This window comes from Armigeres subalbatus, chromosome 1, assembly GCF_024139115.2.
Source record: "Armigeres subalbatus isolate Guangzhou_Male chromosome 1, GZ_Asu_2, whole genome shotgun sequence".
NCBI lineage: Eukaryota > Metazoa > Arthropoda > Insecta > Diptera > Culicidae > Armigeres > Armigeres subalbatus.
Window position 1 is genome coordinate 126,809,366 of NC_085139.1, and position 144,179 is coordinate 126,953,544.

The 144,179-nt window shown below is 40.2% G+C and overlaps 2 protein-coding genes and 1 long non-coding RNA gene across 3 annotated transcripts; all 3 read left to right on the forward strand.

Moving 5' to 3' along the window:
• The first annotated feature begins 19,024 nt into the window (after window positions 1-19,024).
• LOC134206135 (protein O-mannosyl-transferase 2) lies at window positions 19,025-84,267 on the forward strand. The gene is made up of 8 exons (XM_062681824.1): window positions 19,025-19,334; window positions 19,692-19,965; window positions 34,126-35,010; window positions 35,079-35,319; window positions 35,379-35,527; window positions 48,946-49,117; window positions 49,244-49,384; window positions 83,869-84,267. Exons 1-8 carry the CDS (start codon window positions 19,228-19,230, stop codon window positions 84,060-84,062), a joined length of 2,163 nt encoding a protein of 720 aa, XP_062537808.1. The 5' UTR covers window positions 19,025-19,227; the 3' UTR covers window positions 84,063-84,267.
• A 7,385-nt stretch (window positions 84,268-91,652) lies between these two features.
• Window positions 91,653-92,139, forward strand: LOC134206150 (uncharacterized). The gene is made up of 3 exons (XR_009978248.1): window positions 91,653-91,797; window positions 91,860-92,020; window positions 92,080-92,139. It is a non-coding gene; the product is annotated as an uncharacterized LOC134206150 (long non-coding RNA).
• A 206-nt stretch (window positions 92,140-92,345) lies between these two features.
• On the forward strand, window positions 92,346-98,752 carry LOC134206143 (uncharacterized). The gene is made up of 9 exons (XM_062681836.1): window positions 92,346-92,456; window positions 92,519-92,587; window positions 95,447-95,751; window positions 96,392-96,540; window positions 96,611-96,710; window positions 97,225-97,560; window positions 97,629-97,743; window positions 97,806-97,930; window positions 98,347-98,752. The coding sequence occupies exons 2-9, from the start codon at window positions 92,536-92,538 to the stop codon at window positions 98,689-98,691; spliced, it is 1,527 nt and encodes a 508-aa protein (XP_062537820.1). The 5' UTR covers window positions 92,346-92,456; window positions 92,519-92,535; the 3' UTR covers window positions 98,692-98,752.
• Window positions 98,753-144,179: the final 45,427 nt, after the last annotated feature.

Genomic DNA, 144,179 nt, shown 5'->3' on the forward strand with positions numbered 1-144,179 from the left:
TAACGAAAGCAATCTGAATCTTTTCTTATCACCTGAAGGTTACTTCAAATAGATTAGTAATAATTCTTTCTTATGACGAATTGAAACATTTTTCACTGAACAATGTTGTTAAAATCTGAAGCATGTGTACGTAACCTTTGTTATTACGGAAGCACAGTAAGCCAAGATACATCTTGAGGAAGTATTAAGCAAAGCTACAAATGCTCTATGGATAAGTAAGGTGACGTTCGGTAAAAAGTGGGGACTAAAGCCAAAAATGATTCAATGGATTTATACGGCGATTGTGAAACCCAGAATGTCATATGCCGCATTACTATGGTGGCCAAAAACAAAAGAAAGGGTGGTTCAGAAGAAGATGGAAAAACTTCAAAGATTAGCTACTCTTTCAATAACTGGTGCAATGAGGAGCACGCCGAATAAAGCGCTAGACGCTTTGCTCCACATGCTACCATTGGATCAATTTATTCAATTAGAAGCAGAGAAGAGTGCTTTGAAGGTCAAGAGAGATTCAAACCTCTTCGAAGGTGACCTAAAAGGACATCTTAGTATTCTAAACAAAATAAGTATCAACTCACTTATCACAAGCAATGATGATTGGATGAGGAGAAAATACAATTTTTATCGATGCTTTGATGTAATTAATCTTGAGCGAAATATATGAGCGAACGGTGGACCAAGTCTTCGCTCAGGATCAATTGTATTTTACACCGATGGTTCAAAGCTGAACGATCAAGTTGGAGTAGACCTGTGCGCCGCCGCGCCACGCCGCCGCCGCCGGTGGTTTTACTCGCGCCGCCGCCGCCGACGATTTTGGGTCGGCGCGCCGCCGATCATAATTTGGCCACGCCGGTGACTAATCGCAATAAAAAAAAATCAATTAACTTAAGTCGAGTTGAGCCAAGCACAAGATTCAGTGTCTCGGCCTAATAATTGAGATCGAAATACGTATCTGTGAAGAAATACAGCGTGGTAGAGTTAATTGGAATAGTACTAAACTAGTCTTATGGAAGTCAAAATTCAATTTCAAATCTACCTCAAGCTATGGTGTCCCTAGGTCAGTGTAGTGACATACATTGTCTTGGTTAATTAACAAGTTGGTTGATTAGTTTGAGAGTTTGAATGAGGATTTATCTAGTATAATAATACATAAATTGTTAAACTGATCTTTGGAATGCGTAAAGCCAAGGCCTCATTTAGTCGGGCACCTACACTTGTAAGAGACTCGCAAAATGGGTTTGTTGTGGAGCCTGGATACACGCCCAAAGCGTCCCCATTCTTGAAGGATCTGGCATTGGTGCAGGAAAGTTATTGCAGTTAAGAAATTTAAGTTGCACATTAGTTATTTGGACATTTTGTTTTACATATGCCAGTATTTAGAATGTCTGGTTATGTCGCGGCTATAAGCCGCCAGACATTCTAAATACTCACGCCTCTAATGTGGACGTGTACAATACACATGTGGAAGTATTGGATTGAGAAATGAATTGCGAGTGATTTGACTATGCGTCCAATTTGGGAATCTCGAGCTCGTTCAGTAGTTGCTAGGTTGCGAAGGCCGACGGAGGTCCTTCGTAGCTTAGTTGGTTAAAGCACCAGTCTAGCGGACTGTAGGGTCATGGGTTCGAGTCCCATCGAAGGGAAAGTGGTTACCTCCAATACATTTTCCAAATCAATATCTTCCACATAACGTACATATTCACATATGAGTTTTCATAACATTGTAAATTAACGTCCAAGTCGGGTGGTTTAATCCCCGGAAATAGGCAATTACCTTTGATTGAACCCCATTTTTTTTTTTATTTATTTAAATCAACTTATTTAATCAGTTTTCTTTGTTTTAAGATTTGTGCTATTAGGATAGTTGGCTTATAAGGCAAACTGATTTAGCAAAATAATTAAATCCCAACTGTTAATGCTTTACCGATTTTTTCTGTTCCGACTCCCGAGTAAGTAATTCATATTTTGAAATCAATTTCTGAACATAACTGTCAAAACCACTTACTTAGCATCACCAAAGCAAATATTACGAGCATCAGTTAAAAACGCTACCCAAACGTAACCCAGAACTGGGGTGTTGTCGCCTCGCTGAATAGTATTTAATCAAATTATTTAGTTAAAACGTCAGGTATTTTCAAACATAACGAAAATTTAATTTAATTTAATTGTCTTGAAATTATTTAATACTGTATTATAAAAGCCTTATTGTGAAATTCCTGGAATTTCGGAGAATATTCGAAGAAGTATCGTTCAAACATTCATTTACGAATTCCTTCGAAAAATACTCCAGAAATTAGTTCGGAAATAAATCAAGAAATTTACTTGATAATTCCTTCAGATATTCCTCCGAAAAGTTCCTTTTAAAAAGCCTTAGAAGATTATTTTAAAAATTCTTCCTATTTTTTTGGGTATTCCTTCGGAGATTCCTTACAAAATTTTTCCGAAAATTCCTCAAGAATTTTCATTACGGATTTCTTCAGAAAATTCTTTACGAATTTCTTTCGGAAATTTCTTAAGGAATGCTTTCGGATTTTTTTCCAAAAATTCCTACAATCTCCTTCGGAGACTCCTTGAGGAATTCGTTTGGATGTTTCCTTAGCAATTCCTGTGAAAATTCCTTAAGGAATTCCTTAAAATATTCCATTTGTCCTTTTAAGAATTTCTTCGGAATTTTGTTGAGAATTACTTCGAAAATTTTTCCTTTTGAAATTGTTTCGGCATTTATTTCATCAATCGCAGGAAAAAGTTTTTCTAGATATTCATAAGGAATTAATTCAAATTTTGCCTAAGGAATTTCTTCAGAACTCCTTCAAAAAATTCTTCGGGAATTCTTCCGGTACTTCCTGCAAAAATGCCTTCATCTTGCCTAAAGTCTTTGTTTGTTTGTTGTTTGTTTTTGGATTTTTTTTTCGATAACTCAATAAGTAACAACGTCGCAAACAATTTCATTTTCAATAAATTTGATAAAAAAAATCTGGAGAAATCTCCGAAGGAAATCATGGAGGTTTTACGAATAATCTTTTAATGAAGTCCCTGGAGGAATATCCGAATGAATTCCGGGCGGTATTTTTTTTTGTTATTTAAGAAATAAAATTATGGAGGAATTCACAAATAAGTTTTTGGAGGCGTTTTTGAAGAAATTTGTACTGGGTTTAGTGCAGCAATTTCCAAATAAACTTTTGAAGGGATTCCCAAAAGAGAACCTGCATGGATTTTCGAAAATAATTCCTAAAGGATCTTCTAAAAGATTTTTGAAGGTAAAATACTTTCCTAAATAATTCCTAAAGGAATTTCCAGAGGAATCGATAAAGGTATTTTTGAAGGATTTTATGATGGAATTTCCGAAGGAATTCTCAAAGAAAATTACGGAGAAAATCCTAATAGAATTTCAGAGAAAATGCCTACTGGTTTTTCTGATGTAATTCCTAGGTTTCTCCAAGAATTCCTTTGGAATTTTTCTCAGTAATTTATTCGCAATTTCCTCCAGAGATTCCTTTGAAGATTCGTCCAGGGATTCCTAAGGAAATTGCCTCAAAAAGTTCTAAAAAACTCCTCCGTAAACGAATTCCAGAAAGTTCTTCGGAAATTCTTTCGGATATTTCTTAAAATTTACTTCGGGATTACGTCAGAATTTCCTCCACATATTCCTTTGTTTAGGAAAACCTTAGGAAATTCGTTATGGTTCGTTCTTTTAGAAATTCCTTTGAAAATTTCTTAGAAAATTGCTTTAATAATTGCTTCATAAAATCCTTTAGGAATTCTTTTGGATATACCTTCCGAAAATCATTCGCAAATTCCTTTTGAAATATCGACGGAAAATATTTTAGAATTCCTCCAAAATTCCTCCAGGAATTCATTTACAGATTCCTTCGGAAATATGTTTAGTCATTGAAAGTTTGCTAAGGAATTTCTTCGGAAATTAATACGAAGAATTATTTTAGGAATTCCTTCGGATTTTTTTAGAATAAAAAACGTTGGAAATTTTATAGAAATTCCTCTAAGGGGTTACTTAGCAAGTTCTTTGACAACTTTTCCTGAAATTCCCATAGGAATACTTTCAGAACTACCTTGAACAATTCCTTGGGAATTTCTACGGGTAATCCTTTGAAAATTCTTTGGTAACTTTAGAAAGAAGTTCTTGGACATTTCCCTCAATAATTCCGTCACAACATTCTCCATTTCTTTTGCATTTTTTCGGGAATCACTTCAGAAATAAATTCAAAGAAATTTCTTTGAAATTGCTTTTGGGAACCATTTGGAAATTGTTCTAAAAATTCCCTAGAACATTTTTCGAAATTTACTGAAAAGATTCTTTCTGATTTTTCTGCGGCAATTCCTTCGGTTTCCTAATGTAAACTATTTTTAAAATCGGTGTTCCGGGCAAAATTATAAAAAACCTATACATATAATAAGCAAGGCCTGCGTGCCCAAACCTTTGTTCCTTATTACGAATAAACGAGTCTACATTAAGCAAGGTTTTGTATTTTCTTGGTGTGATTTGTGGGAAATGAGTCGTGGGATCAATAGTGAATCTTACACTAAGTTCTTTCGAAAATTCCTTCAAAAATTTTGCAAGAAATGTCTTTATAAACTCTTTTCGCTATTCTCTCGGAGAGTGCTTTCTGAACCCCTTCGAAGATTTTTTCCAGCAATTTCTTCGGAAATTGTTTTAGGAATTCTTTCGGAAACTATTTATACTCTTTCGGAAACTAATTTTCGAATGAAATCCTGAAATAATATTCTACGGCAGCGGTTCTCAACCTTTTTCTTGAGAGGTACCCCTTCAAACTTTTGCATTAATTGAGGTACCCCCTCTTGAAAGTAGGCTTCCAAGCCTCTTGAAAGAATAATTCCGAGCCTTTTGAAGGGAGGCTTCAAAGCCTACAAAAAGAAGCTTCTTAATCTCTTGAAAGTAGCTCTTGATAATAGGCTTCTAAGCCTCTTGTAGACACGCTTTTTAGCCGCTTAAAAAGATGATTATTTTGCATCTTGAAAGGACGCTTCTGAGCCTCTTAAAAGTATGCTTCCAAGCTTCTTGAAAGAAGAATTCCGAGCCTCTTGAGGGGAGGCTTCCGATTCACTTAAAAATAGGCTTTCGAGCTCTTCTGAGCTTTTTGAAAGAAGGCTTCTAGCCCTCTTAAAAGGAGACTTCCGAGCCTCTTGAAAGGAGCTTCTGAAAGTATGCTTCCGCACCTCTTGATAAGAGGCTTCTGAGCCCCTTGTAAAGAGGCTTTCGAGCATCTTGAATGGTGGCTTTTGAGCTACTTAAAAGGATGCTTCCTATGCATTTTTAAAGGATGCTTCTGAACCTCTTGAAAGTATGCTTCCAACCCACTTGGAAGAAGAGTTCCGAGCCTCTTGAAGGGAGGTATCCGGTGCTCTTGAAAGTAGGCTTCCGGGCTGCTTAAAACGAAGCTTCCAGGCCTCTTGAAAGGAGGCTTTCGAGCCTTTTGAAAGAAGGTTTTCGAGCTTCTTGAGAGGAGGCTTCCAAGCCTCTTGAAAAGAGCCTTTTGAAAAGAACCTTCCGAGCCTCTTGAACGAAGGCTTCCAAGTTTTTTGAAAAAGGCTTCCGACCCTCTTGAAAGGATCCTTCAGAGATTTTTGAAAGAAGGCTTCCGAATCTCTTAAAATGAGGCATCCGGGTCTCTTGGTAGAAAACAAAGGCCTCTTGAAAGGAGGGTTCCGAACCTTTTGGAAGAACCCAGTCAACACAAAATCATATATGATGCAGCATAAGATGCTAGAGTGGAGACGATATACGTACATGTTGTATGGGCCTCCACTTTAACATCTTATTCGGCATTATATACAATCTTGTTGTGACTGGGAAGGCTTCTGAACATCTTGAAAGGAGGCATTCGAGCTGCTCTGAAGAAGGCTTCCGAGAAGCGTAGAAGAATGCTTCTTATTGTCTTGCCACAAAGCAACCAAGCTTTTCTGTAAAAAAAAGCCTTCATGCCTCTCAAACGGAGGCTTCCTAACCTTTAGATTCTAGATTTTGGTTCAAAACCATGTTTCTAACATATTTGTCAACATTTTGTTTAGATCAGGTAGATTGCAATAAATATTTTTTTTTAATTTGCTTTTTGTCCGATTGTTTTTTTTTTCGTTCAGCAACCCTTCATACGCTGTTCTGGTTTAGGAGGGCAGGGTTCAATAGGCTTTGGTTTACTGATCGCCATGCATATTATGTACAAGACAAAGTTTTGAAATAAAATATACACAATTATCAAAACTTTTTCAATAAGCTCCGATTGGAATTGAAATACGTCCGCCATTATGCATTTTTGCCCGAGGTACCCCCTAGGGCCAGTGAAGGTACATATACCCCAGGTTGAGAACCGCTGTTCTACGGTTTTACCTGTGGTTTTACTAAAGGAATTTCCCAACGAGAACCTTAACGGTTTTTGAAAAATGCCTTCATGGAGTTTCCGCAGAATTTCTTATAGGGTTTTACAAAGGAATTTCTAATGAAACTTAGAAAAAAAAATGTAGTTTCCTCCGGAAATCCCTTCAGGAACTCCACGAAGAACTTTTTTGGCATATTTTACCAACTTTTGAGAAAAATATTCAATTTGGTTAGTCATCGTGCCCAAGTCTTATTCAGCCAGAGCTCATTTTAGTTATGTTGATCATCTATTAAGATTTGCGCATACAAAAACGCGAGGTGGGGAGTAAACTGTCCATTGTGGTTGTCATTAGTGGACTCCATCGTGAATGCCCTTCCAGGATCTAAGGGTCACAGCAGATGAACGAAGTAGCACTGCAAATTCTCTAAATATACTAGATACGCAGCCGCTCAATTATTGCCCAATTGTATATGTAACTCAAAGAATAGTAGTTAGAATTTTTCTGAAATTTAGATATATTGAGAAATAAATCGACTGGAGTTTATCAAAATCCTGAATTGGGAAAACTTTTGGAAAAAAAATATTAACAAATTAGTCCTATGACACCGAAGTCTAATCCTCAATACTGCTCAAGGGATACGAAAAGTGAAGCAGGATTCGTTGTTAAATTTTGATTCATCAAAATCAGAGAATGGTAAAATAATTTTAATTTAAATAACATTTTGAGGTCAGGTACTTATTAGTGTCGCTGGTAATTTACTATGGAATGTGCTGTTTGATGATCGACAAACATAGAATATTTCAATTTTAATCCACTGAAGTCGATTTTTATACGGGCGATTCGTACGGTGTGAATCAAAACCACGTGAATTAAAAAATCCGCGTTAAAATTGATTTTTTTTGCCATTGATTTTTTCATCCACGCCGGTTCACGCCGCCGCCGCCGCCGCCGATAAAAGCCAACGGCGCGCCGCCGTGACGCCGCCGCCGCCGGGGCAAAAGTGACCACTACGCCGCCGCCGCCTATTATATGACCGGCGCACAGGTCTAAGTTGGAGCAGGCGTAACTGGCCCAGGGATAAATATCTCGATTTCCATGGGCAAGTGGCCAACTGTTTTCCAAGCTGAAGTTCAGGCTATTCTTGAATGCTCTAACTTATGCTTACGCCGAAATTACAGGCATTCAAATATTTGCATAATGTGTGACAGTCAAGCAGCATTGAATGCTTTGAAATCAGCAACATGCACATCCAAACTCGTTTGGGAATGTGTTCAGTCAAACCTTGGATAGTCGTAACAAAGTGAACCTGTATCGAGTTCCTGGTCATTGTGGCATTGAAGGCAATGAACAAGCTGATATGCTGGTCAGACTTGGTTCATCTTGACAATTCATAGGTTCCGAACCATTTTGTGGTGTATCTGTGTGTTCTCTTCGAATGGAACGCAAATCTTGGGAACATTCTAAAATAGAGGACATCTGAAAAACACCTTGATTGCGAGGCAGTCAAAACGTTTCATCACACCAAATGTATTTATCACTCGCAAAATTTTAGATCTTTCAAAAAAAGATCTTAACACATATACAGGTCTTATAACAGGCCATTGTCCGAGCCGATATCACTTGAATCTGTTAGGAAAACTTCAAGATGATGTATGTCGTTTCTGCGGCACACATGTAGAAGACTCGGAACATCTGTTATGCCATTGTCCGGCAATTTTTAGAAAGAGATTACAGTCCTTCAATAGGGGGCTTATAGAACCCTCAGAAGTTTGAAGAACAAGTCCCAATATGGTAGTACGATTCATCAGAACCATAATACCGCATTGGGATAACGCTGGTAGTCAAGGAAATGCAATTGCTCTAAATAGTAATGATGCGTCAACTTGACAAAGCTAGATCAAATGGGGCATATATCACAATAGATCTAACAAATGGTCGCAGTGACCCAACAGGGAAAAAAAAAAAAAAAAAGCCAGATGGAGTTCTCATGTTTAAGACAGTTGAACGCCTAAACTGGACCGTAAATAAAACCCAGCCACCATAGCATGGTCTTGTTTTGTGCCTAAACTTAAAAAAATACCAAGGTGAAAGGAGCAAAAGATCCAACGAACAAAAGTTAGAAGAAACAAAAGTTTAGGAGGTCAAAAGTTAACACGAACAAAAGAAAATGAAAATAAAGTTTCATGAGCGTGTATGTTGTGACTAACATGTAGTTGTATTATAACTAGAAGGATATAGTTATATTAATATTTACAATCGGAATTTGTAACAGCTTTCGTTACAATAGTTTTTGTAAAAATGTAAACAGTACAAAACATTCCAGCACTTTGTAGTTCAATTCAATTCAATTATAGCTTTATTAAACGTATACAAGTTTTGGATCTGTTTACATGGTTTTCATATTCTTTAATTCATGTACACCATCCAGTGAGCAAATTGCTCTTTGAAGGAGGTGTTTATACCGTATGCTTATCTATTCCAAGAACAAAACAAAAATTAGGTATTATTATTCAAAGTATTTGTAACACTATGCTTTCACTATAATATAATCCAATAAAAAAAAAACAAAGTTAATTCGTTGATCAATTTAAGTATAATATAAATGGAGGATGTTATTCGTCGAGCTCGATGATCTCTATAGTGCTATGCGACACATCGCCACCGGTTGATGTTGATAGATTCCACGTATTATTGTGTGATGAAAGAAAAAATAAGGTTAACGGATTAATTGAGTATTTACCTATATGAGAAAGTGATTAATTTTATCTTTAAAGTATTCGTTTAATTTATGTTTGAACAAATTGCAGGCTCGAAATCTTTTTATCGTTAAAGGCAAGGTGTTATATAGTTTACTACCATAATATGTTATTCTTTTTCGACCAAATTCTGATCGAGGTCTTGGAAGAATGAAGTTTCCCTGCTGCCGAGATGCTCTGATTGTCTGCAGTATTGATAGACTGTAATTGTGGTGTAGGGGCTGGTTAGTTGCAATTTTATGCATCTGCATCATTATTTGAAACTCATACAAAGCCTTAATTGGTAAAACAGAGTGTGATTTGTCACTGTACAATATATTTGTGGGATACAAAAAGGGTTTTTTAAGAATTAATTTGAGACATCTGTTTTGAATAACTTGTAATTCTCTCAGTTGTGATTTATTTGAATTTCCCCAGTTTGAGACGAGATACGAGAGTCTAGAGTGAACCAATGAAAAATAGATATTTTTTAAGCAAACAGGTGGTAAGAAAGCGGAAATTTTCTTCATAATCCCACATAGAGACCCGATTTTATTTTTGAGCATCTCAACATGGGGTTTCCAACTCATTGTGGAGTCAATTATAAGACCTAGGAAAGTGTACTCTGATACTTCATCTAATACTTGCCCTTGTATTACGACAGGATCGTGAGCTGGAATTTGCCTCCTCGAAGAATGAATCAACATGTACTTAGTTTTCTTCAGGTTCATAGATAGAACGTTCGAATTGAAGTAATCAAGAAGTAGTGAGGCATCTTGTTGAATATCTTGCAATATTACACCACAGTCCGATCCTTTGTAGAAAATGCTGGTATCATCGGCAAACAGTCGTAGTTTTCCGGACAAGGGTAGCTTTGCCAAATCGTTAATAAAGAGCAAGAATAAGATTGGACCCAAGTTGCTGCCTTGAGGAACTCCTGTGCGAATGAACTGCATTGTAGATTTATGTTTGCCAATTGATATAAATTGTTTTCTGTCCTTTAGATAATTCTCAAGCAATAGTCCAGCTAGTCCCCTTATGCCATAACCTTCTAGTTTCGAAACGAGCAAAGCGTGGTCGACGGTGTCAAATGCCTTCTTCAAGTCAATAAACATAACCCCTCCATAAAGCCGATGATCTAATGCATCATAGATTTGATCAACCAGATCACACGAAGCCGTTAAGGTACTTGACCCCTCTCTGAAACCGTATTGATGCTCAAACAAGATATTGTAGCGTGTCAAATATTCCATCAACCTAACTACTAACAGTTTTTCAATTATCTTATCAATGACGGACAGTGTGGAAATAGGGCGGTAGTTGTTCAAGTTCTTACGGTCTCCAGATTTAAACACGGGAATTACTTTGGCTATTTTCAAAGATTCAGGGTATTGACCCGTTATAATGATTTCATTGAATATTTCGACAATAATCGATGCAAACAAGTTAAAATGAAGTTTAACGAAAGATACTGGAATATTGTCATGACCAGCAGATTTTTTTGCATCCAAATTATGAATTATTTGTATGATTTCATTCCTTGTAGTAGGATTTAAATACATTGAATTCTGTTGGTATTGTAACAAGTTCATTGGATGTATACTATGATCTTTCCTAATCGCTGATGCTAGATTGTCCCCTATACTACTAAAGTAATCATTAAATATGCTACAAACTTCAACCGTATTGTTGACTAAACGGCCTTCTATTTCTATTTCATATGTATTACTGTGCTTCGACTTTCTGCTTAAAACATCATTAATCACATTCCATGCCGATTTTTGATCCCCTTTCCGCATTAGTCTATTGTAATACTCTTTTTTGTGTTGAATTTTCTTCTTGCTAAGTAATTTTGACACGTGTTCTAATAATCCTGCTATCCGCTCATCGTGCAGCCTATGCCGCTTCTTTTTTAGCAATTTGTTTTTTTGCTTAATCAAGTACCAAATGTCCATTGACATCCAGGGACAATGTCCCTTTACCTTCGCTTTGATTGATATAGATTTGGAGCAATGTTTTAAGCACGAATTGTAAGAGTCAGTAATGTACATGATTTTATTGTTTGCTGATAGGTTCAGAGGCATGCGGTTCATTAACTGAATGAAAATATCACTCAATCGAGCATGATTAACAATTTCTTTGTGAAGTATCATTTGAGACTTTTCACACTCGACATTGATTGAAGAAAGTATTAAAGAATGATCACTAAGGTCGACAATAACAGTTTCATTCACAACATCAGATACAATAGCACTAGAGCAAGCTATATGATCTAACACATTTCCGCTTACAGGCCTTGTTGGTTCTGTATTCGTTACAACTACATTGTAAGAGGATAAAAGTCGCGTATATTCACGTACAATGTTATTAGACTGAATATTAACAGGAATGTTTATATCACCTACAAGGATACAGTCACAATCGTTAGGTACACTGGCCAGCATGCTCTCTATTTCTAAAAGACATTTTCTTGCTTCGTAATTTGGCGGTCTGTATATTCCATGAATATGTATTGGTGTTCCATAAGTGCTAACACGACATCGAATATGATGAAAACCGTCACTAACTTTACTCAAATCAATTTCCGTACTCATATCATCACGAACATAAAATGCTAATCCACCACTTGAGCTCGATCTGCATGAAAATGTTCCTCGATAGCCTTCAATGTTGTACAAACCAACACAGTCCTCTTTGAGCCAGGTCTCACACAATATGATAATATCAATACGCTCACCGTATTTTTGCAGAATCGCTTTGAAACTATCAAACTTCATTAGGTCATTTATTCCTCTAATATTGAGCTGGAGTATTTTGAGTGACTTATTTGTTGAAACATATCGTTTTATTAACCAATCTTCAATACATTCATATACAATATTACAAGCCATTTAGCAAAATTATATTAAAAACACAAAACTGTACCACAAGTTTTTTCTAACGACGTTTTGGGGCTGGTCCACCCTCTGGGGATGAAGAAATTCCCCGAACAAGACGTCGTTGGGATGACTTTCTGATTTTTTCCAAATCCACTACACTACGGATTACTTCGACCTTTGCTGACTCATTTTTCTTCATCAGAATTGCGCCGTTGCGCCCAGCCCAAACAAACTTGAAGTCCAACTGTTCCTGTACGACCCGCGCTTCTTTCAGCAACCTGATACCATAGCCAGTTAGCTCATCACGTAAAACCACTGCCCTTGCAGTATCAGTAAAAGTTGAATCAATTTGTGGCAGGGATAGCTTACCATGATTCTTCTTTTTGTCGAACAACTCTTCCTTAACCGTTTCACTATTGAATGTTACTTTTAAAGGAACTTGATTCGTATCATTGTTGTTATATTTTATCAGACGTCGTGCCTCTAATACCGACCCCGTCTCCAGCTCACACCCCATAGCAGCGGCAACATTGCACACAATTTGTTTTGGATCTTCATTCTTCCTCATCGGGATGCCGAGAAGAACAGCATTCTTCGATATTGCCATTCGGTTGATTTTATCAAAATCAGTCTCCAGAGTGTTCATCCTGCTATTCAGTGAGTCGTCCATCTGATATAACGTGGAAACGTGGGACTTCAGTGTTCCATACTCTGCCTTCAGCGTAGTAACCTCTGTGAGTAGATCATCCAACTTTGAGGAAACGAAATTTTGGAATTTCTCGATGTCTGCAATGGTTGTTTTCAATCCCTGCAACTCCGTTTTTGTTTCCCTCACTTCTGTCAACACCATTTGCAGTTCTCGCAGTACCTGAGACTCAGTGGAAGCAATGCTCATCTCTCTGTGGTGAAATTCTTGGCAATCAAGCGAACAGAAATATGGTCGTTCTCGTATCTTCCGTACCGCATTTCCGATAATGTTTTTGCACTTTAGATGCTCACATTTGTGGCAGTAAATGCATTCTATCAGTTTCTTCTTGTCATTCTCATCTTTTCCGCAGGATACGCAAATACAAGCAATATCAGACATCATGAGAGTGTACAGAATGTCGCACAATGCACACTATCACTGTATCGTCAGGCAGTTACGCTACAAGTATCCACCGAAATATTTCACGTCGCACTATTTCACGCGAAGTGATATCGAAACAATGAACGTAATAGCTATTATCCGTTGCTATAAGAATTCTGCGAGATTCTTTCTGATCGTGTTTTCGCGTTTATACGTTATTATTTCGCACAATTTTATTTTCTTCAGAATCTAGCTACGTAGTACAACTAGTCTCGCACAGACCTTTTTATTTTAAGAGTTTAAAACACTTGGAAATTTGCATTTAATTTAAGGGTTGAATAGATTTCGCACTTATACCCAACAGTGTTGCCGTTTTTTTTCACTTGATCAGTCACCTGAATTACCCTTTGCCTTGTTTGCCCACAGAACGTTTTACAGAATACGGGAAAGTAGGTTCAAGGTTCAAGGCTCCATCACGTTGTTTTGAAAATTAATGACTATATCGCTTGTTTATAATAGTAATGCAGTTGGTACGAAAAAGTGCAGCAGCGATGAATAAATTTTGTTTACCACTACTGGAGTGGGTGGAAATGGGGTGTTAAGAATATGCCACCTGATACATAATGTTGCCAGACTTGACGAAATGTTTATTTTATATCATAACACATGTTCACGGTGCAGGGATAAGGATGGGAGCATCTTGACGGACGAACGTATGGTTATCGAAAGGTGGAAGCAGCACTACGAAATAAAAACATTTGAATGACGCTGAGAGTACATGCAGTGAAAGTCAAGGCAGCAGAGGAGATGACTACGTCAGTTCAGCGGACGATGGAAGCCAACCAGCCCCCACCTTGAGGGAAGTTAAGGATGCCATCCAACAGCTAAAGACCAATAAAGCAGCTGGTAAGGATGGTATCGGAGCTGAGCTCATCAAGAGCTGGTCACTTGCCTGCACAAACTGATAGTCAGAATCTGGGAAACTGAACAGCTACCGGAGGAGTGAAAGGAAGGGGTTATATACCCCATTTACAAGAAAGGCGACAAGCTGGAGTGTGAGAACTTTCCAGCGATCACCATCCTTAATGCCGCCGCCGACGTCTGTCACCATTAGTAAATGAGTTTGTGGGAAGTATCAAGCCGGCTTCGTTGACGGCCGCTCGACAACGGACCAGATCTTTACTGTACGGCAAATCCTTCAAAAATGCCGTGATTACCAGGTCCCAACGCACCATCTGTTCATTGATTTCAAGGCGGCATACGACAGTATAGACTGCGTAGATATATGGAAAATTTTGGACAAGAACAGCTTCCCTGGGAAGCTTACCAGACTGATGAAAGCAACGGTGTATGGTGTGCAAAACTGTGTGAAGATTTCGGGCAAACACTCCAGTTCGTTCGAATCGCGCCGGGAACTAAGACAAGGTGATGGTCTTTCGTGCCTGTTGTTCAACATTGCGCTAGAAGGTGTCATGCGGAGAGCCGGATGTAACAGTCGGGGTACGATTTTTAACAGATCCAGTCAATTTATTTGCTTCGCGGATGACATGGACATTGTCGGCCGAACATTTGCAAAGGTGGCAGAACTGTACACCCGCCTGAAACGTGAAGCAACAAAAGTTAGACTGGTGGTGAATGCGTCAAAGACAAAGTACATGCTTGTGGGCGGAACCGAGCGCGACAGGTCCCGCCTGGGAAGCAGTGTTACGATAGACGAGGATACCTTCGAGGTGGTCGAGGAATTCGTCTACCTCGGATCCTTGCTAACGGCTGATAACAATGTTAGTCGTGAAATACGAAGGCGCATAATCTGTGGAAGTCTGGCCTACTACGGGCTCCAAAAGAAACTGCGGTCAAAAAAGATTCGCCACCGCACCAAATGTGTCATGTACAAGACGGGGACATGAAACATGGACAATGCTCGAGAAGGACTTGCAAGCACTCGGAGTATTCGAGAGACGGGTGCTTAGGACCATCTTTGGCGGTGTGCAAGAAGACGGTGTGTGGCGGCGAAGAATGAACCACGAGCTTACCCAGCTCTACGGCGAACCCAGTATCCAGAAGGTAGCTAAAGCCGGAAAGGTACGATGGGCAGGACATGTTGAAAGAATGCCGGACAGCAACCCTGCAAAGATGGTGTTCGCTTCCGATCCGGCAGGTACGAGACGGCGTGGAGCGCAACGAGCGAGATGGGCAGACCAGGTGCAAAACGACTTGGCGAGCGTGGGGCGTATCCGAGGATGGAGAGATGCTGCCTCGAACCGTGTATTGTGGCGTCAAATTGTTGATTCAGTGTTATCTGTTTAGACGTAGACTAAATAAATTAAGTGGAAGCTTTTGTCCCACTGAAGAGGGAAACGGCGAGGATAGGCTTGACCATAAACTCTACCAAGATAAAGTACATGGTGGCAGGTAGAGATAGAGCAAGACCTAGTGGTGTTGGTACTGAGGTAGTACTTGATGGGGATGTGTTTGAAGTTGTTGGAGAATTTGCTTACCTTGGAACGCTTGTGACATGCGACAATGACGTTTCCCGTGAAGTGAAAAGACGCATTGCTGCTGCAAATAATGCCTTTTACGGATTACGTTACCAGCTTAGGTCCCGCAGCATGCAGACGGAAACGCAATTTGCCCTATACAAAACTCTGGTTCTACCAGTGGCCCTTTATAAGCATGGACGTTAAAAGAGGCCTACCGGAGAGCTTTCGTGGTTTTCAAGTGAAAAGTGCTGCGTATAATACTCGGAGGGAAACGAGAAAATGGTGTGTGGCGCAGACGCATGAATCATGAGCTGTATACAAAGAAAAAATATTGTGAATCGTATAAAATACGGCAAACTTCAGTGGGCTAGTCACTTGGTGCGAATGTCGGAAGAAAGAATAGCGAAAACAATATTCAACAGAGCACCAGATAGGGGACGGTGACTTCGTGAAAGGCCACGAACACGCTGGCTGCACGCGCTGGAATCGGACATGGGGACCCTGGTGTATCAACGCTGTAGGCAATCAGGTATCCAGGTAGGTAAGTTGATAGTTTTCAAATTTGTGCTGTGATTTTGTTTTGGTTCATTTGTATGGATTTGACAGTCGGATTAACGAGAGAAACCTCGATAGTCCGGTCATACATTTGTCGAATCAGCGGGAGTATACTGTAGTCGATTGTTGGCAAATGGAATGGAGCGATGTAGTCTGCTTCGAAGAGGTTTTTGTCTCTTTTTTATCGTTGATCGTTATCTACTAATAGCAATTAAGAGCATATTATTCGGAAACTCGGTCGTACGAAAATCATTTTTTTTGTGCCGTCGTCTTCTTTTGAAAAATCAGGGGTTACTTTGGACATTTCGAAACAAGGATTATAACGAAAATTATTATAAAATTATAAATTATCACCAATCGGGTGTCTTGTTGATAGTAGGATGACAACTTTCTGTTTCAAATTTGGTATTTTTTCCGTTTATTTTTTTCAAAAAATCAAAAATCCACAGTAGCCCCCGGAGTCAAAAGAAGCCCCGCACGACGGTATCTTGGCTATGCATATGCACAGCACATGTTTCGAAATGGACAAATTGATATGAAATTTGCGAAAAAGAATTCACGTGTCTTGGAGGGACTCGAACCCACAACCTCCTACTCTCTAGATAGGCGTGATAACCCCTACACAACAAGACCACTTAAAGGTCACGTTTGCTGAAAAGCCATCAGAATCCGAGTACCAACCTCCACTGCGGTTAGCTCTTTTTTGCAAATTGAATATCTTTTGGATGCTTGATTGCGAAGATTGGGCAACTTTGAAAGGATGGAGGAAGCCTACATCAGACTGAAGGGTGAAGCTAACCGGTTTGGACTAGTCATCAACACGTTGAAGACGATGTACATGATAGAAAGAGGGTCAAGAGAAGACAACGCGAGGCATCTACCACGAAGTTGTACCGGTTGTGACGAAATCGAGGTGGTCGAAGAATTCTTGTACTTAGGCTCAGTCCTCTACGGACACGAGACCTGGACAATGCTCGTGGAGAACCAACACGCACTTGGAGTTTTCGCTGCGCACCGTCTATTGTGGGGTTCAGATGGCGAACGGTATGTGGAGGAGGCGAATGAATCACGAGTTGCGTCAGCTGTTGGGAGAACCATCCATTGTTCACACTGTGAGACCGGACGACTGCGATGGGCCGGGCACGTATCCAGAATGTCGGATAGTAATCCGGTGAAAATGGTTCTCGACAACGATCCGACAGGCACAAAAAGGCGAGGAGCGCGGTGCGCAACGTGGATCGATCATGTGGAGGTCGATTTGCGGACTCTCTGACGGCTGGCGACGTGCAGCCATGAACCGAGCCGAATGAAGATGACTTAAATGTACTACACAGGCCACTCCCGTCTTCTTCTTATTTACATTACATTTACATTATTGGGACAGAGCCGCCTCGCTGCTTAGTGTTCATTCAGCACGTCCACAGTTATTAACCGCAAGGATTCTAAGCCAAGTTACCATTTCTGCATTCGTATATCATGAGGCTAACACGATAATACTTTTATGTCAAGAGAAGTGGAGACAAGTTCCAAACCGAAAATTGTCTAGACCGGCACCGAGAATCGAACCCAGCCACCCTCAGCATGGTCTTGCTTTAAAGCCGCGCTTCTTATCGCTAGGCTGAAATGATTCATAATTTTGGTGATATGATCCATAAGTTTGGCCGTATGATCCATAGATTTAAAAAAAAATAGAAGGTTGTATCAGAGACATGACCGCAAAATCAACGTAGAATTACGTATTATAGTGCAGCGACTCAGAACAGTAATTATAGGTTCCTTGCCTATCATTTTTCGAACTTGATTTTTAACCATTATCAATTCACGCGCTAGATGACTAATAGACTAAATGTACGCAATTAACTGTGTATAACAAGTTTCAAAAGTGCCAGGTGAAATTCATTTTTTCAATAGTTTAGCGCCTTTATTCAATTGTTATTAATAGTTGTGCAAAATCTTAAAGAGTTTGTCGATCAACATAGGACAAATTATTGCTTCTGTCATTGCAGAATAGACTACCGTGCAAATTTCTCGAAGTACCAAAACAAATGCTCACACGTCCAATTGTATAGAAATTATCGAAAGCACAATACAAAACATCATTCTTGCACCTTTTCTCACATTCCAAAAAGCTTTTTCTTGCAGTGGAGACGTAATCCATATATGGAGAAACTGGTGAGAACATATTTTGGTGGGACAATATTTTTTGCATGGGAGTCGAACACGGCGCAAAATTCGCAATAGTGGAAGTAACTTTTCAAGCAATTAGTTCAAAAACCGGCGCCATTTTCCTAGACTGAACTGACTGCTGGAAAAATCGAGTTTGGGGCTTTAACACGTACTAACTGTTCATGAACTGGTGAACAATTACAATGGTAGTAAGAGGAACACACGGATATTCTTATCACCGAACAAAATCTCTGGCTTGAAATGGTTTTGTAGATAGAACTAAATCCCGGGTTTTACTGGTGATATTCTAAAACAAGACAACGGTGTTGCTAAGGCTCCGATGCATTGCCAAAGGACTGTTTTACTCTTCTATTTTTACAAGAAAAATTTGACTTCCTATTAAAAAGAAGCGCGCACATCAATTGAATTAAAACGATGGGTCTCAGGACTTCCTATAAACAGTTTTTGTTTGGAGCTCTAACGTGCACTTAGTCACGACTCACGAGATAGCCAAAAAGTTGAATATTTGATATATTGCCGAGACAATAAGTAAGTTTAGACAAACGAAAAAGATTTTAAGCTATCACTGTAACTTTAAGCATCCCAAGCCAACCAGCGACATAACACATATTATTTTACATGTATCTGTGTTAAACCGCGTAAGCGGCTTAAGCTCCGCGAAGCTATACTCAAACGATCGTTTCTTTTGTTTTGGTTCGAACTTCCTATACGCCAACTCCCTACAAAGCAGATACGAGGCACTGCAGCGATCGAGCCAGTTCACACGCAACCAGCCAGCGAGCAAGTCGTAAGCCATAAAACGGTGTTGGTCTTCGCGATCGTGGAAAGGTGCGCTGCCTTTCGCCTGTCGAAGTTTATTAGTTGGCCAGAAACGTCAACGTTTGTTTATGCTTAAAAGCCTTATCTGAATTCAAGGAGAAGGAAACGTGTTCTATGGTGATAGTTTGGTAAATGTGATAATTGATATCACGGAAATGAAAAGTGAAAAGGAAAGTTTCAAAAGTGATGTGCAAAATCAATCGAAGCCATCGTCTATGAAGCATGATGGAAGTATTACATCAGAGATCAAGAAACCCGATCTGTAAGTTATTGTTAGGCTATTTTAGTCTAAGAACAATATCTGGAAATGAATGTCTAAATCTGTTAAAACTGGTTACGGTAGTAGAAGATACCACGATAGTGTCGCAACGAAAGTGAAAGATGTTAAAGCAAATATTAGCTTGCCGATCTGAATGGCTCTCTGCGCCTTTACGCAATACGCGTTGAATGAAGATGCTGCGATGGTATGATGATTCAACAGTCAGATGGCCATTGAGCATGGTACATGTTTGCAATTCGGTGTGCTTAGATTAATACCGGTTTCATAGCTCTTTGACATTCACAAAAACCTTTATTGTCTACTTGGAAGTAAATTGCAATGATGCCGCGTGTATTTCAGGAACTGGTGGATCGTGTTCGGAGCGATACTAGCTCTAACTCTGGGAACGAGATTCTACAATGTGACGGTGCCGGATCATGTCTGCTGGGATGAGACACATTTTGGTAAAATGGGCAGCTGGTACATCAATCGGACGTTTTTCTTCGATGTCCATCCACCACTGGGAAAGATGTTGATTGGATTATCTGGATACCTAACGGGGTATGATGGGAAGTATCCGTTCGATAAGCCGGGTGACAAATACAACGGGACGCACTATGAAGGCATGAGAATCGTAAGTATTTATTGTGCTACATTCCTTATATTCTCCTGATGGTACATATCAATGTATAGAATCAAAAGGGCTCAATGATTATGAAGTTCAAATCGTTGAAAAAGAACATCTGCATACGGTAGACAGAGTTATTCTTGTCGAGTCAAGTACGAGACACTGAAGACGGCCTTACCTTTGAGGTCGAAATACGTATCTGTCAAGATACAATTAAGTGGTGGAATTCAATGGGATTGTATAAACTCGTCTTATGACAGGTGAAAACATTCCACTAAAAAGCTCAAAATAATTTTCTTATTCTTGCAGTTCAATATCTCATTGTTCCTATGTATTCATCATATCGACCAAATGAATGAAAAGGGGTCGTTCAAAAATGATGTCACATGTTTTAAGGGAGGAGGGGGTCTAAGATTTTAGGACAGTACATATACTAGGTATACAAAATAGCGTGACAGAGGTGGGAGAAGGGGTCCAGAAATCTCAAAAAGTAGCGGACGTCATATTTGAATCGTCCCAAAGCTAAAAAGCCAAACAATATATCTTGATATGTGTGTATAAAATTTAAACTTATAAAATACTGCAAGGGTTTTATACAAGAAATGTAAGCTCTCTATACAGATACTATTTTTAAATAATTTAAAATTGTTAAATTTTAACACAAAACTCGGATAGGACATAATTTTATACAGATTTTGCAAGGCTTTAATGCAGAACTGGCTCGGCGTGGCTCACTCTGAGAGCAACAACTTTCGTATTCCTGATGCACAGGACTTAGTCGGTTGGTAGCAAGATGAGGAGACGATGTTAGTGAAATTGGGGAGGAAACGCTTATAGTACCGGAAAGAAGGAAGGGCCTTCCGCCAAAATTAGTGAGAATTGGGTGTGGCCGGTGCGGAGGCGGAAGATTACTTGCTTGTCCTTGAGACTGGGCATGTCGTTCCAGGGTGCTGCGGATCCCTTGACCTTCTGCAATTGCGTAGTTTTGAAAGCGGCCCCTTGGTTTTCCCAATCCTGGCTGACGATCTTTTTGATCCAGGCTTTAACGTCAGCCGAGGGAATCGATGTTGTGAAACGCCGGCCTTGGTGACCGACTCCAGCCAGAATATCTGCAGTGACATTACCTGGCACCCCACAGTGTCCGGGAATAAAGGCGAAAATTGTCGATTGTTGTTCGCTAGTGAGGATAGCCTGGATCCATGGGTGATGGCGCTGGCAGAATCAGTCAGAACTATGACCGGTTTGTCGGAGGGGGTAGTAACGGCAATCAACAGAGCTACTGTTTCCGCCGAGAAGACGCTACATTGTGCAGGAAGGCTATCCCAGACCGTTAGGTTGCTCTCAGTAAGCCGACCCCTGTTCTCGAAAGGGAACCGTCAGTTTATCGATGCTCATGGTTCCTAAACTCGGTGTTTAGCAACTCGGCGACCGAACTTCGAAGAGCTTCCGTGTTGTCCCCTCTTTTAAAGCGCCTCGCAATAGAGCTGTTCACACTGGCTGTGGAGAAGTGCCAGCTCCATGTCAGTGGACCCTAGCCAGGTCCCCTTGAACAAGAAGAAGATTCCTATGGTTGCGGATGTGGCGGAAGCATGTGCTGCGGCTTTTAGGCAAATAGCCGCTTGCGCACGATGGCGAAATGGGAGCACACCTGCTTCGGAGCAGACAGCCTCAGTGGGCGTGGAAGGAAGAAGTCCGGAAGCTATGCGGAGGTATTGGTTGAAGACTGGGGAGAGTATGTTGACAAGCTCACAACGTGCTACACAAGTCAGTTCCAGTCCGTACAGGATTCTGCTGTCAATCAGCACTTGGCAGATACGATACCGAGTGGCCCTGTTGCACGTCCTATGCGGTCTTGATAAAGTTTTAACAAGGTTGATCCTTGATTTGCAGCCGACTTTGACCGCTTGGAAATGAGAAACGAAGGTCAGTCCTCGGTCGATGGAGACTCTGAGGACCTTGACGAGTTTCCGTTTTGGGATTAGCTGCCCATTAATCTTAAGACTAGAGCCGGAGAGACAATGTCGTCCATTGCACACATGGCCGCGGACGCTTTTTCTGGCCGACATGGTGAAGCCGACTGACGAGGCATACCGATGAACTGCACTAACCGTTGCTTGAGCTCGGATACGTGTTCGCGCCGGAGTGTCTCCGACTATCACAAGCAGGATGTCGTCCGCGTAGACGAAGATGTAGATGTTCTTGAGGAGGCCATTGAAGCCTCCATTCATGGCAACTAGAAACAGGGCTACTGCCAGAGCAGACCTACTGCGGGACCCCAGTCTCCTCTGGAAAGGTTCTGGAGGCGGAATTGCCGATAAAGACCCGTAAGGACCGGCGGATGAGGAAGTTGTGCACAAAAGCAAGGATGTAGCCTGTGAAACCCCAGTCCACCAGCTGCTTTAGCACTAGTGGGGTCCAAGTGCGGTTAAACGCCTTTGAAATATCCAGAAAAACTAGATCGACGTGTTTCCCTTGGTCAAAGGCGCTTTGGAGTACGTCCTTTCCCCAAGTCTTCCGTCAGACTCAAGCTTTTCACGCAGCCTACGGTTAACCAACCTCTCGACGACCTTTGATGCACATCAACCGCGTCGCGGAATGAGATACTGTTTTTAGGTATCGGAATAACGTGGCTGAAGAGCCATTCGTCGGGAAAAGTTTGATTGGTCCAGGGTTGATTGACCAGATCGAAGAATACTATTTTAGCGGTAGGGGTATGGTTTTTCAGCATTGGATACCCCATTTCTGACAAGAGCGAAGAAAAGCTCGGCGAACGGAAAGGGCTTTATTGGCAAACTTCGTAAGTCCGGCGGGACTCAAAAGCTCTGCAGCGTTAGAGCCCTAGTGGCTATGAGCGGCTGGGTATAGACCTGTGCGCCGCCGCGCCGCGCCGCCGGTGGTTTTACTCATAATTTTTCCACGCCGACGACTAATCGTAATAAAAAAAATCAATTAACTTGAGTCGAGTCGAGTAAAATAAGAGACACTGAAGATGGCCTTACAGAGACGAAATACGTATTTATAAGACAATACAACGTGGTGAAATTGATTGGAATAGTACTAAACTCGTGTTCAAGGATGTTATCGATCATTTAGTAATCTGCCTTCGATCATTTAGTAGTTTGTCAATAACTCATTCCAGAAGCTAAATTTCAAAATGTGTTGTATGGTGGACTTCTAGTGCAAAGGTTTATCTACAACTCTGCCTAACAGTTCGTTGTTTGAATTTCACTAATAATGGAGCTATAGCGCTAATAGCAGTAACTTAGATTAAATTGCATATTTTGTTATCATTTAGTATAAGTGTAGCAACTAGCACCGTAACTCCTTTAATAGTGGAATTCGAACAACGACCTGTTAAGGAGAGTTGTTGAAAAACCTTCGCACTAAAAGTCCACCATACAACACATTTTGAAATTAGGCCTCTGGAATGATAAATTGACAAACTATTAGATGATCGAAGGCAGATTACTAAATGATCGATAACATCCTTGCTCGTGTTATGATTGTTGTTGTTAGTTAGTTGTTAGAATGTTGTTGAGGTGGAACTTGTCAGAATTCAATTTCAAATCTACCTCAAGTGATGGTGCCTCTAAGACAGTGTGGTGACAAACATTGAATAATGAATTGGTTGGTTGATTAGTTGTGAATTTGAATTAGGCTGTATCTAGTAGATTTAATCTACTAAGTAGAATAGTACAAAAAATGTTGAAATGGTCTTTGGAATTCGAATTGGAGCCAAAGCCTCATTCAGTCGGGCACCTAAATCTGTAGGCAGTTTTGTCCTACACTCTGTGCAAAAAAAACTGCTCTTTGATTTTACTCCATCCAAACGATTTTACAATCTTTACTAAGTAAGTGCAACTTATAGAAGGCTATTTGAATTTACTAAATATCCATCGTTTAGATGGAGTAAAATCAAAGGGCAGAATTTCTTGCACAGAGTGTAAGACAACACTGTCTGTAGGTGACTCACAAATTATGTTTGTTGTGGCACATAAGCTTTTGTAAAGGCTTGAATACATCCCCAAAGCGCCAAAACCACTTGGTATATTTCCTAGTAAATTCCTCCAGATATTCCTCCGAAAAGTTTCAATAAAAAACCTTGGAAAATTACTTTATGTATTCTTCCGGAAATGTCTTACAAAATTTCTCCGAAAATTCTTTCAGAAATTCCATTACGGATTTCTTCAGAAAATTCTTCACGAATTTTTTCAGGAAATTCCTTATGGAATGCAAACAAAAAAAATGTTTCAGTAATTTCTACGAAAATGTTAAGAATTCCTTAGGAAATTAACGATTTTCCTAAGGAATTCTTAACATTTTCGTAGAAATTACTGAAACAATTTCTTAATATATTTCTCAAGATATTCCGTTTGGAGTTTCTTCAAAAACTGTTTAGCAACTCTTCAATTTTTTAAAAGAATACCTCCTCATGAATTTCTTCGGCAATTATTCTATGAATTCTTCAAATAAATTCTTCCAGAGTTTGCATAAGGGATTTCTTCCAAATTTTCCTAAGGAATTTCTTCAGAACTTCTTCCAGCAATTCCTTTAAAACATTCTCCGACAATTCTTCCATAACTTCCTGCAGGAATTCTATCGAAAATGCCTTCATGGGTTCTTTACGAAATTCTTTCAGTAATACCTTCGGATTTTGTCAGTGTTAGTTGTTTAATTTATTTGTTTTATTTTTTCAAAAACGCAATTAGCAACTCCACCGAAAACTATTTCATTATCTAATTAATTTTCAATGGATTTCCTAGAAGAAATCTAAGAAGGAATCCCGGAGGCTTTTCGAAGAAACTTTTAAAGAAATCCCTGGTGAAATATCCAAAAGAATTCTTGGTGGAGTTTTTTTTAGATTATTCAAGGAAATTTTTTTAGGAGCTCTTAAATGATTTTTTAGAGAAGTTTTTGGAGAAATTTTTGGAGGGTTTTGTGCAGGAATTTACAAATGTATTTCCGAAGGCATTTTTAAAAGATAGCCTGAATGGATTTTCGAAAGTAATTCCCGTTTGAACTACTTTAAGAGATAATGAAAGTATTTCTAAACAACTTCCCGCAAACCACGTAGGCCGAATTTTCACATTTTAACCCCCTCCCCCCCTTCCCCCCTAGTAGACTTTTTCAAAACCCCTCCCCCACCCCGTTGAAGCCTAGGTAGACTTTTTCAAATTTAACAAAATGTCATATGTGATTGGAAAAAAATTGGAAATCAACCACGTTTTCAGCAATCCAGATATACAAATCCATTTTCAAATCCATTGTAAACACTACAGTAAAATTCAAATTTCAAACCTAATAAAATCAAACTGAACAAAATCCAACTCAATATCAATATCAACAACAATATCAAAACGAAATCAAATTCAACCTGTCCATAGCTCCTGAAACCAAATCTCGAAGCCAATTAATTTAATTTCTGTTGGATTTGATTCCTCCTAGAGGTGTGCGCCACCGCCACCAGCACTTGCATAGGCGCGCCACTGCTTAAAATCTGTCACGCATCTGAATTATAATTCTTCATGCCGGTTCAAATTTGTAGAAAACCCAAAACCCAAACGCTGCCGAAAATCAAAAGATATTTTAGTAAAAAAAATAAAAATAAATAAAAAGAGTCTACGTAGACTTTTCGTATACCCCTGCCCCCCTTCGTAGACAGACGTAGAATTTTTTGAACCCCCTCCTCCTCAAAAGTCTACGTGGTTTATGGACAACCCCTAAAGGAATTTCTGAAGGAATTTCCGGAGGAATTCTCAAAGGAATTTATGAAAAAAATTTAATAGAATTTTAGAGGAAATGCCTACTGGTATTTCTGAAGTAATTCCTAGATTTCTCCTCTCTTTTTTTGTAATTCTCCAAAAAATCCTATGGAGATTCGTCCAGGAATTCCCTCGGATATTACCTCAAGAAGTTCTACAAAAACTCCTCTGGAAACGTATTCCAGAAAGTCTTTCGAAAATTCTCTCAGCTATATTCTGAAATTTCTAGTTCGGAAAAAGTTCCTTCAGAAATTTGTTTAAGAAAACCTCGGGAAAATCGTTAAGGCGTTTTCCCGAAAATTCCTCAAGAAATTCTTCTAAGAACTCTTTTGGAATTCCTTGGAAAAGTTCTAGGACGAAATTTTCTTAAGAATTCCTGAACAAGTTCCTGAAGGAATATCCGTAGAAGTCCCTGCAGGTTTTTTTTTCAAAGTAACTCCTGAAGAAATTCTGACAGTCTTAGATATCTCCGAAAATTCCTTTGGACATTCCGTCAAGACTTCGTTCAGAAATTTGGATATACCTTCTGAAAATCCTTCTTTTTGAAATATCTACAGATAATTTGTAAGGAGTTCTTTACACACTCAGTTTTTATTTCTGCAGCTCGGCAAAAATTCGCACAGCCGTGCGCCAGCAAAATAAATAACTGATATTCCGTCAAAAATAGCGTTTGTTAGCTGTCAGTTTCAAAGTTTTGCTTTGGATTTTTTTGTAAATCAATTTGATATTCCTTCGGAATTTTTTTTTAGTAATTCCTCTAGGAATTCCTTAGCAAGTTCCTTGACAATAATTGTTCTTCCAAAACTGCTTTAAGCAATTTAAAAGAGAATTCCTCAAGGTAATCCTTTGAAAATTCCTCCGGAAAATTATTTTGTAACTTCATGAAGCTACCTACAGACACTGACAACACTAGCTCTGTACACATCGTTGATTCGTTCAGTCGTCCTGTACGGCCATGAATCATGGACGTTAAAAGATGCAGATTATCAAATTCTCAAAGTGTTTGAGTTGAAAATACTGTGCTCAATACTTGGGAGCGTGGTGGAAAATTGTAAATGGAGCAGACGAATGAATGAACCACGAGTTAAACCAAGTTTTTGTATACTATACAGTATACATACATAGGCAGGTTGATAAAATAAGGCAGATTACAGTGGGTTGGACATATAGTGCGTATGCAGGAAGAGAGACCAGGAAAAGAACTTGCAGAGAACCTGGAACATGACGTTAGCTCTGGGGTGTGCAATCGAGGAAGATGCGGAAGCAGCCGCTGATGCATTTTGGAAATACTGTTAGAATTTTTTTCGAAATGTCTGGGGATTTGCTCAAAGTTTTGTTAAAAGGTTCCTACTACACTTTCCTACACTACTTCAGGAATTTTCTCGGAAAGTCCTTTAGAAAATTCTCTTAGGAATTCCATCAGAAAATGATTGTACGACAATTCCCCGAATAACAATTCCCCGAATGCAATTTCCCCGAATGCAATTTCCCCGAATAACAATTCCCCGAATGTAACAATTTCCCGAATGTAACATTTCCCCGAATGGATCAACTCCCCGAATGTAACATTTCCCCGAATACATCTCCCTCTTTTTGAATGCCGCACAAGGCGATGGGTATTAAGTAAGCCATGCGAGCAAAGACGTATGATTGCCGATCCGGAGGTTGCCAGTTCGATTCTCGGTGCGGCCTAAGATGCTTCAGGGTGGAAAGCATTTTGGGCTCCTTGTGCACAGTATATACATTGTACTTGCTACACAAGACATTCATGCAACTGGCAGGTACCGGAAAGCTTTCGATAACTGTGGAAATAATAGTAGAACACTAAGTTGAAAAACAGCTCAAGTTTCAGATTGAATGTAAAGCCATTGAAGATGAAGAAAGAAGGCAATCCTTTCTTTGAATTAATGCATTTGATCTGTATAAGACGAAGTGAGGAGACATTGCTTTCTTTAAATTAATAAGTTTGCTTGGTATGATGAACGCATCTGCCCGGTTTAAAGCCAAGGGAATGTCTTCTTAAAATGAACGCGTTTGTCCGGTATAAGATGACGGTAGGAGATAATTCTTTTTTTAGATGATGGCATCTCCCGGTATTAAGGGAAAGAAAGAAAGTGATAATGTCTTCCTCGAATGAACACATTTGCCCGGTATAAGGCAAAAAAGATAGATAGCCCCTTCTTTAAATGAACTCGTTTGTCTGGAAAAAGTGAAAGAATGAAACAACGCCTTCTTTAAATGATCGCGTATGTCCGGTGTAATGAGAATGGAGGAGATAATACCTTCTTTTAATTAAGGCCTCTCGAGACAGAAATTCTGTCCGCAATAAATCAAAAAGAGGAAATAAATCGTTTACTAAGCAAGTAGCACGCTTGCCAGGTATAATAAATGATTGATATGAACCAGTTATATGTTTTAAAACTGCTTTTATATTAGCCCGCCTAATGCTATATTGAGAAAATGAGTTCGGCAAAATGTTTTTCGGTGAAATATAATACATTCAATACATTTTGAGTAATAAGGGATCTTATATATATTTTTCCTTATTCTGGCCAATTTCGCCTGCATCAAAATAAGAGATCAGATTAGTCCTTATTATCATTCTCAATTTATTCATCTTTGCATATTTTCGAGCTAACGCCTATTTTTAAAGGACCACATCTACCATTTTTTTTATTTTGTAAAAATGCCTTCTTTTAAAGAATGCATCACATCCCCCATTATCATATTCAGGGAAGATACATGTTATTAAAGAACGAATAATAACATTCATTATCTGGTGAAACACCCTCTGAAGAAGGTACGCATTTACCATTGCATTATTCCGAGCAGATGCATTCTTTTTAAAAAAGGAATCACATTCAACATTGCCTCTTTCCGGGTAAATGCATTATTTTTGTTTACAAGGATTCACATCCACTATTGCCTTATATATTTGAAGAAGGTATATACATGACAGGAGTTTGATTCCGAAGATAGAAACACTGTACTCTGATATCTTTATAATTCAACAACACATCTTGGAGGATCAAGAACTACATTTACTACCAAAGGCTATTCAGCTGATAATCTCCAAAAAGACACTCTTGAACGTATCTTTGAACGCTGCTTTTTTCGGACGCATACAGTCGATTGCGAGATGTGTTTGTCATTTTCGGGGAATTGTTCCATTCGGGGAAATGTTACATTCGGGGAATTGTTACATTCGGGGAAATTGCATTCGGGAAATTGGTTTTCGGGGAATTGTCGTACAATCTCAGAAAATAGCTCATTCTTTAATAAATTTCCGAAAGAATTCCTGCAGCAATATTTTATGTTTTACTAAAGGAATTTCCCAAAAAAAAATCTGAATGGATTATTCTTTCTAAATTAGAAAAAACTTTTGAACAAAGTTATTACCTATTTGTTCTATGACTCCGAAATCTAATTCTTAGCACTTTTATTGTTAAAATTTGATGAATCAAAATCAAAGAGTAACAAAATAGTGATAATTCAAATAACATTTTCAGGTATTGATTAGTATCGGCGGCAATTGACTATTTTGAATGTGCTGTTCGATGATCGGCAAACGCAGAATATTGCAATTTTAATCCACTGAAGTCGGTTTTTATACGGGCTATTCTTACCACCGGGGATTTTTCGGCTTTGCAGTCACTTCAGCAATTAAAACGAATGTTTTTTCTTTGCCCGAAACGTCGGGCAAAGAAAAAACATTCGTTTTAATTGCTGAAGTGACTGCAAAGCCGAAAAATCCCCGGTGCTAAATCCAAAACAGTCGAGAGCATCCAGTAAGCTATTCTTACCGTGTGAATCAAACCGCGTTAATCCAAAAATCCACGGTAAAATTGATTTTTTCAGCCATTGATTTTTTCATCCACGCCGGTTCACGCCGCCGCCGCCGGTTCACGCCGCCGCCGCCGGGGCAAAAGTGCCCACCACGCCGCCGCCGCCGATGATATGATCGGCGCACAGGTCTAGCTGGGTAGCCGCTTACTGATGCTAGTGATGCAAGATCCTCCCCGAGGGCATTGGCCACATATAACGGGGGAGGGGTCGTTTGGCCGACACCCATTCGGCCGAAAGCCATTTGGCCGAATGTCACTAAGCCAAACAAACCATTAGGCCGAAACCCATCTGGCCGAAAGTCATTTGGCCGAAACCCATCTGCCCGAAAATCATTTGACCGAACGGGTAATTTGGCTAAAAGGATCATTTGGCGGAAAGGGTCGTTTGGCCGAAAGGATCGTTTGGCCGAAAGAGTCATTAGGCCAAAAGGGTCATTAGACCGAAAGGGTCATTTGGCCGAAAGGATCATTTGGCTGAAAAAGTCATTAGGCCGAAAGGGTGATTTGGCCGAAAGGATAGTTTGGCCGAAAAGGTTAATAGGCGAAAAGGATCATTAATTAGGCCGAAAGGGTCATTTGGCCGAAAGGGTCGTTTGGCCGAAAGGGTCATTTGGCCGAAAGGGTCGTTTGGCCGAAAGGGTCATTAGTCCGAAAGGGTCATTAGGCCGAAAGGGCCATTTAGTCGAAAGGGTCATTTGGCTGAAAGGATCGTTTGGCCGGAAGGATCGTTTGGCTGAAATGGTCCATAGGCCAAAAGGGTCATTTGGCCGAAAGGGTCATTAGCTGGCTTGTGAAATGTCATCTGCATGTCATTTGACCAATTTGTTCATAACTTTCTTCAGAAGCCAAATTTATTCCATAATTTTAGATGTACTCATAACTCTTGAGTAGGGCTACATTTTTGTCCAAGGGTACATTGCTCTAAATATAACATCTGAGGCTGGAGAGTGAAAACTCTCCAAAATGTCACGTGTCATTTGACATAATGTCATTTGAATGACATTTTGCCTCCCACGCCCCAGATTACATATTTACAGCAATGCCTTGTTAGACAAAGTTGTAGGCACATTTACGCGCTAAAAGTTCGTCATACATCATGAATTGATAGCTACCGTCTGGAAAAAGCTCTGGGAAAATTATACAAACGAATGCAAATGACATTTTACAACACTGGTCATTAGGCCAAAAGGGTCATTTAGCCGAATAAGACATTTGTCTTCTCTTTATAAAAAAGGGGAGCACGAAGTGAGTAGCTTCTCACTGCCCACTTAGCACCACTCACTTTTCACAGTGAGTCGTCTCACTTCTCACTCCTCCTTTATCACTTCTCGCTGTGAAAAGTGAGTGGTGCGAAATGAGTAGGGTGTTTAGCCATTACTGCAATTATTATTGCCTGCAATTACTTTTAACCCATCTAAGGAACGTGGTTTCAAGTAATTCTGAAGATTATAATTGAATTATAGGGATTTTTTTTTTTCAAATTATTGTAATTGGGTTCTGACTTTGGTTTTTGGAACAGTGACTGTGTGCTTCATTCAAACTATTTTCGTCAACTAATATGCTCAGCAGAAAGAATGGATTGCAATGTATCTGGAAGAAACGTCAGTTGAACAGAATATGCTAAATTAAGTCTCGCGCTTATTTTCATAGGGGCGTAACTGTATCGATCGATTTCTCTTCGTCGATGTTTTCTTTTTGTTATTGTACCGAATTGCGCTAGTTTAACGATGATTTAATGGTTTGGTGTGATAAAGGATGATTGTATTTTGCACCAGAATCAATAATCACGGTTGTAGCTTTTGAAACAATTGAGTTATTAACAACATATATAATCGATCAAGAGAAATCGATCAATACAGTTACGCCCCTATGAAACTAAGCGCGAGAAGTGTTTTTTTTAACTTTATTAGAGTGATTTATCGCAGGGAGAGGTTCATCACTAATGTAAAAAATAATAGCCGTTGCAAATTTCATAGTTAGTTACAATTACAACTGCATCGTGACTAGTGCGCATAAATGCCACCATCGTGCGCCATCCCCGATCATCAAGGCATATCAAAACTTTAACTCGATAATATCAATGGATCCCCCACTAGAAGGTTCCAAATTATATCAACATATGTCATTAGTGTATATAAAATTTTCATAACAAAATTTGTTAGAATCATGGTGCAGGATGTTGTTACAATATCTAAATTTCAATAAATAATACACTACTTGAAACAAAAAACTATCAAATTTTAATACAATTTTATCATAAAAATAACATATTCTGTAAGATATTCTAGACCAATATTTGAAAAGGGCGTAACGGCCAAAATTTATTCCTTCTGATTCCTCGCCTATATACGTAGACTAATAATCAAAAGGAATATCAGAATCAGATACAAAATATATTATATATTGGAAATTTTTACCGGTCGTGATAGGTCTCCAAATTGTGATCAACAATCAGAAATTTCTGTTTTTCTCTGAACAAGAATGTTTTCCAAGAACGAAACTCACAGCATTACAAATTAGACAACCTTTTCAAATTATATCAACGTAGTGATATCTATGGCTGGGAGACTTTGCCACATCTATTTTAATTGCCTACTGTTGGGCAATTCGGTGTTGGGCATTTTTCAAATAATATTATGGTAAAATCCTGTTACAACATTTGAAGGATAATGGCTACTAAGAACAAACTTGTATCAAAATAAGTTATAAATATCACAATATGTTAAAATTGTGTTCAGTTTCTGTTATGGTTTTCTAGTCGAGAGTTATTTGAAACAACGTATGTTATAATTAGATAATGCGATGAAAATGTATCTTTGACATTAGTTATGTGATCTATATTTTTTTCCGAAATTGCCTACAATTTTTATACACAGATATTAGGGACAAAATCGGAGGTAGCCACTTTCAGTATAATATGAACCGCGTTAAATATACATAACTGAAACAAAGTTATTTGTCTACATTATGGATAATAATTTGTAGTGTACCAAATTTGTATCCAGAATGTAGGAAATTACCTTTGTAGGAGATTTTTGTACCCAATAATTATATAATCTTGATATTAAGATATCAGCCTCTGTTATAGTTTTGTTACGGCTGGAGGGATTTTTGTTATAATTTTTGTTATTTTTACAACTAACCAGCCAAATTTGTAACAATTTGTTACAATATTTTCGGAAATAAATAACTTCCCTTTTATAACTTTGTTATGCACTCTTGATTGGGCCATAGCTCGGTTCGCTCCGATGGATAATTCCTCGTGGTCTTGACTCTGCCGATATGTGAGCAGCGTCTGAAGAAATTCTTTGTTCGCCATATTAAGTAAACATTTTTTTACGGCAACGGGGAACCCAAGAAAACTAAATCCGAAAGACTGATTTTCCGAATAAAGTCCCTTGCATATTTTTAGTAAGTGGCTTTTTAATTTTTTCCTGACCATGCGTGTTATTATTGAAAATATTAAAAAGATCTTCGTTCAGAAAGGTGAAATGTGTTCTTACAACCTTCAAAGTTGACATTTATTTCTTGCATTTGATCCAAAGCATTTGCAGCTGATCCGCTGATAACCTGAACTGCCAACAATACTTTCATTCTGGAGTTTTCAAATGTCTTTGATGATCCAATCTTAATCCGATCTTGATCTGGTAGTCATTTAGTTTTACTGTACAATTCCATTTTTTGATGCCTTTATGAGAACGATGTGTGTTCAGCACAAGTTTGACCATATGCACCACGTCAAGCAGTACGTCAATATTGAAAGAATCAACATGATTTAAGAGTTTCTCTTAAAATGTTTATCATTGTCTTTGTAATATTTCAACCCAATATTATGGAGGCTTATCAAAACGGTTAAAATGTCACCTCAATCGAATAATATAACAATATGCCACCGATAATTTCCAAGATTCTTGAACACTAGTGCTTCCTTAGCGACATGGCATTCTGCACAAGTTCCATATTTTCAATGTCTATGCCACAGTACTTGCTGTCTAATAGCCATCTCGTCCAACTAGAGACTGATGATATTCTGCATTCATCTCATCGGCATTTAACTTTAATATATTCAATGATTCGCCAACCTAAAAATATATTAGATCTTAGATTTCAAGGGCACTACATATCTATAATATTCAAAAGTTTCAATCGCTAGTTGCATTAGTATTTATGGAGAATTTAGGACCTGAAATAACTAATAGAGTCATTACTGTTCATATAAGTATAGAGAGCTTCGGTGTATATGAATATTTTAAGAACAAATTGTACATAATTGTACATTGTACAATACATACACATTTTCTAATAAGTGTGCAAAATTTCAACCGCGTACGACAATTTTTTTTAACAAAATTGACATGATTATGACTTTACAAGATAGAGTCCACCTTATGGGCAATGTCCGTATAATCATACTAAAATCTAAATTAACGAACTCCGATTAGCGAGCAAACTTGCCTACGATACTGCAAATAAGCAAAGCAATTGTGTGTTGCTTATTCGTATTGATCGGCATAAATATCCAACAACTAATATTCGTATCTTTTATTTCACTGTTGCAGTTCTGCACCGCTCTTGGGGCGGCCATCGTTCCGATGTCCTTCCACACCGTCTGGGACATGACGGGCTCGCTAACAGCGTCTGCCTTCAGTGCCGCCTATATCCTGTTCGACATCGGCATGCTTATCCTGAATCGCTACATCCTGTTGGACCCTCCGTTGATCTTCTTTATGACCGCATCGGTGATGGGTATGGCACGTGTCACCAAACTTACCCGCAATCAGAAAAGCTTCACGACCAGCTGGTGGAGTTGGCTGGGCTTCACGGGAGCCATGCTGGCTTGCACTATCAGCGTAAAATTTGTTGGACTGTTTGTCGTGCTGTTGGTTGGATTGCATACCGCTAGTGATCTGTGGGATGTACTCGGAGACTTATCGAAACCAATCTCCTACACCGTCAAACAATTGATAGCTCGAGCAATCACACTTATCGTATTTCCAATATTGCTCTACGCTACATTCTTTTACGTCCATCTGCACGTGTTGAATCGCAGTGGTAGTGGAGATGGGTTCTACAGCTCCGGGTTTCAGTCGAACCTGGTTGGAAATTCACTGTACAACGTTTCAATGCCCCGAGAAGTGGCATACGGAGCGGTTGTTACCCTGAAGAACCACAAAACCGGAGGTGGCTATCTTCACTCGCATAATCACCTGTACCCGAAAGGATTTGGCGCCAAACAGCAACAAGTCACCACTTACAGCCACAAGGATGAAAACAACAAGTGGTTGATAAAGCCCTACAACAAACAGGCGGTGGATAATGTAACTTTAGTAAAGCACGGAGATTTGATTCGATTCGAACATACCCAGACCAAGCGAAACTTGCATTCGCATAGGGAACAAGCTCCAGTTACGAAAAAGCACATGCAAGTCACGTGCTACGGAGAGGTATGTAGCTCGGACGCAAACCATCTGCAAGAATGTGGGATTGGATAAAGCTCAACTTTTTATTATAGGAAGGACAAGGAGACAGCAATGATGTCTGGCAGGTGCAGATAATCGGTGGCAGAGATGGTGATGTTGTGGAAACCGTGACGAGTCGTTTGATATTCTATCACTACATAGAACGATGTGTTCTGACGACAACGGCCAAACAGCTGCCCAAGTGGGGATTCGAACAGCAAGAGGTAACTTGCAACCCGAATATTCGAGATCGGAGCGCGGTTTGGAATGTGGAGGATAATCAATTTGAAAAATGTAAGTCACATCGTTTTATAATACAAAAACAAAATCGAGTTAAGACATTTATTTCACAGTGCCCAGCGTCAATTTTCAAGTTTACGCGCCAGGATTCATCAGTCGGTTTTTTGAGTCCCATGCAGTGATGCTGCAAGGAAATTCCGGTTTGAAACCGAAAGAAGGTGAAGTAACCAGCAGACCCTGGCAGTGGCCCATCAATTATAGGGTGAGTTGAATTTTACAATTGTAGTGTCATTAACACTTTCCCTTAATTGATTTTGACACGGAATATGTTTTGCAAGCAATTAAATTTCAAGTGCCTGCGACAACGATTTACATCATAAAGAATAATTCGTCCCCTCACGAACGGCAAATGAGAATGAAATGCACCCTTGATTCGAATGTCATCATTTTCCACAAGGATCTCTTCTTACATGGTACCGGTTTCGGTGACGTGGGTATGTTAACCGACTGCATCCACCCACATCAAAAGCTCTCGAGTGACTGCAATCATGTTATAATAATCGTCAGCACCGTTCCCGGAACCGTCGTCGTTGTCGTTCGGCACCTTCTCTGGGTGTGGAATTTCCAACGGGCCGTATATTAAGCGATGATTAAGCGCTTGTGCTTTGTCTTGAGATGTGAAGCATTTTCTACAGGCATGTTTTCGACTTCTGGTACGTCCAGGGTCGGACTTAAGTTTCTAGGGGGCCGGGCTCAAGCACTTAGGTGCCTAAAGCTTCAAGTAATGACATAATTGTTACCACCATTAGAGGTATATTTTAGTATCCTTTTAATTCAGCCCTGGTTAGCAATGTACCAGGATGTAGCGTCTACAATGGGTAGTGGTGGGTAGATGGTGGGCGACATGCATTATTACTCTGTACGGGAAGTTCGAATCTATGTCAACACCTCAAGTGCACGCACTTGATTACAGAGGTAAATATGTGTGCCTATGATCACGAGTACGTGAATGTTCTTGATGAGTTGAGCTGTCAGGTGGAAGCTATAAATAGTCATTTATGCAACAAATTGCAAGACGATGGATTTTTCGGCATGAGTTTTATTATTTATTATTCGACACTTGCGATAAATAAAAAAAAAAAATCTCTTGATGCGCGTTAAAAACATTGATATAATTATCAAGATGTTGGGGTCCGAACAAATTAGTACTCATGTTGTGGTTCAAATTCACCAAGATTACGGTATGCCGGTATATCGTCAAAATCGACTTTCCTCTTGTATAGTCAGCTAATATTTCCTTCTTACTAAACGCTTGATTTTCATGTCGCTTGGTCACAAATATCTTGGTAATATAAATCTCAACTATGAACAAACAAAAACAAACTCTCTTCGACTGAAAAGAGTTTTTTTTTCGGGAGATTATCAATTCTAACTTAAAATCTGTTATTACTCTGCTAGTTTTATTCATATGGTGGGTTATCACCCTTTGAATTATATTCAAACAATGACTTAAAAGTATTTTAAAGATGTCTTCTACATACCATAGGGTATCCATCCAGCTTACCGCGGGGGATAATGGCCGCCGATTTGCCTGTGGGTAGTTTTTGATTTGACGTTCGTGGGGGTCAACTGTGTCGAGCATTCTGACCAATGTTGTAAGTAAGAAGGTGTTGATACAGTGGATCCACACCTTGTTATTTACCACATTGATCAGAATACACGCCACAGTAGGTGTAGTTGACCTCCACAAACGTCAAATAAAAAATTACAGGGGGTGCTTGGTGGCCTTGTGTCACTGCTTCTGCCTCATAAGCAGGAGATTAAGGGTTTGATCCCTGGCCTTTCCAATTTCCTATTAGATAATTTCGTTAATCATATAACTCAATCTCTTTGCAAATCAAATTCTCATTGCTAGCAAGTATGATTCTAAATATAGAATTGTTATAAAAAGCTGCCTGTTACTTAGTAGCAGTAAATAAAATGTAAAAATAGATTGGTATTCATTTGTACCCGCATACGAATGCTATATACGGTCGCTATGCTCGTGCAGGCCTCATACAAGTAAGAATGTGTGAGGTTGATGTGCGGGTAGCGATGGTGTGGTAGACGTGTGCGTGGTATTAGAATCCAATAGCATTCAAATTCTAATGAATGAATCCCATTAGAATTCACTTTAATACTTTCTCATTACTCTAGTACTTCTAATTCTCATTCATATATTCCTGTCCCATAGATCGCATCACTTACCAAAGTGAATCCAGATAATATATCCCTTCATACTAACACAATATCCTATCCTAAGACTATCGTGGAGATGCAGAGGTATACTCGGTCTCTAGTAGCAACGAGAGTTGAACTAATAATCCTTCCTTCCCTTGATGACCGTAAGGACGTGGCCGGCGCCGTAATTGACTTAGTAAAATGCATTGAATTTCCGAAATTTGCACATTGAGAATGATAGCTAAACCCAAGCTCCATTCAATTGGTTCCCTGTGCAATTTCGCAAGTTCTAATCAATCACGGAGTAGCAACTACGAATTGTACGGTTATCCTGTTCATGCTCATGCTCACAAACGTCAAATAAAAAATTACACTCAGACACATCGGCGGCCGTTACCGCCCGCGGAAAACTAGATAATGACCAATAGTGGACCCTCCAGGCATATTTGCATTTATACAGCGGTAGATCATCATTTCTCTATGGAATTCCGTCGGAAGAACCTAACTTCCCTTTCAAAGAATGGCTTCAAGAAGTTTTTAGAAGCCATAATGAAAAATATAAAACAGGATGCTCTGGAAGAAGAAACGCTCTCATATATTTCAAGCTTGGTTCGGAGCAGTGAAGAAACGATGGTCCGGTTTTCGTGCGTTATAATACGTTATAATATATAAACCGGGAAATTCCGCGAACTGGTAGTTTAATCATAAGACAAGTCCAAGTTACAAAATAAACAGTTGCAATCAATTTAATAGTCTTAAAACTAATGGTACGGATCTCTGTTTAGCATCACCAACTCCCTAAACTAATAGTCCTACAGATCTTTATTTGGTTTGTAATTAGACACCATTTTATAAAAGTTGATACCAACTCGAGCGAGTGTGATGAACTCCGCGGTGAAAAGTGATCGGAATTGTCAAGGGAATACAGTGTGATGTTCCACAAAGTCTGAATTTTCAGCAGCAGCAATGGCCGCAGCAAACGGGTGGACTCACCCAAATAACGTTTTAAAATAAAACTATAAAACAAAAACATTGATTTAATTATAATGTGTTTGGCCCTCCGATCCGAACCACAGCTGTCCGTTTAGACTTAAGTTTAAAAAAAAATCTTTCTTTCCGATGTTTCCGGCCGCGTTTCCACCACGAAAATTCCAATTACCAGAAGCCATTGGGTCCTAAAATGATGAACCGATAATCGATTTTCTTTCAGGGAACGATGAAGTTAATCATCCTGAATGCGTTAGTTTTTCTTTCGACTAAAAAATCGAAAGGAACATTGTTTAATTTGAAATTTTAAAAATAGATTAATACATGGGCCTGACGTTTGGGCTGATGGTTCATTCGTTCTGAAATGTTGCACAGCCCAAAATTTGCCTTAAAATGTCTTAAGCCCAAAAATATTATTTTAACTGATTTAGACTTTTACCAGAATTTTTATAACATCGGTTCAAGTATTCTTGACCGATGCACTATCGTTTGCAACCATAGACGAGGTAGGACTTTAGAACCCAATTATCTCCAAAGACCAAGAACTATTAAGAACGACCCTGATGACCGGGGAGAATAACAAAAGAGGTCTTGAGTGCTCACCCCGGAATCAACCGTAGCTCTACACCAGTAGCTTGGGGCTTTGCTAGTCCTCGTCTAGGACGTGAATTCCACTCCTTCCACTTCGCACAACATTTGATAACTAAAAACCGTTTTTTAAATTTTTCCAATCGAATTTTAAACTTAGATCTCGATTCGTGCACTAGCCACGTGTCACAAGAACCTAAGGGATAATCTTTTTTCAATTGGAGTGTTCGATAGGACGGCTAGGGAAACCAAACTTTGCATTATTTTATGGATGCTCCCTGAAATTCTTCTGTACAAAATGCGGCATGACAAAATGCTAGTGGCAAAACCGTGAATGTAGTAACAATTTTCTTTTCATCTCAATTTCACATTTAAGTGGGGAAGGGTCATTTGGCCGAAACCCATTTTGTCGAATGCCACTAGGCCGAACAAGCCATTAGGCCGAAACCCATCTAGCCGAAAGGGTTGTTTGGTCGAAAAAGTCGTTTGGCCGAAACGGTCATTTGGCCAAAAGGGCTGTTTGGCTGAATGGGTTATTTAGCCGAAAGGGTCGTTTGGCCGAATGGGTCGTTTGGCCGAATGGGTCGTTTGGCCGAAAGGGTCATTTGGCCGAAAGGGTCATTTGGCCGAAAGTGTTATTTGGTCGAAATAGTCGTTTGGCCGAAAGGGTCGTTTGGACGAATGGGTCATTTGGCCGAATAGAACATTTGGCCGAATAGGTCATTTAGCCGAACTGTTTATTGAAAAGTGAGAAATTAGGAATAAGAAGAGATACGTCTCACTACTCACTTTGCGCTCCTCTTTTTTAACAGTGAGAAGTGGAAATGTGGAAATGACAGCTGGAAATGTATATATGATCATGATACAGTTCGCAATTACTGTCCAACGCAACGATTTTTACTTCCGCTATCTTCGATCCCGTTCTTTATCGCTCACTGGAATTGGATTTACGATTGAGAAACGAATTTACATTAACGAAAACATAGGACCTCACATCCGTGATCTGCGATCCAAGGCGCTGAAGCTTAAGAAGGATGGGAGTCTGCGAGAGGTGTTTACACGTAATGGCGTGCTCTACGTGAAAAAAGCTGGGGAGGAAAAAGTTACTGCTATTATTACTGAGAGTGAGCTCAATCTGCCGTCATCAACCCGATCCTAAAAAGTTTCTGTTTATCCTTCCTCTCCTTCCTATTAATCCCATGATTCCACTCCTAAAAGTCTGTTGCTGCTGTTGCTGTTGTATGCTGGATGCTGGGCGCTCAATGGCGCAGGTAATTCGCAAAAAAAATGATGCTGTTTAATAGCTTAGTCCTGGGCGCTAAATGGCGCTGATTATGCTGCTACTTCGATGTCATGCTGCTATCGGAGTGTTGAATGCGCTCGATATAGTACTTCAGCTGGTATAATAATGCTTACCGTTTTTACTGTTTGCTTTTTTGTATGTATTAAAAATTTAAAAGTGTGTATATTATGAATACTGTTATGTTTGAAGAAATGCTCATACTCCATCCTCTTTTAATTGCTGTATATTATTTTCTCTGTAATGGCTAATAATTCTAGTTCCTACATCTCGACGAACTGGTGCATTCCCGGTACCGTTATGAAATCCGCTTTAATTGGAGATAAGTTGTCCGTGTTTTGTATGAATAGTCAGAGTTTATGTGCTCGTAAACTATGCGAAATTGAGGAATTACGAAAAATTGTTGAAGTGAGTAGTGTCGATGTAATATGTGTATGTGAGACATGATTGAACGATACAATTGATGACTCTATCGTAGCTATTGCAGGATATGAGTCGTAAGACATGACAGGGTAGGTCGCTTAGGAGGGGGTTTATTGCTATATATTAAAAAAAGGTTTAACCTACAATTTTATTGCTAAATCAAACAACCAGATCGGATCTGTAATTACTGAATTTGTTGCTGTAGAACTGTTTTTGCCAAAAGGAAAAATCTTATTAACAGTAGTTTACAACCCTCCAGAAGTTGACTGCACAACATCATTAGAATATTTACTATCGTCTTTCGGTTTTATTTATGAACAAATTTTTCTGTTAGGAGATTTCAATACTAATATGCTAGTCAACACATCAAAATCGGAGAAGCTTCAGAATGTATTGTTCTCACATTCACTACAATGTGTGGGAAGTGAACCAACATTTTTTCATAGGAATGGTTCATCACAACTGGACTTATTACTTACAAATGATCCATCAAAAGTTCTAAGATTTAATCAAATTGAAGCTCCTGTGTTTTCCAATCATGATCTACTATTTGCGTCTCTTGACTTCACTACAATTTGCTTGCCAAAGATCATTGAGTTTCATGATTATAAATCGATCGAAATTGATCCATTAGTAAGTGCTCTCAATTCAATTGACTGGACTGACTATTATCGAAATATTGACTCTAATTATTTACTAATTTTTTTTGGACTCAGTGTTGATAGATTTACATGACTCTTTTGTTCCGGTTCGCACTATATCGGCTGATAAGAAAGTGAATCCTTGGTTTGACTCATCTATATGTAGAGCAATTGTTAACAGGGATTTATTATTTAAAAAATGGAAATCAAGTAAGATTCAATCCGACCATTTGGCGTGCAAAATAGCTAGAAATCGTGTTAATACTCTGATAAGAACTGCCAAACAACGCCACTATGAGAAAAAGCTTAACCATAAACTTCCGTCAAAACAGTTGTGGCAAAACATAAAAAGTATTGGAATTGGAAAAACAGAAACTCCTGTAATTAACAATTTCACTGCTGATGAAATTAATAACTTTTTTTGTGATAACTTTTCCTCTAACAGTACTATTGTGAATCATTCAACTGTCGATCATAGAATAAATGAGAATTCCTTTTACTTCAACCATATCAATGAAACTGATGTTGTCCATGCTATGTATTCTATCAAATCGAATGCAGTAGGACTGGATAGGATTCCAATTCAATTTTTGAAAAATATTTCCCCCATACTGATTAAACCTATAACTACAAGCGTTTATCCTGATAAATGGAAACTATCGAAAGTTTTACCTATAAAAAAGAAGCAGAATTGTAACTCGTTGGATAATCTGCGGCCTATCAGCATATTGTGTGCACTGTCTAAAACGTTCGAAAAAATCGTTCAAAAAGATATGCGTGGGTACGTAGAGAGAAATAATCTTCTAAATAAAGTTCAATCTGGTTACCGTTCAAAACACAGTACCAAAACAGCGATGCTTAAAATAATAGACGATATTGGAATAGTTCTTGATAATGGTCGTCCTGTAATTCTCATTCTACTGGATTTTTCAAAGGCTTTCGACACAGTGTCACACTGTGTTATGTGTAACAAACTAAAAACAAAATTTAATTTTTCGGAGCGAGCAGTAAATTAGGTGAAATCATATTTAACATCTCGAGCTCAGACAGTTTTTTACAATGGCACTTACTCCAATTTTTCACCGATTTAATCAGGAGTACCTCAGGGCTCGATTTTGGGACCGCTTCTATTCTCTTTGTATATAAATGACTTAACCGATGCAGTTCGAAACGGTAAAATTCATTTATTTGCAGATGATGCCCAACTATATTACGATTGCTTAAATACTAGTGCCATGGAAATATCAAGGAATATCAATGAAGATCTACGACGAATTCATGAATGGTCTTCTAGTAACATGCTAGCGCTCAATTCAAAGAAAACAAAAGCTTTATTTATAAGCAAATGTTCTTTTCATGAAACACTAAAACCACTTCTATTTTTAAATCAAGAACCTATTGAATATGTTCAAAATGCTGCAAGTTTGGGTATACATATTCAATCCAATTTTGAATGGGATAAATTTGCGTTGTCGCAATGTGGAAAAATTTTCGCTAATTTGCGTTCACTTTATGGAACAGCATGTTTTCTGAGAACCGATATTAAAACAAAATTGTTTAAAAGTCTTATACTTCCACATTTTATGGCGTGTGACTTTTTACTAGATGAACTTTCTTGGTTTTCTTTCAATAAGCTTAGAGTTGCTCTTAATACATGTGTACGTTATGTCTTTAATTTGAACAGGTTTTCAAGCGTTTCTCACCTTCAGCATTTGCTAATTGGGTGTCGATTTGAAAACTTCAGTAAACTTCGTTCTTGTTTATTTCTGCATGGTCTACAGAGTACAAAGCAACCAGATTATTTATATGAAAAACTACAAATTTCTAGAAGCAATCGATTTAGAAAATTCGTTTTGCCGCGACACCGCACGTCTAAGTATGGGAACTCATTTTTCGTTCGAGTGTAGTTCACTGGAACACATTGCCTAATAGTTTATCAAAAGAAAAATCTTTCACGGCATTTAAAAGAGGTTGCATGCAGCATTTCAAATAATAGGAATTATATTAATTTAATAAGTAAAATAGTAAAAATATCAGCAAAACCAAAATAATAAAAGCGCTTATTCTACTAGTAATAATCAATGTAACATAAAAAAGACTGTCAGTCTTAGGTTACGAAATTTTGATCAATAAATAAATGAGTAAATAAATAACTTTGCGCTTCTCACTTTTAACAGCGAAAAGTGAGAAATTAGCAGTGAGAAGTGAGACGTCTCATTTCTCTTTCCTTATTTCTCACTTCTCCTTGTGAAAAATGAATAGTGCGGAGTGAGTAGTGAGACGTCTCATTACTCACTTCGTAGTGAGATGTCTCACTGCTCACTTCGCGCTTCTCATTTCTCTCTGTGAAAAATGAGTAGCCAAACGACCCTTTCGGCCAAATGACACTATCGGCCAAATGACCCTTTCGGCCAAATGACTCTTTCGGCCAAACGACCTTTCGTCTAAATGACCCTTTCGGCCAAACGACCCTTTCGGCCAAACGACCTTTCCGGCCAAAAAACCCTTCCGACCAAATGATCCTTTCGGCCAAACCATCTTTCCGGGCAAACGACCCTTTCGGCCAAATGATCGTTTCGGCCAGATGACCCTTTCGGCCAAGCGACCCTTTGGGCCAAACAACTTTCGGCCTAGTGGCATTCTGCCAAATTGCTTTCGGCCGAATGTGTTTCGGCCAAATGACCCTTCCCCTTTGAAACTATTGCCCCAACTATAACTTCTGTCATTTTCTTAGTAGTCTCTCAATCTATTTAACAATCAATCAACCAATTCTCGCGCTTAGGATCATAGGGGCGTAACTGTATTGGTGGATTTCTCTACATCGATTTTTTATTTCGTTAATAACTTAACTGAATTAGAAGTTACAACCATGAGTGTTGCTTGGGGTGCAAGCTGCGATTATCCTTTATCGCCCCGAAAACTAATATCAAACGTACCTAAATCAAACGTAAACTGTTGAAATTCGTTGCATTGTTGAGAAGAAACCATCGATGAAAAGAAATCGATCAATTCAGTTACGCCCCTATGATCCTAAGTGCGAGAATTATTATTTTTCTTTTTCAAGTAGCTGTGCAGTAGGCGGCCTATTTTTCAAATGTTTTCGGAACCTAACATTCGTGTGCTTCAACGCTTTTTTATTGCAAAAAAGAGTAGCCTTTCATATTGTATGTTTGTATGTATGTAGTTAGCGAAATAGTAGAAAAAAGAGTCATATTGAGGTCAAAATATTGAAGTTTAAGGGTCACGCAAAGGCGGTTTTTTGAACATCAAGTTTAGACTTTCATTATCATAACTTCGCAATCATTCTCTTCAGTATTAAATTAATGAAAATTTTGTGAAACGGCATATTTCTTGAAATCAGCTCCAAATGATGGTTTTATGCTATGTGTTCGGAATCCTAACTAAAGAAAATAATCCGTGGAATCTGCCCTTCCAAAGCAGATCAAAGCTACATTATTAATAAATCTTCGTTTTAACAATAAACTTACAGTAACTGTTAGTTTCTTCACGTGTTTCCTCATGCGGATGTGATACACTGTTTTGAACGTATAAGCTACGATAACTAGTTTCAATTCGTTTCTTTAGCTACCTTCTGGATACTGGGTTCGCCGTAGCCACACACCGTTTTCTTGCACACCGCCAAAGATGGTTCTAAGCACCCATCTCTCGAGTACTCCGAGTGCTTGCAAGTCCTCCTCCAGCATTGTCCATGTTTTATATCCGTAGAGGACAACCGGTCTTATTAGCGTCTTGTGCATGACACATTTGGTGCGGTGGCGAATCTGGAGCCCGTAGTAGGCCCGACTCTCACAGATGATGCGCCTTCGTATTTCACGACTAACGTTGTTGTCAGCCGTTAGCAAGGATCCGAGGTAGACGAATTCCTCGACCACCTCGAAGGTATCCCCGTCTATCGTAACACTGCTTCCCAGGCGGGCCCTGTAGCGCTCGGTTCCGCCCACAAGCATGAACTTTGACGCATTCACCACCAGTCCAGCTTTTGTTGCTTCACGTTTCAGGCGGGTGTATGGTTCTGCCACCTTTGCTAATGTTCGGCCGACAATGTCAATGTCATCCGCGAAGCAAATAAATTGACTGGTTCTGTTGAAAATCGTACCCCGGCTGTTACACCCGGCTCTCCGCATGACACCTTCTAGCGCAATGTTGAACAACAGGCACGAAAATCCATCACCTTGTCTTAGTCTCCGGCGCGATTCGAACGAACTGGAGTGTTCGCCCGAAATCTTCACACAGTTTTGCACACCATCCACCGTTGCTTTGATCAGTCTGGTAAGCTTCCCAGGGAAGCTGTTCTCGTCCATAATTTTCCATAGCTCTAGGTGGATTTGCCGTACAGTAAAGATCTGGTCCGTTGTCGATCGGCCGTCACTAATGGTGACAGACGACAGAAGATGATCTGGGATATCACATTGTAGGCGGCATTAAGGATGGTGATCGCTCGAAAGTTCTCACACTCCAGCTTGTCGCCCATCTTGATGAGCTCAGCTCCGATACCATCCTTACCAGCTGATTTATTGGTGTTTAGCTGTTGGATGGCATCTTTAACTTCCCTCAAGGTGGGGGCTGGTTAGCTTCCATCGTCCGCTGAACTGACGTTTTCATCTCCTCTGCTGCCTTGACTTTCACTGCCTGTACTCTCAGCGCCATTCAAATGTTCCTCATAGTGCTGCTTCCACCTTTCGACCTTTCGATCACCATACGTTCGTCCGTCAAGATGCTCCCATCCTTATCCCGGTACATTTCGGCTCGCGGCACGAAGGCTTTGCGGGATGCGTTGAGCTTCTGGTAGAACTTGCGTGTTTCTTGAGAACGGCACAGCTGTTCCATCTCCTCGCACTCCACTTCTTCCAGGCGGCGTTTATTCTCCTGAAAAAGGCGAGCCTGCTGTCTCCGCTTCCGTCTATAACGGTCCACGTTCTGCCGGGTACCTTGCTGCAGCGCGACCGCCCGCGCTGCCTCCTTCTCCTCCAGAATCTGTCTGCACTCTTCGTCGAACCAATCGTTCCGTCGACTTCGTCCCACATACGTTGTTCTCCGCTGCGTCGTTAATGGCTGTTTCGACTGTATTCCAGCAGTCCTCAAGAGGGGCCCCATCGAGCTCACCATCTTCCCGCAACGCTGCCTCGAGATACTGCGCGTATGCAGTGGCGAAATCAGGTTGCTTAAGTCGCTCTAGGTCGTACCGCGGTGGTCGTCGGTTCCGAACATTGTTGATGACGGATAGTTTTGGGCGCAGTTTAAGCATCACCAGATAGTGGTCAGAGTCGATGTTAGCGCCACGATATGTCCTGACGTCGATAATGTCGGAGAAGTGCCGTCTATCAATCAGAACGTGGTCGATTTGTGATTCTGTCTGCAGTGGTGATCTCCAGGTGTACCGATATGGGAGGCTGTGTTGGAAGTAGGTGCTGCGAATGGCCATATTCTTGGAGTCGACGAAATCAATTAGTCGTAGGCCGTTTTCGTTCGTCAGCCGGTGAGCGCTGATCTTTCCAATAGTCGGTCTAAACTCCTCCTCTTGACGTCGTGGCTTGGGCAGCTGCCGTGCTCACGTTCCAGCTGCGCGTAAAATGCGTCCTTATCATCATCAGTGCTTCCGGAGTGTGGGCTATGGACGTTGATTATGCTGAAGTTGAAGAACCAGCCTTTGATCCTCAACCTGCACATTCTTTCATTGATCGGCCACCACCCGATCACGCGCTTTTGCATATCGCCCATCACTATGAAAGCTGTTGCCGCAGCTCTGGTAGATGGTATGATTACCTCTAAATGTTCGCACCATTGATCCCTTCTAACAAACCTCCTGCAGCACTTCGATGCCGAATCCTCGGCCCTTGAGCACATCGGTGAGTATGTATGTGCTCCAGATGAAGTTGAGAGATTTGCAGTTCCACGAACCGAGTTTCCAATGGTTCCAGTTCGTACTCTCTTGTTGATTATTCGTTGCTTATGTTTTTTTAAAGGCTGGCTTGCAGGGCCTGACACCAAACCCCCTAAATTTCCGGAGGACCATTCCTCCTTATTCCCGGTGGACCATGGTGCACAGTTTCACTTAGAGTCCCTCGCTGGCACTCGGACGATGATCAGCCGCCCCTAACATGGAGAGCAGACGCTGTTGTGAGCCGATCCTTACATGGAGAACAGACGCTCAGTAAGATTTGCACCTCCGGAGAGGAGCCACCCATTTTCACCGGGTTACTGTCAAACATTATGGATACGAGCCTTCCCTTCCCGAGCTTTCACCGCAGTCTTCCGATTCTCGCGGTTTGAACGATGAATTGTTTTCCCAACAGCTGATGCCACTCGTGGCCTCCTTCACGAACCGTTCGCCATCTGCAACCCACCATAGATTGTACACAGCACTTTCCTTTTGAAAACTCCACCCGAACCTTTGTCGCCTTGACCAACTGATGCGCGCTAATAAATAATAACCTTGTTAAGGACGAAATAGGTCTGATATTTTTGATACCTTATTGACTATCGCGTCTTACAATTGGATTCAGTTGTTTTGAATGGCTCACCTTGGGGAGACTCGTCGGATAACACAAATCTTGAAGATTAAGCAAAGTGATTAGTCCACCCAGTTCAGACTCGTTGCACCCGTTAACTAGTGATTAGGAATGGTTCATTGCTGATGGAACAGGAAAAAAATCAATTTGGGTAGCATCAATATCTTCTCCCTAACGTATTCGACTGAAGTCCGAACAAATTAATTTGTTTTTAGTTCATGATTAGTATGTAATGTGAAAAACATTGAATCATCAGCTGTCAGAGCTCTCATTTGCCAGATGACTAAGCAATAAATGCTAGGACCTAGGCTCAAGTACATCTTCTCTCTATATACATATCAGAGATCTAAATGAGTATTTACATCTCCTATCCTATGCATTTGGTGAAATTATGCGCTTAGCTGTTAAGAGCCCTCATTCAACGCCTCTAAACTATGCATTAGAGACAGGTCACGCGTAAATTTCCATCTCGAAGATTTCACACCTGCCTCCTTCCTATGTCGAATAAATAGATCCATGTTTACCGGCAGAGTGGGTATGAATTGTGGTACATTTCTCAATCAAGGAATGTGGTGATTAAGCATCATTAAACGACTTATGCTGCATCGGTGCCTCTAATAGTGGTTTATTATTGAGGAGCATTGAGGAATGTTTAGTTCCGTGGGGTAACAACAAATTCTCATTACAGATTCGTACTTTAAGCAGGGAGATTAACTTTAGCAAACTTGTGTGAAGGAAGGAAATTATATTTCACATAAGTCACAAGTTGAATGAAACTTATTCTACTTTGACACCTTGTTGTTATTTTCTTGCTTACAAAAAATTACCCATCTCAAACGATCTGATTATAACCTTTGATGATTTCAATTTTCTGAAAAAAGCGTCTTTGAAGGATGACCTCTTAAAGCGATGACTACTGTACTGAACCTAATTTATTAATACTTGAAAATGTCAATGTAATAAGCAAATACCCATTCATCAATTCTTCCAGGGTCAATTCTTTTCTGGATCGGAGCATCGTGTATATTTATTGGGAAACCCTTTCATATGGTGGAGCAACTTGGTGTTTCTTGCATTGTTCGTTGCTGTTTTCTTGATAGAGGTCGTGAAATATCAACGACATTCGGCATCTGATGGAAGCGGACCTGTTACTAATTCAGTTGGTAAGTGTTTCAGTCTATCAGCAATTAGTTTCTGATCGGAGGGCTCTGCATGTAATTCTATCCAATCATAACTTTAAATCTAAAGCATTCAAGATAATAATTCAAACATATCGTCTTTTATTGCAGATTCTAAATGGCTTTCGCTACGGGCATCAGCATGGCTCTTCGGTGGGTGGCTGCTGCACTACCTTCCTTTCTATGCAATGGGACGAGTTCTCTACTTCCACCACTACTTCCCGGCGCTGGTGTTCAACTCAATGCTTGCAGGTTAGTCTTCTGCAGAATAATTCGTTTTCCAATAGGCCAGCTGGAAACTTTTCGTGTTATAATCTCTTTCATGTGCCATTTCTTGAAGGAAAGACAAACTTGACAAACCTGATAATTTTAACTTAGTCGAGCTTCCGGACTTCCTGCACACCGTTAAGGTGGTGACAGCAAGAAGTGTACAACAATGCATTTCACACCTTCTAATGCGAGTGTATCTCGCTTTGTTCGGTCGAACTTTTATCACCTAATTGAACATTATAATAACTCGATATGACTAACTTTATTATCGTTGCCATTGTCGTTGTCACAACGCACGGTTTGGAGTAGGGGAGGTTTTCCTCCACGACAAGATGGAATTTCTGGAATGTTTCCACCCCGTCTTAAGCCATTGACTTTGTGAAGACGAGTCGTCTGCTTTTCTCTTGCTCTTGAAAAGAGACGTTTCCAATTTTGAAATTCTGGGTTGTTGAATTTGTTTTTGCTTGATTTGTTTTAACTTTTTTTTTATGAAAATGCGTATTTGAATCCAAGGAACGAAATTTTCAAGGGAATAAAAGTCAAAAGGACAAAAAGACAAAGAATCAAGGACAAATCTAGAGCAACATTTGAAAACATATATAGCTACGTATGTGGACAAGGACTCAGAAGGAATAATTTTTGGCTATTACACCCTTTTGAAATGTTGCTCTAGAAATGTACAGAAATTATCAACATTGAAGGCATAACAGTTTGAACCGATGAAGAGCTGGCCGAGTTCCATAACTCACATTCAAAAGATATAAAAATAAAATGAACTATCGAGAGATGTAAAATACTAACGGAAAAACAAGCCATATAATTATCCCACGAAACGAAATATTCATGTGGCAAGTGGCCCCAGCAAAAAAGGTACAAGGGATGAAAAATCAAAAAGTCAATAGGTTCGAGATGTCGGAATGTGTTAGATATTCTTGGAGACAAAAGGTCGAAAAGTGAAAACACGACCAGAAGAAGCTGTTCTCTCTTAGAATTTTACCCATATTCGGAACATTATAGACATTTATTCACGTATAGTGACAGATTGAGAACCACGGCTGTGGCATTTATTTTCGCACATAAACGGTCAGCTTAGGCAGCCATGGATACCAAAGCCAGGATCTCAATGGCTCAATCATGCGTCTCTTATTCGCATTACGTATTTCGTCTACCGGCGGCAAGGCACAAAGGCAAAGATGGTTAGCGACGTGAAAAATATTTCAAAATTCCCCAGATTCTTCACACATTCGAGCTTGGCGGGTGGGAAACAACCGCCCGTCCACGCCAGCTACGAACACAACGAACGTCCTGCTCGTCCTGCTGATAAAGTACACGTTCGGTGCCGGCTGCTCGGTTGGTTGAATGTGAGCTGCACACGGAAAGGCATTTCAAGTGGGTTTGGTGTCAAGATAAAAGGTGACACGATGTGGTTCTTTATCTCTATGGGTTGAAGATGTGGCTTGGTTGGTAATTTCTTCTTGCTGGTGCGGTGGCAATCTTCAAGCTTACCAAGAGAATTTGACATTGCAAAGTTTTCGGTGGGTTTGAACGACGCTTCCAGGTGCGAAGATTAGGAACATTGGTGGTGGTTTAGCGTAATGAAATTTCACTTCTCACCTCTCGATGGAATATGTGTGGTTGTTGGACTAGAGGAGTTCCATGCATTAGAATGGAAAATCAGAGCGACGCATACCGGAATCTTTTTTATACGATACTGCCAGACAGCGAAATCGCATAATTTCGTCATAATCACATTGTGGGGCAAAACTTGAATTAATTTTTATTATCCATCAATCAGATATTGCTGTCACAAAATTCACCGCCCTGGATAGCAAAATATCTCGTTTGAAAACAGCAAACATCACAAACACATGCAAAATCAAAAAGAAAATGAATATTCTTTTACATCAATACATCAAAGACGTATTCGAGAATGTTAAACGATAAAATATGTGCCCTTTGGCGTCGAGAAATAAAAAAACGATTCAATTATGCAATCCAATCCAAATCCAATTCAAATCCAATCCAAATCCAATCCAAATCCAATCCAAATCCAATCCAAATCAATCCAGTCCAATCCAAATCAATCCAAATCAATCAATCCATCAATCCAGTCAATCCAATCAATCCAATCAAATCAATCCAAATCCAGTCAAATCAATCCAAATCAATCCAAATCCAGTCAAATCCAGTCCAAATCCAAGCCAAATCAATCCAAATCCAATCCAAATCAGTCCAGATCCAGTCAGATCCAGTCCAGATCCAGTCAGGTCCAGTCCAGATCCAGTCCAGATCCAGTCAGGTCAGTCCAGATCCAGATCCAGTCAAGTCAGTCCGATCGGTCATCAGTCCAGTCAGATCAGATCCAGGTCCAGTCAGATCAGGTCCAGATCAGTCAAATCCAGTCAGATCCAGTCCAGATCCAGTCAGATCCAGTCCAGATCAGTCCAGGTCCAGGTCAGTCAGTCCAGGTCGGTCCAGTCAGTCCAGTCAGTCAGGTCAGTCAGTCAGTCCAGATCCAGTCCAGGTCCAGTCCAGATCCAGTCCAAGTCCAGTCAATCAGTCCAGATCCAGTCAGGTCAGTCAGATCCAGTCCAGGTCAGTCCAGATCCAGTCCAGATCCAGTCAGGTCAGTCCAGATCCAGTCAGTCAGGTCAGTCCAGGTCAGTCCAGATCGATCCAGGTCAGTCAGGTCAGTCAGATCCAGTCGATCCAGTCCAGGTCCAGTCCAGATCAGTCCAGGTCGGTCAGGTCAGTCCAGATCCAGTCCAGATCCAGTCCAGATCCAGTCAGGTCAGTCCAGGTCAGTCCAGATCCAGTCAGGTCGGTCAGGTCAGTCCAGTCAGTCAGATCCAGGTCCAGTCGGTCAGTCCAGTCCAGTCATCAGGTCCAGTCAGTCGATCAGTCAGTCCAGGTCAGTCCAGATCCAGTCAGGTCAGTCGGTCAGATCAGTCCAGATCCAGTCCAGATCCAGTCCAGGTCAGTCCAGATCCAGTCAAGTCAATCAGGTGGAGTCAGTCCAAGTCAGTCCAGGTCCAGTCCAGGTCAGTCCAGGTCAGTCGATCAGTCCAGGTCAGTCCAGTCGGTCAGGTCCAGTCAGATCGGTCCAGATCCAGTCCAGATCAGTCAGTCCAGATCCAGTCGGTCAGATCAGTCAGATCCAGTCCAGGTCAGATCCAGGTCGGTCAGTCAGGTCGATCAAGTCGATCAGGTCAGTCCAGGTCCAGTCCAGGTCGGTCCAAGGTCAGTCAAATCCAGTCCAGATCCAGTCCAGATCCAGTCAGATCCAGATCCAGGTCGGTCCAGATCCAGTCAGGTCAGTCCAGATCCAGTCAGGTCAGTCCAGATCAGTCCAGATCCAGTCCAGGTCAGTCAGATCCAGTCCAGGTCAGTCCAGTCCAGTCAGATCAGTCCAGGTCAGTCCAGGTCAGTCGGTCCAGATCCAGTCCAGGTCAGTCCAGATCCAGTCCAGGTCAGTCCAGATCCAGTCCAGATCCAGTCAGATCCAGTCCAGTCAGTCCAGATCCAGTCCAGATCCAGTCCAGATCAGTCCAGGTCAGTCAGATCCAGTCGGTCAGATCGGTCAGGTCAGTCCAGATCCAGTCAAGTCAGTCCAGGTCCAGTCCAGATCCAGTCCAGATCGGTCCAGGTCAGTCAGATCAGTCAGGTCAGTCCAGATCAGGTCAGTCAGTCGGTCAGATCCAGTCAGATCCAGTCAGGTCAGTCCAGGTCAGTCCAGATCAGTCAGATCCAGTCCAGGTCAGTCCAGATCCAGTCCAGGTCAGTCAGGTCAGTCCAGATCCAGTCCAGATCCAGTCAGGTCAGTCCAGATCCAGTCCAGATCCAGTCAGGTCAGTCCAGTCAGGTCAGTCCAGATCCAGTCCAGGTCAGTCCAGATCCAGTCAGATCAGTCCAGATCAGTCCAGGTCCAGTCAGGTCAGTCCAAGTCAGTCCAAGTCAGTCCAGGTCAGTCCAGATCCAGTCCAGATCCAGTCCAGATCAGTCCAGATCAGTCCAGGTCAGTCAAGTCGGTCAGTCTCCAGTCAGTCCAGATCCAGTCCAGGTCAGTCCAGTCAGTCCAAGATCCAGTCCAGATCCAGTCAGATCCAGTCCAGATCCAGTCAGATCAGTCCAGATCAGTCAGGTCGGTCAGGTCCAGTCCAGGTCCAGTCCAGTCAGTCCAGGTCAGTCCAGATCCAGTCCAGAGTCCAGTCAGGTCAGTCCAGGTCAGATCCAGTCAGGTCGGTCCAGAGTCAGTCAGATCCAGTCCAGGTCAGTCCAGATCCAGTCGATCCAGTCAGGTCAGTCCAGGTCAGTCAGGTCGATCCAGATCCAGATCAGTCCAGATCGGTCAAGTCAGTCAGATCAGTCCAGATCCAAGTCAGTCAGTCCAGATCCAGTCCAGATCGGTCCAGGTCCAGTCAGGTCAGTCCAAGTCCAGTCAGGTCAGTCCAGATCCAGTCCAGATCCAGTCCAGGTCAGTCCAGATCCAGTCCAGGTCAGTCCAGATCAGGTCCAGGTCAGTCCAGATCAGTCCAGGTCAGAGTCAGGTCCAGAGATCCAGTCCAGGTCATCCAGTCCAGGTCAGTCCAGATCCAGTCCAGGTCAATTCAGATCCAGGTCCAGTCAGATCAGTCCAGGTCAGATCCAGTCCAGATCCAGTCCAGGTCAGTCCAGATCCAGTCAGATCCAGTCCAGATCCAGTCCAGGTCAGTCCAGATCCAGTCCAGATCCAGTCAGATCCAGTCAGATCCAGTCCAGGTCCAGTCCAGATCCAGTCGGTCAGATCCAGTCCAGGTCAGTCCAGATCCAGTCCAGATCCAGTCCAGGTCAGTCCAGGTCAGTCCAGGTCAGTCCAGATCCAGTCCAGATCCAGTCCAGGTCCAGTCCAGATCAGTCCAGGTCAGTCCAGGTCAGTCCAGTCAGGTCAGTCCAGATCCAGTCCAGGTCGGTCAGTCAGTCAGTCCAGATCCAGTCGGTCAGTCAGGTCAGTCCAGGTCAGTCCAGTCGGTCAGATCCAGTCCAGATCCAGTCAGATCAGTCCAGGTCAGTCCAGATCCAGTCCAGGTCAGTCCAGGTCCAGTCCAGATCCAGTCCAGGTCAGTCAGTCAGGTCAGTCCAGATCCAGTCAGGTCAGATCAGTCCAGATCCAGTCAGGTCAGTCCAGGTCCGGTCAGGTCCAGTCCAGGTCCAGTCCAGATCCAGTCCAGATCCAGTCCAGGTCAGTCCAGGTCAGTCCAGATCCAGTCCAGGTCAGTCCAGATCCAGTCCAGATCGGTCAGATCCAGTCAGTCCAGTCAGTCAGTCCAGTCCAGATCCAGGTCAGTCCAGGTCCAGTCCAGATCCAGTCCAGATCCAGTCCAGATCCAGTCAGATCCAGTCCAGGTCAGTCCAGGTCAGTCCAGATCCAGTCCAGATCCAGTCAGATCAGTCCAGATCCAGTCAGGTCAGTCCAGATCCAGTCAGGTCCAGTCCAGATCCAGTCCAGATCCAGTCCAGTCAGTCCAGATCCAGTCCAGGTCAGTCCAGATCCAGTCCAGATCGGTCAGGTCCAGTCCAGATCCAGTCCAGATCCAGTCCAGGTCAGTCCAGATCGGTCCAGTCCAGTCAGTCCAGATCCAGTCCAGATCGGTCCAGGTCAGTCCAGGTCAGTCAGATCCAGTCAGATCCAGTCCAGATCCAGTCCAGATCAGTCCAGTCAGTCCAGATCGGTCAGATCCAGTCCAGATCCAGTCCAGGTCAGTCCAGGTCAGTCCAGGTCCAGTCCAGATCCAGTCCAGGTCAGTCCAGATCCAGTCAGGTCCAGTCCAGATCAGTCAGATCAGTCCAGATCCAGGTCAGTCAGTCCAGTCCAAGTCAGTCCAGTCAGTCCAGATCCAGTCCAGTCCAGGTCAGTCCAGATCCAGTCAGATCAGGTCAGATCCAGTCAGTCAGATCCAGTCCAGGTCAGTCCAGATCAGTCAAGGTCAGTCAGGTCGGTCAGTCGGTCCAGATTCGGTCCAGATCCAGTCCAGATCAGTCAGGTCAGTCCAGATCCAGTCCAGATCCAGTCCAGATCCAGTCCAGGTCCAGTCCAGATCCAGTCAGGTCAGTCCAGATCCAGTCCAGGTCAGTCAGTCCAGATCCAGTCCAGGTCAGTCCAGATCCAGTCAGGTCAGTCCAGATCCAGTCCAGGTCAGTCCAGGTCAGTCAGATCCAGTCCAGATCCAGTCCAGATCCAGTCCAGATCCAGTCCAGATCAGGTCAGTCAGGTCAGTCAGTCCAGGTCAGTCCAGGTCAGTCAGGTCAGTCCAGTCAGTCCAGGTCAGTCCAGTCAGATCCAGTCCGATCCAGTCCAAGTCAGTCCAAGTCAGTCCAGGTCAGTCCAGGTCAGTCCAGTCAGTCCAGATCCAGTCCAGATCAGTCCAGATCCAGTCAGGTCCAGTCCAGGTCAGGTCAGATCGGTCCAGGTCAGGTCAGGTCAGTCCAGGTCCAGTCCAGGTCCAGTCCAGATCGGTCAGGTCAGTCCAGGTCGGTCCAGATCCAGTCAGGTCGGTCCAGATCGGTCCAGGTCAGTCCAGATCCAGTCCAGGTCAGTCCAGATCCAGTCCAGGTCCAGTCCAGATCCAGTCCAGGTCAGTCCAGATCCAGTCCAGGTCAGTCCAGATCCAGTCCAGATCCAGTCCAGATCAGTCCAGATCCAGTCCAGATCCAGTCCAGGTCAGTCCAGATCGGTCAGATCCAGTCCAGATCCAGTCCAGGTCCAGTCCAGGTCAGATCCAGTCAGGTCCAGTCCAGATCCAGTCCAGGTCAGTCCAGATCCAGTCCAGATCCAGTCCAGGTCAGTCCAGATCAGTCAGGTCAGTCCAGGTCAGTCCAGGTCAGTCAGATCCAGTCCAGGTCAGTCCAGATCCAGTCCAGATCCGGTCCAGATCCAGTCCAGGTCAGTCCAGGTCAGTCCAGATCGGTCAAGTCAGGTCAGGTCAGTCCAGATCAGTCCAGGTCAGTCAGGTCAGATCCAGTCCAGTCAGGTCAGTCAGATCCAGGTCAGTCCAGATCCAGTCCAGGTCCAGTCAGGTCAGTCCAGATCCAGTCCAGATCGGTCAGGTCAGTCCAGATCCAGTCCAGGTCAGTCCAGATCCAGTCCAGGTCAGTCCAGATCCAGTCCAGGTCAGTCCAGTCAGATCCAGTCCAGTCCAGGTCAGTCCAGGTCAGGTCAGATCCAGTCCAGGTCAGTCCAGGTCAGTCCAGATCCAGTCCAGATCCAGTCAAGTCAGTCCAGGTCAGTCAAGTCAGTCAGGTCCAGTCCAGGTCAGTCCAGATCGGTCCAGATCCAGTCAGATCCAGTCAGGTCAGTCCAGTCAGGTCCAGATCCAGTCCAGATCCAGTCCAGATCCAGTCAGGTCAGTCCAGGTCAGTCCAGATCCGGTCAGATCAGTCAGTCCGATCAGTCCAGGTCAGTCCAGGTCGAGTCCAGGTCAGTCCAGGTCAGGTCCAGGTCCAGTCCAGGTCGGTCAGGAGTCGGTCCAGGTCAGTCCAGGTCAGTCCAGGTCGGTCCAGTCGGAGTCGGTCCAGGTCAGTCCAGGTCAGTCCAGTCCAGTCCAGATCCAGGTCCAGTCAGATCCAGTCCAGGTCAGTCCAGGTCAGTCCAGAGTCAGTCCAGGTCAGTCCAGATCCAGTCCAGGTCAGTCCAGATCCAGTCCAGATCGGTCAGATCCAGGTCAGGTCCAGGTCGGTCAGATCCGGTCAGATCCAGTCCAGATCCAGTCCAGATCCGGTCAGGTCAGTCCAGGTCAGTCCAGGTCAGTCCAGGTCCAGTCCAGATCCAGTCAGGTCAGTCCAGGTCAGTCCAGATCAGTCCAGGTCAGTCCAGATCCAGTCAGGTCAGTCCAGATCCAGTCCAGATCCAGTCCAGGTCAGTCCAGGTCAGTCCAGATCCAGTCCAGGTCCAGTCCAGGTCAAGTCCCAGGTCAGTCCAGATCGGTCAGGTCCAGTCCAGATCAGTCCAGATCGGTCCAGATCCAGTCCAGGTCAGTCCAGATCCAGTCCAGATCAGTCCAGATCCAGTCCAGATCCAGTCCAGGTCAGTCCAGGTCCAGTCAGATCCAGTCCAGGTCAGTCCAGATCCAGTCCAGGTCCAGTCCAGGTCAGTCCAGATCCAGTCAGATCCAGTCAGTCCAGTCAGGTCAGTCAGTCCAGGTCAGTCAGGTCAGTCCAGATCAGTCCAGATCCAGTCGATCCAGTCAGGTCCAGTCAGGTCAGTCCAGATCCAGTCCAGGTCCAGTCCAGATCCAGTCAGATCCAGTCCAGGTCAGTCCAGATCAGTCCAGATCCAGTCAGGTCAGTCAGTCGGTCAGTCCAGGTCCAGTCCAGGTCAGTCCAGATCCAGTCCAGATCCAGTCAGGTCAGTCAGGTCAGTCCAGATCAGTCAGGTCAGTCCAGATCCAGTCCAGATCCAGTCCAGGTCAGTCCAGATCAGTCAGGTCAGTCCAGATCCAGTCCAGATCCAGTCAGGTCAGTCCAGATCCAGTCCAGATCCAGTCCAGGTCAGTCCAGGTCAGTCCAGATCCAGATCCAGTCCAGGTCAGTCCAGTTCAGTCCAGGTCAGTCCAGATCCAGTCCAGATCCAGTCCAGGTCAGTCAGGTCAGTCCAGATCCAGTCCAGTCAGTCAGGTCAGTCCAGGTCAGTCCAGATCCAGTCTCCAGATCAGTCCAGATCCAGTCCAGGTCCAGTCAGGTCCAGTCCAAGGTCAGTCCAGATCCAGTCCAGATCCAGTCCAGGTCAGTCCAGTCCAGATCAGTCCAGATCCAGTCAGGTCCAGTCCAGGTCAGTCCAGGTCGGTCCAGGTCAGTCCAGATCCAGTCAGGTCAGTCCAGATCCAGTCCAGAGTCCAGTCCAGGTCAGTCCAGATCAGTCCAGATCCAGTCCAGATCCAGTCAGGTCAGTCCAGGTCAGTCCAGTCAGTCCAGGTCAGTCAGGTCAGTCCAGATCCAGTCCAGGTCAGTCCAGATCCAGTCAGCAGTCAGTCCAGATCCAGTCAGGTCAGTCCAGGTCCAGTCCAGATCAGATCCAGGTCAGTCAGTCCAGATCCAGTCAGTCCAGTCAGATCCAGTCAGGTCAGTCCAGATCCAGTCCAGATCCAGTCCAGTCAGTCGATCCGGTCAGTCAGGTCAGTCCAGATCAGAGTCAGTCCAGTCCAGGTCAGTCCAGATCAGTCCGGTCAGATCCAGGTCCAAGTCAGTCAGATCAGTCCAGTCAGTCCAGGTCGGTCAAGATCAGTCCAGATCCAGTCCAGATCGGTTCAGTCAAGTCAGTCAGATCGGTCCAGGTCCAGTCAGATCCAGTCAGTCCAGGTCCAGTCCAGAGTCAGTCGATCGTTCCAGATCCAGTCCAGTCAGTCCAGATCGGTCCAGATCCAGTCAGATCCAGTCAGAGTCAGTCCAGATCGGTCAGATCCAGGTCAGTCCAGATCCAGTCCGATCGGTCAGTCCGATCCAGTCCAGGTCAGTCCAGGTCAGTCCAGATCGGTCAGTCAGGTCAGTCCAGATCCAGTCCAGATCCAGTCAGATCAGTCCAGATCAGTCCAGATCCAGGTCAGTCCAGTCAGTCCAGTCCAGTCCAGTCAGATCAGTCCAGGTCAGTCCAGATCCAGTCCAGGTCAGTCCAGATCCAGTCAGATCCAGTCCAGATCCAGTCCAGATCCAGTCCAGGTCAGTCCAGATCCAGTCCAGGTCAGTCCAGATCCAGTCCAGATCAGTCAGTCCAGTCAGGTCAGTCCAGATCCAGTCCAAGTCAGTCAGGTCAGTCCAGATCCAGTCCAGGTCAGTCCAGATCCAGTCCAGATCCAGTCCAGGTCAGTCAGGTCAGTCCAGATCCAGTCCAGATCCAGTCCAGATCCAGTCAGATCAGTCCAGGTCAGTCAGGTCGGTCCAGGTCAGTCCAGGTCAGTCCAGATCCAGTCCAGGTCAGTCCAGATCCAGTCCAGATCAGTCAGATCGGTCAAGTCAGTCAGGTCAGTCCAAGATCCAGTCCAGGTCCAGTCCAGATCCAGTCCAGGTCAGTCCAGATCGGTCAGATCCAGTCAAGGTCCAGTCCAGATCCAGTCCAGTCAGTCCAGGTCAGTCCAGGTCAGTCCAGATCAGTCCAGTCGATCAGTCAGTCAGGTCAGTCCAGGTCAGTCCAGATCCAGTCCAGATCAGTCAGGTCCAGTCAGTCAGTCCAGGTCAGTCCAGATCCAGTCGGTCAGGTCAGTCCAAGATCCAGTCCAGATCCAGTCCAGGTCAGTCCAGGTCCAGTCCAGATCGGTCCAGATCCAGTCCAGGTCGGTCCAGATCCAGTCCAGATCCAGTCCAGGTCAGTCCAGGTCAGTCCAGTCCAGATCCAGTCCAGGTCAGTCCAGATCAGTCAGGTCAGTCCAGATCCAGTCCAGGTCAGTCAGATCCAGTCCAAGTCAGTCCAGATCCAGTCCAGATCCAGTCCAGTCAGTCCAGATCCAGTCCAGGTCAGTCCAGGTCAGTCAGATCAGTCCAGGTCAGTCCAGATCAGTCCAGATCCAGTCCAGATCCAGTCCAGGTCAGTCAGGTCAGTCCAGATCCAGTCCAGATCCAGTCAGGTCAGTCCAGGTCCAGTCCAGGTCAGTCCAGATCCAGTCAAGTCGGTCCAGGTCCAGTCAGATCAGGTCAGGTCAGTCCAGGTCAGTCCAGATCCAGTCCAGGTCAGTCCAGATCCAGTCCAGGTCCAGTCCAAGATCCAGTCAGGTCAGTCCAGGTCCAGTCCAGATCGGTCAGTCCAAGATCGATCCAGTCCAGGTCAGGTCCAGTCCAGGTCCAGTCCAGGTCAGTCCAGGTCAGTCCAGATCCAGTCCAGATCAGTCAGGTCCAGTCCAGATCATGTTCCAGGTCCAGTCCAGATCCAGTCAGGTCAGTCCAGATCCAGTCAGGTCAGTCCAGGTCGGTCCAGGTCCAGTCCAGGTCAGTCCAGGTCCAGTCCAGATCCAGTCGGAGTCAGTCCAAGTCGGTCAAGATCAGTCCAGATCCAGTCCAGATCCAGTCCAGGTCAGTCCAGTCCAGATCCAGTCCAGGTCAGGTCCGATCCAGTCCAGTCAAGATCCAGTCCAGGTCAGTCCAGATCCAGTCCAGGTCGGTCAGTCCAGTCAGGTCCAGGTCCAGGTCAGTCGATCCAGTCCAGATCCAGTCCAAGATCCAGTCCAGGTCAGTCCAGATCGGTCCAGATCGGTCAGGTCGGTCAGTCCAGTCAAGTCCAGTCCAGATCCAGTCCAAGTCGGTCAGGTCCAGTCCAAGAGTCAGTCAGATCCAGTCCAGTCGGTCAGTCCAGGTCAGTCAGGTCCAGTCCAGGAGTCAGTCCAGATCCAGTCAGTCCAGGTCAGTCCAGGTCCAGATCAGTCAGTCCAGTCCAGTCCAGATCCAGTCAGGTCGGTCCAGAGTCAGTCCAGGTCTGGTCAGATCGGTCAAGATCCAGTCCAGGTCCAGTCCAGATCGGTCAGGTCCAGTCCAGGTCAGTCCAGATCAGTCAGGTCAGATCCAGTCCAGGTCAGGTCAGTCCAGTCCAGTCCAGTCGATCCAGTCCAGATCAGTCCAAGTCCAGTCCAGGTCAGTCCAGATCCAGTCCAGATCAGTCCAGTCAGTCAGATCAGTCGGAGTCAGTCCAGATCCAGTCCAGATCCAGTCCAGATCCAGTCCAGATCCAGTCCAGGTCCAGTCCAGATCCAGTCCAGTCAGTCCAGATCAGGTCAGGTCAGGTCCAGTCCAGTCCAGTCCAAGGTCCAGTCAGATCAGTCCAGATCCAGTCCAGGTCCAGTCCAGGTCCAGTCCAGATCCAGTCCAGATCAGTCCAGGTCAGTCAGTCCAGATCAGTCCAGATCAGTCAGGTCGGTCCAGGTCCGGTCCAGGTCAGTCAGGTCAGTCCAGATCGGTCAGTCGATCAGTCCAGATCCAGTCCAGGTCAGTCCAGATCCAGTCAGGTCAGTCCAGATCCAGTCAGGTCCAGTCCAGGTCAGTCCAGATCGGTCCAGGTCAGTCCAGATCAGTCCAGATCCAGTCCAGGTCCAGTCAGGTCAGATCCAGGTCCAGTCCAGGTCCAGTCCAGATCGGTCCAGGTCAGTCCAGAGTCAGTCCAGATCTGGTCAGATCAGTCCAGGTCCAGTCCAGATCCAGGTCGGTCCAGGTCAGTCAGTCCAGGTCAGTCCAGGTCAGTCCAGATCAGTCCAGTCAGTCAGATCCAGTCCAGATCCAGTCCAGTCAGTCCAGATCCAGTCCAGATCAGTCCAGGTCGGTCAGGTCAGTCAGATCCAGTCAGGTCGGTCCAGATCCAGTCCAGGTCCAGTCCAGGTCAGTCAGATCCAGTCCAGGTCCAGTCCAGGTCAGTCCAGGTCAGTCCAGATCCAGTCCAGGTCCAGTCCAGGTCAGTCCAGATCCAGTCAGATCGGTCAGGTCAGTCCAGTCGGTCAGGTCAGGTCCAAGTCAGTCCAGATCAGGTCAGTCCAGGTCTAGTCAGGTCAGTCCAGATCTAGTCCAGGTCTAGTCAGATCCAGTCCAGGTCAGTCCAGGTCCAGTCAGATCAGGTCCAGATCGGTTCCAGGTCCAGTCAAAGTCAGTCCAGATCCAGTATGAGTCCAGGTCGGTTCAGGTTCAGTCTGGAGTCCAGTCCAGGTCCAGTCAGATCAGGTCCAGATCGGTGCAGATCCAGTCCAGATCCGGTCCAGGTCAGTCAGGTCTGGTCCAGGTCGGTTCAGGTCCAGTCCAGGTCAGTCAAGTCAGTCCAGATCCAGTATGAGTCCAGGTCAGTTCAGGTTCAGTCTGGAGTCAGTCAGATCCAGTCCAGGTCGGTCCAGATCTAGTCCAGATCCAGTCCAGATCCGGTCCAGGTCAGTCCAGGTCAGTCCAGGTCAGATCCAGTCCAGGTCAGTCCAGATCAGGTCAGTCCAGATCCAGTCCAGGTCCAGTCCAGATCCAGTCCAGGTCCAGTCCAGATCCAGTCAGATCAGTCCAAGTCAGTCAGGTCAGTCAGTCAGTCCAGATCAGTCCAGATCCAGGTCAGATCGGTCAGTCCAGTCCAGGTCAGTCAGATCCAGTCCAGGTCAGTCCAAGTCAGTCAGGTCAGTCCAGATCGGTCAGATCCAGTCCAGATCCAGTCCAGTCCAGTCAGGTCAGATCCAGATCCAGTCCAGATCGGTCAAGTCAGTCCAGGTCCAGTCCAGATCCAGTCAGGTCGGTCCAGGTCGGTCCAGATCCAGTCCAGATCCAGATCCAGGTCCAAGATCCAGTCCAGGTCAGTCAGGTCCAGTCCAGGTCAGTCAGGTCAGTCCAGATCGGTCCAGGTCGGTCAGTCCAGGTCCAGTCAGGTCCAGTCCAGGTCAGTCCAGGTCAGTCCAGGTCAGTCCAGATCAGTCAGGTCGGTCAGGTCAGTCCAGGTCCAGTCAGATCAGTCCAGTCAGTCCAGATCCAGGTCAGGTCAGGTCCAGTCCAGTCCAGATCCAGTCCAGATCCAGTCAGGTCAGTCCAGGTCCAGTCCAGGTCAGGTCCAGTCCGGTCAGTCGATCAGTCAGTCTAGTCCAGTCAAGTCGGTCCAATCCAGTATGAGTCCAGATCGGTTCAAATTCAATCTAAATCCAATTCAAATCCAATCCAAATCCAATCTAAATCCAATCAAAATCCAATCCAAATCCAATCCAAATGCAATCCAAATCCAATCTAAATCCAATCAAAATCCAATCCAAATCCAATCCAAATTCAATCTAATCCTCCTTCTGGAAGTTGAAGGGACTGTCGAGATTAGGGGATATCAGATAAGAGGGCTGTAATTTTTAATTGTGTATGGATAAACCGAGAAGGATTAACATCGAGTTAGATAACACATCGAGTTGAACAACGAGTGAAGCAGAGTTCACTGTAAAGTTTTAGTACTGTGACCTTTCAGCGGAAAAAATATGTTTGTCAAATGCTCAACTGCGATAATCTGTACAACAATTTCCAAATTTTCAAAAAAATATTGGCGAAAAATATAAAAACAAACCCAAAAACTTACCATAAATGGTAATTTATTCAAAATGCTCAACGGAAACTCAACGAAGTTAACCTTCGCTTTTCTGCATATTTGTGAAGTTTATAGACTTACTTACTTACTTATGGATCCTGTACACCTCCGGTGGTGCAAAGGGCCGACTTGAAAGATCTCCATCCTGAGCGATGCCCGGCTATCGCTTTAACCTGTTGCCAGGTTAGATTTCGGTCGACTTCTTTTATTTCTTTATTGAGGCTTCGCCGCCATGAGCCTCTGGGTCTGCCTCTGCTGCGATGTCCCGCTGGGTTCCAGTCTAATGCTTGCTTACAGATTTCGTTTCCGCCCCTACGTAGAGTGTGGCCGACCCAGCCCCACTTCCGATCCCGAATTTCTGTTGTTATCGGCCTCTGGTGACAACGACGATGGAGCTCGTTGTTTGAGATCCAGTTGTGAGGCCACCAGGCCCGAATTATATACCGCAGGCATCTGTTAATGAACACCTGCAGCCGTTGAGTGTTCTCCACTGATACACACCATGTTTCGCTAGCGTATAACAGCACAGATTTCACGTTAGAGTTGAAAATTCGTATTTTGGTGCGTTCACTTATCTGCCTGTTTTTCCAGATATTTCTTAAACTCGCAAAGGCAGCCCTTGCTTTCTTGATCCGTGCGCCTATGTCGATCTTGGTACCGCCGTCTGACGCCATTTGGCTACCAAGATATTGGAAGCTTTCAACATTCTCCACTGGTTGCCCGGCTACTGTGAAACTGGAAGGAGTCACCGTGTTTACATCCAACGATTTGGTTTTGTTGACGTTGATGACTAAACCAGCCGAGGAGGAGCGATCGGCAAGGTCGTTGAGCTTACTCTGCATATCAGAGCGCCGTGGCGCGAGTAGTGCAACGTCATCCGCCAATTCGAAGTCGTTTAGGTGCTCCATGGTTATAGGCTGCCATAACAGCCCGCGGTTTGGTTCACGGTCAATCGCATCTACCAGAATCTCATCGATTACGATGAGGAACAGTAACGGTGATAGAATACATCCTTGCCTCACACCAGCTACGACCCGGATAGGGTCGGACAGGACCCCATTGTGCAGCACTCTACACGAAAAGGCCTCGTACTGTGCTTCGATGAGGCCGATGAAGTTTATAGACAGATAAGGATAAATTTCAATGCAAAATTTCCCTTTTGTGGAGGTTACTGCTCGGTTTGGCAAGAAAAATTAAAACTCCCTGAGACCGGATTCACACTTTCATCCCGACACATAAGGTGTTTATTACGACACAGTCGAGCAGCCACTATCATCACTCACTTCTACGTTTACTTTGGTCGTGGAACGAAGCGTGGGAAAGCGTAGGACGTCCCTTTTTCTTGAACGTAGCGCTTTTATGTGGATAATTAAAAAAGAGAGCGGTATTTTCGTGAATTTTAAATTGAGTGATGCTCTGCGATGTGAGGATGCCACCTACGAGCATAAAGTGCCTCAACTTATAAGTGGAAGCATAAAAACGACAACTATGTCGATAGGGGACGAAGTAGAGTCGACATTGTTGGTGAAGTAGAGTACATATAGAGCCCGCTTGCGATGTCGAAATAGTTGGTATAACCATTATTAACTAAATACAAACTAACGGTGAAGTTTTTTATAACGACTTTTATTGAGCTTATGCTTGAGTAAAAAAAATCCTCAGATTTCTAGGGAAATTATTAAACTCTTCTAGTGGAATGTCTTCACCTGCTATAAGACGATTTTAGTACTATTCCATTTAATTCTACCACTTTGTAGTCTTTACATATACGTATTTCGACTCGTCGAGTCAAGTACGAGACATCAAAGACAACCTTACAGTTGAGTTCGAAACACGTATCTGTAAATATAACAACGTGGTGGAATTAGTACTCAACTTAACTCGTCTTATGACAAACTGAGATGCTTGAAAATTTTATGTTATCAATGCGGAACTGGCCGGTATGCTTCGTCGAACTTAGCTCACCCAAAAAATGCCAATTCTAACAGAAAATCAAACCATTTTATTTTGATTTGGTTTTGTGTCGCGAATGGGAGTCCTGCTTTGCATTTAACTTTGTCAACTTTTTGATTTGCGTACATTGCATAACATTGTGGTTTTCTTTCCTTGTTGGGTTTACTTTTAATTTTTGCAGGATTATGATGGAGTTTTGCGTTAGAATTGTTAAAATAATCAAGACGCGTGAATCAAACATTTTCAAATTCGCGAATCTGAATCATCGAATGCCCGACCGGAAATATTCTCACCGCAAAGGAACATATGTGTCGATATTAGACTAAATACTATACTATACGTGCTAAACATGCGTGATACCATTATCGTTAAATTTATGAGGAAATAATAACGGGAGCATGCAGCGAGCACATTATGATGCTACTGCAAACCAATTTCATTATCTGCCCAAATAGGCAAACGCGATTATCCTTCAACCAGGTGATGCTCATTAACGGACGAAAAAGTAATTTTACGCTTAGTTTGATCGTGTTATGCTGTGGGGATAATGTTTGGAAAGTAATTTCATAAATAACTGAAATAAAAACCACTCGAAGGAATAGAAAAAAGCAATGCAGAAAATACAAGAAAACATCCGTGGAACTTCAGAAGAATTTTTTGTGGAAATTCAATCTGCATCTACGTCGATAAATACAAGTTGCTCCTAGTTAATCCATAATTTGAAGCTTTCTCCATATTTGTAGTTCTTGGAATATTGTTCCATAGAAACCAACAAATATAACGTGATTTGATATACCTGCGCAAATGAAATTCCCGACGCAATCAATGTTCAACAGTGGAAAATAAACTCATTTTACACACATTGAATCCACAAAGCCATCGTAAACACAATGTCTAGGAACTGAAGGAGAACAACTTGAAAAAGAAATCGAGAAAAAAAAACTCCAACAGCCAGATCAAGTACCCATCTGCCACACCACGCTTCCGGGCGGAAATACAGCCAAACAAAGGAAATCGAGAAAGCAGGTCCAGTAATGAGATGATGACGATGATTTCCGTTCGGTCGACCTCCCTCCCTCCATCGACCAGCACATCCAGGAATACTTCCTGATGTCTTATAGAAGAACTCTAGCCGATGTTGACCTTGTTCGCCGGTATTCAGCAGAAAACATTTCTCTTTTATTGAGCTGATTTTCCCTTTATTACCATCACGGTCACTCAGTTGATTTGTTTTTCTCTATTACTTCGATTTTCTTCACGTTTGCTCACTTGTGAAATCAACTTTCACCGGCAACCGGTCTGCTAGTGGTCTTAGTGGGTTCAGTGTTTGGGTTGTTGTATCCTCCCCTGGGTACATGATTCTTCAAACCATTTACGATTTGAGATGCACGGATAGGAAGGTGTACCATAAAAATTTAATTGGAAATTCCCGGCACGTTGCGCTATTTTTTCATACAGCATTGTAACCGGCATTTTTCTCTTCGGTTGTGAGCTCAACTGAAAACTCGAGTAAATGACACTTCAGCATTACCTTATCGATTCGTGGATCACCCTACATTAGTTGATCCAACCGGAAACCCGCAATATTCCTCGGTTGGTGAATGTAAGCAGGACGGAAAAACTGCGCTGAGGTGTGAAGCCTTGAACTAATTGGAAGTTGAAATCCTATTTTCTCCCGATTGGCAGATGGAATGGCGTTCAATCGGTCTTGGCAGTGCGCCAACAAAATAACTAGATGAATAGCTCACTATAGTGCGGGCTGATGAGAAATCCTGTTGTTTCACCATTATGCAGATAATCCACTTCATAATGCGATACTGGATACACATTGACATCGGCATTTATGTTAAAGGTGATGCGATGGTTTCATGCATACAATATGGTTACGGTTATTGGTGATCCACTTTTGTTGATGACACTGCAACTGGGATTAACATTGTGAGACAAGTACTTGATCCGTTTGTTTGAGAAACTGCACATGTGACATTTTAGGCCAAAATGAAATTTTTATATATTCTGAATACTCGTCCAAAAATACGTATTCGGGCAAAAGTACGAATAATTTTTTTTTTCGGAAATATAGGATTTCTTTTTTCGTTTGCTTGAGAAACTTCATATGTGGTACACACATTTTGAAGATTAATTATGCAGTACTGCTGGCAGTTTTCGAACTGGAAGTGCCCCTGGTTGTTGAGTTTTTCCAAACGCACGTCAAAAAACTTTTAAAAAACTTCAGAATTTCTTGAACTTTTTGTAATTAGTATTTGGTCATAGTCAAGTCAACTTCATGAAAAACTTATCGTGATCAAATGACTGGCTAGAGGAAGAAAAGGATGAAATGCAATGTCTCCGTGCGTCTGTGCAGTTAATGAAAAACGAAGAACTGAATGTCAGCCAAGTGTCCGGCAGCCGATCATCCAACGCACTTCATTCCGGCAAGCTTCACGAGAAAACCGGAAGATTGAAGATTGCGTTCGTGGGCAATTACTTGCCTGTCATTTTCGATTAACTCATTCATTTATTTAGTTAACATCTAAACAGATAACACTGAATCAACAATTTGACGCCACAATGCACGGTTCGAGGCCGCATCTCTCCATCCTTGGATACGCCCCACGCTCGCCAAGTCGTTTTGCACCTGGTCTGCCCATCTCGCTCGCTGCGCTCCACGCCGTCTCGGAAGCGAACACCATCTTTGCAGGGTTGCTGTCTGGCATTCTTACAACATGTCCTGCCCATCGTACCTATTGCGGCGAGGGACTCTTTCTTTAAACTAATTTCCGACAGCAGCGTTTTTTTCGGGGCCCTCCTTAGCCGTGCGGTAAGACGCGCGGCTACAAAGCAAGACCATGCTGAGGGTGGTTGGGTTCGATTAACGGTGCCAGTCTAGGAAATTTTCGGATTGGAAATTGTCTCGACTTCCCTGGGCATAAAAGTATCATCGTGTTAGCCTCATGATATACAAATGCAAAAATGGTAACTTGGCTTAGAAACCTCGCAGTTAATAACTGTGGAAGTGCTTAATGAACACTAAGCTGCGAGGCGGCTCTGTCCCAGGGTGGGGATGTAATGCCAATTAGAAGAAGAAGAAGCGTTTTACTAACGGCAGAAGCATATTTGTGACGGGCTGCACAGTCGGTGCAGTTCGAAGGGGAAATAAAAATGCTGAAGAAGAACAGGGAGCTTCCGTTTCCAGAGTGGCATGCACTGGAAAAAGCAGCGATTTGCACGACGTTAGTCCGTTTTTGGATGAACAAGACGTGTTGCGCATAAAGAAAGAGTCCCTCGCCGTAACAGTACCCTTCCAGCTTTAGCTACCTTCTGGATACTGGGTTCGCCGTAGAGTTGGGCGAGCTCATGGTTCATTCTTCGCCGCCACACACCGTCCTCCTCGAGCATTGTCCATGTTTCATGTCCGTAGAGAACAACCGGTCTTATAAGCGTCTTGTACATGACACATTTGGTGCGGTGGCGAATCTTTTTCGACCGCAGTTTCTTCTGGAGCCCGTAGTAGGCCCGACTTCCACAAATGATGCGCCTTCGTATTTCACGACTAACGTTGTTGTCAGCAAGGATCCGAGGTAGACGAATTCCTCGACCACCTCGAAGGTATCCCCATCTATCGTAACACTGCTTCCCAGGCGGGCCCTGTCGCGCTCGGTTCCGCCCACAAGCATGTACTTTGTCTTTGACGCATTCACCACCAGTCCAACTTTTGTTGCTTCACGTTTCAGGCGGGTGTACAGCTCTGCCACCTTTGCAAATGTTCGGCCGACAATGTCCATATCATCCGCGAAGCAAATAAATTGACTGGATCTGTTGAAAATCGTACCCCGGCTGTTACACCCGGCTCTCCGCATGACACCTTCTAGCGCAATGTTGAACAACAGGCACGAAAGTCCATCACCTTGTCTTAGTCCCCGGCGCAGGCCTGGTAGCAGGTCGCTTTTTAGTGACTTGGTCACTTTTTTCGGGCTAGTCACTAAAAAGTCTCTTTTTTCGACGTCAAGTCACTAAAGTCACTTTTTCTCGCAAAAAGTCACTATTTTCAACTATTTTGAAACTATTGACCAAGATTTTTTTTATAAAGCTTTATGCATCCATCGGATGATACTTTGATCATGGCAGAAATGAAATTCCGAATCTTGGAAAAATTATCGCTCGGAAACTTCGCGAGCCATTTAATTCGCTGCTCTTATTGGCATTTCACCATGTCAATGAAGGTGTTTTACGTCACAATTTCTTTTTTTTTTGTCTTTATTTAGGAGACTTTCAGCCCGAGGCTGCCTCATCTCCCGTCACAATTTCTAAATTTTACAGTCATGCAAGCAGGAGACCTGTCAATTTTTTTAAAACTCAATCTTTATTCAGTGGGGAAGGTGGGGAGGCAAATGATCGTTATGTGGCGAGTTATTTTTTTGATAGACAGCCTTATAAACTCTATTATTCACTGTGTTTTGTTCTTCCTAAAGATGTTGTTTAGTGGCCACGCAAAATTTGAACAACTTCTCCCGATAATGACCAAATGCTATCATTTTTTCACAGCAAAAATCCATAAATATGCTTAATGAAGCGATAAAAATGCTATCACTCCACCACAATTTCAGGATTTTTGGATTTTGAGTTGCTGCCTCAATTTGAGGAGACTTGATCTGTCATTAGTCATCCATATATAATATAATATAAAAATTTGTCTAAACTATTCAAGAAAATTTAATTCGCTCAATTTTTTTTTCTAATTGGACAGATGTAATGAAGGGTTTGCTGTAAAAAAATATTTATTGAGTAGATATCATTGAAAGGAAATCAAGTCTCCCCAATTTTGAAGATTGCATGCGCTGCCGAATTCCATAGGAAAAATCGTTCATGAATACGCACAGCAAGTCGGAAAATCTGCGTAAGGAGGAAAAAATTTAAAAGTTCAGAGAGCATGGTCCTCATTACAAGCAGGAGGTCGAGCGTTCAATCCCAGGCTCGTTGTACATGAATCTTCATATTTTTTGTTTCGTTGTCTACCAAAACGATCCGTACTGTTGTTCCTGTCGCACTAAAAATTACAAAAACTTCCGTGGCACCAGTGACAAATCGTTTAAATCTCTGCATCTTTCTAAAGTAGGTGTTCAGCTAATCCAATGATCATAATTTTCACCCATTCTCAAGAGAAGAAAATGCTCATTCACGCAGATTTTCGCCGAGAAATCATTTTCGGGAAAGAAAACAGGTGTTATGAGTGATAACCATATTTCGCTCACTTCCAGTGGCGTAAAACTTTGATTTGCTTGCGAGTCTACTCATAGTTTTGAGTTTGAGTTTGTTCTAAGAGAAAAGAGTGGTGAGTGAAAGATGTTTTTCGCCACAAATTATTTTCCTTCGACTCAAAAACGCTTGATTTCGTCTCATTGAACTTGCAAATGGAATTGGAAGTCACTATTTGGTCACTTTTTCTGCAACTGAAAGCCACTATTTGGTCTCTTTTTTCGTCAGCTTTGGTCACTAAAGTCACTATTTTGAGTGGCTTCGGTCGCTACCAGCCCTGCCGGCGCGATTCGAACGAACTGGAGTGTTCGCCCGCAATCTTCACACAGTTTTGCACACCATCCACCGTTGCTTTGATCAGTCTGGTAAGCTTCCCAGGGCTGTTCTCGTCCATAATTTTCCATAGCTCTACGCGGTCTATACTGTCGTATGCCGCCTTGAAATCAACGAACAGGGCCCTGTAGCATAATCAGACTAATAATATTAGCTACAAGTTACAAGTTACAAGTCAACAAATTACAAATACTTGTTATTTGCGTCGCATAATAATGTTTTGCCAACTAATAATATTAGTACTTGTATTATTAGTAAGGTTGAAACTACTAGTCCGTCAGGTTCATTTACCTGTCAAAATACATCCGACAGTTCACTGTCAATGCGGAGGTAAACGATTTGTTTACGTTTGTTTGCAAATTTGTAAATAGAATATATATCTTGACTGCGATAGCCGGCCGGTTTAAGCCGGCTTGGTGGTATTGGTATTTTTAACCAAGCCAATGTAATGCACACTGGAGTCGTTTTTACGTGGTCTTTAGGATTGACTTAAGTTTTAATTAAGGCGATTTGTAAGTTACGCGAACGTATCCTCCATGATAAATCGAATCCCGCTAGACTTGTTTGTTGTGGGTTTTTAAAGAGGGTTTAATTTACGACTGTGTAAGACTTATGCGGGTTTAGATTTTGCTTCTAATTCGATTATGAAATCAGTTTTTTAGTTCAAAATACTAACTGATGAAAATATCGTAATAAATTCTACTCAGAATTTAGGTACCTAGTTTTTCCGTTTTTCCTTTCTTTCCCATGATTGTTGTCAAACATAAAGCAATATGTATGGTCTTAAACAAAATTGTTTAGTATAATAATACAATAATACTACAATAATACAAATTTCAGTAAATTAATATATTCTCAATTTTGAGATGAATAAAGTCAACTTTGGGTAAACCAAGCTCAGCTTTGGTTAATATGTTTTAAGCGTTAGCTTTGGTTAATATGTTTTAAGTGGATTAAGAAACTCATTTTACTCAAAATAGGGTTATTGGTCCAAAGTGCGGATTTGAGCTAAAACAACCCACTTTTGAGTAATTTTGGGTTTCTGTGTATGTACTGCATAATTGCTAATGATCTTTAGCGCTCCACCATTTGAATACTTGATGTCAGCACTTAAATTACTTCTACTATATAAGTCATTTGGCAATTTTCATAATTCTCAGTGTTATATGGGAACGAGAAATTTATTCTTAGTGCCCAGTATTTCATTATATGGTAATTTAAAGCAACTAGAATAATAGTTTCTTTCTCTTTAAGTCGTTAAAAACAATTAAACTATGCATAATTGATTTGCACAGCTAAAATAATAAAATAAAAGCTACTTGTAAATTAAATTACAGCACCATTCATACTTGCAAATGAAACTACAAGCCAACGCTAATAATTTCTACTTGTATTTACTTTATGCAACAGTTACTTGTAAATTCCACTAATATTATTAGTGCGGTTTACTTGTAATATTAGTCTTGTGAATACATACTTGTAGATTCATTATGCAACAGAAAAATACAAGTTACAAGCTACTATACTAATATTATTAGTACAATTTCGATTATGCTACAGACCCCAGATGGTGCGTTGGGTCCTGGTATTCACGGCATTTTTGAAGGATTTGCCGTACAGTAAAGATCTGGTCCGTTGTCGAGCGGCCGTCAACGAAGCCGGCTTGATAACTTCCCACGAACTCGTTCACTAATGGTGACAGACGACGGAAGATGATCTGGGATATCACTTTGTAGGCGGCATTAAGGATGGTGATCGCTCGAAAGTTCTCACACTCCAGTTTGTCGCCTTTCTTGTAGATGGGGCATATAACCCCTTCCTTCCACTCCTCCGGTAGCTGTTCGGTTTCCCAGATTCTGACTATCAGTTTGTGCAGGCAAGTGGCCAGCTTTTCCTGGCCCATCTTGATGAGCTCAGCTCCGATACCATCCTTACCAGCTGCTTTATTGGTCTTTAGCTGTTGAATGGCATCCTTAACTTCCCTCAAGTTGGGGGCTGGTTGGCTTCCATCGCCCGCTGAAGTGACGTAGTCATCTCCTCCGCTGCCTTGACTTTCACTGCCTGTACTCTCAGCGCCATTCAGATGTTCCTCGTAGTGCTGCTTCCACCTTTCGATCACCACACGTTCGTCCGTCAAGATGCTCCCATCCTTATCCCGGCACATTTCGCCTCGCGGCACGAAGCCTTTGCGGGATGCGTTGAGCTTCTGATAGAACTTGCGTGTATCTTGAGAACGGCACAGCTGTTCCATCTCCTCGTTCTCCGCTTCTTCCAGGCGGCGTTTCTTCTCCTGAAAAAGGCGGGTCCGCTGTCTCCGCTTCCGTCTATAACGTTCCACGTTCTGCCGGGTACCTTGCTGCAGCGCGACCGCCCGCGCTGCGTCTTTCTCCTCCAGAATCTGTCTGCACTCTTCGTTCCGTCGACTTCGACTCATATACCCGACGTTGTTCTCCGCTGCGTCGTTAATGGCTGTTTCGACTGTATTCCAGCAGTCCTCAAGAGGGGCCCCAGCGAGCTCACCCTCTTCCGGCAACGCTGCCTCGAGATGCTGCGCGTATGTAGTGGCGACATCAGGTTGCTTCAGTCGCTCTAGGTCGTACCGCGGCGGTCGTCGGTACCGAACATTGTTGATGACGGATAGTTTTGGGCGCAGTTTAAGCATCACCAGATAGTGGTCAGAGTCGATGTTAGCTGAACTTTCCAATAGTCGGTCTAAACTCCTCCTCTTGGCCAACCTGAGCGTTCAAATCTCCTATGATGATTGTGACGTCGTGGCTTGGGCAGCTGTCGTACTCACGTTCCAGCTGCGCGTAGAATGCGTCCTTGTCATCATCAGTGCTTCCGGAGTGTGGGCTATGGACGTTGATTATGCTGAAGTTGAAGAACCGGCCTTTGATCCTCAACCTGCACATTCTTTCATTGATCGGCCACCACCCGATCACGCGCCTTTGCATATCACCCATCACTATGAAAGCTGTTCCCAGCTCATGTGTTGCCGCAGCTCTGGTATGATTACCTCTAAACGTTCGCACCATTGATCCCTTCAACAAACCTCCTGCAGCGCTACGATGCCGAATCCACGGTCCTTGAGCACATCGGCGAGTATGCGTGTGCTCCCGATGAAGTTGAGAGATTTGCAGTTCCACGCTAGTCCCTTTGTGTCGCAGTGGTCTTCGCCGATGGTTCCGGTCCGTACTCTCTTGTTGATTGTTTTCGATTAGCTACTTCGAGGGAAAATTTCAAGTCGATGCTTCCCAGGACGAGATGAAGTCAGCTGCAGAACTGGTGAGCACCAGTTTTTGTGGTAGGTGCAGCAGGGATATGTAAAGGGGTCCGTAAGTGCAATCCAAAATTTGGTAAGTTTAAAAAAAACTTTATTTACGTAAAACCAAGAAACACAAAACGTGAAATGAATACGCTGTTCGGACATAACTTGTTTTTCTATAGCGTTGTGAATGTGTTCTTCCGGCTTGTCATCACCATAGCTAGATACATGACGGCTATATGTTTTAAATTTTTATTATATGTCTATTAATGCTGTGATTTGACTAATGCTTAGAAATAATCTATGAGGTTGTTTATGAGGTTTTTTAATTAGGACACCGAACCAAAACATATTGTCATGGTTCAATAGACAGTTATATTGCGTTTTTACCCTTCTTACACCCTAAGAAGGGTATAAAGATCGCTTGAAAAACCGACTTTTCATCCGAGGCTCGGAGACCCAAGTCGTATATACCAATCAACTCAGAACTGAGCACATGTATGTATGTGTGTGTGTGCGTGTGTGCGTATGTGTGTGCGTTACAAAAATCTCACATCAAGATCTCAGCCGTCCGTGAACCGATTTGCACGATTTTAACACTAAACGAAAGCTATGATTTTGTCATTGTACAAGTTCAATTTTTTTTGCAATCGAACATTTGGTTCCAGAGATATGTGAGAAATACGAACATGAAGTGTATTTTCAGAAAACTAACAAAATACTGTCAAATGAATATCTCAGCCGTCTGTAAACCAATTTGCATGATTTTATCTTTAAACGAAAGCTATGACTTTGCCATTGAACCCATTGTATTTTGTTTTTGCAATTCGACATTGGGTTCCGGAGATATCTCTGAAATACGAACATTAAGCATTAGACGTATCAGCTTCACACATTGGTAAAATATGTCCCATCAAGATCTCAGTCGTTCTTGGACCGATTTGTGCGATTTTATCTTTAAACGAAAGCTATGTTTTTGTCATTGGACTCATTAATTTTTTTCTGCAATCGGAAATTCGGTTTCAGAGATATCTGTGAAATACGAATATGAGACATATTTTCAGACTACTAATGAAGAATTGTCACACCAATATCTCAGCCGTCTATGACCCGATTTGAACTCTTTTGGGCTTAAACAGAAGCTGTAATATTGCCATTTAAGGCGGCAAATCAAATCAGCAGTCTTTTTGTATGTTTTTAAAAATTGTTAAATTTCCAGAAATATCCTTTTTTTTATTTTGAAATCGATAAAAGCATGATAATATCAGTTATTTTATATTCAATTGAAAATCATATGCATAGAAATTGTAATATGCACTAGGCACACACAACCATTCAAAAGTGTAAGAAGGGTTGCGTTCACTGTAGGTGGATTAAGTCGGGTTTTTTTTCCAGTATAATGTCTTCACTTATCTTTTGAAGACAAGTAGCTGCACCACGCACCGATTGCAATTTAACGGATGCGTGTTTCAGTCTCGGTTGTGAAGTTATCCTCAGTGCTTTTACTCTTCAAGTCTGAATGTAACAATAATTTTTTAATGGTTTATTTTTTCGTTTGATTATTCAAACGAAAGTTGACTTATATTTTCCTAAAAACCAGCAAAATCAAATAGAATATTCATTAAAATGAATCGGATTCGTTTGAAAGTATCGGTCGAGCGTAAAGAAGAATACGGATGATTTATTATATTCTGTTGAATACTCCTAATATACGTGCAAAAATTATTTTACTATTTTCTTTTATGTTCTGTCTATTCGTTTATACATTTCGTTTCTTATATCATGTTAATAATATTTCATGATCAAATGAAAATAGATCAGAGTGCGTTTTTATTAGAATGCAGATTGCTAGCGAAAATCAGAAGCTTTTGATGTGCTTGTGTGGTCAATATGTGAATAGATTTAATTAATCGCAATGCTGTACTTGACCTCAGAGACGTTTATTTAGGAGTTTCAAATTTTCTGTCGGAATTGAGTGAAACAAGTAGATAATGTTTGTTGCATGTAAGACAAATGTACAGCATTCAGAGTTCACGTACAGCCGTGATTTATTTAGTAGGCAGAACGATCTGCCGGTCATTACATAATTTGTTCTGCTTTGTGCGGTTAGCAGAACGATCGCCTGATCATCGAAATGTTGTTCTGCTTCGTGCAAGTGAGTAAATTAATTAGAAAGCGAAGATTCAGTTCGCGTCAGTAAGCAGAACGATCGGTCGGTCATCGAAAATGTTGTTCTGCTTTGTGCGGTTGGCAGAAAGATTGGCTGGTCATCGACAATTTTGTTCTGCTTAGTGCGGTCGGTAATTAAAATAATTAGTGTTCGTTCGACTATGTTTTGATTTGATCAAACTACACGCTATACACGGCATACCGTTTACCAAAACGAACACTGCCACAAAACGTACCTCATATATCCAACATCCCAGTGATTTCTCGTGGAAGTGCAGATGACTCGTCGGCTTCTATCAAAGCGAGTATCATGTCAACATTTTCCTACCCATTCCTTAATTGACCTGCATTCGGACACGGCCGGCGCTGGTATTGCTTATTTTTTGGTCACCAGTTCTTACACATTGAAGATGATGTTAGTCCCAAACTTCATCTGTTGGTTCTCTGTGTAATTACAGCTGACCTGGCAATAACGGAGTAGCAACCGTGGGCGGTCAATCATGCTCATGCTCATGCTCAGTATTGATCTGTATCGAAGAAATCAAAATATTCGGTGACAATTTATTCAAAAACAGTTTTTTTTAATGTTTTCTCGGAATTATGTAAAATGGACCTAATTGGGCCTAATTGGTTCTGATCTTGATTTTCGGAATGGTGATCGTGCTCTTAGTACAAACTATTTTGATCAATTAATGTACCCAACAGAAAGAATAGATTACAATCTATCTCAGGCCTGCCCAACCTTTTCAAGCCACGGGCTAATTTTTGAAATTGATTCATGCTGGCGCCAATGGTCGACACATAATTTTCTGAATATTTTTTTTAAAATTTTGGCTAAAAATTTTTAAGAGGAAAACCAAACTTTTTTTTTGTCCAAAAATTCAATTCAATAAATTTTAGACGAGCTCGGTGGTCTAGTGGCTACCGCTTCTGCCTTATAAGCATAATATGTCGTGAATTCAATTCCAGGCTCGTCCCTTTCCTACTTTCTATCATAGTTCTTTCTGCGTTTCACCACAAAGAACAGGCGTTGACGCTGCACTCGCCATGTTGTGATAACTTTTTGCTGTTCATTTTGAAAAACTTTGGAATGCGCCGTTATCCCCTGCATAATCAGCGCTAGCGTCATCAAAAAATGCCACTGTGCGCTAGTGTCGTTATGCATGCAAGAGAATACCAGCGCCATCGTGTTGTCAAAATGAGATTGTGAGTTGCAATGTCGACGTCGATGGCGTTACGGTTCGGTGAGTTGTTTACACATGTTTTGCAAGAAATTTTGTTCGAGCCTCCAAGTCTATTCTCTGTGGTTTCACATTCTACCAAAGCGATTCCTACCGTTATAACCATCCACTACTAACAATTCCAAAACCTCCCGTGGCACCTATGAGAGGGCGTAGAGTTCTCTGCATCTATCTGAAGTAGGTGTCCAACTAACAATCCTTCCTCTTCCTCAGCATTCGCAAGGACGTGGCCAGGACAGATCTGGGCTATTGGAGAGTGCATTGCTTCTATCTAAGAGATAGTGATTAGTCCCAAATCAATATCTGTGGTAACGGATGAAAGTGATGCTACTCTCATACAATAATTCGGTCTTGAAACACCTACGAATTTGTGCGAATTGCTCAATGCTAATGCTAAAAATTCAATTCAATAAATTTTCTTGTTTATTTTCGTTTTCTTTTTACGTACCAGGTCTTTTGGTTGAAAATTTAATGAAAACCATGGAATTGTTGACTACTGTTAAATACTCGATGGTTATTGATTTCGCAATCTGTGACCGAAATCCGCAGCCAGAATACCAAGTTTTTTGCTACTTTCATGATCTGTGATCTTAATCTTCTTCCTACATATAAAAAAACCCAGATTAATCCACCTAGCGGTGATGGTGCCTTCCTCGTTTTTTTTTCGAGTGAGTAATTTCTACGCACTTTTGGTATGAAAAAAAAAGTATTTTGGCCATAACTCACAGCTCACAGTCTGATCCGGCCAATTTTCAAAAGGATACAATGGGAAAGGATTCTGCAACTTGTTGCGAGCAAATCGGCTTAGGATAAGTGCCAAAAATGAGTGAGAAATTTTTATGTAAAAAAATGTATTTTAACCATAACTCCGAAACCAATAGTCCGATCTGGCCAATTTTCAATAGGAAACAATGGGACAGGATTCTGCGTCGAATGCAACTTGTTGCGATCGGTTAAGGATAAGTACCTTTAAAATGTTTGAGATTTATTTGTCCACAGACATACACACACAGACATCACCTCCATTCGTCGAGCTGAGTCGATCGGTATATAACACTATGCGGGCCTCCTATAAAAAGTTCATTTTTGGAGCGAACATATAGCCTTTCCGTATACTTTGTATACGAGAAAGGCAGAAAGAAACGATCTGTGTTCGTATCCACATAACACAAAAAAAGGCTGGAAGGATTTTCTTCATTCCTTCAGTAGATATGTTTGTTATAGTTTCCGAAGGGGTTTATATGGTATGTACGAATAATCTATCTTAAATGATCAAAAGAATGCAACATAACTCCAATGATTTCGATAAGAATTCTATATTGATTCCGAAGAGAATGTTCTAGGGATTCCAAATCGTCTCAGGATGTGGACGGAAATCTTCCAGAGATTTTCTACGGGAATATTTCAGGAATATTGGAATATTGCAAGGATTCTGACGAGAATGTTCCAGGGATATTAGTGAGAATCTTTAGCCTCCTGGAACTCCGACAGAAATATTCCAGGAATTTGAACAGGAATGGTGAGGAATGTTCCTTCCAACGGGAATGTTCCAGAGATTCCGTCGGAAATCCGCCTTGAATTCCATCGTGAATGTTCCAGGGGTTTCGAAGGCAATGTTCCAGGGATGTAGAAGCAAATTGTAGAAGGATTCCAACGCAATCTGTCGATGGATCTCGAAGCAAATCTTCGGTAGAGGTTTCGAAATAATCCTTCAGGGATTCCGAAAAGAATCCTCCAAATCGTTTAAAGATTCTGAAGCAAATAATCAAAGAATTTCGAAGCAAATCTTCGAATGATTCCGAAGCAAATCATCGAGGGATTCCGAAGTAAATTGTCGAAGGAGTCCGAACTAAATTTTCGAGGAATTCCGAAACAAACCGTCGATGTATTCCGGAGCAATTCGTCGTGGGATTCCGAAGCAAATCTCCAAACGATTCTGAAACAAAACTTCGAACGATTCCCAGGGAATCTCGAAGTAAATCAACGAGAGATTCTGAAGCAAATCCTCTATGCATTATGAAGGCTATCCCCCACAGGAATCTGGATATCCCTCAACGAAACAGAAAGGAATCCAGTTTGAATTCTCTTGGATTCCAGTTGGAATGCTTCCATGATTCTGAAAGGAATTCTTGAGAGATCCCAATGAGAATGCTTCTCGGATTCTGTTGAAAGCTCCTCTCGTATTCCTTAGCTTAGCTTAGCTTGATTGACTGTACCCATCGTAGTTACTAGTCGTGATTGGTCGAGAAACAAAAATAATGCACAGCTCACCAATTGAATAGTTTTCTCGGGACTAGAAAGCTATTCACACTGTACATGCTTCGGAAATTCTTTAATTCTATATCAATAACGATGCCGGCCACGTCCTCACAGTCAATTATGATAAGGAGAGAAAAATTCAGACCGCATCGTGCTGTGCGGTTCTTTTCTCTCTCTGCTGAAGGACATTTTTAATACTACCTGAAGCTATTTTAATTTCAACAGTGCTTCTCAGCGCTATTTGTACCTACTGATCCCGTTACGATCTTTGTTTGAACCCGTGCCTTCGTTTTACGTTGGACCCGTTGGCGAAAGTAAAATTAATGGGATAAAAACCTCTTAGAAGGTCATGTCTCCACGCTCAGCAATGAGCATTAATAAAAACAAGAGGAAGGGTGAGTCTTTGAATTCTCTACTTCCTTCTAAGAAACAAGGTTTCAGGGCCGTCCTGCCAAAGCGCGAAAAAAATTAAAGGAAGCTGGAGACTTCAGATACTCCTTCTAACTCTAACATTGAAAATAATTCTTCACCTGTCGAACTACTTTGATTCATGACGAAATTGAGCAAATCGGATCTACCCCTAGCCCAGGTGATTCGATCCATGCAAAAAACAAAGGATTCCGCCAATTGTGGTATCTGTTGCCAAGTTTTCTGACTATAGGAATGAGATTTTGAGTAACCTTCAGGGTATCAAGGTTTCATTTCAGATTGCCGGTCGAGCAATTCATACCCACCATAGTCAACGAACAAATTTTGCTCCTACCTCTCATTGGGTAACGAACAGTTCGTCAAATCCTTTTTTTTCAAATATGCAAGCATCACTGCAGGCAGGCAAAACTTCATTTCTGAAAATTTACCGACGATGAATGATTTTCATACCCATTCTTCAACGGAAAATAACGTTCGTTCTGTTATTTTCCGTTACAGGGGGGCTCCTTAGCCGTGCGGTAAGATGCGCGACTACAAAGCAAGACCATGCTGAGGGTGGTTGTGGAAGTGCTTAACCCTTTATAAGGCAGACGAATCTAAACAATAAATTAACCAAAACAACAATAGGACACAATGTTGACATGGTATTAAAATCAAATGTATGTTTGTTATACATTAATCAGTTCAGAAACATTTAAAAAATGGTGGCAATATAGTTGCCACTGCCCGGCAAGCGGGAAAACAGGCAACAACAAAAATAAATAAAAGATTTTTATTTTAAAGGATGCTTTCGACTGTTGTGCTCAATTTTGTTTGACTATTATCGGCTCTTTCAGTCCTATAAAGCAGCTAAAACGTTATTGCGTCTATTTTCCGACGTTTCGGTGTATATTTCACCTTTATAAGACTGAAAGAGCCGATAATAGTCAAACTAAAGGATTTTTAGAAATTAGGTTTTACGTAAAACCAGTCAAATCAAGGCACGTTACATTTTTTGGTGAAGAGTCCTAGTCGGAAAGCGCATTATAAGTGAAAAAAAAATCTTTTTGCGCTTTTGTTCCCAATGGGGGACTCTTAGGAAAAAAAAAACACAATTTCGTCAAAAATCCCAAAACCAAACATACAGAAAGGCAAAGCTTTTTTCACGCTAATCACGCAACAATCTAACACAGGAGATTTAAAATAATTAATACCAACGGGAAAAAATATATCTTTGTCGTTTTATTTAACGAATTATAACTGAAAATCCTTCTTCCACTCGAAACTTACGATCTGTTCGTAAAAAAAAAACTCTTCTCAAATTGATATTTCAATTTATTTATGGATCAAATTCAGCTGGGGTGTTACTAGGAAGCAAATATATCCACTACATGGGAAAACCTTATAAAAACTGCCTTATAAAGGGTTAATGAACACTAAGCTGGGGATGTAATGCCAATAAGAAGAAGAAATAAAAGAAGAAGAAGAACGTTCGTTCTGACGACTCAGACAGCATGTCTGCTTCCGACTTTGATTTTCTAAATGAACAATTGCATCACATGATGCAATGTTCAAAGCAAATTCCAAAACTGAAGCTGTTTAGGTTGGTATCAAATTTACTCAAAAAATTGTTATTGGACTTCGTTTTAATGGATCCAAATATTTTTTTGAAAATTTTAAATTGGAATGCCCGCTCTTTAAAGCGTAAGGAAAATGAATTATTCACATTTCCATTATAACTGAAACATATTTAAAACCTGGTCTTTTCATCAAAAGAGATCCAAATTATTTTATTTACGGAAATTATCGTCTTGATAGCGCCTGTGGTGGGGTCGCCATTGTCATTAATAGACGTATCAAACATAAATTATATTCTTCATTTGAAACCAAAGTTTTCGAAACCTTTGAAACAAATTTTGGACATTTCTCTTTTATTGCTGCATACTTGGCTTTCCAGTTCAATGGGCAGCAAAGGAATTTGTTGAGAGCTAAATTTTGATATAATTGGTAACTTCAGTGCCAAACACCGTTCATATAATAATGCTTCAATAATGCTCAAAGCAATTCCTATGGTAAAATTTTATTTGAAGATTGTTCTGCGGGATATTATACTATTCATTCAGTCACTTAATAAATTTTAGCACTCTATCGATAAGAATCTGCTTCTTTTTTTTTTGAAAAATAAAAAGGGGTGTGTAGGAGATCATAAAATAAGTTCTTATTATCTGACCCAAATTTTCTGTAAGGTGAATGTCCGCAAATAAAAGTGGTTTAAATCTTCATAAAAAATAAGAAGAAGAGGCAATCGTTTATGTCAAACAACCTCATCATGGTATGATCGTCAACCATTGAACGCACAAGCGGTCATTTTTCGGCAAAATCATCAACCTTGCACATAATTATTTCATCACTTCGAAGCTAACCGAAAATTGATTGAAAACATCATCCTCCCATAAGCACGGAAACAGATACGTCAGGTGGAAACAGCGTGGGTGGTGAACCAAACCAACCCCCTTTGCAGGACCGGATATGGCCTGAAACCCATCAATTTGGATAGTGTATACTCGTTGATGAGATAATTGATAAGCGGTGTAGGCACATAGCGGATGCGTGTAGGCTGGATGGCTATCTGTCATGGCTAGCTTCCACTTGTTTCGGTTCATCGATTTAATTTTTTGAGGAGGTAAATCCCAAATCAGATTTTCGTCGGTAGTTGGGGAAGCTGATTCGTCCCACCGATTCATATCCCGAACAGCGGGTGAATGAGTGAGTGTTGCGTGGGCTCGATAATGACTGACCACGCAACAAGGTTGATGCTCTTATTATTACGTGGTGATGCCCAACCCAGCCGCCGCACGAGGGTTGGTATTCTGTCTATGGTGCAACAATCATCGTTATCACCATTGGAGCAGAAAATTGCAGGTATTAAAATCATAGGCTTTTGAATTGTGGTCGATAATGAGGTATGCTTGGTTTCTGGGAAAATCTGGATGCGAATTGGATTATCATAGGGAAAAAAAACAGATGAAAAATGGCATTAACATTGAGACTGTTGTCACAATAGTTACTCATTTGTGACATTTCAGCACGATATTTGTACAATGTGTGTCTTTCATCGTTAAGTCATAATTGATTATTATCTGCCACAATTATTGATAATGCTTTTATAAATCAATTGATTCATACTGCAACACGAGTGAACAAAAAATATAGTGATTGTATTTATTACTACTTCAGCATTACAATAATATAGAAAAATACTTTAATAAATAGTAAAGCTATAATGATTAGTAGAACATGCATGATTTCAAAAAAATTCCATTTTTATAGGCTAGTTAGAAATCCTGACAATACCTTAGAGTATTGAGGCAAGAAAAACATTAATTCAAATTAAACAATCCAAGGCTGAATATGCCGAGAAGCACAGACGAAAAACTTCCCCTGGCAAATGGCAACAGCCAGATAAATATCTTACCCGAAGTTATTTGATTTACAGCCTTTCGCCAGTTTACTAAACTTCTGTTTTACTTTCTTTCTTTTTTTCGAATTGCAGGTGTGATGCTGGACTACCTCACCGTGAAACTCCCAAGCTGGCTGCGGCACACGGTCCTGGGGGTGGCACTGGCTGCCTTGGTCTATAGTTTTGCGCTGTTCTCACCCCTGGCGTACGGCATGAACGGGCCGTTTTCACACGAACCCAACTCGACGCTGGCCGGGCTCAAGTGGATGGACACGTGGGAGTTTTGAAGGGAGCGCACGCGGAGCTCTTGCCAATTGGGTCGGCTGTATGTTAGTTCTCTCGTACTGTCGGTTCGTTTTTATTCTACTCATGTTTTCATCGAACAGCTGACGCCATGATTTGTTGATGTGTTTGGGAAGCGTGAAGATTTTAATGTTTCTGTTTAAGATATAACTTAAATATAAAATTACTCTCGCAGATTATCAGAAAATACATCCGTGTTTTGTTTATGATTAGAAATGTAACAAACATTTAATCCCTATGGAAGTGTGATCTTGTCGCGATGGGTGGGTTTACGACATTAGCACTGAGAAGACAATGAAAACGTATACGATGGTGGTATCACATTCTGACTATTTTTGTTAAGCCATTACTTTCGTTTCGACTGTAATTTAATAATTCCGAGATGCCTTTCCGGTCTTATAAAAAAAACTGTTATTTATTCTTGTCCCAAGATTAAATTCAAGGTTTTTAATATTGTCAAGACTGAAACGCCATTTCTGAAGTATTTTTGTTTGATGCTGTGTCACATAGGGTTACTGCTCCTGGACTTCATCTTATAGCTCCGATATTCATCCCACGAAAAACGAAGTAATGAAAAAGAATTTGATTTGTTTATTATTTTTGTGATTTTTTCAGCAGTGAGCACGAATGTTAGCAAAAAGAACTATGTAATACAGCATTAAAAAAAAAACTAGCAAAAAGAAGCAACGTAATTGGTGCAATATTTCTTTGTTTCATGATGAGATGAATATATGTTCAGTGAGATGGAAAACGGAACATTTCCCCTTCAACCTAGCGTTGACGTAGTAACGGGGTTTGCAGAAATCACTCTCAATTATATCGAACAAAACAAAGTTAAAAGAAACTCAAAACCCATTACAGTTAATAAACCTTATTAGTTAAACCTTATAGTATTTATGTGCTTATAATTTATTATCTCTCTCCAAAAACCTCTTCGAATCATAACAAGCCATGAAAACAAGTTTATCGATCTTGTATACCTACAAGGTGATTTTCTAATGCCGCCGCCGCTGTCAAAAATGAATCGGTGCAAATAGGTAGGGGAACTGTACCGGTTTTGGCCATGTTCCTAATTTGGCCAATTTTGCGAATAACTTCAAAAATAAAGCAATTCGGGAGGGTTTTATTTGTTCCAATAAGAGATATATCCCTCACGATTCAATGCTGCTTTCAACTGATCGATTATTTTGGAAAAATATGTATTTTTCAGGGTTGGCCAAATTAGGCACTAAGTTGGCCAAAACCGGTGCACTTCCCCTACATATTTTCAGTCAAGTTCATATTGCATTTATAACTTCCAATTATGCAGAACTTATTGGACGGTGACCTACACACAAATTATTTCAGAATTTCATTCAAAATTTCAGTTAATTTAGTTTGGAAAACCAAAAAGATTTTTTTTGAGAAAAACTCCAGGAATTCTTTTGAGAAATAATTGACAAGTTTCATCAAAAATTGAATAAATTTATCCTGAAGTTTATAAAATTTATGGGGATTTGAACAAGAAATTTAATTTTTTAAAGGGATTTTGAAGGATTTATCGTAGGAATTCCTTGAGGAGCTTCCGGACTAAATCCTGGAGGAACTTCCGGATGAAATCCTGGAGGAACTTCTGGACGAAATCGTGAAAGATGTTCGGACAAAATCCTGGGGAATTTTCGGACGAAATCCTGGGGAAGCTTCTGGATGAAATCCTGGAGTAACTTCTAGACGAAATCCTGGAGGAGCTTCTGGATGAAATCCTGGAGGAACTACCGGACGAAATCGTCGAGCAACTTTCGGACAAAATTCTGGGGAATTTCCGGACGTAATCGAACGAATTTTCGAACGGGAGCCTGGGGGAACTTCCAACCGAAATCCTGAAGGAACTTCTGGACGAAATCTTTGAGGAAATTTGGGACGACATCCTGAAGGAACTTCCGGACGAAAACCTGGAGGAACTTCCGGATGAAATCGTGGAGGATCGTCAAGACGAAAGGGTGGAGGAACCTTCGGACGAAATTCTGGAGGAATTGCCGGAGGATTTTTGGAGGAACTTCCAAACTAAATTCTGGAGGAACTTTCGGACGAAATCCTGGAGGAACTTCCGGACGACATCCCGGAGGAACCTTCTGGACAACATTCTGGAGAAACTTCCACGAAATGCTGGATAAAGTTCCGGAGGAATTCTTGGAGAAGCTCCCGGACGAAATTTTGGAGGAACTTTCGGACGAAGTCCTGCAAGAACGAACCCCACGAAATCCTGGATAAAGCTCCGAAGGAGTTCCAGGATGAAGTTCCGAAGGCCTTACGACCTTACTGTTGAGGTCGAAATACGTATGTGTCAAGATACAATTAAGTGGTGGAATTAAATGGAATTGTACAAACACGTCTTATGACAAGTGAAGACATTCCACTAAAAAGCTTAAAATAATTTTCTTAACTTCTTGGAGAAATTTCGATGGAAATTTTGTAGGGATTCCTGGAGAAACTTTGGGGCGAAACCCTGGAGAAACTTCCGGACGAAATCTTCCGAACGAAATCGTGGAGGATGTTTGGACAAAATCCTGGGGAATTTCCGGACGAAATCCTGGAGGAACTTCTGGATGAAATCATGGAGTAACTTCTGGACGAAATCCTGCAGGAGGTTCTGGATAAAAACCTGGAGGAACTACCGGACGAAATCGTCAAGGAACTTTCGGACAAAATTCTGGGGAATTTCCGGAAGTAATCTTGGAGGAACTTTGGAACGGGAGCCTAGGGGAACTTCCAACCGAAATCTTGAAGGAACTTCTGGGCGAAATCTTTGAGGAAATTCGGGACGAAATCCTGGAGGAACTTCCGGACGAAAACCTGGAGGAGCTTCCGGATGAAACCCTGGAGTATCTTCCGGCTGAAACCATGGAGTATCTTCCGGATGAAATCGTGGAGGATCGTCAAGACGAAATCGTGGAGGAACTTTCGGACGAAATCCTTAAGGAACTTCCGGACGAAATCATGGAGGAATTCCTGGATGAAATCCTACGAAATGCTGGATAAAGTTCCGAAGAAATTCCTGGAGGAGCTCCCGGACGAAATTCTGGAGGAGCTCCCGGACGAAGACTTGGAGGATCTTTCAGACGAAATCCTGGGAAAACTTTCGAAAGAAATCCTGGAGGAACTGCTGGATGAAATCTTGGAGGAACTTCTGAACGAAATCTTGGAGGAACTTCCTAACAAAATCCTGCAAGAACGAACCCCACAAAATTCGAGATAAAGTTCCGAAGGAATCCCAGGATGAAGTTCTGAATGAATTCCTGGAGGAACTCCCGGACGAAATTCTGGAGGAACTTTCGGACGAAGTCCTGCAATCTCTTTCAGACGAAATCCTGAAGGAACTTCCAGACGAAATCCTGGAGGCACTTCCGGACAACATCCTGGAGGAACTTCAGGACGAAATGCTGTAGAACTTTCGGACGAAATCCTGGAGGAACTTCCGAACGACATCCTGGAAGTACTTCCGGACGAAATGCTGGAGGAACCTTTGGACGAATTTCTGGAGGAATTGCCTGAGGATTTTTGGAGGAACTTCCAAACTAAATTCTGGAGGAACTTTCGGACGAAATCCTGGAGGAACTTCCGGACGACATCCCGGAGGAACCTCTTGGACAACATTCTGGAGAAACTTCCACGAAATGCTGGATAAAGTTCCGGAGGAATTCCTGGAGGAACTCCCGGACGACATTCTGGAGGAATTTTAAGACGAAGTCCTGCTGTATCTTTCAGACGAAATCCTGAAGGAACTTCCAGACGAAATCCTGAAGGAACTTCCAGACGGAATCCTGGAGGAACTTCCGGACGACATCCTGGAGGTACTTCCGGACGAAATCCTGGAGGAACTTCCGAACGACATCCTGAAAGTACTTCCGGACGAAATGCTTGAGAAACCTTCGGATTTCTGGAGGAATTGCCGGAGGAATTTTGGAGGAACTTCCAAACTAAATTCTGGAGGAACTTTCGCACGAAATCCTGGAGGAACTTCCGGACGGCATCCCGGAGGAACTTCCGGACGAAATGCTGGAGGAACATTCGGACGAAATCCTGAAGGAATTGCCGGATGAATTTCGGAGGAAATTTCAAACAAAATCCTGGAGGAATTCGTTGAGAAACTTCCGGATATAATCCTGCAGGAACTTCCGGACGAAACCCTATAGAAACTTCTGGATGAGGAACCTTCGGAAGAAATCTTAGAGGAACTTCCGGTAGAATTCCTAAAGATGCTTCCAAAGAAATATCTGGAGGAATGTCCAGAAAGTCGAGAAAAAAATCCTGAGGAGTTCGTTGAGGTACTTCTGAAGAAGTTCCGGAGAATTTTTGATGCTTCAAATTAATCCACGCTGACCCATGACCTATCACGACTCCGCCGGTAAAATTTCAATCGGCGCACAGGTCTAATCAAGTACGAATAGGCTGTCCCCCCTGAGAAGCCATGATAAAACACTTTGCTCTCGTTCATGTTGCGTTGGTTATCACTTTTTTTCGCACAGACGTGCAAAACAAGTTGAAATACATCATCAGAACCGGTGCCCCTGTAATTGATACTTTTCAAAGAAATTTATCATGAAGTAGCCGATCAAAGTATGTCATACTTGTTATGCCAGCTAATTGCATTAAGTTGTTTTATCTGGTTTCGAACAATACGTTTAAACGACTTTCGTTGGCTCCTCCAGGAACAAGTATAAGAATCGTGTACAGCAATATAACTTTGACACAAACAATCTTCCTGATTCGATTTATCTTGATGACGGATGAGGACACAAATTTGCTTGGTGCAAATTCCACTTGTTCAGTGAACTCTCCCTTACTCGATGTTCTGTAACTCGATATTTTCCCTTACTCGTTGAAGTTCAAAGTCACATGAATCTAGCATACTGCGTTCCCTCCGTAAGTCAATATCTCCCTTACTCGATATTCTCAATGGTTTTGACGTAGGACTTACGTCTTTCTTTACTATACTGGGTGTACTTTGGATTTTTGGAAACCGAGAGCGTTACGCTGAAAGGGAAAATTTCGAACATTACTAGCGCCTTTATCTTTCGATGGATTTTAAAGATTTATATAGAGGAACTGAAGGCTTTGGCAGGTTTTGTTCTATTATTGTCAGGTCCTTCACTGAAGGACATAATTATTCTTCAAATTTTCATTTCATTCCTCTAATTTCACAAACGGGCAATTCTAGATCAACATTTGAAAATAACGTTAAAGTCAATATTTCATTTCTCACTTCCTAATTAGTTAAGATAGATGAACAATCAAAACCAATTGCCATTAGAAATCGAAGTGATGTCACCAGTTTTATAAATGAAACCCAGCATAAAACCTCATCTAACACCGGATCGTTTGAATTCAAAACATCTGTTGAGTAATTTGTTTTGTCCGCAAATTGTTCATTACTGTTATTTAAATAAAGTGCTACGAATAATGGATAACATAAATATTTTTTCCCATGACAATTTGAACGATTTTAATGATTCAGTTTCTGTTGTTAAATCCAACTTCCTGCGTATTTTTCAATGGAATGTTAGAGGAATAAACGATCTCTCAAAATGTGATACTGTTCTTGAAGTGCTCGACCAATGTAAACTATCAATTGATGTAATCATTATAGGTGAAACTTGGCGATAATATTGGATTGGACAACATTCCAGGCTTTACTGCTATATTTTCATGCCGAGGAACTTCAAGTGGTGGGTTAGTCATTTATATTAGGACAAATATTAAATTTTCTGTGGGTAACTTTCATGTCGACGGATTCCACGTTGAGCGTCATATCCACGTTGAGCTATCAATTAATGGACATTCACATAATGTGCATGGTTTTTACCGCTCTCCATCATTTGTCTTGATAGTAACCGAAATCGTCCTTGTTTGTTTGTTGGTGACATCAACATACCTGTTAATGTCACAAATAACAATGTAGTTGTGAAATACAAATCTTTACTCGAATCCTATGGTTTTGCATGTACAAACACCATTCCCACTAGGCCGATCAGTTCGAACATCCTCGATCATTTTGTTTGCCGAATAGATGATATCATCAATAGATATACGAAACGATACAGTCTTGAATGAAGTAAGTGATCACTGTATGATACTTACATCGATTGAATTACACGAGCCAAGAGAAAGAATGACCCTAACCAAAACTATCGTGGACCATCGTAGGTTTGCCACTGATTTCAAAATATTCCTGAGAAATGTTAGTGAAATTGAAGATGTTAATACTTGTCTGTCCAACACAGTATCTACATATAAGTCATTATTATTGAAACACTCAAAAACTATAACAAAAAATATCTGTGTCAAAAATAACTATTGTCCATGGATGAGCTTCAATCTATGGCATTTAATAAAACTGAAAAATAATTATATAAAAAGAGTTAGGAGGCACCCCAATGATCAGAACATCAAAGGATTACTTAAGCATATATCCGTCAAAGTGACCACACTAAAAAAAACAATGCAAAAGAACATATTATGAAAACCTATTGAATAATACTTCTCATTCGAAACTGTGGAAACATATTAACAACATTTTTGGTAAATCCACTAAACATAATACAATAACACTTGTCGAAAATGGTGTTAAAGTTGACAATAATCAACAAAAATGTGAAATATTCAGCAATTATTTTTCGAATATAGGACAACAACTTGCTGATAGCATTAATGTCGATCCTGCTATGAATCCGTTAACAAACCTACAACACGTATCTAGCTCCATTTTTCAAAGCCCAGCTTCAATAAACGAAGTTACATTGTTAATAAACAGTTTAGAACGAAATAAAAGTCCGGGTCCCGATGGAATTACTGTTGATGTTATTAAAAACAATTCAGAACAATTGTCTAGAATTTTAGCCGACTCGTTCAACAAAATCTTGGAATCTGGAACATATCCATCATGTTTAAAAATTACTAGAGTTGTACCTATATTTAAAGAAAAAGATAGATTTAATGTTAACAACTATTGTCCCATTTCCATGCTTTCCATATTCAATAAGATATTAGAAAAATTACTTTTAAACCGCATTTTCACGTTTTTGAATCAAAATAACGTGTTATACAATTACCAATACGGGTTTCGGCAAGGCAGCAGTACAGCCACGGCAGTGACTGAATTACTCGATGATATTATAAAAGGAATTGATTGTAAACAACTAGTTGGTGCACTATTCCAACACAGCAAAAAAAAATATTAATATGCGGCGACGTGAATTCATAAGACGCACCTAAAAAACCGACGTAATTAGCTATTTTGCGTAGTATCATGTCACATCGACGCATTACTACATTCATCAGCGCAAAATCTAATCGAGAAAATTCATTTTTCAGTTACGCGGATCCAACATACAATTACCTCCCTTATTCAGTATTTTAATACATCATAAATGCTGCATATCATGATCGTGTAAGATAAAATTTAATATTACGTCTTAAGTAGATAAATTACGCGGAATCGCCGTAATATTACCTCAAAATCAGTTATATCACTTCAGATAAAACGCTTTGAATATCAATCCTGCACTGACAGGCAGTCTTGTTTTCACTTTGTTCTGCTCGCGTTCAATGATGAACATGGGCATAATAATATAAATTAATTTAGGTATAGTTAATATTTAAATAACAAACATATCCTTAATTGCAAAGTGTGAACGTCACCTTCCTTTCCATATTCTCGACCGGGGAAAAAACTGTTCGCAGGTAAGTTTTAAATATGTTTTGATTACTACCCAGCCGGTGCATTTTTGTTTACTTTTTTCTAGAAGTCCTTGCTACGGGAAGAGCACAAACGACAAAGATGAATCGAATTGTGGTTCTGCGAGCGAAGCTTTTCCAAAAACAAGATTAATAATACTCCACTGGACAGAACCAGACTGATTTGAGAACATATGTTTTCGCCGCTTCCACACGGTGAAACCCACAGGTAAGTTCCGGATTAATGGTAGTTTCAGACAGATTATATAATGTCAATTATTTCCGCAGATGCAAAAGCGTCATCGCGAATAGCTTTGGAACCAAATCAACAACAAAAGCGCAACCTACAAGGTTGTTTGGGAAAACCCATTGATGGGTAAAAAAACACCCATTTTTGAATAGCATCCTTATCTGTCATAAAATGGGGGAATTTGTCAATCATGCAATGAGTACAAAAATACCCATTAGAGGAAACCTCATCCATTACAAAAAAGGATATATTTTTACACATTAATGGGTTAAAAAAAGTTGAAAAACGAAGCCTATCCAGTATAGTCGTTGGTGGAAAGCTGTAGAAAGCGTTCCATTATTTTTATTGCCTAAAATAATATTTGGTACATTACACTGTCGCCAAGACTGTCGCTCTTTCTCGCGGAATAACAAAAGTAAGACAAAATATATTATTTTTATGTACAAGTATTCTAATTTTTCAAAATTATGCTTCCAGATCGTCGATTGAAGAAAATGGAGGAACTAAGAAGGAAATTGGATGCAGAGTCATACGGGAAGCTGAAGGGTGAGCATTCTTAACCATATTTATTTGAAACCCTGATTTCTTTAATATAAATATTATAAAAGGTTATCCCTGCCCAGTTGATGGCTGTGCGTATATCGAAGAAAATACGTTGAGCGGTTTGAAACAGCACATCAAATTCGGGCATAACCTCAATATAAGCCAGAGGAATGCTCTTCCGTTTCTTTGCAAAAAATGTGGATCCTTACTGTCCACATTTTGGAACCTCAGCCGGCACATTTTTTCATGTATACCGCCAAATAACGTGGATATGGAAGCTCGGTTGGAGGATGAGATGCTAGAAACTCAATCTGAGCCTATGGAGGTTGATCCAACGGAAGATGTGAACGAGAGCATTACTAACCCATTCTTTTATATGGCTCCGTTATCAAAGGATGTTTTTGTCAGTAAAGCGTCTCAGTCGGTAACTGAGTTACGGTGTGATGTGGGTGTACCGGAAACAAAAATTCAGTTTTTCATCAAACAATGCACGGGAATGCTTAACGCATATCAACAATATGCACTAGGCATAGTCAAGCAATTTCTTGCCAATTTGAATATTTCCGTTCATGATGAAAACGTTGTTGAACTGCTCAATAATTTAGAAATTACTAATCCCTTTGCTGACGTTCAAACACCAACCGATAATCTGGCGTATCTGTGTGGGATATCTAAAACAAGTACTCCGGAGTCAAAAGAGTTTATTTTAGGCCGACGTAAACTTAAAAAAATGACTCGATTCCGTGTTGCAAGCGATAAACGTAAAAACTTGTTTAAATCTACGAAGCAAATTAAGCAAGTGAAGGATGTGATGCACTATATCTCTGTTAAAGATATTCTTGGTTTGGTCATCCAAAATCCTGTAGCTAGGAAATGATTCTTAAAGAGAAAGCGTCCTCCACGGGTAAAATTTGCAGCTTTAAGGATGGTATGCTATATGGCGCACATAATTTTTGCAAAGGTACCCATTTGCAATACGTTTGTCCATGCATATTGACGACGTCGAACATTGTAATCCTTTAGGATCACGTAAGGGTAAGCAGAAAGTGACAACTATTAGTTTTAAGGTGCAGAATTTTGATGACCGGGTAAATTCTACTCTGGATCGGGTTTATACTGTCCTTGTGGTGAAATCGAACCTGCTAAAGAAATACGGCTTCGGAAAAATATTGAAACCGCTCATGAAGGATTTGGCAGCGATGGAATCAGATCAAGGAGTCACACTACGTTTGAACGAGAATGAAGATTACACGTTACATGCAACTGTGGTCCATGTACTAGGAGATACTTTGGCCGTCCATGAGATTCTGGAGTTAATGCCACCACAGTCGATTTTTTTTTGTCGAGCTTGTTATATAAGTAGGCATGCTTTCCACAGTGGGCAGTTTGGTGCTGAGTATCCAGCAAGAACGCGAGATAGCATAGCTGGCGATTTGAAAGCACTACATGAGGGAACAACCACTCCTTCAATGTGTGGTTTACAAAAAGAGACAGTGTTAAATTCCTTAAAATATTTTCACTTTACGGAGTATGTTAGTTTTGACCCAATGCATGACATCCTGGAAGGCATCGCCGGAATGGTCATTAAAGGAATTTTAAATAACTTGCTTAACAAAAAGAAGTCGATTTCAGAGTTAGAACTCAACAACAGGATTGCCTCGTTCAATTACGGTGAGATAGAATCCAAGGATCGTCCTATTGGGAATTTCACTAGCAAAGGATTAAAATCGAGTGGCCATTCAATTAGTCAATCTGCGTCGCAGACATGGTTGTTATTAAGATCTTTGCCTTTCATAATTGGTGATGTTTTGGACGGTAATGAAAGCTCACAAGAAATTATTGCTGATTTACTTACTATTACTCATTATTCATTTTCAACCGTGTTGAGTAATGACGATATTGATCACCTAGAGGTTGTAATCAAAAGTTTCCACGATAATGTCAAGCTAAATTTTCCTCACAGACACCCAATCAACAAAGTTCACCATATTTCGCATTATCCCGACGTCATACGTAAAAGTGGGCCAATTAGTAAGATGAGCTGCCTTCAATTTGAAGCAAAATTTAAAACCTCTAAACTACAATCAAAAACATGTAACAATTTTCAAAATATTACTTTCAGTTTGATGAAAAGGTTGAATTTAAAACAAGTAAAAGCTATAATCGATCATAACTACAATTCAACTAAACTAACTATCAAATCTGCTGCATCATCTGTAAAAGACACATATGACTTCAAAATGCTCTTGTTTGATTTTCCTGATACTATTTTGCATATTAATCATCTGCTCATCAATGGCACTAGTTTTCGCCCAGGGCTGATTGCAACTTATCATGTATGTAATAATAAAGAGTATGGAATCATAAAAGCCATCCTTAAGTTAAAAGCGGCAGAAGATGATTGTTGTTTCATAATTCAAACCTTACGCATAATTGATTTTAATAGACATTTAAATAGTTATAAAGTAGAACCGACAGATAAAACTGTAAGGATATCTGTTCATAATGTTTTCAGTAGAAAATCATACAGTTTGTGGCAAGTTACAGGAGATGATGATTCTTATTATATAAGCTTGAAATATAACGACAGCTGTTAAGTGCAATAACTGATATGTAACTAAATTGCTTTAATGTACAAATCTTTTGTAATAAATATGTATATTTCTTTCAATACAATTAAAAAAATCCCCCTTTCATATCGGATGCAATATATTAAATGCCCACCTACAAATAGAATTTGAGGAACTTCGAGCGACTTTAACCTGCTCTTTTATGCATTAATATGTAGAATACTTTCATAAAGGCAATTGTACATTTTGTATTAAATGAATATTTCTTTGTATTTCATACTTCTATTTTAAGCAAACAAATTCACCGACGAGTCATTACACTACATCACTGATGATTACTTGACCAAAATCGGAATCAGCGAAATGGGACCGCGCCTAATTATCTTCTCAACGATAAAAAAACTTTTGCAAACACCAGATGATAATACATCACTATCCGTATCCGTACCATCAACATCCGGAGCGGGATCATCGGTGAGCGAAACAGGGCCCGAGGCAGGACCATCAACTGTTGATGCAGGGCCATCGACAAGCAAAGCAGGTTCATCTAGAGTGGGAACTTCTACTTGTACACTTCCTGTGATGACTTCCAATAAGGTACGATTTTATCTAATTAGATATTTTTTTATCTAAAATGAGATAAAAGCAAAATATAACAATTTGATTTTTTTTTTCATATCAGCAAGCACTTACTGTAGTACAACATAAATTTTATCCGCAATGTTTTTTTTTTTCATGTTAATAGACACACACTTACAATTTTATTTATCCGCTAGATGTTGATATTCACTTTCCTGCCACCAAAGAAAAAAAGCTGTTTCTTGAGAACTTTACAACTTAACTAGCAGTAAATATTAATACAATAATTTTCTTTTTCATGATAGTTCATAATCTTGTTCATAATAAATATTATGTCAACATCGATGTGGGTGGAAAAAAAACTGCTCTCTCATTTCTATGCATGCACGGAACCCAAAATCTACCCAAATTTGAGTTCAATTTACTCAATTCCAAAGTATTCATATCTTCAGATAAACTGCGGAAAAGCAGCTTTTATTTATTGAGCACGACGAGAATACCTACTTACTTCAGGGTTATTTATATATCGCCGATAGGCAAAAATACAAAGTAGGCATTTGAGAAATTATTATGAACTAATTTGGAAATGTTGTTTTAATTGGGTATAAATTATACTATTTCGTTTGATTTTTTATTTTATGTTTATCATGCTTTACAGATGCGAGAAATTCTTGAAAACAATAACAAATTTCGACGTGTGCTGTATTCTAAACTAGATGCAAATATTGTACCTTCACACAAAGAACTTCTTATGATGGTTCGAATATTATGTAAAAGTACAGTGGAAAGACTAATCAATCATAAAGAGTAAGTATGCTTCAACAAGTATGTCAATTGGCATAACCATATTAAACTTTGATGTATTCTCCATTTCAAGGTATCCCAAATTTGACGAAAAGAAAGAACTGGCTATCGGAATCATCGACACGTTCCCCATACTACAGAAGACAAAAGTTGCAGAAAATGCACCAGATTACGTACGTTAAATTATTGTTTTATGAAAACACAGGTTCTTTGTCGATTAACAACTTCAAACTACAGTAATTATTCCCATAGTATGGTTGGTAACATTGCCTACTCGTTGCATTCTCTCGGCCACCAGGCATCCAATGGAGTTGATTTTTTAGAGTAGCTTAAGTCAACTATAAGCACAGACAAACAAACGTAACACATTAAACATTCACTCATCATTCACTTCATCGTCGTTCAAACACTAAGGACATCTGTCGATTTTAGTTTGTGGGGCAAACCACGATCGAGATGGCGGTAGTATGCAAACGTCAAACTCGAGCAAATCCAATGCACGCGCCACGAGTGATTGATTCAAGTTGATTGGCCATCCAATGATTATTTGAATTGACCAGTAAATCAGTGAACGATGGAAATTTATCGAGTGTTATGTCTGTTTGTCTGTGCTATAAGCTTCATATCTATAAAAAAAATTATATTATATACTTATTAATATTCTACATACATTATTTTGGATTTCAGTCCTATTTCTTCTGGAAAAATGGAGGAAAGCAACCAGGAACGGAACACACCGGCTTAATTCAGTCGCACATTAGAAACGCCTACAAAAATATCTTGCCAGAGGACAAAAAATTTGTCCACCAACGAAAACCGAACACAATCATCAAAGTTCCACCCGAAATTATTGAAAAAGCTCAAGCTATTGGCTGTGTTGACCCAGTGCCAGTAAACTTCCACGCAATCATGAAAGATATGGCTGAGACACATGACCTTCTCTTAATGCTTTTGCGTCAGAAAAAGAGAGTGCAAGACATCCTTTCTATTTTCCCCCATTTCAAAGCATTTAATGGTGTTGTGGTAAGCATATATTTCATTATATATAAGTGTAAATCCCGATGTAAATACTTGTATTTCAAATTCAACAGATTCAAAAAGCGTACGAACGAATGAATCCAAATTACAACAAAGCGTCGCACATGAAACAATTTTTGTCCAGGGGGCTGATGCTGGAGGATGAAAATTTTAACGGTGTTCACGATGGTAATATCATTCATGTTCATAATATTTATATGTTCTAACACTATTTTTTGCCAAATCCATAGATCATCTTCGTGGTTGTCTGCGCATTTTCCTTGTTCTAGGAAAAAGGGGAACCAGCAAAATTATTGGACTTGATTCACTGCCAGTAGAAGAACAATTAGCAGCTCCTCTGGTCCGATGGATACCGGTATGGTTTATATACATATACCCAGGGAAATTTTCATCAGCCAAGATGAAGCCTTACAGCCTTTTCAGATTACGCCATTTATGATATGATAATGAGTAACTTGATGCCATTGCTTATTGCGTAATAAAGCTCGTAATCTGAATAGGCTATTAAACTGTAGGAATAGTATTAGTCTGGGATGTTGTCTGGTCTTTACGTCTAATACGCTCACTAATTTGAGTACAAATGAAATTCTAAATTTGGTTAAAATAGATCATGTATTTTTGTATGTTATTTAGACAAGATCAGTCCATGAACCACGTGATGATTCTACCAAATTTTATATTCCATCTCAGTTGTTTCTTATCATTTTTTTTCTCTTCTACATGACCACGTAGCTTATAGACGACTAATTATTATATTTTCTCTATTTGCAGAAACATGAAACTTCGCTAGCTGAACAATTATCCAAGTATGTTGGAATTAACCTCATACAGAAAGTACAGCCTCACATTATCACCGACAACGACCATTATTACATTTATCTCCAAGGCGAAATCCTGGATTGCGGAAAATCGTCGCTCCAGGCAATTGATGTGTTTTTTAAGAGTTTCTGTGTTTTCGGAGTGCCGGTTCCATCGACAGTTAGGAAGGTTATCGATTTTTTTGAAGTAGTTGCCTACAAGATTAAAAGCAGTGGAAGTACACAAGGTGTGAATCACCTTGTTTCGAAATTTTCCGAATCCCTATCAGCTGAAATTAGTGATGCCGAGTCTAACTAAAACATATTCGAAATATTGACTTATAGAATGATTCATTGTTTTTACATGACTATATGTATCAGAAAAGACATAAATAAAATCAATTGATAGTATTTTATTTTTTATTTCTTGCGTTTCTTGATTGAGTACCATGAATACCCCGAATTTACAATTTACCAAACTGCTACAAAACCTACATCCAAAAATGGGTATTTTTCTACCCATTTTTAGAGAAATTTCGTTTCCCGCTATGTGTAAATAATTACCCATTTTATGACATAAACTGGCTTTCCCCATTAATGGGTAAATCGGGTTTACCCATTAAATGGGGAGAGGCACTTCTAGCGAAAATGGGTGTTTTTTCACCCATTAATGGGTTTTTGCAAACGACCGTGTACGGAACCGCGAGAGAGTGATGTCTTTGAAGACTGTTTGGCATAGGACGCATTGTACAGCTGATATAGAGTAAATAGGTATAGCCAAGTGCATGAAATTTAGAACCAGAAATTTGGTACTTCATCTCATAGCTCCCAGTCTCATCCCATCAAAAACAAAGCAATGAGCACGTATGTTAGCAAAAAGAAGAAACGTGATTGGTGCTGCATTTCTTTGTTTTGCGATGAGATGAATTTATGTCCAGAGAGATGTAAAATGGAACAGTTCCCCTAAATAATTTCAAAAACAGATGGCCACTAAATAGCGGGAATGAAAAGAATGACTCGAGAAGAAAACTACAAAGAAGTATAGTTCAATCTGATATACGTTATATAAAGAGTTGGCCTTAGTCTTTAAACTTAGATTAATGAATAATAGCATATGGTCCGTGGTCCGCCGTGCGGCGTAGTTTAATCTTATCCGCAGGTATCACACGACCGCTGGACGGTGGTCAATTCAGGATGATGCTTCTGATCCTATTGATGAGTTGCTTTGGGTCTTTGGCCTACAATGTAGCTTGGTCTACTTGAAATTTTCTGAATATTCTATATTTTAATTTAATTTTAATTTTAATTTTAATTTTAATTTCAATTTCAATTTTAATTTTAATTTTAATTTTAATTTTAATTTTAATTTTAATTTTAATTTTAATTTTAATTTTAATTTTAATTTTAATTTTAATTTTAATTTATATTTTAATTTTAATTTTAATTTTAATTTTAATTTTAATTTTAATTTTAATTTTAATTTTAATTTTAATTTTAATTTTAATTTTAATTTTAATTTTAATTTTAATTTTAATTTTAATTTTAATTTTAATTTTAATTTTAATTTTAATTTTAATTTTATTTTAATTTTAATTTTAATTTTAATTTCAATTTTAATTTTAATTTTAATTTTAATTTACTTTCAATTTTAAACTTAATTTAAATTTCAATTTTAATTTACTTTCAATTTTAAACTTAATTTAAATTTAAATTTTAATTTAAATTTTAAATTAAATTTTAATTTTTAATTTTATTCTAATTTAAATTGTGATTTTAATTTCAATTTAAATTTTATTTTTGATTTTAATTTTAATTTTAATTTTAATTTCAATTTCAATTTTAATTTTAATTTTAATTTACTTTCAATTTTAAACTTAATTTAAATTTAAATTTTAATTTCAATTTTAATTTTTAATTTTATTCTAACTTAAATTGTGATTTTAATTTTAATTTCAATTTTAATTTTAATTTTAATTTTAATTTTAATTTTAATTTTAATTTTAATTTTAATTTTAATTTTAATTTTAATTTTAATTTTAATTTTAATTTTAATTTTAATTTTAATTTTAATTTTAATTTTAATTTTAATTTTAATTTTAATTTTAATTTTAATTTTAATTTTAATTTTAATTTTAATTTTAATTTTAATTTTAATTTTAATTTTAATTTTAATTTTAATTTTAATTTTAATTTTAATTTTAATTTTAATTTTAATTTTAATTTTAATTTTAATTTTTAATTTAATTTAATTTTAATTTTAATTTTAATTTTAATTTTAATTTTAATTTTAATTTTAATTTTAATTTTAATTTTAATTTTAATTTTAATTTTAATTTTAATTTTAATTTTAATTTTAATTTTAATTTTAATTTTAATTTATATTTTAATTTTAATTTTAATTTTAATTTTAATTTTAATTTTAATTTTAATTTTAATTTTAATTTTAATTTTAATTTTAATTTTAATTTTAATTTTAATTTTAATTTTAATTTTAATTTTAATTTTAATTTTAATTTTAATTTTAATTTTAATTTTAATTTTATTTTAATTTCAATTTGAATTTGAATTTTAATTTTAATTTTAATTTTAATTTACTTTCAATTTTAAACTTAATTTAAATTTTAATTTTAATTTTAATTTACTTTCAATTTTAAATTTTAATTTAAATTTTAAATTAAATTTTAATTTTTAATTTTATTCTAATTTAAATTGTGATTTTAATTTCAATTTAAATTTTATTTTTGATTTTAATTTTAGTTTCAATTTCAATTTTAATTTTAATTCTAATTTACTTTCAATTTTAAACCTAATTTAAATTTAAATTTCAATTTTAATTTTTAATTTTATTCTAATTTAAATTGTGATTTTAATTTTAATTTCAATTTTAATTTTAATTTTAATTTTAATTTTAATTTTAATTTTAATTTTAATTTTAATTTTAATTTTAATTTTAATTTTAATTTTAATTTTAATTTTAATTTTAATTTTAATTTTAATTTTAATTTTAATTTTAATTTTAATTTTAATTTTAATTTTAATTTTAATTTTAATTTTAATTTTAATTTTAATTTTAATTTTAATTTTAATTTTAATTTTAAATTTTAATTTTAATTTTAATTTTAATTTTAATTTTAATTTTAATTTTAATTTTAATTTTAATTTTAATTTTAATTTTAATTTTAATTTTAATTTTAATTTTAATTTTAATTTTAATTTTAATTTTAATTTTAATTTTAATTTTAATTTTAATTTTAATTTTAATTTCAATTTTAATTTTAATTTTAATTTTAATTTTAATTTTAATTTTAATTTTAATTTTAATTTAAATTTTAATTTAAATTTTAATTTTAATTTTAATTTTAATTTTAATTTTAATTTTAATTTTAATTTTAATTTTAATTTTAATTTTAATTTTAATTTTAATTTTAATTTTAATTTTAATTTTAATTTTAATTTTAATTTTAATTTTAATTTTAATTTTAATTTTAATTTACTTTCAATTTTAAACTTAATTTAAATTTAAATTTTAATTTCAATTTTAATTTTTAATTTTATTCTAATTTAAATTGTGATTTTAATTTTAATTTCAATTTAAATTTTATTTTTGATTTTAATTTTATTTTAATTTTAATTTTAATTTTCATAATAAAAAATATCAAAATTTCAAATTTTCAGAAGTTTTTTCAGTTCTTTCTTTTGAAAATTTCAACAGGATTTCCTCCGGGAATTCCTCCCGGAATCTTTTCGGAAGCTCCTACAGAAATTCTTCCAAGAATTCCTCTAGAAGATCATCCAGGAATTCGTTCTGTAGTTCCTCCAGGGTTTCTCCAGTTTCTCTATGATTTCTTTCGGAAAATCCTTCAGAAATTTTTCGAAAGTTCCTCTAGGAGTTTCTCTGGAAATCACTCCAGAAATTCTTCCGGGAATTCGTGAAAATCCTGCGCAAGTTCCTCCACAAGTTTCTTCGTAAGTGTCTTCAGCAATTCCTGTGGAAGATGCTCCAGAAATTCCTTTGACAGTTACTTCAGGAATATCTTCGGAAGTGCCCTAGGAGTCCCCCTTGAAGCTCCTAGTTACAGGAATTCCTCCATAAATTCCTCCAAAATTTCATCCAGGAATTTTGCCTCCTTCGGAAGTTCCTCCAGGAATTTGCGGAAACTCTTTAAGGTCTGAGGCTAAAGGAACCGAATTTTGCAAAACCCAACTGACAAAAGTTTTGAAATTTTCCGACAATGTAATAAAAAGTATATATAACAGTGTAAAATTTTGAAGGGATGTCTTTTTACTTCAACCAAGTTTTCCAAATTCCATACAAAAGAGCGATGATAGCGATCAATTTCGTATCTAGTTTGACAATTGATTCCACCAGGAGTTGCTCCGAATTATCCTCCAGGAGTTGATCCGAATAATCCTCCAGGAATTCATGCGGATATTCTATCAAAAATTTATCCGGAGATTCCTCCAGGTATACCTCCGGAAGCTTCTCCAGAAATTCGTTCAGATATTTCTCCAGGAATTCCTCTGGATAATCCTTCAGGAATACCAACGGATATTCTCCAGCAATCTCTCTCGATATTCTTCCAGGAATTCTTCCGAATATTTCTCCAGAAATTCTTTCGAATATGTCTTCAGGAACCACTCCGGATATAGCCCCAGGAATTCCTCTAGGAATTCCGCCGGATATTCTTTCAGGAGTTCTTCCGTAAACTCCACCAGGAATTCCTCTAAACATTACATCGTATATTCCTTCAGGGCACCATAAGGATATTCGTATAGGGACTCCTCCCAATATTCCTCCAGGAATTCCACCGAAAGCTCCTTTAGAAATTCTTCTGAAGATTCCTACGGATATTCTTCCAGGAATTTCTCCAAATATTCCTCCAGGAATATTTCCGGATATTTCTCTAGGAATTTCTCCAGAAATTTCATCGGATATTCCACGAACAATTCGTTTGGGTATTCTTCCAAGAATTAATTCAGATGTTCCTCCAGGAGTTCCTCCAAATATTCCTCCTTATATTCCCTCAAGAATTCCTTTGGATATTTCTCCAGATATTTATGCGGATATTCTTCCAGGAATTCCTCCAGAATTTTTTATGGATTTTCACCAGGAATTCCTCCGAATATTTTTCCAGAAATTTCCCCGAATATATTTTCAGGAATTCCTCTAACAATCCTCTTAGAATTCTAGCGAGAAAATTCCTGGAGGAATATCCGGCTGACTTTCTGGTGGAATATTCGGAAAAAAATCAAGAGAAAAATCCAAAGGAATTCCAGAAACAATATTAGGTAAAACTCCTGGAGGAATATCCGAATGAGTTCTTGGACGAATTCCAGAAAAACGATCCAGGGGAATATTTGGGGGAATAATCAGAGGATATCTGAAACAATTCTAGGAAAAAAAAAATCGAAGGAATTCCTGAAGGAACTTCCGGGAGAATTCCTAGAGGAACTTCCGGAGGAATTCCCGGAGGAACTTCCGGAAGAATTTCCGGAGGAACTTCCGGAGGAATTCCCGGAGGAACTTCCGGAGGAATTCCCGGAGGAACTTCCGGAGGAATTCCCGGAGGAACTTCCGGAGGAATTCCCGGAGGAACTTCCGGAAGAATTCGCGGAGGAACTTCCGGAAGAATTCGCGGAGGAACTTCCGGAGGAATTCCCGGAGGAACTTCCGGAGGAACTTCCGGAGGAATTCCCGGAGGAACTTCCGGAGGAATTTCCGGAGGAACTTCCGGAGGAATTCCCGGAGAAACTTCCGAAGGAATTTCCGGAGGAATTTCCAAAGGAATTCCCGGAGGAACTTCCGGAGGAACTTTCGGAGGAATTCTCGGAGGATCTTCCGGTGGAATTCCTGAAGGAACTCGTGAAGGAACTTGTGGGGATTTCCTAGAGAAATTTACAAAAATAAAAAGGATCTAAAATTTTTGGTTGAGCAAAATCGGGTCGTTAACATGATTAAATTGGAACCAAGTTTCAACCACTTCGTTAGTAGATGGGAGAGATGATCGCGGGGGTAAACAATTAATTTGCAGTGCAAAACGTAAACAAACTCGCTGGTTCTGCCATACTAAAATTCAAGATGACTAAATCATCAAATTGACAGATTGAAACACCCGTTAGTATTTACCTTGATCGGGACATGAGAAAATCTTGGGTGTACATAAACGGGGATTGACAAAGTTGGGTCAATATTGTATAGGTTTTTGCGGATACAATAAAATGCGTCATGAATAAATAAAATTTGATATGTTACATCTGAAAATGTATTTTAAAACATGAAAGAAGAAAATCTGAATGCCCCCAACCCTGCTGCTGAAAGCGGGATTCATCCTGGCCGGTTTTTACGTCGGTTTAGGGTTACATCGAAAATTTTACGTCGAAAATGAATTACATTGATTTTATTTGAAGGCGAAATATCAAGTACGTCAACTTTTTATTACATCATTCAGATGTAATAATACATTATATTTACGACGGCGATGGTGTGCAGCAAATCTGATGTGATATTACTTTTTATTTTTTACTGTGAAGACCTTCGTAAGGCGTTTGATACACTAAACCATACAATATTACTCAGGAAATTGGATAAATATGGTATTCGAGGCGTTGCAAATCGAGTAATAAAAAGTTATTTAGAAGATAGACTACAGTTTGTATCTATTGAGGATTCAAAAAGTTCCCTTAAACCCTTTAAAGTTGGTGTACCGCAAGGTAGCAATATAGGCCCTCTTCTAAGGACTGTATCGAAAATAAGTTATCCACATTATTTTATTCGAATAAAATAGGATGAATTTTTAAAAATTATTAAGATTTGTGTAGCAATATATGTTAATTCTGTCTGTTATGGAAAAATATAATACTGAATAAATATTGCACTCTTCTAACATTTTTTCAAGCATTTTTCTTCCTGGTCCCAAATGGGCATAAAATTGCCTCGTTTAATAACATGACTACTTCTGGTTCAAATTCCGGTCACTTGATTTTGATTTTCTTCCTTTTCCGACAGGTTAGCGAACGTGTAGTATTCCCCAAGCTTGTTGACCATGAATTTTTACTTTTGGGAGTGGTAAGCGAAACACTTGGTCAAATTCTCCATCTCGATGCCCTTCCTACGGAGGCATGTGTCCAAAACTCAAATTTCAATATCACTTTCCATTTGCGATACATCGGTAACAACAAATTTTCAAAAAACAAACAAATCCTGATTTGAAACTTAACATATGAATATATCGAATACAGGATAGAACAAACCAATTCCTTCATAAGCTTCTGAGTAGTAACACTTTGAAAGTGGATAACTTATTTTCGATACAGTCCTTATTCCTCTTATATGTGAACGACATAAGCAGGCTTAAACTGAAAGGAATTCCGCTTTTCTTTGCTAACGATACTGCTTTATTCTACCCAAACCATGTTGCAAATACAATAGTAAATGACATGTCGGATGACTTGACCATTTTATCCAAATATTTCGAATCAAACCTTCTATCGTTAAGGTGGTTATACAACAAAGCCACAATTCGGCCATCTTGGAAACCACGTGCTTTTTCTAGTGATTTTTCAAGAGCACGAATTGGGAGAACCACAACGCCCATAGCGATGAAACATCTGTAGATCGTTTGCTTACTCATGCTAAACAATCGACTTTAATTTCAGCATTGTACGAACATTATTTCGCTAGATTTGAACTTTTGATAATAGGAGTAGAAACCCGTGTGGTGAATTTGAAATTCACCACGTGGCTTGATTGTATAATCACCTTAAACATATCCAAAACAAAATTCATGATTTTACACTCTTTTCGTAAAAAGGTAGACCTACACAACAAAGTTTCGTTCAACTCTTGTTGCATAGAAAAAGTAAAAACATTCAAGTTTTCAGAAAAATATATTAGCTCTTTTAGTGGAATGTATTCAACCGTCTAAGACGAATTAAATACTCTCCATTTAATTCCACCAGTTAATTTTCGTTATCTTTGCAGATACGTATTTCGACCACAACTGTGTGGTCGTCTTCAGTGTCTCGTACTTGAAATCAAATCTACACGACATTCTTGGTTAATTTTTTTTTCACATCGGCTACCAGAAACATGTTGATATTTTTTTTGTTCTTTTGTTTACAGTAATTTAATAATTCATTAAGTATTTTAGTTTTTTATAAATACCCATACAATTATTAGTTTATTATTATTTGTTTAAAAAAATATTTCTTTATTTCATTATTTTATCTTTTGGCTATATCAATCAGTGTGTCCCATAAACGGAACTTCATTCCACTGGGACATTACATAGATTCGCCTATTAGTATACATATTGCTATAAATAATTATTTGATCTCAGCTTATAAATATAAATTTGTTATTTTCTATGCTGCACAGAATAAGCTGAGAAAGTTGCATCCATTACCAGGGAGCTCCTGATGAGCTCTTTGGTGTGGCGGATAGATAGCGGGTTCTCTAAAAAAAATATATCACCGCTTATCACCAACCATCCCATCTCATTTCTCACTTCTTATTTCTCACTAGCGCATCCCTCACTTGTTACTGCACACAACTCACTACTCAGAACTCATTTCCATTTCTCCGTACGAATCTATATAAAAAGGTCGGAGGTCAAAGGTTCGTAGAACAAAAGGTCGAAAAGACTAAAGGTCGAAAGAACAAAAGGTCAAAAGGACAAAAGATCGAATGGACAAAAGGTCAAAGTTCAGAGGAAAAAAGGCCAAAAGGGCAAAAAGTTGAAATGACAGAAGTTCGAAGAAAAAGAAGGTCGAAAAAATGATAAAAGGTTGAAGGAAAAGAAGGTTGAAAATATAATAACTGGATAATTGCTATACCTTTTTTATTTTGCACTTTTTGGGCTGTTAGAAAGATAACTTAATCATCTTTACCTAAGGTTGACCATATGTGAGCGGGTACCTCGCGGGGACGGGTTTTCGTAAAAAAGGTACAAAAACAGTGATTTTTCATACTTATTTTACTCATATCTGAAAATCCTACTTATTTTGAACCGCACCTTGTCAGAAAGATTAGGCAGCAAGGCGTGTGCTTTGACATGAGGCATTGATTAGTTTAAAACTTGGCCGCTAGATGCTGGAATATATGAAATCATTATTTTACACTACTCAATATATTCCGATATATTGAGTATTCTACAATGTAAATATTCTTATTGCTCAAATTTGTAATGTATAAAAATGATGTCTTTAGAAATAGTCGTCTAGTGGGATTGGACTGTTTTGTGAAGAAAAAAATAGGAATTTTATAAATAGGCGGCGCTAGGTTGCTTGTAATATTCTTGCATTTGTGAAATGTTGATCTAACTTGAGATTCTTCGTACCTACACCAAAGAGGTATTCGGGAAAATTGTATCGAGAACTACAAAGCAGTGGTCAGTATAATAAGCACTTTGTCCGAGAGGCAGCGCTAGTGAAAGAAAAATAATAAACTTATAGCAATTTCAATTTGGGGTCAATATGACCTTAGAGCACAGACAACGTAAGTTTTTTTGAGCACAGACAGAAGCTTAAACTGATATGAACACATTATTTAAAATTGCAGCTAAGACCGAAATGAGTTCATAAAAATGACTGTGAGTATTGACTACTTCAGATTTAATTCTGGACATGCATAACATGTACAGGAAAATAAACTAATTCATGCGAAATACACAAGTTGAACCAATAGATTGTCTGAAATTAGCCGATAATAACCTATTATCACATTCTGTATACATGGACACCGAAATGAGAAAAGTATATGAGGAATGGCCATCCTCTGATCTCCGCGCCAACCGGCAGACCAACCGTACCCCGCACAGCTGTCATTGGAAAACTTTGATATTACACATTCCTCGTCTGGTTCTGGTTTACCCAAGCCGCCAAGCCGAAAAGTTTACCAGAGTTGATGATTGCAGCAGAACAGCTGCTGCTACTGCCACAGTCAGAAGTCAAAGTTATTATACCCCTTTTGAACTGTCGGGGTTGCCCAAAGGATCCGAAACCGTTCCGCCTTGACACGCTGCAGGGTCAGCCATCTCCGGACCTCGATTCCTTCGGGGATGGATGGGTGCAGTATTTCCAACCTACCACCATGGGAGACTTGTTTTCGTCTTATCTCATAAACAGGATGTGCTACATTTCCGCAAATTAATTGCTGTTTTCCAAGTCTCATCCGCCCTGAAGGAAGCAAACGCATGTGTGGAGAGAACGTGTCAGTGCTTGCGAAGTGTGAGCGCCTGGCGAGACCTTACGGGGGAGGTCACAGTCGTACTCATATTATTGCCGTAATTGATATCATCGGCTACTGCTGTTGTGGTAGGAACTGATGTTGTTCGGGGTGCATGTTGGAGAGTTGTTTTAGTTGAACGCAGTTGCAATTGATATGCTACATCTGGGATTCAAGGCTGTGAGAACTACTGTAGGGATGTACAAATTTTGCCATAGAAAGATCGATAATCTATGTCTGATAAAATTCATTGGAGATGGTTATAGTTTTTATATTTACATAAACATGGTCTCAAATAATGCTTAAGATTTGTTGGTTGGTAATTTGGTTGGGCCCTCACATTCCACCCGAAACACAAGATACAGTATCACCCCTAATTAGACCGTCTTAACTGCTTTAAGCCTTATCCAGAACTGACAACAAGTTGAGATCGGCCGAGAAACCGTATAACAGAGACACATGACACAGTGCATGAAGCGGTGCAAAGAACTCGAGTGTAAAATGTGTGTATGCATAACAAATATACTCATGTCATCTGGAAATGTGTGGGAGGAAAGAAGGATCAAGGGGGGACTCCGATGGTAGTAGGAGAACGAGAAACATTACTCGCGTGCACCAGATAGTACGCTATATATCGGTTGGTTCTTCGACTGTTTTCCGTTCTGTGCCTTTGTCTGGATGTAAATAGTTTACATTTATGATGCTGAGCTGGGATCGGGGTTGGTTTTTCTTCTCATATGTGACGAACCTTTACGGTTTATTATCTGGTTCGGTGTCCTCCTAGCAGTTGCAGAACAAAGCTTAATATCCTCCAGCAGATGTAACGCGCGCACAATAACCACAAAATTGGGGTTGACTATTTTTGTCTTGTGGTCATTGTTGGTAGTGATTTAAAATGACCTTTCACAGCGATGGTGGAAAGGGCAGAAGCAACGCTGGAGGAGATGAAATGTACCTCTTGTTAAACATTATTGTGGAGTTGTAATCTTGTTCGAAATCGATTGTGTGATATTTGAACAGTGTTCTTAAATAATCGGAGGAAAATTTCTGAGTTCTAGTTATAGGAATGAATTGATATGGGTTATTCAATTTGCATTCAAGTTGCACCAAATCATGAATACACAGTTCTTCTATTACTTAGTTAGGGGAGAATGGTGAATGGGAAAATGCACGCTCCGGACAAAATGACCCAACATTTGTCAAATTGTTTACAAAACTAGAATAAATGTAACTGAAAAAGCGTTGAAATATTTTTTTTCGTATGTCCTAGCCCGTCATATTGTTTTGGAGTACATAACCTCGAATGTATCAGGAAATGTGTCTGGAATGATGAATCCGTGTGTGAGGATGAGATTTAATAGAAATTAGGCAATCCACTCTGAGCGTGCATTGATGACAGACATGTAAATATCATTCGTATAACGGTTCGGTTTCCAACATTGACTAGAGAATAGCAGGCCATGATTTTGCCTTTTCCCTCGTCAGGCACGCTCGAGAAGACAGCACACAAGCGATCAAATCTACGGCTCGTTCGGCGGAATTAGGCCACACATTTGGCGATCCTGCCAGGTTGTTCCTGGTTGGAAACTATTGTTCTGTAAGTATCGTGTCTATGGGCGTGATTGGGACATTTTTTTTCTTCGGTTTCGACTTGTAAAGTCGAAGACGCTCTGGAAGGGCGTCGGATTGAATTATTTGTTCATCGGTTTTGACATGTGATGTCAAAGAAGCTCAGGAACGGCGTCAGCTTAAATGATTTGTTCATCAGTTTCGACATGTGATGTCAAAGAAGCTCTGGAAGAACGTCGAATTGAATGATTGTCGCATCGGTTTCGACTTGTAATGTCAAAGACGCTCTGGAACGGCGTCGGATTGAATGATTTGTTCATCGGTTTCGATTTGTAGTGTCAAAGGCACTCTGGAAGAGCGTCAGATTGAATGATTTTCTTATCGGTTTCGACTTATGATGTCGAAGACGAAGCGTCGGATTCAATGATTTGCTCATCGGTTTCGACTTGTCATGTCGAAGACGCTCTGGAAGAGCGTCGAATTGAATGATTTGGTCATCGGTTTCGACTTGTAGTGTCGAAGACGCTCAAGAAGAGCGTCGGGTTGAATGATTTGTCCATCGGTTCTGACTTGGGATGTTAAAAACGCTCTGGAAGTGCGTCGGATAGAATGATTTGCTCGTCGGTTTTGGTTTGTGATGTCGAAGGCACTCTGGATTGAAAAATGTGTTGTTTCTCAACGTTTTCGACTTAAAAAAGTCGAAGGCGCTCTGGAAGAGCGCCAGCATAAATGATTTATTTTCTCATCGGTTTTGATATGTGATGTGATAAGCTGCTGTGGTAGAGCACCTGATTGAATGATTTGCCCATCAGTTTTGGCTTGTGACGTCGAAGACGCTTTGGAAGAGCGCTGAAATAATTTATTTGTTTTCTTATCGGTGTGACTTAAACGAGTTTAAATATCGAAAGAACTCTGAAGTAGCTTGGAAGCAAATGATTCGTTTTCTCATCAGTTTCCACTTGTAATGTCGAAGGTACCAGATTGAATGATTTGTTGTTCTTATCGGTTTCGATTAAACATGATTTGTTTTCGGAATAAATGATTTGTTTTTTTCACATCGGTTTTCTGCTTGTGTTGTCGAAGGTGTTCTGGAAGAGTACAGAATGTTGCAGCTTTTGATGGTTGTGTAGTAGATTGTAGGGCGGATTGTTCACGTTAAATAAACGTTAATGCGGTGGACCAGCAGAACGCCACGTTTCAAATTTGAATTTCAAAGGTGTTGTGTGAGAGTGCCGGACTGATTGGCTTAAGCTTGAAGGACCAATACAGAGTATGTTCGGAGAGCCACCGATATTGTTTTGACTTTTCCTGTTGGAAGGCCATCAAAATTGTGTTGGATATGGTCTGCCGGCTCGAATTCTATTTGGTTTTGGATTGCAATGCAATATATCCACTTACAAAAAAATAAGAAGGAATACAGATGGAGGATCATGAACATAAAAAAAGTTGACAGTTCAGAAGGCTCAGAAAAAAGGCTGGAATTATTTGTTTAGTAAATATGGACTTGCGTATGGATTGGAAAATCGTATCAAACGTAGGATTGAAATATTTGAATTAGGATGATTTTGAATATGAGAATTCAGTACGGATATTGGATACTGAATTGTAAAATTTGGCTGTAATGTAAAAGAAAATGCGTGGAAAAAATGGTGTAAATGGTTGTTTTATGAAAATCGCAAGTCAATGTTTTTTTTTTCTCTTTTTTGATGAGAGAAGAAGGGGAATGTGAGGGTGAGATTTAATAGAAATTGGGCAATCCACTCTGAGCGTGCATTGATGACAGACATGTAAATATCATCCGTATAACGGTTCGGTTTCCAACATTGACTAGTGAATAGCAGGCCATGATTTTGCCTCTTTCCTCGTCGGGCACGCCCGGAGTTGCACGCTCGAGAAGACAGCACACAAGCGATCAAATCTACGGATAGCTCGTTCGGCGGAATTAAGCCACACACCGTGCATCGTTGAATATCCCAGCAGGTCATTGAGCCGATAGGATTTCACTCATTACTTTTACAAGAATGTCACTCATTACTTTCACAAGTTACTACAGACCTTTTCGGTTCTCCAAATCGTCCTGGAGTTCAGAATATGTGATCTACCCGATTAACCAAGTACTGAACGATATATCCGTGCATCACCAAACATCCGGGCAGTTCCATCGAGCCATACTAAAATATTTTCTCGTATACTCTGATGCTCCTTTCGAACAATTTACCAAGGATTTCTGTTCAACCTCTCGATATCGGCTGTATTACATCTCGAGTGTCGACTGTATAGTAATCATCCAAGTTAAATGCAGTGCTTCTATGTCCCAACAAAAAAGTCCGCAGCCACATTCCAATGGACATTGCCCGACACAAACATCTTTTTAGTTATTGTGCATCTAGTAAATATCTTAATGTAAACTAAAAACACGGTTTTGTTCAACCGTTCGCTGTGCGATAGGACATGCCCAGCACTTTGGAAAACTGCTTACATCATTCCTATTCATAAATCTGGCAACATCAGAAATGTGGAGAATTATCGGGGTATTTCTATACTATGCTGTTTGAGCAAAGTATTCGAGAAGCTGATACACAACATTATGTATACCATTGCCTCACCAATTATCTCGAATATTCAACATGGATTCATGAGGAAGCGCTCGACCACAACTATCCTGATGTGCTACGTGTCCACGCTTTCAAGAGAAATGGAAAGGAGAAAGCAAATCGATTCGGTGTACGTTGACTTTGCGAAAGCATTGGATACCGTACCTCACACTCTAGTTGTCGAAAAATTGAAGCAAATAGGCTTCCCGAACTGGATTACGGAATGGATTTCTTCGTATCTTTCCGATCGCTCCTCGTACGTAGTTGTCAACTCAGCAAGTTCCCTCTCATTCCGTTTTACATCCGGAGTGCCACAAGGCAGTTTAATGGGTCCACTGCTATTCAACATTTTTGTGAATGACCTGTGCGGTATGCTGTCGTCTTCTAAGCTTTCATTCGCCGATGATTTGAAGTTTTTTCGCGTCATAGAATCCCCTGATGACTGCATCGCTCTACAAGAAGATATCAACAACATGATGATCTGGTGCATCGATAATGGCATGTGTGTTAACAACAATAAGTGCAAGATCATATCGTTCAGTCGCTCCAACAACCCAGTAGAGGGCCTTGTTTCCCGGACTATAAAAAATCCCGGGACCCGGGATTAAATTTTTCGTTATCCCGGGATATCCCGGGATCCCGGGATAAAAATAAAAATACTTGCAAATTTCAATTTCATATATTTATTACATTTTTAAGAATGGTAAAATGTGTATCAGGTCAATTTACTAAGATTCGCCACTTGTCTACTCGCTTGCAATCAGGTGGGTGGCACGACGCCATGTTTTTGCAGCCAACATCTCAGTGTAAAATTCATGATAGTATGTGTTTTGTTTACTAACATCACATATGATTCTCATTAGGATACAAAACTGTCGGTGGGATACGGTCGCGCAATGTTGGCTGTAAAACAAACCTACTGTGTGAGATAGGGATGCCACCGGGCTGCTTGCAATCCGGTTTAATAAATGTTAAGGCGTTGATTTTCAGAATTAAAATCAGAGAACACCCGCTCGCTCAACCGGTGATTGGTAGATTTTCAAACAATTCTGTGTAAGATCCTACCAAAACCTGTATGAGAACTGGGCATATGCGAAAACGCTAGATTCTTTTACAAATATTATATGAACCTTACAATTTCGCAAGCTTTTCTTACAATTTTTGTTTGTGATCTTATATTGTATAAGAATCTAACAATGTTGCATATGCCCAGTTCTTATACAGATTTTGGTAGGTCCTGTATAAGGTGTATAAGTGTATGAAAATCTAACAGTCGCTGGTTGGGTATATCAATCGAAGTGGATTTAATGGACTTCAATGCCATGAAAACCTTCTCCAGACTCGATACTAGTTCATTAGTTACTTCAAACAGAGCATGCTCCTTATTGATAGAATTATTCAAGCTACGACGCATTCCTCTGTTTCTGGTTCATAGCTTACAACTCTTCTATGAGAGATGATGCCTTGTTCCCGTCAGATTCAGAAAATGATGTGTGGATCGGCAACTTAAACAAACTTAATCAGCTAGTGACGGGAAGCGATCGAAAGCTCTTTCTTTACTTTGAAGCCATCTCATCTCTTGATGTCTCGACGCTCATCTACTCGTTTTAGAATTGCATCGTGCAAGGCTGGCTGGGCGTCGAATATCGATTGAAACAGATCCAGATAATTTTTGATTATGTACGTACTTTTATTCTTATGGAGCGATTTCACAGTTCACTAGTTTTCAGAACATCCTGAACGAGTTGAAGTTGTTCCCTAAACCGGTTTTCATCCTTCCTCTGGAATTCGAACAATGTTTCGGATTCGTTTGAAAGTTTCTCCAAAATCGGTTTTATATAATCATGAATTAAATTCAACAATTGGTTGAGAAAATCAATATAATATAAGTTCAGATATTACCAAATGAGAACGAATTGAGTTCGTCCTCTGACTTTTCACTACCATTGATGTCGTTGAAACAATCATCGTCATCATTATGAGGTGCGACAACTTGGGACAACTTCTGCTTTACGGATCGTTTCCGGCGGAGAAGATAAAGCAATCCGTGGAACAGCTGTTAACGAGTTGTGACATTGAACACAATTTCGTAGCCGCAGTTTATCGCACATCGGATGGCGCTTCGATTATTGTGAAATCTGGAAAGCTGATTCCTTATTTTCATCAGCTGTATGTTCGCTCCAAAAACAAAATAGTCAGAAGGCTAGGAGACCTATATTGTTACTCATCACTCTCTCGACGAATTGAGAAGATATCTGTGATTGCTTGTTTGTGTATGTTTTTTTTTTTTTTTTTTTTTTTTTTTATAGAGGATGAAGGCAAATCTGCATACAGACACCTGAAATTATCACTCAGGGAGTGGGGTTGGCGCGGTTGGCAGAAGGCCAGACCGCCGGACCCACTAAACCCACCCAAGCAACAGAAGGTTACTTGAGTTACCCTCTCTTCTAATGCACAATTCCCCCCGGGACTACCTTTCAGTATTACTTCTGTGGGGAAAAGCAGTACTAAAAGTACTCCTCCCAAAACAACACCTTTCACAGTGCCTCTCTTTGATGTTTTGTCATTCGTCTGAGCCCTTTGGCTCCCTTTATTGGTGCCAGCAAGCACACAAAAGCGTGGGCCCTTAAGCCCTTTACTTTTTTTCCTTGTGCCATTCAGCAACGCATCTACTTTCCTCTTTATTTTTAGAGCCATTTAGCTCTCAACGTGCTCGCAAGCTACTCAGATAGTCCCCGGCGGCGGATCTACCCTACTCCGACGGGGAGTCCCCGGCGGCGGAAGCTCCCCGATACCGACGACCCGCATTCGTGGATGGCTGTTACATTATCAACACTACACATTCACCTGGTATGCATGTTCATAGATCCGCTCAAGTCCTACGCACATTCTCACTTCAACGGGTGACCGGACGAGTGCCGAGGTCAGGCCAAAGATTCCGGGTGGAGATAGCTTCCGGTTCAGTGGTGCCCCGACGACCCGAAGCAGGTGCATTCACGCGGCACGATCTACTCAACTGGTCCCCGGCGGTGGACCTAGCCTACTCCGATTAACCGATTTCCCATGAACTGCGCCTTTCAGCTTCTTGCTTAACCGATGAGCCATTCAGCTCTCACCTTGGTCGCGGACTACTCGGATAGTCCCCGGCGATGGATCAATCCTACTCCGACAGGGAGTTCCCCGACGTCGGAAGCTCCCCCGTAACCGACGACCCGTCTCAACGGGTGACCGGGCGAGTGCCGAGGTCAATCCAAAGATTCCGGGTGGAGATAACTTCCAGTTCAATGGTGCCCCGACGACCCGAAGCCGGTACATTCGCACGCCACGGTCTACTCAGCTGATCCCCGGCGGTGGACCTAGCCTACTCCGATAACCGAGTTTCATTTGCCTTGAGCCATTCAGCTCTCACCTTATTCATTGAGCCATTTAGCTCCCGCCTCGGTCGCGATCGCGAACGACTCGGATAGTCCCCGACGGCGGATCTAACCTACTCCGACGAGAAGTTCCCCGAAAGCGGGAGCTCCTCCGAACCCGGCCGTTTCGCCACGTTCTGCGGCTACGCGCTCGCCGCAAGCTGAATACAGTTGCGACGCTGTCGTTCCCATCCATTATCGACATATATATTCACGACTTCCACGACTCATGGTCCGCTATCCGTAACGGCTGCCTGCTGCTGCTCTATGCGCCAACTTCGTTGCAGGATGTCGGCTATCCTGGACGTCGCTCTTGCAACCGCTCTCCACTGTTCTGGGTTCTGGCACATTTTATGACGATGTTATCGATGTTGGTGTCCGTTCCGCATGCCCCAACATCGCACTCCTCTCCGTTTCGAACCGAGGACATGTGAACAGGATGTGTTCAGCCGTTTCTGTAACGTCTGGGCATTGCGGACAGGTGGGAGAAGCCGCGTGACCAAACCTGTGTAGGTACCACTTGAAGCATCCATGGCCTGTTAAGAACTGGGTCAAGCCAAAGTTTAGCTCCCCATGAGGTCTGCTAATCCATGCCGACACACTTGGGACTAAGCGATGGGTCCACCTTCCCTTGGGCGAGTTGTCCCACTCTCTCTGCCATTTGGCTACCGTTGCTGCCTTTATATTCCTTCGAGCGTTATCGGTGCCCCTGAGGGCGTAGCACTCCTCGTCTTCCTCTACCACCAGTTTGATAGGCATCATGCCCGCGAGTACACATGCCGCTTCGCGAGATACGGTGCGATATGCGCTGATAACTCTCAGGCACATTAGCCTATGAGTACTCTCCAGCTTTCGCACGTTGCAGTTTACGCTCAACGCTGACACCCAAGCTGGTCCTCCGTATCGTAGTATTGAAACCGCCACGCTTGCCAGCAGCTTGCGCTTGCTGGAGCACACCCTAGAGTTGTTCGCCATCATCCTCGATAGTGCCGCTATCGCCGTCGACGCGCGCTGGCAGGCGTAGTCGACATGACTTTTAAAGCTCAACTTATCGTCGAGCATCACCCCCAATTGTTTCAGAGATCTCTTCAGAGGTGATGTCACAGCCGCCGACTCTAATTGTCGCCTCCTGAACCGATTTCCGATTGTTAACGACTATCATCTCCGTTTTATGATGCGCCAACTGTAGCTTCTTGCTGCGCAACCATTCCTCCACTAGGCTGATCGAATAGGCTGCATTCAATTCGACCTCTTCGACGGATTCTCCGTACACGGTCATGGTTACGTCATCGGCGAATCCCACTAACTTGACTCCTGGCGGGAGCTTCAACCGCAGCACGCCATCGTACATCACGTTCCACAGCAATGGACCCAAAATTGATCCCTGTGGGACACCTGCCGTGATGGGGGCGGTAGCCAAGCCTTCGTCTGTCTCGTAGATCAATAATCGATTCTGAAAGTAGCTTCCCAGAATCTTATACAGCCCTACCGGTACTACCGGTACTGTTTGTGTATGTTTGTATGTATGGGTGTGCATAATGGAACGTACACACATTCAAGCAGTTTGACCAACATTGACTCCACCTCCCGTTTATTCAAACATCCATCAAGTTTTACCAACAGCGGCACGAACAATCAATTTATTCGACCAACAATATTACACACGAACGACCGAAGCGCCAACTTTAGCACCAACCGTCAAAAAATATATGGGGGTTTGTGCAACTTCACTACAAATGCTCAAACATGTTCGGCGAACCTTGACTCCACCCCCGACAACTCAAACCAAAATCAAACCGTTTTAAGGTCACTCCTGACGGAATCCAACTTTCAAAGTACTCGCGTTTTCAAGGGCACACCATTCGATACGGAAGCAACGTAAAACTGTCATTTTTGTTTTTCCAGCTTTGCTGCGTCGCAGCATGCGTGAAAAAATAAAAATGACAGTTGTGCGTTGCTTCCGTATCGAATGGTGTACCCTTGAAAACGCGAGTATTTTGAAAATTGGATTCCGTCAGCAGTGACCTTAATTTTTTCCAACCGAGCCGCCAACTGTCAAATGGTTGTTCAAACAACTTCACACACGTTCAAACAAAGCAGCAACCGAAGCGTTTTCTTGGGGGCGGAGTCAATGTTCGTCGAACTGTTTGACTGGTGTGTACGTTGCATAAGACATGCGGGAAAATAAAAGCCAATGGGCTAACAAACTAGAATCGGTGCAATTATGCAGAACATACATTCATTAATTTATCTTAAATATTTTTGTTATCATGTATTTTTGCATGAAAAATCCCGGGATCCGGTATGCATTACATCCCGGGATATCCCGGGATTTTTGTCCCGGGATTTCCCGAACAAGACCCTCTACAACCCAGTACATCATCAATACATTTTAGGAACGGAAATATTGCAACGAGTATCTTCTATTTGCGATCTTGGAGTCATCATCGACAGTAAGCTTCAGTTTAAGGAGCATGTGGGGATAACGACTGCCAGGGCTCTGTCAACTTTAGGGTTCATTTGCCGTCACGCCTCCGAGTTCACTGACGTATAAGCATTGAAATCGCTTTATTGCACGTTGGTACGTAGCGTTCTAGAGTATGCTGCTCCAGTTTGGACTCCGTACCATGTCTCACACATGCTTTCCATCGAATGCGTCCAGAAAAAGTTTGTTAGATTTGCACTGCGGCTGCTACCCTGGAATGATCGAAACAATCTTTCTGCATATTCAGAACGTTGTCAATTGATAGGCTTGGAGCCGCTATCCACCAGACGAATAAATAAACGCTTATTTATCTTCGACGTAATCGAAGGGAACATCGACTGTTCTGAGATCCTTGGGCAGATACCGTTTAATTTCCCCCCCCAGGCGGTTCCGGAACTCTAACTTACTGGCCGTTCCGTATCACCGTACGCATTACGGTTTCTGATGTTTTCGATTTCAATATCTCCAAAAATGTTTTTAAAAACCGGATGAACAGAATTGTTTAGTTATAAGATAGGTTATATTAGAAGATAAGTACAGTCTGTATGATGTAGTGTCGAAGACGGTGATGAATAAATAAATAAATAAACTAAAAACCATTTTGGAGGACATTGGACATCTTATGTTCATGGAAATTGGGATTATATGCTTTTTAACTGGGCTGGGTACATACTAACGAAGAGGACATTGCAAAAGCTTTAATTGTTTTTCTTGAATATGAGATATTCATGTGTTGGAGTACCTTGAACATCTCATATTCAAGAAAATTGGATTTGCATGGTGGACATATGCTTATGGAATCAGTTTGGGAATATATCGATCTTAAGGACATTGCAAAAAGCCTTGGTTGATCTGGTAGATACTTTGTGTTGAACTTGAGAATCCATCGTCACTTTGGCCAATCGTATTAGTTTATACGGGAACCAGTATTTGTGCATTCACCGATCTTGATCGTTAATGTCATATGCGACTTTCAAGTTGTTGAATAAATAATATGTGGGTACGTTTCAATCAAGACATTTTATTAGTATCTAGGACATGTCGAACACCGTGTTGCTTGACACTATGAATTGGTATGGTATTGCTCGATGACGTAAAATTGGGAGAGTGCCGTATCCTCCCAGTATAGCGCTCTAGCTAGTGTCTCGCCACACCGTGTTCAAGTACATAGACTCCAAAGTGGTTCATCAACCTCAGGGGCTTTGTCGTTTTTCTACCGACCACCCAACAAACAATTTGAGTTCATTGGGCTTGTTTTTTTAGCTGTGTAAGACCGTTTTTGTCTGAATAAGAGCTATAGCAAGCCGAAAGGTGTCTTTCCGATTGACCGAGAAACAAATATGCAAAGCTGACCAATTGAATAGCTTTTTTTGATATTAGAAAACTATTCTCAATGTACAATGTACATGCTTTGGAGTACCATCAAGTCAAGACCAACAACGATGCCGGTCACGTCCTCACAGTCAATACATGATTAGGAGAGGGAAATTAGTTCGACACTCATTGCTACAAGAGACCGAGGAATCATCAGGAGATGCAGAATCAGTGCCTCGACAAAAAATAGGTTGGATGGGTGGGAAGGTAATCTAAAGGAAGTAGGTGTTATGTCAATGTATTCATCCGCACAAAGATAACATTTCGATTCGATGATTCCGTCAAAAGCGGGACTACTCAAAACTATGAGTAATCCCGCTTTTGGTGGTAATTGGGTAAGATGTTTCGTGGGAAGAAAAGAGACGTGTATTACTGTGTAGATGAAAGTTAGAGTGTAATTGATTTACTTTTCGACCACACAAAACGAACTAAACTCCCGGATCCACGTCCTATGAAACAGATTCAGTCACGCACTCATTCGCTTAGCTTAGACCGACTGTACATATCAATGGTTGCTTGCTTGATCAGAACTGGTGTAAATTGCACTTCGATCCAAGTGAATAGTGGTTGGGGTTTACCATCTATTCTCGAAGTGCACGTTTCAGCAGCTCTCAAATGTTGATCAATAACGACGTGGGCCAAGTCCTTACAGTCAGTTGGGAAAGAGAGGGAATTTTAGCGTGTGGTCATTGTTGCTACTAGAGACCGAAAATACCTCTGCATCTCAATAATTACCACAGGAAGAAAGTTGTGGTAGTTGGGAGGGGTTATCTGTAACATAAGTTTGGGACAGTGTTGGGAAATGTACAGTAAAACACTGTGATTATGCGAATGTTTACATTTTATCCGATCAAATTTCACGCACCGCACAAACCGAAACAGTTTTCCAAAAAAATGTACGCGTCATTGTGACATTTCTTTTACCGATGAGGCAAACTGTTTGTATGTTCCCGCCTGCTGCTGCGTGAGAGTCGAGCCGTCCGTGCAGTCAGCAGATTTCTTGTTTCGGTTCGTGCGCAGCGCAAACAGAACAGATTCGAGTTTAATTGCATGTGGCGCAAAGCCTAGAAAGAATGCTAGCCGTTGGTACTAATTCATTAGTTCTAGTCTCTAAAATGAGCAAGGAGTAGAGAAATAATCATTTACCACCAAAAACGGTCATACGTCGTGAAATGAGTGTACAGAAACATTAATTGTGGGGAGACAAAATAAAAAAAATCATATGGTGACTGTCGTCTGCTTGGTCGTGGCTGCTGCTGCGGCTGCCGTGTTTTTGTTTTTCTTTTACTTCGGGGCAGATTTAATGATAAAAAGAAATGTCAACCGTTCCCGTCCCTGGTTTGGGATTCACCATGGAAAGTGACGTGAACTGTCCAACTTCTTTTTTACTTATACGGATATTTTTTTATAAACAACAGTATTAGCCTTTCCTTATCTGATCTTTTAAAATAAGTGATCAATTGTTCACCCATCGAGAGGATAAACAATCAATTGCTTAAAACGAGCGATTGTTCTTTTGAATTTGGACGATAACAGACCGGGCGATTTTTATGATTGTTCAATTATTCATCCATCACAATCAATTGCTAAAAATGGGCGATTGTTCATTAGAATTTTGAATAAAGCACGTACGTCATCAACAAAAAAACTAAAATGAAAGTTGCACGTCCTACAGGCAGCCAATAACACATAATATTCTATAACTGGAACACTTGTAGTAATTTAACTTGTTCGTTAGAAGAAGTACTTAGAATTAACATCTGTTCGTGATTCAAAATTATTTTCCGTTGAAATCCAAAGAACTTTTCGTTGAAATCCAACAATCTGCCGCAGCAACTTTGAAGTATTTTCCTTGGATATTCCGAAGAATTTTCTTTGAAAATTTCCAAGAATACTCAACAGAAACTCAACAGGAACTTTCGGTGATAATTTCGAACATTTTCCTTTAGAAATGCGGAAATTCTCATGAAAATACGAAGATTTTTTTGCGGAAATTCCGAGAAATTTTACTCGGCCTCCCAAGCTTCCAAAAAGCTGGAAAAGAAATTTTTGACACTTCCCGTGGAAAATACGAAAATATTTTTTAAATCAATATTTTGGAAAAACATGGACAATGTTTTTTCCGTGAAATTCAAAAAATTCTCCCGTAATATCTAGAAAATTTTCCGCAAAAATAAGAACGAACGTGATAAAAAAATCGCCTCGCTGATTCACGTCATCGCCGCCGGCTAAAATGGCTTTCGGTGTGACGCCGAAAACGCCGTCGCCTCCGGCCATTCAAACAAACGCCGCCACCTCCGATATTCAGACAATCGCACACCTCTTGGAGACATCTTCTTCTTCGTCTTATTGGAATTTAATTGCCGCCCGCAGCTTAGTGTTCATTCAGGTTGCGAGGTTTGTAAGCCAAGTTATTTCGGTTATTTCATCCAGGCCCCAATGCTGGACTCTCCTGGACACTTTTTATACGCAGCACTCTTCTGCGCAGCATCCCGCTCACCCTTTCGAATACAGTTGACATCCTCTCCCATGCCAGCGAGTTTTTCATGGCTTCTCATGGCCCTCAGTGCATCCGCATCAACTTCAGCACCCTTGTTTGAGCGGACAAACTTGCCCCCGCCGCTCCTTAGGGTCAGCCGCACTTCTGACCTTCTTCCGACTCTCTGGCGATACTGGCCTGACATTGCCTCCTTGCTGATCGGATTCCAATCCGACCTTACTGAGGTTGACCTTAGGAGTTGCACCGGTGACGGCCATGCGTCTTCGGAGTTTTGCAGTTTGGCGTTGCGCCAGTTGTTTTTCCTCAGAAAGGAGCCGAATCTTAAATTCGGCCTCCTTAGCCTGGCCCACTGCCAACTCCTTCTCCTCAGTAAGTAGGCGGATCTTTCGTTCCGCCTACTTACTGGTCTTCAGCAGGGACCTGATCAGCAGACCAAGAGTTTGCGCCAATAGTTGCATAAGTTTAGACGAACTATGTTAAACAGTGCTCCTCAAACAATAATAGCTACAAATTTATAAATCCCTGAAGAAGACATAATAAAACATATATAGTTGATTGATTGCGTCGAGACTGCGTCGACTCAGTTGATAACTGCTCCGTTTTGTATGAAGTATATACAGTGACATGCATAATAAAAAGCCCACTTGCCGTTTTTCATACAAAATGGTCAACTTTGGAGATCTAGATCTTGATTGCGTGTGAACCAATTTTGCTGAAAATTTGACCAGAGCTCAGATATAACTTGAATTTTACCACACCTGAGTTTCGACCATATTGATTCATAGGGTAAAAAATTATCGCGGTAATACCAAAACGATTTTTTTGGCAAAAAAATGATTTTATAATATCTTGAAAACTACAACTCTTAGTGTACAAGTATATTCCGCAAACTTTTTTGTATTGCCAAAATACGCGTTTTTGCTGAATAAGTCATCAGTTTACAACCTATAGAATTCAAGATATTTAAAAAATAAATTTTTGCCAAAAAATCATTTTGGTATTACCGCAATAATTTTTTACCCTATGAATCAATATGGTCGAAACTCAGGTGTGGTAAAATTCAAGTTATATCTGAGCTCTGGTCAAATTTTCAGCAAAATTGGTACACACGCAATCGAGATCTAGATCTCCAAAGTTGACCATTTTGTATGAAAAACGACTAGTTGGCTTTTTATTATGCCGGTGACTGTAGATACAAATGTGTCGATTCTTATATCCTTACCACATTCGGTGTCGATACTGCCCTATTTATATATCGACGGTTTTGTGCAACACCCGCACAACTCAAAATTTCTCGTTTTTGAAATTTTGATGGCAAAACACGGAAAGTAGCATAAAGTTTTATCTGGCAAAGACCCAGATCGAAATTCAATAGTTTTCTTTCTAACAAACACAACTAAATCATTTGTTGCAACACATGCAGAAAGACCTGTGAAATTCGAACTAATCACAAAGATATAAAAGCACAGAGAACCCGACGTCTCACTCACCCTATTACTATCATCCAGCTCCTGTAATTGCAGTCGAAAAAATCCGGATTAATCCACCTAGCGGCGATGATGACTTTCTCGTACATCGTAGAATGTATTGAAAAAATCACATAAGAATGGTCAAAAAAGTACTTTAGGGGAATAGATCGCATTTATTTATCTTTTTTTCCAAGGGCAGACCTTGGGGAAAAAATGTGTTTTTTAATAATGCAATGTCCGATCGGGACACACACACACATACATACATCAACTCGGTTCGTCGAGCTGAGTAGATCGGTATATAATATAGCATATAGCCTTTCGATACAACTTTGTTGTACGAGAAAGGCAAAAAAAACCCAGCATTTCCGAAGTGCCGTCTAGTATTTCGCAAATTTCGATTGGGATCGTACATTTGGTTCGATTTATGTCAAGACAGATGCATAAACTTTTTCGGACTTCTTGACCATGATCCAAAAAAGGCATAACCGATAATTATAATCCGGAAAGGGCTATCCGTACGCATGACATCCGTTTAGTAAAGTGACACGCTGGCTGTCATTTGTTCTATTCTTTTCATTTCAATGCCGTATACGAACACAATGAACTTGGACAGTGGCTATTTTCCATAATTTTTGAAGTTTCTGCGCCCAGCGTGGTTCAGAGGTGTGGACTTGAGTCGTGGCTTTTTTTTTGTGTCTTTATTAAAGAGACTTTCAGCCCGAGGCTGGCTCGTCTCCGAGAGTCGTGGCTTCATGCGGGTGATGTGAAGACTTATGTCCAATCACTATTCACTAAACGCGCATCTCTACAGAATACATTATGTCGACAGCAATTTATGTAGCTGCGGAGCCGGTTATTAGATATACTTGTGACCCGCTGTAAAAAATGCTTTAGGGAAACTGGATACTAGTTTTGTTTTGGGACAGAATGATGGGGTCTATATGCAGGATATTTATAGTTTCCGTCGTTTTTTAGCGCGACGATACGCCATACCGCCTTTAAGGTGATTATACAATAAAGCCAGAAATCGGCCATTTTGTAAACCACGTGCTTTTCCAATATTGTTTTCAAGAGCACGAGATGAAAGAGCTATAACGCGTATGGGGCTGAAATAATGGTAAATCGTTTGCTTAGTTATGCTGAACAATCATAATTTGAGTTTCGGCACTGTACGAAAACCATTACGCCAGATTTGGGCTTTAGGAAATGTATGTAGATAAACGTGTGGTGAATTTGAAATTCACCACGGGCTTCATTCTATAATCACCTTAACGTCAAATGCTCGGATAAGCAGCTGAAATTCTCTGATGCTAAATACATCCATCCCTAAACATTTTAAACTTACTTACTTTTACTTATGGATCCTGTACACCTCCGGTAGTGGAAAGGGCCGACTTGAAAGATCTCCATCCTAAGCGTTGTCCAGCTATCGCTTTAACTTGTTGCCAGGTTATATTTCGGTCAACTTCTTTTATTCCTCTTTGAGGCTTCGCCGCCATGAGCCTCTGGGTCTGCCTCTGCTGCGATGTCCCGCTGGGTTCCAGTCTAATGCTTGTTCACAGATTTCGTGTCCGCCGCTACGTAGAGTGTGGCCGACCCAGCCCCACTTCCGATCCCGAATTTCTGTTGCTATCGACCCCTGGGGACAACGACGATGGAGCTCGTTGTTTAAGATCCAGTTGTGAGGCCACCAGACCCGAATTATATACTGCAGGCATCTGTTAATGAACACCTGCAGCCGTTGAGTGCTCTCCACTGATACACACCATGTTTCGCTAGCGTATAACAGCACAGATTTCACGTTAGAGTTGAAAATTCGTATTTTGGTGTGTGTGTGTGTGTGTGAGTCATCCTCTATCCCTCACCCATCTGGGGGCGTTGGTCAAGTAGTAATACGAATAATTTGATCAGATCTCATGCTCCGTAATGGTGCCCTTTTTGTTACGAAGACTAGTACTATAAAAAGGATGCACATCTGAAGCAAGAAAGGTTTCTTCAGGTAGTGCGGGGGATGGGATGTACTAGTGGCTCATAACAGGTACAGCAAAACTTCACAAGGACGCCCTTATTCGTACTAACTACTCAGGGAGTAGAAGGTCGAGAAGAGCCACCGCTACTTACTAAAGCGTGAACCGGATATCTGGGACTCCCACAATATCCGCGGCAATAGCAGCAAACGATGCCCTGTACGTATTTAGTGTCAGATTTTATGATATTACCAATCGATGAATCAATGATAGAAATAAAGAAAAAGTACTGGAACGTGCTCACCAATTAAATTTGTCCACGTTCGTCCAAGTGCTTCATTTAGCTGTCCATTTCTTCAATTTGGAAGGACCAGTGATATCCATAAAGGACCGCATGATGTTCTGAAATTTTGCATTTCTCATCCTCCTTTGCTTCTACATGGAACCGTTATTGCAATTCCCAATTGCGGCAGATTTGGCAGCCCCAAAAGTATTTGTTGGATTCGTCGTTTGTCGCAGATGCAGTCAAATAGATCCAGCTCAGCCATATACATTCACATAAAGTCACTCTTGGGTAAGAATTGACCATCCTGAATAACGCTTGCTACAAATAAATGAAGATTCATTTTTATCAGCGACTGTACGAAATTTTCTGAATCGTTCTACTTTCAAAGTTTACCATACAGTTAAGACGCATCAAGTATGCCAGAATTTCCAGTTCATTTTAAAAATAATCCAACATTTGAAGGTTCAAAAATAATTTCTTTTAGGAATAGTAATTATTATTATCTTTATTATTATTACTATCTATATTAAAGAGATTTCCAGCCCTAGGTTGGCTCATCTCTAAATTATAATTGTTTTACCTCTAGAATCAGAGTTATACTCCTAGTATATTTCAAATATAAAATATAAACATTGTGTAAACAGGGTTTTACAGAAAAAAATGAATGAATTAGAGAAAAATAATGGAAAGTAAAACATTATAGCTTACGAGAAGAAAGAAGATGTAAATATTTATCTAATTGTCTGTTACTCTCAGATATATGTATATTAATTATTAATTATTATTATTATGTCATGCGTGATCGGGATCGTCGACACTTTTTTATGCGGATTTCAATTAAATTGAAAAGCAAGCATATTGTGTGCTACTTAATTAAGACACCTGGATCTGAACGTTCACCAGTGACCGACAGCTCTCAAGAGAGGGCTTTCAAAAAGCAAATGAATTTAATACGAAAGTAATTAGGAAATGCCTGAAAACATTTCAATAAAAAAAAACAAATTATATATTTGCGAATGGTTTCTAGATATTTAACCTACTGAAGGTATATTTACTTTTTTTGTTAGGCCAACATTTGTTTTTAATTTTATATTATTCTGATGTCCTAAAGTCCTTCGCCTTAACAATGCTATGGAGTTATTAAAATAAGGAATAAAAACAGATACATCAAATAAAACAACTAGCTAGCCTGGTATTAAAAGACCCATCGTATGGATGATCAAGATAAAATAATCAATTAAAACCAACAGTATACCTATACCATCAGTTCGTCATTACCCAAAAATTATGGTTCATTCAAAATAATTTTCCGTATAGACAGAAAATATCGATATGTAAGAATATTTAAACAACATTGAACATATGAGATATTTTTTCTTGGAACTTAAAATACATAGAGTAAAGCCAGGTTTCTGTACATTACTTTAGAATTCTTGCTTTTTGAAATCTATATTTAATGTTTATATCAATATAAACCTAATTTATATAATTTAAGCTTGAAGATAATGCATGCGGAGGTCACGCTAAACCATGTGCATATAACATGGCACGAACACGAGTTTACAATTTGAAAAAAAGTAAAATTTTGCAAAGGTTTAATTGCGTTTTTCGAATTATGGCTTATGCAAACAAAATAATAGCAACACATTTTCTATACATGTTTTGCCCTTTAAAAAATAATAAAAGGAAACAAAGTGAATAAAAAGTACATTCTCTGAAAACGAATTAAATATGAAATAAAACATTGAATAAAAAATAATACTTAACGAGCCCCACAAGGTATATCCATATACACGGTGCAAGAATTAAACTCCAGATTATGTCGATTTCATCTATGGATTCTTCTATGTCTCGGGTAAGTTGTAGTAACCGGAAGCTGCCACTGCTGGTACTACGATGAGTTGTTGGTTGCTGCACTAAGGATGCATCCGGTGGGAGGACTGGGAACTGCTACCGGATTTGCTGCCAACTGCTGCTATCGCCGATACCGAGTTTTAGTTAAAGATGACGAACATGTTATAGGATCCTTTGCTGACGGTGACTCTGGCCAAGAAATATTGGACTAATATCGAATATCATTTGAACACAAATTTGACGGGAGGTTTTTTTTCCACGTCCATCAGCTACCACAGCACACTCAGTTGAAAATTCGTATTTTGGTGCATTCACTTATCTGCCTATTTTCCAGATATTTCTTAAACAGATCGTAGTGAGCTTCGCTTGAGAAAAGACGCATTTTTCTTCTCTCACGCCAAAAAATATTTTCCCTAGTTTGAAGTTTTATTACTTATAACAATTTATATCAAAATGGATACGAACTAGAAGTTTTTACGACTTTTACGACGAGAAGTGAACGACTCGTAGCTTTTCCATTTATTCCTGAATACCGAAAATCAGGAACGAGGGTGATTAAATGCTGGATCTTCGTGTTCCTGAATGGTATATTGCGACGGTATGTGGCAACGGTACTGCGCAACGGAGCACCCTCAAGTATGCATCAAATTTATCTTCGATGAAGGAAATTCGTTTGGAGATGGAATCTGCAGCAGTCCTTGGTATAATTTCAACATAAAGGTTGAGCTTCCCATGTTCTGCTGGAATAGTGATATGTCGGTAAGTTTTTCCTCTCAAGACTCCCTTTATTACAAATCACTTTAATGCCGTCCCAGGCATAAATGTCCAATATCATTTTAAGTCAATAACGTGGCGGCCAACAAAAGAATCTATTAATGATGTTAAACACTAGAATTGATTGCTTGAAAGTCTAGATTTTGACAAAGAAATAACTTGTCTGGTTCAATGTGTCACCGCCAGCACAGTGGGAATGGCATCGAAAAAAAAAATACGACGTGGAAAAACTATTCTTAGCACGGCGTGTCGTTGTCTGTAAGGGCAAAAACATCACAAACCACAGTCTATACAATCTTGCTACGTATTAACTATTTTTTCAGATTTCTGTGAGTTTCACCAAAAATCTCAATAGGACTGTTCATTAATTGTTAATTATTTTTCAAAGCATTACTACATTTCTACCGTTGTCCTCTTTCTAGTCATACATCGTAGCTATATTCAAATAAATATTTTCGCATCAAATACTCCTTCCCCTCGGATATGTTACCTTGCCGCGGTGGGTCGGCTTACGCCATTAGCACTGATATGGCAACCAAAGACATATCCTGTCGTGGTGGTATCACTATTTTTGTTTGGTGCCGCGTTACATATCTGGCATTGACGCACTAATTTACGGCATATGCATGTAATCCAACGGACATCGTGTCTTGGAGCCTTGAATGGTAGTGCAGTCAGGCAGAGGCCTTTTTCATCAGTGATAATGATGTGAGTTCTCTTCTTTTCGGCAATACTTTTCTGATGCGTTCCCTGTGACGATGAGTCGTAGCCACGCTTACATTTAGCTAGCTAGGTATTTATTAAAAAAAACAAAGTATTCAAGACATTCGTAGGGAATTGACTGCTGGATTCACTGAGTAGAAGTTTTTTCAAAACTAGGAACGTGGTGCCAGTTTTATTTTGTTATGCCTCACTTCGAAGAGCAATAATAAAAAATACCACACATTATAATGATGGTATATGAACAATCTTATGACGGCTTCATTCACGATAATTTTTACTAATAGTAGGGAATAGGCGTGATGAAGCTTTACTTTGCCACCGAAAAGTGAATCCTATAGCTGACTCAGAACTGAGTACATGATAGATAATGACAGTTAGTTTGGAAACGATCAAGCTACTTATTAGAACATAAAAATAGTAATACCTTGACAAAGGAATAACACTAAAAAAGACTAAATGCACGAACAGTTTCCACTTTTTACAAGACATAACTTACATTGCGTTTGATAGTATTGACACAGGATGAACCAATAATTTAGGCAAACAAAGTAATTCAAGAAACGCATACTTCATACCTTCTGACCATAAAGACAAGAATGACATCGTACAGATCAATATATATGATTCGGCAATTGAGCCTCCAAAATAAACGAAAGATTTAAAAAAATGTATGTGATTAGGAATGAGATAATGGGAGAGAGTATCTATTAGAGTTGTAAATGTAATGTCTTTTGAGCCAGTTCAACAGTGTCTTAATGGACGACATGATCCTTGTACGGCTGGGAAACTGCTTCAAAAGTTATTAACACTTCATTTTTTATAAATCGGGGATTGAACACTTTCTTATACTTGATAAAAAAAAACTTCCGGCTCAGTTTATACGATGAAGCATTGGCAACATGTTCCATGTGAGTCGAATAAACTGCTTCGGTCGATTTTGAGCGCGTACAATGACAATAGACGTCTAAATAGCATAAAAACTGACAAAATAGTTTGATTCTGACAAGAAAATGATAAAAATGACTTTAAACTATAACGATGTTAGTTAGCATGAGACCTGTCTGACTATTTATGAACGTAATTCCCTCTGATTCAGTTGCAACAGCGTCTTCTTGGACGACATGTTCCGTGTACGGCTGGCAAACTGCTTCGAAAGGAATTATGCAACGGTATCATCAAAGGCCTGGTGCAGAGGTTTCTACTCTATTCAGAGTCCCGCCAGTAAACCCTCATAAAAAAAAAATATTTTCGCATCAAATACTACAAATAATAATAGAAATTTAAACTATATACAAGTTGTATAAACTTACAAATTCACCTATTAATCATTTGCTTTACAATTTATATTGTAGTAACGAAATCTTAAATTAATCTTTTTCCTATTGCCATATTTCGATAAAAATGCCGTCAAAAAGATTTGAATTCTACCTGTATTCTTTTGAAATATTCTACCTCTTCCCGGTAGAAAATAGTGAAAGTAGTGATACCATTTCTGTTTTAAGAAATTATAGTCGGAGGCGAGCCAAGGGCTGAAAGCCTCCCTAATAAAGATAAAAAAAAAGAAATTATAGAAAACTCAACAGATTTAGGATCCAAAGAGTTACTACATGAAACTGAATGGTTATCTTCCTAAATGTTCCTTCCCCGAACAGATGAACAATGTTTTAAAGACTGGACGGCTCATCAATTGCTTTTTTTTTGTAATTTTTTTAAAATGTAAGCTGATGTATCCTGAAACGATTCTCATACGAATTTCAAAATTCAACGCTTCATTCGATGCGGAGAATATATTTTTTATTATTATATATCTTATTTATGTCGTATATTTTATCAATTCGGTTCCTTTATTTTATTCATATGACAAACTCAATACATTCATTATATTTCAGGGCATAGTTAATTTTCATCCTGAAAACATGATAGTTCAGATAGAAGCAGAAGCATTGGATTAGAAACAAGCAAGGCTTATGATTTATTATATTTATTGTAAAGATTGAATTTTATTAATTTTATATTTGTTATATTCAATGTTTGCTTCTACTGATGTTATTATAAATGAAGAATATTCTAATTATGTATAACTTTCAATATTATATTACTTTATTTCATACATCCATCATACACGTAACTGAACTCATAAATGAACTTTTTACCTCAAGATTGACGATGCTTTGCTCGAAAGAATTATAAGGGCATGGTATTCTTCATATGTACTGTATATTTATGACATTTATCGTATTTCTTTTAATTAAAGTACATAATAGGAACTATGGTACAAATATCCCAAATTGAGGGGAACGTGCCTCCTGAGCCGACCTTCTGTTACATTACATTTTCTTTCACTGCAATTTTAATATTTACAGTAGATCCAGGAATGTTTCCATTGTAGTTTTGTATCTTCAAATGTATTATATATGGCATTTTTGCATTACTACTTATTACTTATAACTATTTATCGTAATTCAAATCACTCTTACGCTCACGCTTATATTATTAAATTCATCAAATGATTTGTAATATTCATTTTTTTAATTTTTTTTCTGACATACATTTTATTGTAAAATTAAACATAAGACCTATCAAACTCATTAGAATGGCCATCTAAGGTTTGTGCTCGCAAAGCTATTGCATACACTGTATTCTAAATATGTATTACTATTATTGTATATTAATCACATTCTTTCTTATCATGCATATATTTCATACTAGTTATAATACATGTGCTTTATTATATATTGTATATATCTTTTATCATTTTCTCATTGGATTAACTACTTCTTAGGCCGTCAGGGATAATTCTTCCGATACATGTCCAAGGTGCAGTGATAGCGTTATTCTTCCACCGAAACACCACCGTGTTTCGTTGTCCTTACAGAAAGTAGTTATTTGTAGTTTAAATTTACAATGAAATTGATGTTTCAGAGTAAAGTATTTCATATATTCCCTATACATGCCTTAATTTCTCTTACGATAAATATATGATATGGAGTTGGGAGGGTGCATCAGGGCATCAATGAAGTTACAACTGGACAATGAAGTGGTAGCCAATCGGAGTCAAGGAAGGAAAGTATTAGTCGTTCGCGTCTATTACTTTTATCTCCAACAGTTGTTAACCAGTTGACGCGCCCTTCTTCAAACAAACCATCCCGTGGAAAGCTTGCCAAGTATTGCAAATTTCATTATTCTTTTTGTTGGATCATTCTGCTGGAAAGAGATTCTCATTTTCCCGTGGGTTTCGTGTAAGTGTCTCTGCTTACAGGTCCACCACCCCCATTTTTGGCCCTTCATACAGCAGTCTGTTGAATTCAGAATGATATTGAAATTTGACCTTACTGTTAAGTGGAACCGCATGCAGAGCAAGACTCAAGCCAGGATGGTGGCTAACTACATACATACATACATACATTTTCCAGATATTTCTTAAACTCGCAAAGGCAGCCCTTGCTTCCTTGATCCAAGCGCCTATGTCGATCTTAGTACCGCCGTCTGACGCCATTTGGCTACAAAGATATAGGAAGCTTTCAACATTCTTCACTGGTTGCCCGGCTACTGTGATACTGGAAGGGGTCACCGATTTGGTTTTGTTGACGTTGATGACTGAGCCTACCGAAGAGAAGCGCTCGGTGAGGTCGTTGAGCTTACTCTGCATATCAGAGCGCCGTTGAGCGAGGAGTCCAACGCCATCAACCAATTTGAAGTCGTTTAGGTACTCCATGGTTATAGGCTGCCATAATAGCCCGCGGTTTGGTTCACGGTCAATCGCTCCTACCAAAATCTCGTCGATTACGATGAAGAACAGTAACAGTGACAGAATGCATCCTTGCCTCACACCAGCTACAACCCGGATAGGGACGGACAAGCCCCCTTTGTGCAGCACTCTGCAGGAAAAGGCCTCGTAATGTGCCTCGATGAGGCCGATGATTTTCTCAAGAACCCCCTGGCGTCTCAGGGCGCCCCTCATATTCTCGTGATTGAGGCGGTCGGAACCTTTCTCGTAGTCGATGAATACCAAGTAAAGGGACTCTTGGAATTCGGTGACCTGCTCCAGAATGATACGGAGCGTGACAATGTGGTCCACACAGAATCTTCCAGCACGGAATTCGGCCTGCTGCCGCTGGCGAGTAGCATCGATCTTCTCCTGAATCTGGACTAGGATAACTTTGCATAGAACTTTGAGAACGGTACACAGCAACATAATGCCTCGCCAGTTATCGCATACAGTTAGGTCACTCTTTTTTAGGTACCTTCACTAATATACCATGCATACAGTCGACCGGGAAAGTTGCGATGTTCCAGATATTACGAAATAAACGATGCAGTAGTTGAGTGGATGTCATGGGGTCAGCTTTGAGCATATCAGCTGATATGCGATCGACCCATGGGTTTTTTTTCGATTTCATGCTTTGGATGACTGTTTGAATCTCTAGCAGTGATGGTGATCCATTGTTTTCTCTCGGTGCGCAGTTCGCCCAGATTGTTCTCGCTGGTGGCGATGAAGGTCTTCCACGCTTCCACCTTCCGGAATATCTGCAGCACGCATCTCCATTTCTTCAACGAAGGACCATTTCACCGTGGCATCTTCCAGTCGGCGTGTGTTGAATTGTCGTCCAACTCTTCCCTCCTGCCGACAATTCCGCGCAATGCGCAGGCGTGTTTCGCCGATGAGGAGGTGATGATCAGACGCGATATCGGCACTACGTTTATTCCGTACATCAAGAATGCTCCGTTTCCATTTTCGGCTGATGCAGATGTGGTCGATTTGATTTTCTGTGAAGCCGTCACGGGAGACCCACGTGACCTTGTGAACCAGTCGATGAGGGGAGAGCGATCCCATGATCACCATGTCGTTATTATCACGAAATTCTGCGAACAGCTCTCCGTTTTCGCTCATTTTTTCCGAGACCATGGCGTCCCATAATGCGCTTATGGTTCTAGTTGTCGGATCCGATCTTTGCCTTGGAGTCGCCCAAACAGATCATGATATCACCCTTCGGAATTCGGCATTGAGTTGACTGTAGAAGTTCTCTTTGTCTTGCAGATTGGCAGCATCAGTTGGCGCATAACATTGGATTATAGTAAGGTTTCGGAGCCGTGTTCTAAATCTGGCAACGATTATGCTTTCACTTATACACAGATAGAAAAATCCACTGAAAGTTACGCTAAATATCATGCACATAAATGGAACGTCATTATTAGCGTAATTATACGTAAATATAGCGAAGCCAACTCCACGATGCCGGAGAGCGTGTTCACCTCGTAAACCAGAGTATAGCAGAACTTGTCCCGACGACGTTCTGTGTTCTCCAAAGTTTGGCCAACGGACTTCACTCAGTCCCAGGATCTCAAGTTTCATGCCTCATTATTGGCAAGTTGTGCCAATTTACCCTGATGGGCTTACGTTCCATGTTCCTATTCGTGTCTGTTGTTTCGCGCTAAGAGTTGTCGCTTTTACGGCGACCAGTCCGTATTCTTTCATAATTGGATTCGCGAACAAATTGATGTTTCGGGAACAGTAGGATGTTGGCCCAAGGTTCCCTATCCACCGGGATGGGGCTGCCATCTAAGGTATAGCTTCCGTGGAATAGCATTTCATTCTAAGCCGCTGGATGCCAGAATAGACGCTGTTAAGCATATGCGGTATTTCGAAAAATTTCGTTTTAGGTGGTTCGAAACGAAATTCCGCGGAATTTCGCGAAATTTGAGCATGGCGAAATCTGATTTCTTGATTTCGTTTCGTTTCGTAAAATTACAAAAATTTCGCTAGAAAAAACTAGCTTCTAACGAAATTTAACGGAATTCCGCGGAATTTCGAAACGAATTTAAACTTATCCATACTTTATATCATAAAAAAATTTTGGCTGCGCCGCTGAACAAAATCGTTAAGTTGTTTTCAAAACTTTAGGTAATACAAATTTTTCGATTAACACTAACTAACTAAAGTTTTGTGATATTTTTTTACTATTTGCACAATATGAATGCGGAATGATCGCGTAGCAGAAATTTGTTTAACCAGTGTACAATCAATCGTGTTGATGCTGATCACGCCAGCTAGTGTGGGAGAACGCGAAGTGATAGAACCATTGGCGTAACTAATGAAAAGTTCTAGGGGGGTCTAACTTTTTTTTAAATTATTTCTACTTTTTCACTCAAAACAATTAAGTTATCGTTTTCGCTCAATGCTCAAAACAACTAGTATATATTGTTCGCAAGTTCGCTGACCAAACAAACATTGACCTATTTACATACAACACATCCATTGACGACTTGAACATTATAAATTATGGTCCACGACACTCAGCCTATAAAAAAAGAAAAGTCGTGAAAAAATCATACGAGCCGTAGCAAAGCAAAATTGGATTGGAAATTGGATTTGTGGATTTTTATAATCCATCCAACAGCATTCCAAGTTCTTTCTCATCAAAATTTAAATTACCTCTCTTTAAAATCTGAGAGATTTACCAAAACTTTGTCGAAAATAAAGAAGCCAAAATTGTTTACTGAAAATTTTAAATTTTCAAGAAATAGCAGCATTACGAAATCCTTAAAACACTTTACCAGACAAATCGGAAATGCCTGAATTGGATAGATGCATATGAAATCAATACCAAATTTTCAAAACGACTATTCTGCTTTTGTAAACAAAGATTCAAACGACGATTTAGCGATTTTGATAGCACTCCCAAGCAAACCAACAGCATCAACGCGTAGCAGGAGCCTTCGCCTACGTGTTGATAGGGTTGATTTGCCTGGGAGTGCTATCAGAATCGCCAAATCGACGTTTGAATCTTTGTTTACGAAGGCAGATAAGTAATTTTGAAAATTTGGTATTGAAATAATGTATCACATTTTTGATCCTGCGCCTTATAGGTCTATTTTAGAAAGCATGAGATCATAATTGTTTTCCAAAAAACGTCAAGAAAACTTGAAAAAATTTAAATATTACTCATTTGCTGAGAAATTTGAAATAATTTAAAAAGATTGCCAAATTGGCAAAGGCTTAGTTTCATGTTCTTGACAAATAATCATGTTCAGACAAATACAAAAATTCTGATGATGAACACAATCCTGAGACCTATAACGTCCTGTAAAAATTTTCAACTACTCAGTAAACAATATATTATGTATCTGATTCTGTTATAAATTTCTAACAGAATATGTTATCTTTGTGATAAAACTGTAGCTTAACTTGAAATCTTTTTGTTTAAAGTAGTGTTATTTTTATATAAATTTAGATCTTTTAACAACATCCTGCATCAAATTTGTAACAAATTTTGTTGAAGAAATTTAAAACATAATAACGTATGTTGATATAATTTTGATATGGCCTTTATCATGAGGCATAGCCCCCGAATCAGTTCATTATCGCAACAGATTCCGAAAAACGTCTCTCACGGTATGCCACCTATCTAGAGAGTATACAGACATAAAAGTGAAAGATTTTGTCTTTCTCCTTTGGATTCAAACCCTGTGGTTTTCAAAAACCAAAAAAAAATGTTTTTTGGTCCTGAATTATTCGAAATTCAAAAACCTGAAACCAAAAACAGATTCAACCAAGATGAATACAGTAGTAGGTGCTCCAACCTGTCAAGTTTGTAGAAGAGAAGACGGCGGGGGTGGAAAATTCATTTTCAGTGCAAAACGAAAACAAACCGGCTGGCTCTCCCATACTAAAATCCAAGATGGCTGAATCGTGAATTTGGTAGATTGGAACACCTAGTGGTGTATTCATCTTGGATTCAACAGATTTGAAAAGAGAAAAGATGAATAAAATTCATTATCTGTAGTTAAGCTCAGACAGCTAGATATGTGCGATACTTATGCGAAGTAGCAAAAATTCTAGGGGGGCTACTTGGATCCTAGTTGGGCCCTCCCCTAGCCCTCCTGTAGTTACGCCAATGGATAAAACTAATGTCTGCATCAAAGAGCACAAAATTATGTAGTGCGGAATTGATCCTGTTGTAGAAGAAGCGAAGCACATTGATCTTGCGTTGGATTGATTTGAAACACAGTTTTCATCTTCTTGTTTTCAAAATAACTTCGTTTACAATAAATATTTTGTCGCTTACCAAGGGGTTTCACATGAATTACCTTCTCAACTAACCAACGATTCCTTTTCCGTAGCGCTCACGGAGATACAGAGCATACCTCGGTCTCTTAAAACAATGAGTGTTACACTAATTTTCCTCTCCTATTGACTATAAGCACCGTTATTGACCAGTATCGTTATTGTTCATGAATTGAAAACTCGAAGCAAGTATACAATAAGAATAACTTTTTTGTATCCCAAGAATATTGTTTAATTGGTGAGCTATGCATATTTGCTGTTTCTCGACCAATCATGATTAGCAACTACGACGTGCACAGTTAAGAAACGTTATTAAGCTCTTCTTCGACTATTTGCACAATATGTGAGGAACATTGCAGATTTGTGGGCATTTCTAGATCTACGCATGGAATTTGCAAAAAAAATCCAGAACGGGTTGAAAGATCATTAAAATTGCAGAAAATTCTTTACTTATGATTGCTTTTAGCACATATTGACCACAACAGCTGTTCTCATCTGCCAAGGACACACACACAATAGATCAGTTTGTCGAGCTGCTTGTATATAAGACTATCGGTCTGTGAAATGTACATGATTCTTCTAGGGATCAAATGTATGCTATATATGTAGACGAGGAATAAGAAGGAATAAATTTTGGCAGACACACCCTTTTCAAATGTTGATCTAGTAATATTAATTCTATTTCTGCGTATACGCCTGACAGATGTGGATACATAGTTAAGTATCCCACTAAATAAAAAAATAAATCTAAGCATTCGATTTCAAATTTTGACTAAGTCAATACTGTAATTACATAATTCTTAAGTGAACTAAGGTTTTAAACGAAATTTGAATCCGTATATGAAAAATCCCACAATTTCTTTATTTTTATATACTTTATATACGATGAATTCCTATGAAAGCGGCACAAATGCTGGGGTATTGCCTTATCGCCAATGGTATATGCGGCGAGAATGTGGCGATTTATCACAGATTGCCTCTTAAGTTATTATAACTCTTTTGGTCGCAAAACAATTATTCGACTTCGAAAAAGTGAAATCAGAATTGCGTACGTAATGTAAAACCAATTCAATAAAAATTCCGCGGAAAAAAAATCAAAATTTCGTTTCGTTTCGAAAAATTTCGAATTAAATGAACCTCGATTTCGTATCGTTTCGAAGTCTCGAAAGAAATCTATATTTCGTTTCGTTTCGATCCGAATCAACATACACATTTTAAATTTCGTTTCGTTTCGTTTCGTTAGGAAAAAGTGTGTTATCGCATACCCTTAGACGCTGTTGGAGCCGCACCTCCTTAGTGAACAGACGCTCGATCAGTCGGGTCAAATTTGTTTGAAGACCCACCCAACACCAGGACTAGGCTAGTGGGCTTTGACCGGCACACGGTCCCTTTGATAGGGCTTGCATGGGGATACATGCAGCTTTTTATAGAAGTTCAATAGAGCCCACTGTCGAACCCCAGCATCCCACAGGACGCACCCTCTCACTCTAGCTGATGTCAAAAAGACAACAGTGCCCAGGCTACAGTACCAGCTAAGTACGTAACCCTTAGCTGGCGGTCAATTGTCGTGAGCGTGAGTATTGGAACTTGTGAGGACCAGTGCTATGTTAGGCGCTCCTTCCCGTATGTCAACTTACCATTTCGTAGCCCAAACATCTTAAACTTAACCTCGAATTACCACGAGGTTGACTTAAGTGGGGGACATAACCTAAAGTATTAAGTAGATATCGATTTTACATACCACAAACAGTCGTGGCTCCGCAGAATTTTATACACGCGAGAGCCTATCAAATAAACGAACATGAAAAAAAGGAAATGTGTAAAAAAAAATTATTCTACTTTCACAGCTGAAAAGCGCATACGACACTTTTGTCAATACAGACTTCTAAGATTGACCGAAACATTGTCAACAAATAACAAATTCTCACCAGCTCACTCGTTTACTCATGGGATATCAAACATCACATTTTGCTCACATTCGCTCGGGCTCTCAGGTACTAGCCTCCTCTCAAGAATGTTACTGAGCGAACGAGCAGAGTCGCGTTTGTTTTGTGGTGAAACCATATCTTCCTATTGACCAAACAAATTTTCCTCAGATTATCGAAACGGATGCTGATGCGGATGGCTGTGGGAAAAAAGTGGTGTATCTCACCAGCATTCGTCGTGGCACCTCCGTCGTGTATGGTTAAACGCGAGATACGCACCGTGCGGTATTGGCGAAAATGTTTCCTTTGTGTTGGAAAATTGAACTCGGAATGGTTTAACTCTGAACAAAGGACGCCCGTGTTAGTTCTGAATATTCGCCCGTGTTAGTTCCTAGTGATTGCTGGAGTGATAGATTGTGAAGATTTCAAAGTGATTTGAATTAGAAGTGCAGATAGCGCTGGCAATCGTGGGGTGCAAGGATTTTCTTCCAGTCAGGTGAAAAATCAATTTTACAACCTGCAAGGATGTGGTAGGCAGGACAATGCTGGGAAGGGGAGAAAATCAGAGCAAAACAAAAGGTGGATACCGCTGCGTACATCCGTGTTCATGGTCGGTTGCAAGGGATATCAAGGGGGTTTTAGTGTGCCTTTCAGCATAAAAAGGCGATTATGACCTTCTTTTCAGTTTGAAATGAAAATAAAAATTGCAATCATGTCTGCATTCCAATTATTTTTGTAATTGCAGAAAACATGTAACACATATGTAATAAACAAGCCTTGTGTAAAATATATGCAAGGCCATAGATGGTGTAGCCTATGTAGTAAATTAACTCCTGGTTGTAGAGTAGCCTTTTCATTTCGAGTACCGGGAATCTGCCCCGACGGTGGTAGACTTTACCAGTAGAATACGCAATACGCAATGAAAATATATTTCCGGTATTTGGCTGATGGATCAAAATCTCATATGAAACCTCGTCATATCCCGTAGTGGGCACCACCTGGCCGTCTCACTCAGGGCACCGAGAGAGAACGTACATTCTTTCAATTTGTTATGTGTTTCATGTTGATTGCATATCTTTATGTTTGCATAAAATAATTGTAACGTGGGGGTTGTTGCACTGGCGCCTAATGTGGGGCGCCATAAAATAGCTTGTTATACTGTGTTTTTACTTGGGTCTTCCAGAATAAAACCACAGACCCTTCACGACAAAATGAAAATATGATTGTTTGGTCAAGGTATGTACACAGACTAAGTCTGTTGACCAGGAGCGCGACGCTCAACAAAATCCTTTGGGACAAATTTAGTTGGTGCCTTAAGCCCTCGTGGTTTATGAGTGATTTACCCAGGTATCTTCTTTACCTTCTCTACCGTAATGGGGACTCTATAATAATCAGTTTGTGATCTTTTTCTGTTGGTTGCCTAAAGTGCCCATCCGTCGTGAGAGGACTGCCATCTTAGGTATAGCCAACAGACGGTGCCTGAGCCGCAGCTCTTTAATGAACAGACGCTCAGTTCGGTTTGCACCGCAAGTAAGGAGCACGCTTCCCCTTTCTGTTAAGCATGTGATCAATGTTTCGACCGGGATTCATTTCAATCCTTCATTCACCAAAAACAGCAGCCAGGTTGCCCATTTTTGTGTCCTTGAACTACCTATGCTAACGCTAGCGGTGTGTACCAAAAATGTCAAAACATTCCTCTACATACGTGGGGTGGTTGCGCAGTGCGCATGTTCCATTTTCGGATGAAAGAATATCGAAACTCACCACTTCCCCGAGAAATCACATGTAGAGAAGAGCCTTAAAATGGCTCGACGGGTACAAAGTGGCTCTCAGTTTTCCGTAAGCTAGCAGTCTGTCGTGTTCGCAAGTATCAGCTCCAGGACGCGTGGGCCGGTCCAGATTAGATCTTTGCCATTTCGGAATTAGGTGAAAAAAGTGATCTGAACATTTTTAGCAGCGAAGTGCCAGTGGAAAAAAATAAACACCCTCCAAACTGGAAAAGTTCTTTCCACCCAGATTAACTCGGGTTCGTATTCGTTTTGATATTTATGCAAATTGATACTAGCCAGAGGAAAGGAAATCCGTCCCACGGTGAGCGCGTAGATACTGTCGGATACTGTGCGGAAACTATCCTAAGGATTAAATCGTTTTTTCTTCTCCTAGTTGGCTAAAGGAGAAGATTTTGCGGTGTACCCGTTGGGTCACGCTCACATATCTCGGAAAGTTAGGAAATAAGGAAAGCCAAACGACTAGCAGCAGAGTTCGATTCTCGGTTGGAAGGCGCCAACCCCCCGCCACAAGACGTCGCCTGGCGGTCGTCGTAGTCGCCGTCTTTGCGTAATCCTTTTGACTGCGTTTTCCCTCCCCATATCCATTCTAATAATATAGTAAATCGAACAAGAGCTCAGCGTAATGTAGTTTTCCTTGGTGGGAAAACTGAGAAGAGCTTAACGAAGGAAACGATTATGAATGAAGTACAGTGAATCATTTGTGCTACAAATAGTGAACGTTCAGTAAAAGCGTGGTGCTTCAACAAGTTACTTGGAAGGTATGATACGCGAAAGGTTGAATTCTGCCCCGCATGGTAATTGTGGCAGTTAACGTGGATACCCGAGATACAGTCCATGCAAACTAAGCAGTTGCAACAGCAACAACGGGAGTGAGTTGAAACCCATTTGTGAATGCAGCTGTTGGATCAGCTGGAGAAAATTTTGCAACTATAAATCATTACATTCCCATTCGCATTTGGGAATATTTTGTAGATCCAATGGATAATACTGGATAAAAATTGTTCCTATACTATACAAATCATGTGAATTGGTTTAGTGCTTCGCGAATATTGTATTCGGATTTTACATAAATTCAAATGTGTGTACCTATTTGGATTATGATTTGATCACAGCAGTGTTGAACTTTGAGCAGTGAAACACATCGCGAGTAATAACAGGTGAGTAAATAGATTCTTCTAAATAATCATTTCAGATATATTAAAACAGCCTAATGTTAGCATAAACAGCCTATTATGGAGAAGTTAAGCATCTTGTCAAAACAAGATTGGTTTTGAAAAATATTTTAAGATCCTTTCTCTTATTCATTAAATGTGCTAAGTTATTGTGTTTTTTTTAATTGAGCTTGAGCTTGATTACCGTACATTTCATAGGTGCTACTCCGTGATTGACCAGAACATTTTTTTTTAAAATTTATGTTAAACTAGCTTTATGTACCCGGCCTTGCTCGGAATTGCCAGTTTGGTTTGCAGTTTTCTTTTACAATCGGAAAATGATAAAACCAATTGGTCAACAGGGTAATTGTGTTTACTTATTCATACTTTATCATTTGATTAAAAGAAGGTCTTTGGAAACATTGACTGATTTTGAAGAAGGGATCGTGGGTTTGAAAGGTCTTATTTCTGGCAAACGTCTATTTCTAAAGAAGGAAAAACATCCATCGATGTTATATTCTGGGCAACGCATATTTTTAAAGAAGGGATCACACCCACCATTGAATTATTCCAGGCAAATGCCTACTTTTAAAGAAGCAATCACATCCACCATTCCGGACGAAACACATTAATCATTGCTTTTCACTGGGCATACCATTATTCCGATGAACAACAATTATCATTGTTTTATACCCAGCAAATGCTTGCTTTCTATGCAAGATTTTTCTGATGCTGTTCATAATTATCCCAAATGTCCTTCATGTCGAATGACCTTAGGCCAAATAGTGTTATGTTAATGGCCTGCTTCATTCAGGGATATGTCATTTTCAGGGAAATGTCATATTTTGGGATATGTGTATCGCGAAGTATCATTTTCGGGAAATATAATTTTCGTTAGTCATTTTTGGGGAAATGTTGCTACCGGGAAAATGTCATTGTCGAGAATTTGCTATTTTTAAGGAATTCGGGCAATTTTTATAATGTCAAAGAACCTCGGATGTACTAAATAAGAGGGATTTTAAATTAAGTCGTTTTCTAAACAATACCCAATCCCAATACCCCTCTCCCATTCCAAAAGTCCTTTCCAGCCTCTCTATAATAGTTTCCTTTGGGTAGAGATTACGTGTTTACGCTTTTGGTTTGGATTGACCTATGCGATAAAAAGGTATACTAAACTGTTCGCCTGATAAATATACCCTCCCTCTCATTTAGCTGTGGCACTCCTACCCAGTCTGATATTGTCTTCCTTAGACAGATAATATGGGTTCCAAATTTGATGGACATCGATAAATGAGTTCAGAAGTCATGCTGAATTGATCGATAACTAAACAATACCCCTCTCCCACACCCTCCCCCTTTTAAAATGACTTAACCACATCCACTAAAATCGCTTCCTTAGGACAGACAATATTTGATACAAATTTGGTTCAAATCGGTCATGAGGCTCAGGATTTACATTGGGTTGATCGATTGCTAAACAATACCCCTTCCCCATACCCTCCCTCTTTTGTAAAGAGCATCCCTAACCTGCTATCGTCGTCTCCTTATGATAAAGAATTTGTGTTCCAAATTTGGTTGAAATCGGCCCAGGGGTTCAGAATTTACACTGAGTTGATCGATAACTAAGCACTACCCCTCCC

What these genes read in the sequence shown, in the direction of transcription:
- LOC134206143 (XM_062681836.1), top strand. Translation starts at nt 92,536, where the DNA reads ATGGAGGAACTAAGAAGGAAATTGGATGCAGAGTCATACGGGAAGCTG. An exon ending in CTGTGATGACTTCCAATAAG is followed by an intron (nt 95,752 to 96,391) that starts GTACGATTTTAT and finishes CATGCTTTACAG; the next exon opens with ATGCGAGAAATTCTTGAAAA. An exon ending in CAGAAAATGCACCAGATTAC is followed by an intron (nt 96,711 to 97,224) that starts GTACGTTAAATT and finishes TTTGGATTTCAG; the next exon opens with TCCTATTTCTTCTGGAAAAA.
- LOC134206135 (XM_062681824.1), top strand. Translation starts at nt 19,228, where the DNA reads ATGAAAAGTGAAAAGGAAAGTTTCAAAAGTGATGTGCAAAATCAATCG. An exon ending in GAGATCAAGAAACCCGATCT is followed by an intron (nt 19,335 to 19,691) that starts GTAAGTTATTGT and finishes CGTGTATTTCAG; the next exon opens with GAACTGGTGGATCGTGTTCG. An exon ending in AAGTCACGTGCTACGGAGAG is followed by an intron (nt 35,011 to 35,078) that starts GTATGTAGCTCG and finishes TTTTTATTATAG; the next exon opens with GAAGGACAAGGAGACAGCAA.